The sequence below is a fragment of the Apis florea genome, unplaced genomic scaffold (assembly GCF_048593485.1).
Source record: "Apis florea isolate Af1SG1 unplaced genomic scaffold, ASM4859348v1 contig_2201_pilon, whole genome shotgun sequence".
NCBI classification, from domain to species: domain Eukaryota; kingdom Metazoa; phylum Arthropoda; class Insecta; order Hymenoptera; family Apidae; genus Apis; species Apis florea.
In genome coordinates this window covers 2,461,112-2,605,290 of record NW_028256542.1, presented here as the reverse complement: position 1 = coordinate 2,605,290, position 144,179 = coordinate 2,461,112, and the positions used below count along the sequence as shown (strand labels likewise).

General features: G+C 42.5%; 1 protein-coding gene across 1 annotated transcript; it reads right to left on the bottom strand.

Moving 5' to 3' along the window:
* Nucleotides 1-56,415: 56,415 nt before the first annotated feature.
* Nucleotides 56,416-137,387, bottom strand: LOC105734771 (uncharacterized). Its single transcript, XM_086917485.1, has 3 exons — nt 137,337-137,387; nt 135,198-136,450; nt 56,416-56,574 (listed from the first exon to the last, which is right to left on the bottom strand). The coding sequence occupies exons 1-3, from the start codon at nt 137,385-137,387 to the stop codon at nt 56,571-56,573; spliced, it is 1,308 nt and encodes a 435-aa protein (XP_086773611.1). The 3' UTR covers nt 56,416-56,570.
* Between the last annotated feature and the right edge of the window lie 6,792 nt (nt 137,388-144,179).

Here is a 144,179-nt window from a genome sequence, read left to right as displayed (position 1 = left end):
CCTCGCCTATAATCTATCGACTTTTCCTCCACGCTTTCCACCGTTTATACCGTCTTCGACGCGCCATGTAATCGCCTGTTCGTGATCGGGAATCAAGACGTCGTTGCGCGGCGGTTTATGCTCGTTGATTCGTAAAGTTTCATCCTTGTCCATTCCTTTGATCGCATTGATTAATTGTGACGGATGATTTGATATAGTTTGGACTTGTTGAATATTAAGATTGAAGATGCTTGTGTTGAAATATCGAGGAAAGAGAGAGAGAGAGAGAGATATTGTTTAATCGATTCTTTCTAGTTAATTCTTGATATAAGATAATTCTTGAAATATGAAATTTCAATTTCGAGCGAATTTTTGAACGATACTGTTATCAAAAATTCACATCCCGATCTACATTCGAAAGAAGGAAACTTTTCGTATGGAAAACATTCATTAATTTTCAACACAGTGTACGGAAGCCAATCTCAAGAAGCGATGAGAATCTAGCGAAGATTCTTGTTCCTGTTAAATATATATTCATAACGCGTGACGACATGTCGGCATCACGAATGGAAGCATCCTTATATTTTTAGAAAAGCAAACCGTATTCCTCTCGAGAAATACAAAATACAAGATTAAAACACATTTGTACCCATATTTACGCAATGATTAATTTTCTTCCCTAATATAAAAATATTTCATATTGAAAATGATAGATCGAGCATTAAAAAAAAAAAAAAAAAAAATACGAATGATAAAAAGTTTCGTTTAATATTTTTGCACCTTTGTGTAAGAAGCGAGTTACGAGGAAAAGAAACGGAAAGAAATTCCGGTTTGATTTACGCCGTCGCGGGAGGAGGATGGAACGGTGATAGAGGCGTATACACGTGGCTGCGCCACACTGTCAAAAACCGCATAGAAATAGGGAAATTTTTGCACTCTTATTCCACCGCGAACTTTACGAGTCTATTCGACTTTCGTCGTCGGATACGTCTTCCTATCTGAATGTATCGCTGTTAAAAGTGACACGGATAAATGTGCACAGCCGTCCGGATTTTCGTGTTTTCGAAACTGGAACAGGCGATTGTGCACGACGCGATGAAATCGTTTCTCGATTCTCGAGAAAAAGGAAACGGGAACTTGGGAGGAGTTTTTGAAAGGAGGAGGAGCGAGTGAAAAGGAAGCGAAGAAGGTGTTGTGTTGAACGAAAGCCGAAATTGTGGAATTCGTTTTAAAAACGGAACGATAATTCGAAATGATCTTGATAATTGAAATTTTTTGAAAATGTTGGAAAGGAAATTATACGCGTTTTATTTTTTATATACGTACGTTTCACATTTTATATTCCGATATTAATATCGACTCGATATTAAAAACTTCTCCAAGGAGCAAAAATTCCAAGCGTTTCAATATTCGGGGAACTAGGTCGAAACACAATACGCCTTCCAAAGTGTAAAAATCAATCGTCGAACGTCTAAACTATACTTTCAAACAGTTTCGAGAAATTCCCCCTTTCCACGTAAAATCGATCATTTCCAGAAACGATCGATCACAAGAGTTAAAAGACATCAATGCTTCCTTTCAAAATGAATAAACAATTCCTACTACATCCACATAACTATCTATTCTTTATCATTCTAGACTTTGAGGAAAATCTGAAAAAAATCCTAAAACATCTCGCGAATCTCTAATTCAACCCGAAGCGTCTAAATCTTTTCTAATCTAATAAAAAGATTTTTATTAGAAACGATCGATTATTGATGCAATCAATAATCGGTAAAGAAGTTTAAATAAAAATAAAAATTCGAACGAAGAAAATTTGAACGAGGAAGATCCTCTCGAATGTCGCGAGGACGACAGGGTGTCGGAATTTCGATCACGGGTCGATAGATCCTGGGGACACGATCCGCGTAAAGAGGCGCAAAGGGCGTCGTAATCGCGTTTGTTTGTAATTCTAAGCCCCGAAGCCCCGCCACGATACCACACGCGGTCGCTTCGATCGGGTGCGAGCTACACCGTGTCCTCCTCGCCTGCTTCGCCCGCAAAATCGACATCAGAGTCTCTGGTCGCGTGACACCCTCCTCTGTTCTCAAAATATTTGGCCAACGCGTAAAGCGGCGAAAGAAAAACGTGTTGTACCGTATCCGCAAACATTGTCCTTTCTCAGCCCTCTATCCACGGATTTTCGACCGTTCTTTTATACCGAAACCTTCCTCTCTCGGCTCTCTTTAGAGGATGGGCCTAGGAAAATTAGGGGAGGATGTCGTTGGAAAATTGTTTCTTCCAACTTTTCTCTCTGATATCTCATTTCAGTTTAATCCATCTCTTAAGAGTCTACGTGGATCGTCGAATCTCGTAACATGGTAATTTCGACACGACGCTTCTTCGAAAAGAAATTTTATTTTATCCATCGATAAAGGCGTCAAGGAGGGAAAATGAAAATTCCATTCGAACGAGAAAAGGGAATCGCGTTCGACAAGCTTCTTTTTATCGCGGTGGCTTAAATTGCAACGACAGTCGAACTGGGGAAACCCTACGAGGGCAGAAGCACCCCATGTTTCGTTTTATCTTACACTAAGCCGTCTTACGCGGTTTTACAGGATGAAACGAAACATATCCACCCGCCTCGACGATATTATCCGCTTTCTCGTAATCATTTTATCACCTGTAAACCTAGCCGTAAAAACGATTGCAAACGATTACCCGAGAAACGCCGCTATCGTTAATTTAACAGAGGGGTTGCGAAAACAGGGGGTGCGAACTTCGAAATTCGTATTGTATTTTCTTTCGGTTTTTTTCTTTTTTTCTTTTTCCTTCCCCCTTCCATTCTCGTTTTAAACCGCGTTTAAAGCTAATCAGTCTACGTAATTGCAATTACTGGAAGGGAGAGGAACGATTTCCGTCACGCGAGCGCGGTTATATTCTTCGTGATGCTCTACAGTTACTGAATCGCGATCGTTCGTGTTTCGAACTTTTAGAAAAGAAAATAGAACGAATCGTTGTACGAGAATACGTTACGTTATTTCTATTCTGGTGTATAATGATTTTGGGGGGGGAGGAGGGGGTTTAACGAGTGAAATATTTGCACGCTATTTTATTTGATCGCATGCTTATTAAGTTTTCAGAATTTTTGCGAAACTAAAATTTCGCAACGAAGAAACGTTTCTTTCGAAAAAGAAAGAATATAAGCTGTTATAGTATATGCTAGTATAGTTCTATAAATTATTTTACAGTGTATAAAATTTTATCTGTGAATATCGTGAAAATCCTAACAAAAAGAATCTCTTCCTAATTACTCCTCTCCTATTTATTTAAACAAAACTAAACTAAAACTATTCCAAGAGAAATAAAACTCTACAAGAAAATAAAAATTTCCAATTCATCGATTCAAAATCATGATGAAAATTTCGAATCCTACGTGTAATCAGCAATCTCATCCTCAACTCGAAATTCGAAAAAAAAAAAATCCAATCCCGAGAAAAGAAGAAAAGGAATTCAAAAATTCGTATTATCCCGCGTAGCGTTTTAGATTAAAATCACGATTTCGATGGTGAACCGCCATGCATCTGGTTCGACATTATCGCGTGGAACGTGGCCACGTATTCGGGAACAAGCCATGCCCATCGAAAAATAATTGATCGCGCGTTAATTGCGGCCTGTCGGGCCGCGTAACGCCGCGCCACGAATTATATGTAAATAACAAATGACCCGGCCACCCTCCACGGGGATGATAAACGCGGGCAAGCGTTCCCCAATTAATAGATTCCCCGGCTTTATCCGCGCTTCGAGCGTTCTCGAACAAAGTGCGTCTTTGATCAATCAAATTTTGCTCCGATGAAATTTTCCCTCGAGGAGAATTCGCAATCTCGAGAGATTCGTATCGAAAAAGGTGGGTTTGGGAATAATAATCGGAGGGGCAAAGGTTAAGGCGATTATAGTTAACGCGGTTGAAGTTTACGAAATGCGTCGGGTCGTGATTTGACTTGGCGGCTCGAAGCGATTCAAAGAATCGGAATTATTATCATTAGTCATTTTCTAATTTTGTGCGAAGCATTTAATCGATAGAATGTATGGCCGATAATATGAAAACTTTCATCGAATAATTATTTAGAGCGTGAATCGATTGAGATATGATAATAATATCTTGATCTAATTTTTTAATTAAAATAAAAAAGATTTTACGCAAAAGATCAAGTGCAAGTTTTAATATTTCTACTCAAGACAAGAGAAAGAAGAGCAAGCAAAATTTGACGAATAAAATAATTTCGACTGTGAAGCTCGTAAACTCGAGTTGTAATACGTTAAATACAAGCACAAAGGCAATAAAGAAAGCTTAAGTGCTGTACTCCAGTTTTCAGTGAAGGTAAAGTATTCAGTACGTGGGAGAACGAGACGTAAAATGTGCAAACAGCATCTAATCTTTCCTTCATTTGCCCCCCTCCCCTCTCTCTCTCTCTCTCTTTCAAAACATGAAAATAGAGTAGAAGTAGCGAGGAACCAGCTTGAAACGTTAATTCGTTCTTTTGAACGAAGTCAAAACACTCTCTAACACCTAACACGATAACAGGAGCCGAGGAAAGCTGCGAGTCGCAAGAAACGAGCAAAAGAAATTTCAAGTTTAATTAGAGCACCGTCCTCCGCTGCACGCAAGATCCCTTTTCTCTCGTCAGAATCCCTTTCTTCCCGCTCCTGTTTCACAATTCATCGAGTGTTCTCGCGCTGATTGCAACTGGGTCGAAAAAAAAAAAACTCGGCTAAAAACCTACACGAAAACCTCAACTGCCAGCCAACTACCGATACAATCCTTTCGCGCCAATCTGACTTCTTCCCTTAACCTTTCTTTTTCTTTTATCTCTCTCTCTCTCTCTCTTTCATCAAATATTCGTGAGAAAAAAATTTGTTGCAAGTTTGTCGATAAAACGAGAGACGCTCAAACATTCACATTTTATTAAATGTTTTCCATCCAAGCAATGCTGTAAGAGAAACGAGATATGATTAATTGCATACGATTTTCTCTTTGATTTGAAATATTTTATAAGAAATAGTAATGAAATACAACACAATCGTGACACCTTACAATATAGATAATCTATAATCCTCGCAAATATTTTACTTATTATACCTCTCTCGTTGCACAACACACGTAAAACCACCAAGTCCCCCATTATTATATACGTTCCAGACAGAACGTGGTGACAGAACTAATCTGATAGATCCACCAGCCAAAATTCCTCCTAACGTACACTTGGAGAGATCCGGAAACAGTGAATGTCTCTCCCTCGGTTCACGTCACTCAAAGCGCACCAGCATTAGAGCACCAACGATAACCAACTCGAAGTAGCAGTGCCAGAGTGTTCTACGATCGGAGCCAGTGTCCCCCCCTCTCTCTCTCTCTCTTGGCGTAGAGGCTTTTAACCGGCCACCCTTAAAGTCGGCTGGCTCCCTCGTCGCGCTGTCTGCTCCTAATTCCGCTTAGAGCCGGTGGCCCGGCTCTGAATCCGCGCCGGCCAATCCCGGTTAATCTTTTTATCGTCGTCATTAACGCGGAAAAGTCGACCGAAGGGCTTCGAGGAGGAGGAAGAAAAGAAAGAAGGGGTCCAAAGATGGCGAGCAGCTTACGTGGAAATGCGAGATCCCGGTTACCGAGATTAGGAGGAATTTTAAAAAACTGGAGTGGCCAGATGCAACCGAATAACACGACGGCTCGTAACACGACGCTCCACGAAGAGGACGAAGAGGAGAGATGATGGAGAAATGATGGAGGAGAAGGAGGAGGAGGAGGATCTGAGCATGTTCGATCGGCATTCGAGAAACAGAGAGAGAGAGAGAGAGAGAGAGAGATGGGAGAGGGTGCTGGAGATTAGCGGTAATTCGTCGAGGGACCCAAGTTCGAGGGGCCAAAGACCAAAGGATCTCGTTTCGGGGAAAAGAGGATATCTCGAGGCTGGGATGGAAGTTGCCGGTCCTCGAGAGCTGTTTCAAGCGCTTGTGGAATTCCAGGAGTCGATGACTGGAAAGTTTCGATCGCTGCTCAGCCGGTTTTCGGAGATACTGATTCTTGAAACGATGAATGGTTACGGGAGACTTCGATCAAGAAATGTATATATTCTTACAATAATTAAAATCTTTTCAACGATGTTATAAAATTGCTTAAGCCAAGTTTCGATCAACAGTTTTTTCAACTTTGCAAAGTTGTATAAAACACGAATCTCTCGACATCTTATGAGCCTCGTTCCGCCTGATAATGCTCCTCAGTCAGAAAACACCCTTGTTCCAACTTCTCCAATCAAAACCTCTAACGCGGCAGGGGGTAAAATTAAAGAGTTTCGTTGGAAGACTTCCGTTTTACAATCCAAACTTTTTTTTTCTTTTTCTTTTTTTTTTTTTTTACTCCGCTCGAGGCGCAATAAAGGGCAACGAGAGCAACAACAACAACGCTCTGTACGTACTCGATAAAAAAGTTATTCCTTCAAAGTACAACGCGCTTATATAGCACGCTTAACAACTTTCGACGTTTCTTCACTTCTCTCTCTCTCTCTCTCTCTCTCTCGAAAATTCAATGGAATCGATATGGAACGATTCGAGAGGTTATCGAGTTATCCTCGCCGCTGCATAACTTGTTAATTTTGAATGATGATGTTCGCTTCGTAGATTCGCAACGAGAAATCGATTGATAAGCAAACGAGGTAGGAGGGTGGTTGGCTCGATAAGCGGTTATTTCTTCGCGTGTCGCCTTTTTTCCCACACCGAGCTGCGTAAACGAGGAACGCGAAGACTCTCGATAAGTAAATGTTCGGCCTGTTTCCGCTCCCTGGGTGTTTAATGAGTCGTAACAACACGCGTCGCCGGGGAAAATCTGCATAAAAGATCGGGTAGAATTCTCGTTTAAATCAGGCGGGTGGAATCGAGGGTAGGATTTTATTTACGGATAATTTCAGAACGAAACTCTTTTTAACGCGTCTCTTTTTTCACCGCACGCGAATTCATACGTGTTGCTCGATGAAAATCTAATGCTCGACTGAAGCGAATTTAATTCTCCCCCCGAATCAGATAATTCCAATGTTTATTATCGTGTCGAAGTATTAAATGAAAACAATAGTCGGAATATCTTTGAAGCGTTATTGGAACTCGGCGTTATACCGCACTTGAGTTTTGATTTATTAAGCGAGATAAACATTCACGGAAGCGAGAAGTTAATCGTTTATCGTTTCACAGTTTGCTCGAGAAAATTTATCCTTAAGAAAAAAATTTATTATCCCCCCCTCTCCTTTTATACACAAATTCACAAAAATTTGAAGAAAAAATCGTTAAATCATTCTCAATTTAACAATATCGTTTTTTTCTAACGATCCAATATCTCGATTCGAAACAAAAGAATAATCTTCAACTTCGAAAGAGGATCCTCGCTCGAGAAAAATATCTCGAGATCGGCCTCGATACGAAACTGTAGCGAGGTGCCGAGAACGAGACGAAAGGGGTCGAAGGAGGGGACCAGGATCCGCTCGGTTCCCGCGGCTCATCGCGATCTCGCGATCGTGAGGTTGCATTAACAGTACCTTACGTTTCCCTCACCTCCCTGCTGCCTCCAGTCTTGACCCTGACACGAGCGTGCGCGCCCTGTGTCGTCCTCCAACGTGTGCCCATACGATTCGCGACACCACCCCTCCACAGTCGAAGCTGTCCTTTCGAACCGAGTACTGGGTTTAGGGGATTGCGGGGCTGGAAGACGCTCTTTCTTTCCTCGGGGATGGATCTCGAGGGGATGAATGAGCGGGGGAGGACATGGAGGGTAAAGTGAAATACGGGCCGGATTTGCGGAGACTGTTACGCGTTATCAGGTTTCTTGTAAGGGGAAGGGGGGTAGTTTAGGAAGTTGCGACGAGGTAAGTGCGAAATAAGAGCTGGCGGAGGTGGACGGGCTTGTTTTAGTAGTTTAGATACTGTGGCGGATAGAATGGGATTGTTGTTCAGCTTTTGGAAAGTGTGCAAAATAGACGATTGAATTATTATAATCCTTCTTGAGAATATATATATATATATATAGAAATTTTGTATTCTTGTTTGTTGGAAGAATATCCAACTTATATTCAATTTCACTGTTATTATTCAAATTCACCGATTCGCGTGATCTATCCTTTCGCTAATTCCACGTTCCTCGACCTCCTCGTCGAGAAACCAACATCGTTGGAGATGGCTGGATCGCAGATGGAAAATTTGCAAGACATCGAGGCGGGCGCGAAGGCAGAAGGGGTGTTAGAAGAGAAAATCAATCGAGGACGCGACGGTATGTGGGCAGGAAGACGAATGGCGAGGAGAAGGGCGTGCAGAACGCGGCCGTGGAAAGGAAGGAATAGCAGGCAGCCTGGCCTGGGTCGAAGGTCATTCACGTGTTGCCGTTCCCTGCCTTCTTCGACGGCATCTCGTTGCAAAACACACCTGCCCGACCGAACCGCGGTCGAACTCTTTAACCACGATCCCAGATCTTGTTCGTGAGGAGCCTCGAGGAGGAATCGTCGTTTCTTGGATATTCGCACGTTGTTGAGACGAGGAAAGGTGTTGATAAAAAAATCTGGTGAATTTTTTCCCTTCAATGCTTTCTTTCCAATTTTAGGATAGACTTGGTTCGTCTCGAAATGATAGAATTAAAGAAACGTTGAATATAATTAATTATCTTTTGTAGGATGGATCGAGAATGAAATATAATGATGCCATTGTCTTTCTTAATAGACAAGACATCGAGTATCTTGTCTAATTATCGAAAATGCAATAGCACGCAATCACCAATAATTACTTCGATTAAATGCATAAAGATTGATTATCTGTCCAATAAGATATTTCGTTATTTAACCACGATTTCGCAAATTATCGATTATTCCAAAACCAAGAAATATAATTTAAATACATGTTAAAATACTATTCGTTTTCAAGATTTACGAACTTGTAAATATTCTTAAATAATCTCTAACTAGTAGCGCAAAATAAATTCATTCCATTTGAATCAATCTTCGCTTTTCACTCGAACATCCTAAGCAATATTTTAATAAAAATATTGTATCTCGATTCGATAGAACCCAACATGCTGATAACATAAAAATTAAACACCATTAAGTACAATTGGCACGATCCATGTCCCAAATTAATTTTCCCAATGTCCCTTTTCTTCCCTCGTTGGCCACCCCAACGCGGTTGCGGCCTATATTTCTCGCTCTTTTCCGCAACGCAATCCGCGACGCAACAACCTCATCGGTCGGCTATATGGTTTCTTGGGGACGTTGCGCTATTAGCACCGGGGAAAATCAATACGAACGATGTTCCACTTACGCGCGTTGTCCCACGTCGAATAAGTTGTCGTTACACGCCGCGGGATAATACCCTCCACACACGATTCGAACGTTTTCGAACGCTTACCGATATCGGAGGCCTTGTACCCGCCCACGATTCCAGACGTGTCCGTTGCTCTTTTTCCAAAAAAAAAAAAAAAAAAACCGATCCTTCAACAGTGCTTCGGAACGAATAAAGTCTGTTGGACGGAGTCGTAAGAATCGTTTCTCTTCCCCCTTTTCTTGCTTGGAATTAAACGACCTTACTTCGGGTAAAAGGCGATTTTATTTCGTTGTTTATTTTACCGAGAGAGAGAGAGAGAGAGAGGAGGAGGAGGAGGAGGGGATTAGAGTTCATTATGAAGGAAAGTTTCAGTTGAATGGGTGATTTCCATGAGAGATTAATTTGGGAGTTTAAGACGGAGTGGAGAGTAGATTTGAGAAATTCTGTTGTTTGCACAGAGGACGAGATGTTGGTGGTAAAAATGGATGGTAAAATTTTGAAGTGGGAAGAAGCTGAAGAGGCTCGATGTTTGTTTCGAAGATCGTTTGGAAAATGTTTCCTCGCTTGATTTTATTATTACAGAATATCCTTATGATTTTCGTCCGATATCAAAAAATCTTCACCCAGGTTGTATCTATTATTATCAACTCCCGTAATACCAATACTTATAATTACAATCGTCACCTATATCCTATACAACTATTCAATTATTTACCTTACGCGCGAATATCAGTCGAAACGAACAAAACCCCCCTACAATCCATCCTCTCTCAAACATCTCGATATCCGAGACCCCTCCCTCGAAACGACACGCACGCACGCACTTCTACACCTACATCTAACGGACAGAACATCTAGCAGAATTTCCTCACGTTCGTCTACGCCGATCGATCGATCGGATCTTGGCGAAGGCGGGGCGGTGTATCGCGAGGCGGTTCCCTGAATTTTATGTTTGCAGAATACCTATGATCCGTGCCCGGTAATGGGATTTCCCCGGCGACACACGAACGGCGAGAACACGAACAGGCAAACGAGATTACGAGCAGATCGCGCGGCTAGATGTTCCGGAAGGTTAGAGGAGGCCCGCTTCTAACGAGATAAACAGGCACTAAGTGCAAGCCGCTTAGGTTACAGGCCTTTCCACATGGCGAGACAAGGAGGAGGAGGAGGAGGAGGAGGAGGGGGCGAGATCAGAAACGAGGATCGGGAAGATTTGCACGCGGCGAAACCACCACAGGTCGTGATACCTGGCTCGCGCGAGAAGATCTTCCGCTCGACGTGGAACAGGTGAAAGCCGCCGCGCGAGACGATGGATCGTCTCGCTCGTACCTCGCGATTATGGCAATTTCGATGTGTCGTTTAACACCGCGCGATTAGGGGTGGTCGGTGGTTTATGGAGATAGGATTGAAGATAGGTTTGGGTATACCTTAACTTCTAAGGATAGATAGGATTGTTTCATAGGATTTTTTAGCATTGAGAATATTTATTTTATGGAACGTTTTATTAATATTCGGTTGGTGTCCAAGTTGTTAGAATCGAAATCAATTCAAGTATAAAAGTTTGTTTGTAATTTAAATAGATAGAATAGATATCCAATGTATCTGGATATAATTTGATATAACAGCAGTTTTCCAGGTGAATGTATTTTCGGAAATGGAAAATTTAATTTATCGAAGACGATATCGCAGATGTTTCGAACGAGCATCGAGAGAGAGAGAGAGAGAGAGAGAGAGAGAGAAGGAGAAGAAATGCAGGATATTAGAGAAAATGATTGAAGTTGCGTCAGGTTGCGAAAATTAAGTAATTGGATGATTAGAAGGAAGTGAAGACGCTAGAAAGCGGCTGTCAGCTGGCAAGTGAGGATTGATAAAGGAAAGCTTGGCCTCCTTATTCGCTGGTTAGGAAACATTTATGTAAAAATTATTACGATATTTGTGATGATGTGTCACACAAATACGCGCGTAAATAGATTTAAAGATTTTATATAAATTGTTCTAAATTGTAAATTTATGAAAGAAATATGTCATGATTATAAGATGTGCCCTATAAGAATAATGGAATTGAACGCAGAGAGCAGAAAATAATTAGAGTAACATTGACAATTAAATTGAAATATATAAAATTGCTTCAGTTATACAGCAATTATTTTGCTTTCTCTTTCTCTTGTTTTGTGAAAGATACATCTTAGAGACAGAAAACAGTTTTCTAAAATTAGTTCAAAAGGGGGGGACATGGTTCGAAAATTTAATACTTTTATTATTATTAAAGAAAAAAAAAAAAAAAAAAAAGAAAAGAAAAGTAAACGAAAGAATTCAACTTCCTTATATATATATATATAATCCTGGTAATCAGAATGTATCGTTCTTCCTATTCCCAACAGCAAATACACGAGGGTATTAAAAACTTAGAATTAAATAAGATTAAATAAGAAATAAATAACCGGCGTGAAATAAATCTATCTAGAATTTCATTTATTTCGTATAATCTACTTCTTCCTCTTCGAATTTAAAACGAACTCTCTTAAAAATTCCCTTAAAAACAGAAAATAAAATAAACGATCCTCCAAAATTCGTCCAATTGAAACACGCGCAGCAGCTTAGTCTCGGCGATCGTGAAAATCTGCAGGTTCTGGACGCGTCACTTTTATCCCGCATTGTTGCGTAATTTCGCCGCCGCAAGTTGGAAGGAAGAAAAGAAGGAAGGAAGGAACTCGAGGCGAAGTGCGGAACGAGATCCGCCACGTTGCGTCGCGCGATGAATACAGAGAGAGCCGTGGGGGTGGAAACTCACCCCGTGTCGCAGCCCCGTTTGTTCGCAAACGCGAAAGTTCGTGCGTTATTAACGACAGTGCAGCTTCTTTGCAATCGAAGAAGAACCAATTTGACGAATTTGAAATTGAATTTCGAGAATAATTTCTTCCATGTTTAGAGTGTTCTCGTTAATACATAATTCTGCGTTAACGTTTCTGGAAGATATTCTAGAAACTTATAATCAAATATATACGTTTTATCCAACATCGAATCTTCGTTTCAAAACGATCGTAGCTTAATTACAACCAGAATATTAATTTTCAAAACACCAGTTACACAAGAACAACAACAACAACAACAGCGACGACAAGTTGGAGCAGAAAGCAACGGGGGATACGAGATGGTTCACAGCAGGTTCACCAGCAGAGAGAGAGAGAGAGAGAGAGAGAGAAGGAGAGGAGTTCATATTCACGGAATTGTCGCGGTTTTCGTAATCCGGCCGCGGGAAAATTGGCTAATTATTGCGATTTAATATCGCGGGCTTCCCGTAAACTCGTTAGGCTTCCTAATTGAGATTACAGCGGGGGTAAGATTCAAGGGGGTAGGGAAGAAGATTGCGGTGTACACCACATGCGGCCGGATACTTGGGAAGACTTATCGCTTACAAAACTTCGTAATAACCTCTCGGAAAGCTTGCGTAATGTTTTAAAGGCGAAACGATACTTTAACGATCGCCTTGGATCCATCTACTCCTGTGCAAACTGTTCGGCCGAGCTATCCGTCTTTACCGTGGAGAGAAGTTTTAAATCGGAGGAAACAAAAGAGGAAGAAGAAGAAGAAAGAAGGGTAGAGCGGGGCTTGGCGAAATTACGCTATAAATAATCGGCCTATTTTCATTTCGTGTTCCCCGCATTCGACGTGATTGAAATTTTATCCCGTTCGTCGGATTAGATTCTCGTGGAAATTAAGGCCTGAAAGGGTGAACGAAGCGGAGGTAGGATGGTTGCTTGGATTAATTTAAAAAAGGAAAAAGTAGTATCTTTAGGTAACTTGGTCGGATACTTGTTTGTTCAATCCGTCAAAGTCTTTTTATCATCTCGAACGTTGAGGATGGTAATTTCTTGCAGTGTATTGAATAGATTCTTCCTTCGAGTTGATCAGCAATTCCCGAGATTAGGAACAATCTTCTCTTTCTTCTCGAAAAACGCTTTATAATCTTAAATCAAATTTACAAAAATGATCACGCACGAACTCGAAACAGACCTTGAAAAACTCGCTATTTATGAGATAATAACTTTCTCTTCGTTCTCCTTCAGAGGAGAAGAACAATTAAACTACCCGCCACTCACAAAACCTGATCAATTTCCCAACCCAAATCGCAAAACCAGTTCCTTAATACCAGGACGTCCAAGCAGCCCAACCTCCACCAATCCTCTCCAACAATTTTACCTTCATATCCCTCGTCATAAACCTCACCCGAAACGTCGCTTGTTCTCGCGAGATCCAATCCTTTCTATGAAACTTGGGAAAAAACGTCGCTCGGTCGAAACTTGGACGAAGAAGAGGTTGGATGGCGGAAATTCTTCTCTCCTCGAAGGAGTTCCGGCAGATTTTTTTCGGCGGCGATCCCCGGGCGGATTACGAGAATGGCGGGAGGCGTGGGAGGAGGTGGAGACGCGGGCCTAACGAGATAAGTGGGTACGTAAATGCAGGCCGGAGAGCGCGAGCTCCTATGAGACGTGGAACGGGCCAGGAACCAGATACGGGAGAGAGATTTGCCGAGGTTCCGGGTCGTTGGATGTGTGCAACGCCTACGCGGGCCCAACTTCCACGGCCTGTCTCTGTCTCGCCGCCCAGTTACACACAGTTCACGCTCCATCTTGAGAAGAGGTTCCTACGCCTTTTGTTTCGTAACGCGGCTACGACACGAAGGTCAGGGTGAGGATCGCTCGCCAAACTTTCTTCCTCGTCCTCGTTCTTCTGTAATATCCTTTTTTTTTTTAAGGTAAAAACAATTTTTAACGATTTATCGACAAGTGAATGGCTTCAAGAGTGGTTTTTGTTTAAACACTTCGGTCTGTTCTGTACAAGAGTAAGATTAACGTGTCACGTTACAATAGTAGGAAAGTCGATAAGTGTTAAAAAGAAGATTATTGTTAGAGATGATGAACCGGGAGAGAGTTGACCCCCCCCGAGAGAAAGTTTACGATGTATAAATGGACGCGTAAAGATGAATTAATTTTCTTGAGAAGAAAAAAACGACGCTTTCTGAAGCTTTTTGTCCAAACTTCTCAACCAACCATTTATTATATACGACTCTTCGTACGAAACTTTTTACAATTACACATTGAATCAGAAGGTTACGTGAATTTTGCATTGTGCAAAGATCTTAAAAGTAGAATCAAAGAATTCTAAGCAAATTGGATTTCAACATCCAATTGAAAATCAAATTTTGGCTTTTTCGGCTTTCAAATCGGGCGAAAAGCGAAATTTCCCGGAAATTTTTCGGGTTAATCGAAAAATATTTTCCGCGTTTAATGGAACATGATTTATCGGCGGCCCGATCCCGCGCAAATTTATTTAAATGGCCGCGTGTAAAATAGAATCTCGTTAATAACGAATCGGGTAATCTTTCGATTTATTATTCTCGGCCCTTTCATCCGATACAGCGCGCCATTTAATTATTCAACACGATCGCCCCTCGTTTTGTTTGTTTGCGCCAACATCTCTCCGCCCTTTCTCCAGCCCCTCGCCCCCCCCCCCTCTTTAACCACCCACGAAATTCAAAATCCATGTTCGCGGCGATAAATTCCGGCGGACTGTGGAATTTTCGCGTTTCCCCCGCGGCGTTTCGAGCGGGAAGAAAGAGAAGGAAGAAAGAAGGGGGGAGGGAGAGGAGTGCCATTCCATCCGAGATGATACTGTGAAAATCCCTCTCTCTCTCTTTCGTTCCCTGTTTCAGGGCAAATCGCTTAACCGAAGATGTTCCGCTTAGAGGGGTGGCTTTTCCTTTTTGCTTGCAGGAAATGGGGGAGAGATTTGGAGGAGTTCTTTTCAAAAGGTATATACTTCTTATCTTGCTCTTCTTACATTGTTTTTTTTATTATCCTCCGTTAGCCGTATTGTTAGGAATTTCTGGTGAATTTACTTACTCAGGGATGTGTTATACATAGTTTCGATTCACCTTCAACAAGCATTACTTCTTTGCTCGAAATTTATTCGAAATCTTTTCAAGTGGATGTAGATTTTCTTCAAAAAAAAAAAAGAAATTTTTTTTTCTAGAAAACAATATGAAACGATATATAAATCCAAGCAACTTTAAACAAAAAACGAATAGCGAGGCGAGTAAACGTTCGCAATGGTAAATAAAGCATCGGATTATTCGGATTCCGGCCGGGCGTTTAAAATCCTTTAAGAGGCTTCGCGCAATTGGCTCTTTGTTCGAAGCGCGGCCATGTTGCTCCGGAATTTGATGAATTATCAAGATTGGCACGGCGATGGGTATAGCGTGATGTCAGCCGAACGAAGTTACGGGGAAAAATGGCGGGGAATGCACTCGATAAAGGAACGGCGCCGCGCCATTCCTGCTCGTGCTTTATGCTCTCATTGTTGGAGGTGATGCAACGTCGTCGTTTCGCGGCCGAATTAGAATCACCATCGCTAGAGAGAAATCTGTTAGGGATTCCGATGGGATCACCGTTTATCTCTCGATCCTCTCCACGAGATCGCTGCGCCAAGGGAATAAAAATATTTGAAATTCAATTTCGTATACATCGGTGTAAACGTTGGGATGAGCTCGGATCGAATTATTTTAAGGATAACTGTTCGTTCTGACGAGCAACTAAATATTTCAATTTCCAACACGATTTTAATTTCGCTCAACGACGAAATTTCTATCCCTTCCTTCGTTCGAAAGGAAATACTCGTCCAATTAACAAATACACGTTACTTTTCGACCTCAAGAATACTTATACATTATGCATCTGCAACGTGAGTGCATATACATTACATAACGATCCGTATTTACCATACCATAATATGCAAGCATCCGATTCGAATAGAGTTGTACATCGACAATAACGTTGCATCTACGTAACCAATCTAAATGGCAAATACCTTTCGTTTCGAGACGGAAATTAATCAAATAATTCACTCGACGTTTCGCACGAGATAATCACCTAACACGTCCAATCCATCCAAGAACGATAACTGATCGAATCAATCATCCGCCCGAAATAAGAAACCACGCGATAAAAGGCAAATGTATCGGGGCGAATCTCGAACGACGTCGCGGGTAAATTGATTCTCTCGAGTACTCTCTCTCCTAAGGTCAAAAGCCGAATCGCATTAACGATTGCCCACCGCTGTGTCCAGGCAGCGACGAATCGCGCAATTAGTCCATTACCTCAATTACGCCCCTTATTATACACCGAGGCTTCTCTGGCCTTCAAAGGCCAATTGTGCCGTCGCCGATCATTCTCACCGTCGACGTGGAATGTTGTTACACCTAATTATGTCGTTATTAATATCGGTAAGCGTCTTAGGAGACGGTTTTCGATTCAGTTTCGAGGGGAAATGGAATGGATCTTAATTGTTTGGAATTTCAACGTTACAAATTCGAATAAGAGGATGAAGTGGTTACAATTACTCGTAATTATTCCTTCATTCGCATACTTAAATGGTACCTATTCCTTTTATTCGATCTTAATCTTTTAATTACGTTGGCCAAAAGAAATTATCCCCGATCAAAATCCTCGCATTCTTCGATCCAATTCATTCTATCTAATTCAAAGATCGATTGAACGGGTTAAGATTATATTTTGGCCAATTTCAAGAAGAAAGCTTTCGCTTTCTCGTGACGAAAAACTTGATTTCCAAACTAATTAAAAATTGCGTCGAAATGAACGCAAAGGTATTAAGCAACGTTAAGGAATAATCAGTTTTACGAAGCATTTTCTTTTTCTCGTGGACAAGGACGACGAATGGCGCCAGCGGCGCGGCCGCGGTGAGATTTTTACGCGCGTCAAAGCGTCGACACGCGGCCGTGAATTATCGCGCCGCGGCGCAAAATTAATTTTCCCCGCCGCGGAGGAGGGAGGGGAAGGATGCGCGCACGCGCGAGACGCGCCGCTTCCGGTCCACGAGCAGCTCCTCGCCGATTTTTCCATCCCCGTGCGCGAAAGTTAAAGTTAACGTAGCGAAATCGCGCGATGAATTTCCAAGAAAAACTTGATTCGTTTTTTTTTTTTTTTTCATTCGCTGGGAGAGCGAGGAGGCGTTGTTTAGTTGGAAACGAAAGTTGTTTTTCGAAAGTTTTGCGCGTTCGTGGCGATGTAATAGCTGAAGAGTCGAACGTGTTATCGAATCTTTAAAATTTTCTTCCTCTTTGAAAAAAATTCAGTAAATTGTTGCGTGAAGAAATATTTTTAGGAAGAGATGAGTAACTGGGAGACTCGAATATATTGTGTAAATGACACGTTTCTTCCTTTTGTTCCTCCACATATAATGGTATTATTTATAGCAAATAATTTGGAATGTAAACTTATTTCCTGAGAGCAACATTTATAAAAATACGCGTATTTCCAATCTTTCGAAGCACGCTGAATATGCATTTTCTACGAAATATTTCTTTCAAAAAAATAATATCAAGAAACGAAACGAAGCGAATCAATTTCTTCTTGAATCATTATTCCTTTCGTTCGAATTATCACGCGATAGCAGACGCGTCGCATCGGATTATCCTTAGCTTAATTATTTCGAGGGATTACGTTAATTCGCTGTTTCGTTTGACTTGGAATATCTGATAAAAGGCCAAGAAGCCCATGGCTTCACGTCGACTCGATTATTTTCCCACCGCAGCAGAATTTTGCTTAGTCGACACTGGTTAGCTAAATGTCGCGTCCTCCTCCCGGCTAACGGATTTGTTGCAAAAGTTCTGCAACGAAATTACCACCAGAGGTTGCCCCTGTTTAATAACGGGACACCGGTATTCGCGGTGAAACGCCATATTCGTCGCTTTTCTCGCTTTTTGGCTCAGACCGAGTTCGCTCCAAGGCCAACCTTAAGCGAAGTGCAAAAATCCTGATTCCATTGCACCAATCTTCTTTATATTTCATCTATATATTTCATCTCTAATTGTAATTTTGTTAGAATTTGAATGTCATTTTGATATTTGTTTCTGGAATTATATTTCCAACAAAGTTATATTGTTTCATTTTCATAATAATTTCAAAACTATTACTAAAGAGTAGAAAACTAGATGAATTTAACGATAATAAATTAATAAATAACGAAATTACGATCAAATTTCTCTTTTATCTAATTCATTATCAATTGATATTTTATATTTCATTGATAATTAATATATTCTACAAAAAAGAGAGATTGAAAAAATAAAATAAATTCAATAATATCCAATTTTATCGGAGAAGAATAACGTATATATATTTCCATTCTGTGTATATAACGTTATCACATTCTCGCTGTGAATAAAATTTTCTTGCGTTGCTTTCTTTTTCACGCTGAATATATGTTACGATATTTCTGCGTTCCAATTTTCTTGCAACGTTCTTACAATCTTTATTTTTCACGTTGAACACACCGTATTGTCACTGTATTGTCTCGTTTCTCTTTTAAATTTAATAGAACGTAGCCTTGTGTTGAACACGATTGTTATTGCTTCGTGTCCTCGTGCTAATCTATCTCTATTTTTTTCATTCTCTACTCTACGTTCCTTTCACGAAGGATAAAATGTATAATAGAAAAGTTAGACGAGAAAAAAATGGATGGAAATGGACGGCGCGTAATATTTCTCTATTCCACCAAGACGAACAAATAAATCTTAGTTTAATATTTAAGGAATTTAAGTTTAGGATGATTTCAAGATTTCATGAACAGATTTTACGTCACTCTTCGCAAGTTGAATTAATTAAAGATAAATTTGGTCGGTTCCTGTATCCTTGTTAGATTCGAGATAAATCTAGGATTGGGACCGATCTTGAGACTGGATTAAGTTTGACTGGCTACAGTTTGAGCTAAGCGTGAACTATACTGGATTAGCCTGGATTACTTCCACGTTAAGCCTGAGGTTGATCTATCTCCTCGGTTACGTCTGTCCAGGTGTAATTCGGATCGAAATAGGCCCTCAACCCAAATTATTTGTGTATACCGAATCTGACATATATATGTATATGTATATATATTTAAATTCATCTTAAGATTTTGGTTGAATCTACGTCCAAATATACATAAATTAACTGGATTGTCGCAATATGTGGATCAAGTTTCAATTATAATCACTGTAGACAAACCAGGTGCAGGAATTCGATTAGAACTGGAATCCATTATCCACCTTGGGCTTCAACTAGACTCCGTTTAAATTAACTTTGAATCAGCATTAAATTGGCTCGGTTCATGCACAATTCTAATATTGCTTCTATATTGCGAAAAAAAAAAACGGTAAAAGTATCGCAATGTCCTTCGCGAACATTTTCAATCAATGTACGTACGTAATTAAAATTCCTACTTAAATTTATACGAACATCGTTTGATGTATCGCCTTCTACCCTTATCTTTCGATTCGTAAAATATTCTTATCTATATTTAAAATAATAATTGAAAAAAAGTCGTGTTCATCGATTCGAAAAAAAAAAAACTAAAATTTCCCATTCAAAATAACGAATAGTACAATCTTCGAAGCTGCTATTTTCTTACTCTCGATATTTTAAAAAAAGCTATTCGCAACGAAAAAGTGTCGTTAATACCTCTCGATGGAAAACTTATCACCATTAAGAAAAGTCGCTCCTTCATACTCCACAAGCATTCTTTCCTTCCACCACTCCATCTTGGAGTACCCAATTTTCAACTGCCTACTACTCATCCGCTTCGGTATATCTGCTCATCGAAAACTGACAACGAAAAAGACAAAGGCGCGAGATCATGACACCATTAAGAAGAAACTCCGGCGAGCTAACAGGAAAAGAAGAGAAGAGGGGAAGGAGAGGGTTGCACTTGTGCCCCGTTTCGGGGTGTCAGGCGGGTCGTGTCGCCTCGGAGAGAACGAGAGACGCGGCTTTGCCATTAGCCGACACCCGTCGTGCAACGCGAGCTCGCCCTCTCCTTTCCTCCTCCGCCGTCGTGTCGCCCTTCCTCTCTCCGTTGCACGCCCGTTGCACGCTAATTGGCAAACATCGGCCGGCCGCTCTTATCGCGATCGGCCGCCGATTTTTGCAAATTACGACGCTCGTCCGACGCCGCGCGAACCAGCCGAGCCGAGATCCCCGATACCGTGTCCGCTGATATCGAAACGAGCCCCTCTGCCCCTCCTCCCTCCAATGCACGCGACACGCCTCCCTTTTCTTTTCCTCCGTTTTTTCTTTTTCTTTTTTTTTTCCCCCGTTCCATCTTCTTCTTTTCTTCTTCTTCTTCTTCTTCTTCTTCTTCTTCCTTTCTCTTCCCTTTCTCGTCTCCTTCTTGTGTTCCGTGTATCGTATCGTACTTTGCACTCTCGTAGGCAAGCGTGAGATGATTTATGTTATTACGTATCGCGAGATGAACGTGTAATATTGAGGTATTCGGATGATGCGCGTGGTGTGTTTTTGTTTTTCTTTTTTTTCTTTCGAGAGTAAATATTTTAAACAATTGGAGGGATATTTTGAACGGAGGGAGATGTTTTGGTCCATTAAGATACATTTAGGCAAATGTTATTTCGCACAATGTGTTTTTCTGTGTTGAAGCAAATAGTATGTTTTGATAATTTTGCGAAATATTTTAAAAAGGTGGGAATTATTTTCATTGGACAAGTATTATTCTCATTGAAAGAAAGGAATCTCTCTCTCTCTCTCTCTCTCTCTCTTTCTTTTTTTCTTTGTGTAAATTGAGAATATCGGTGTTGAAAGTAGAAGATATATGAAAAGTTGTAATTGTGTGAGTAGAGAATGAAAGAAAAATTTTTTATTAGAGATGAATATTTAAATGTATTTCAACATTGGAAATCCATTAAAGATCGAAAAGATCCATTTAACAAATTTACCGAGAGAGGTATTTATTATTTTCGCATATGATTATTTAAAATTTATCGATTTCGATTGAAAGTTTCAAATAATAAAATAATAGCAACTTTTAAAGAATACGTGTACATAACACAAAAGATTATTGTATTTTGTAAGTAATTTCGAAAAGTAGAATTAATAATTAATAAAAGCGAGAGAACAATCGAGATCGAAATTCGAGATTGATAAATTCATAAAATCCTCATCCAGCCATTTGAAATTTAACGATTATTGAAAAGAATTTGAAAGTCTTCCCGTGTTTAAAATATAATGTATATTAAAAATACTGTTTCATGATTGTTTTTCAAATGGAATTCTTTCAAACAGAAGAAAGAAATTAACACATTATATGAATACAATAGTACAATTCATAATATATTTTTTTTTTTAAATGTTAAAATTCACATGAATGATGCAATATCTTTTATTCCTCTCACGAAGAAAATTTCGCAACACAAGCGACCGCGATCGAAGAGAAAACATAGATTGGTTTAAACCAGCTTAATAGCCCTTATTTGTTTAATAAAAGTACTAAAGCTGAACTAATAAAAGCGAGAAAATGGAGAAGCAGCGGTTCAACATGATCTGGTCCAACATCCAAGAGGAGACAGAAGGAATAAAACGATCGTAAGGGTTTCGAATTTCCTGCTTACTCGTTGAATTCTGTAAGGGAATCTTCCTGTAAAAGTACAATTTTCTTGACCTCTTTCCCCTCCATCTTTTTTTTCTTCCTCTTCTTCCTCCTCCACTTCTTTTTTTTCTGCAAAGTCGTCCGATCGTAAAGTAGAAAAGACTATCCTCTCTACAAAATATTTCCGAGATAAAGTGCCCGATCGAAGAATCCTTAAGGAAAGCTTGACGTCCAAATGCTCCACTTTGAAATCAGATTACAGAGAGAGAGAGAGAGAGAGAGAGAGAGAGTCTCGAACGTCTTGGTATACGAAGCTATGGGCTTTTGTGCAAGAATACGAGAAACTTTGTTAATATCGCACAACTTGTGCCGAGAATAATGTATTCCGAGGCAAAGTTGTATCAGATTTCCCTGTTACATCGTGTCACGGTACTTTGTTTTCGCAAATGACGGTCGGGGCGATGAAATATACGGCGAATCTTGTATTCTTTCGCAAATGAACTGTATCTGATATTCTTCTGTGTTATAAAGGGATCGTATTATGATATAAAATTGCATAAAGAAGAAGAAAAAAAAAAAAAAAAAGAGAGGAAATTTTATACACGAATAGGAATATTCGAGATAAGAATCGCATGAAAAATTTTTTTTTATGAAATCCAAACTTATTTAGAATTTTAATTATCGAACAGATGAAATAGATACATACAAATTCTGAATCTGAGATCTTTCTGCATTTCAATCTGAGAAAAATGTCGAACGACAAATAATTAACCCCTCAAGTATCATAAAATACCGCTGAAAAATCTAAAAAAAAAAGAAAAAAAAAATATCCAAAAGAACAACGATCCAAAAAAAAGAAAAAAAGGGGGAAAAAACGGGACAAAAGTGACACAGCCTGGTCGGCGCACAATGAAAAACCGTTCCTCCGCATGGTTGCAGACCGGTATCTTGAAATGGCGCGTTTGAAAAGGGGCGAAATTCAACGTTGAACCGCGCTTTTCGAGGGTTGCGCGGCTCGTAATTTCTCGTGCATCGATTTCGAGGCGGGTATACGCGACGAATTATGCACGCGGCGGTGATTCCAAAAGCGAAAAATCGTCGGGAACCGTCGCGTAAACCGGTCGCTCCCATTCTCTCTCTCTCTCTTTTCTCTTCTTTTTTTTTTCGCCTCTCCCCCGTTCCTGGTCGATCTGTTTGGCCCGGGGTTCAGAGGTAGCTGGTAGCAAAAATTATCGTTGTTATCGGATCACTGCACACGATAACGGTCGGTAGTCGGTGCCCGGAAATCGGTTTTTGCGCGACCAATTAGATGCGCGGCCGCGATAAGTCGCGACGGAAGCGCAAGCGGTAATTAGATTTTCGCGAAACGCTGATCCGCCTCGATGCCAGCCCTGTACAATAATTATTATTAGATATTGACGTGATCGGTATCCATGACGACCAATTTTTTTCCCCCCTCCCTTCTATTTTTATTTTCGTTCCTTTTTTCCTTTTTTTTTTCCTTTTTTTTTTTTTTTTTTTTTTTTTTTTTGCTCGGAACAAGTCACGTTTCGCGCAACGATTCGATTCTTTTGGCCATTGAACGTGACGGGGGTTCGTTTGATACCGATGTTGAGGATAATTGTGTAAAAGTAACGTAATCAAAGAGAGTTAATAAACTGTTGGTAGGTATCGTAACAACGGGATCGAATGTCTTTGTGACGCTCTTCCGTTTGGATTTTGTATCGTTGCGTGATTGCGTTGCGGGATACACGTTGCGGCAGGTAACCTTTTTTTTTCTTTTCTTTTTTTTTTCCGTTTTTTCGTTTCTTCATTCGTCGTTCGTTGATTTATACGTTGATTATTGTATCGCGATTATTTATTTTATCCGTATTTTATTATACGTATCTGGACGTCGGATGCACGTTTTAAAGAAAGATTTTGATGGTTAAAAAGAAGGGAAGAGGAGGTAATAGGTAATAGGTAAAGTATCGGATAAAGGAATTGATTATTTTCAAAGCCTCGAATAATAATTGTTCTTCTTGTTGTGTAATTTTATTAATTGCAATATCAAAGGGTTAATTTTATATGGTTTCCGATATTTTTCTTTTTCTTTTTTAAATAATTCGCGCGCGACAATGCGTTTCACCGATTATTAAATTATAAAATTTAAATTCTACATCATAAATATCTTTGCGATGTTAATTAAATTTCATGAAATTCTTCTAATAAAGCGCAATCTTTTCCTTACGCGATACGCGCTGATTGAAATAAATTTTTTAATTTAAATTCGCTCGGCAAAAACGTTTTGTATACAATTACAACGCGTTAAACGACCGACTCGTTAAAAAGGAAAAGGATCCCTGGAAGCGGATTTTTGAATACCAAAGAAAGCTGTTAATAAGCTTCCCCGTATTAAGTTGTCAAGCTAGATTCCATTAAAAATGTGTTATGGTATTTTACGCGCTTTGTAACTTTTATTTAGCGGAGCTAGTAACTTCAACAGCCTTTGAATTCCGTGCGTAGAAAGAAATATTGAATTTCGTGGAGGAAAGGAAAGGAAGGAGGAATACGCATTTCAACGGGGAAATTATAAATTATTTTCAATTTCAGAAAATCATTTCTGACATTTATGACGCAATTATTTTCAATCTCATAAACGAGGGTGTTCATCCAAAGAGGGTGAAATGAGGGGAAAAATATCCATGCTAAAGATGGAAACATTCCAGGTTTTAACCAACGTTCCCCTCCCCACCCCAAATTTACTCGGCGAAAATTTCACGAGGAAATGGAAAATTACACGTTCAATATCGCGAAATTCTTAAATCAACGCTCCGAGAATCGACAACTCGTCACTTCGCTTTCATATATTTAAACGAATATAAAAGATTTCTTTCCAATTCCCCCGCAGAAGATCTCTAAAAATTCAAGCATACGCAATCATGAAAAGAATCATAAATTCGCAGAAACGAGCTTGATTACTCACTCGTGAAAAATCAATCGGTAAACCCGATGTGACACCGCGATTCGAAGCGAAAAATCTGAAAAATCCCGCGTTAAAGACCGCGACTGCGACTTACCTGCGACAAAGAACAGAAAGAAGAAGGAACGATATGATACACATTCGTATGCACACGATACGAATGGCGAAGAAAGCCGTGAAAATTCACGAGGCACCGTGAAAACGGGGAAAATTAAAGTGACGCGGAGGACGTCACAACACACGTGTCGCATTATACGTGTATATTATATGCGTAACGCATTGCAACTCCGTATAGCTCGGAGACTTTAATAAAAAACGCATTACACGCGTCAGGTGATTTTATCCTGAGTTTCGTTTCGCCTTTCGTGTATGTAAGCCAGATTGTACACAGAAGGCAGAAAGAGGGGGAGAGTGGATGTAGGGGGTTGGATATTGCGATACATAGAGGGTGTCCCTTCAATTTCGCGTGTCTCCGGGACTAACAGATATCACCCTGCAAATAGAGAACATCCTCGCGGCCGATATTTACTCCCAACGACCGCCATCTTTGCGTGCAATTGCCCGCCGTTTCTCTCCATCCTCCACTTCCATTCCTTCGACTGCGGCACGACTCGCACACAGCTGGACTTGGAGGAGTAAAGTCGAAGATTTGTGAAGCACTTCTGTCGTAAGAAGGATTGAAGTTAAAGGAGGGATGATATCGTTGGATAAAATTAAAATTTGGAATTTTACTTTTTGAATCGGAAGGAGATACATGACGTTGTCACAGTGTTGATACAGCCTTGAAAAGGAATTAAGAACTAGAAAGACTCTTGCTTGTCACAACATTGAGCAAACTGAATGAACGACGTTTAACGTTGTAACAAGAATCAATGATTAATCGTTTGATTAAATGTTTCATAAATTTCTTCCAAACTCTGCTTCGATAAAATACAATTCTCAAATCGAACGAATAAATATCCCACTTTTATACCCCACGCGAGGAAAATTAAATGTAATTCTTACCGTGGATGATCTCGCGTCGAGTCAGCTTCCAATCTCTCGTCCCTTCGATAACCTCGAATAAAATACGCGGAAGGTGGGGCCCACGATTCGATGCTGCTTTCCCACCACCCGCGAGTTTGGCGACTCGACTGTCGGACGCTTCTTTCGCGTAACAGTTTCGCCTCGGTGAAAAGTTGCCAACCAACTCTCGGGGGTTCATCGTATCACAGAAGTTCCCCCCCTCTGTAAGGTTGTTGTACGTGCAAGAAATACGTTCTTCGTTTCCTCGACCCTATTAAGGGGTTGTTTCGTTACGAAACCACGAAAGCGGGAGAAATCGCGCGACATCAAAGCGGGTTGAAAAGTTGGTTGGAATCGAAATCCAGGGGTTAATTTGCGCGGCCGGTTATTGCGCCTGAAAGGTTACCGCCTTATTCGATGTTGCGGAATTATTAAAGGGCGGCTCGACGCGTTGCTGGCTTAAAGGGAGATGAACCAGTTTCGCTGAAAATATTTAAGGGATTCGAGACGTTACTCGGGAGGATGGATTTCATCTTCGAAATCGTTTCTCCAGATTTGGAGAATTTTTTAAAATTTTTACGAGTTCTTAAATGCGTTGAAGTTTTCGAGGCGTGTCGCCCGAGATTTTAGAAAGTTTCGAGAAATTTAAGAAGTCTTTTTTCTTTTTTTTTTTTTTTTTTTTTTTTTTAGGACTCGATAGAATTTAAGGAGTTTTTAAATCTTTATAGGAATTTTAGCGATTTACCAAGCGAAGCTGAACGCCGTGGAAAATTTTAAGACCTCCGAGTCCATCGCGGAATATCAAGTTCAAGATCTTCAAAGTTTTCGAGACATTCAATAATCCAAGGGCTTTTAAGACGTCTGAGATATCCGAGAATTTAAGGGACCTTACAGTTTTCCAAGATTTAAACATTCAAACGAGTTGGCCAATAATATTCGAAAACGTTCGACACGCTTAAAATGCGAGACTCTCCAATAATTTTCTCCACGTGGAAAGTTTTCCAAACTCGTAAACACTTCGCGAAAATTCGGAAAATAAAAATTTCTTCACGAAAACTTGGAAATTTGAACCCCCTCTTCTTCTTACGAAAGAATCGTAAATTTCTCATTTCTCGGCCATAAAATCCCCGAGATCATCGAGAATCCTCCCCTCGCAAGGAAACGAACTCGAGCCATCACCGAAACCACAGCCGAAATCTCGCTCGACCATAACCTCGTTTTCCATCATTTTAACCCCCGACGTTATCCAACGAGAGACACCGAGATCTATTCGGCCTACAAATTGGGGCGAACAAAGAAGAAGACGCAAGACGCGAATAACCAGCAGACGACTCTGCAATATACGCTATATTCCTTGACACCAGCCCGGGGATATTAAATAAAGAATCCCCCGCAGTCTCGCGGGAAGCCCCCGGGCAGCGTTTCGCCCATTACCGATCATCCCTCCGCGCGTATTCCTCCGGAGACGAGACGCGTATCTGCCGATATTATGGCCCTATTCATGCCAACTTACATACCGAATATCCCGACAATGTATTGCGCGAGTTCAAACCCTCCCCCACCGCATTACGGAAGAATGGACTTTATCCGGGGATGGTTATTGCGATTTTAATTATGTTTGACGAGGTGGAGGAGAATTTCGGTTGAATATCGTAAAAAATTTATTACGCCCGCATTTATGCAGAGAGGGTATCAGGAAGAAAGAGGGAGAGAGAGAGAGAGAGAGAGAAAGTGAGGCAGGTGGTTGTTTTCTTTCGATTACCACAGCGAGGCTAGAACCGAAGGGAAGAGAATCTGGCTTTCGCGCGTTCCGCTCTTCTTTCCGCTCGGCTCGAAGGAATCGAACCTCATCCGAGTTCGGGGGAGGCAGCATCAGAGAGACATCAGGAGGAGGGACAATGAGCGGAGGGGTGAAATTGCTCGAGATCTTGAATACCATCTCGCCGAGTTAACGTCGAAAAGCTTCTGAGTGACTTGCTCGGGGTTTAATCACCGGCAGAAACTTCGCTAATGGCGGGCTGCAAAGTGCTCCTCTTTGTCGACGAGAACTTCTACACGCGTGCACGCGTTCCTTGTAAAAAGGATACAGGCTCGAGGATCGAGAGTGGCGCAGCCTGATAAGCTTCAACCGGAAGTGGCCGGGTTCCTTGGACTTGTTCCTGAGAGTCTTTGACGAGTCTTTCTTCCCGTTGTTTTTATTTCTCTCGTCGTTCTATGGAAAATTTCAAATCGAATTGTAATAGAGTCATAAGACGTTTGCATTTTCTTCACGAAAGAAAGTGTGGAAAAATAGTGTGTAGTTGTTACGAATAATTTTCAATATCCTTGATATGAATCGAAGGATGTTATCGAGCGATTTTGGAATAGTTGATTCGGGAAATTCATGGAAATTAATTGTTAAATTCTTGGAGACTGAAATAGGAGGATAAATGGTTGTATTAATCATGCTTGTAATAATTATATTTACGAAGAGAAATTTGTCCGGAGGAGCTCATTACTTGTTAAAATTCACTCGATTAAAACGCTGCGATGCTTTCAACTTATTCACTTTGTTATCATAACTACGTATTCTCTCTGGATTTAGAATTTATCAAGCATGGAACTCTTTGAATTAAAGAGACAATTTACGCAATGTGGTTGTATGTCTCTCGACGTATCCAGTGTCTCGTGATACGTTACGTGCTTCACCTATACCTTCGAATTTGTTCGACTTTGAAACGTTACATGTTGCATTAACATCGGCCGCATCGTGATTCGAACGATGTAATTTGTTGGGAAACGACATCCTATGAAAGTCAAACCGCCACGTTTAGAATTTATTACGCGCACAGTGAATCCATTGAAGAGTGATTTAGTGGCCATCACGGGCAACCCTATTGATCGATACTTGCCACCAAAATGATATCACTTTGTTGCAAAATGTCCAAAACAATCGTAAATCTAAATCATTTTTTGACAAGTAATCTCCATCTTCTAGATTCATCTAATACTCAAATTAATTTCTAATCTGATGAATCAATTTCAATCAATACTCCACGTTCTATTACAAAAAAAAAAAAAAATAATAATAATTAATATATAATAAATCAAAGACATTACTTATTTAAATCGTATCAAGCAATCCATTTGAGCAATCCAACAAAGAAACGACGAATAAGATAAAATATTATCAACCAACAAATTGAATTATCCATTCCACTCAGAGTGCACATCTCTCGAAATTCCATGAAATTCCACGAAATTCCTTGACTTTCAAATTATTCGTATTTATGGAAAACGATATCAAGGAACGAAAAAAAGGCGGGAAATTGCAAGATATTCAAATTTCACGGAAGAGAGAGATCAAAGATTATATTCTAAACCACATATTTTAAAAAACCGATATCGCTCTACATCCGCGAGAATCCCGTCCAGCAACTCTGTCCATACTCTGTTCGCAATCGGCCTGGAATCGCAGAGGCGTGTGTCGGCGGTTTTTGCCCGGCTTAACGACGCCGCTTTTTACATCCGGTCTGCGTGCAACTCGCGCACGTGCGGCATGCGACTCGCGATTTTACGAGGCGACCACGTGGACGGATAATTGGCGGCCGCCGCCTTCCGCCACGGTTAAATTGTATTAATAAGTGGCAAGATGGCGGCTAATTTTCGCGACTTCGACAGAGGCATGTGAGATGACGAATAGCTTTGGCACGTTGATTAAATTGGCCACCACGGAAATTGTCGTCGTCGAGAGGAATCGAGCTCATCGGGGATCGATCGCCTCGACGACCCCTCGAGAAATTCGACAGTCGATTCAGATTTGTGTCATTGGTCCAATAATGGTAATAGATTCGCGCTCTAAGAATTCTTTATTCTATATTCTTAGAATCGAGACGTGTTGGATATTGGGGATACGTCCGATGAATTTTACAGAAAAATTTAACGTAGTGATTGATACTTATTCGTGAATGAATTTGTTTTAAGGCGAAAGATGTTTTTCTAGAAAATATTCGAATACATTCGAATTTATTAGTAATTTCTGTTGCTCCATTATTATTATTTTTTTTTTTTTGTAATAACGTTCATTCTTTAAATTTTTTTTTTTTTTTGTACTTTCGTAATAACATCGACGAAATGAATTTTATTGATGGTTCTGAACCCCTCGTTTACCATCGTTAATCCTTAATTTCCCCGGATACTCTAATTTGCAATTGAAATGAAAATTTCAGTGAAATTAAAATTAAGAATCAATATTGATGATCAAGGAACTTCATTTCGAACAAAATTGATTGAATCATTATCGTGTGTAACGTAATTTCACGAGGAAAATTTAGAACATTAGAATTAAAATGGGATAAATTGTACGATATAATTGTTCCTAGGTTAACGAAGGAAATTATCAAAATATGTTGCCATTTCGTTAATAATTCAACTCTTCGAACAATTTGTTACATAAAAATCAATTTAACGAAAGGAGTTATTAATTAAAATACAAAGATGCAAAGTAAAAATTTTTGATGTAAACACAGATTGTTAAATTTGCTTCAGAAACGATAATTGTATTAAAATATTGAACGTCGTTGCAAGTAAAACGACACGATAGATGTGTGACGGACTAATACAAATCCGAAACGATTAAGCAATTGCACGAATGATTAATATTGCAAGATTTAATACCACCTTGTTACAATAATTTCCATAAATAATAAAAAAAAATTTCCTATCCCATTATAATTACCGTCATCGTAAAAACTTTCGAAAATTATTCCCCCATTAATTTCACAATTGATTTCAACTTTCCTTTTTTTTTTTTTTTTTTTATAAATTCTTCTCCTACACCACTCTTGTCACAAAAACTTGAAAATATCAAAATCAAACGACTGTCGCGCCAAAAAATCCCGAGCCACGGACTAAACTTCGTAGAATTCGTTACCAAAAAAAAAAAAAAAAAAAAAAATCAATCGTTTCAAAATCGTTCGTCGTCATCTCCCCCTCTCCCCCCAAAAAAGCTCGTACCAAAGCCACGAAGTAGAGATCGAAGGAAAAGAAGAAGAGGGGAGGAGAGGTGTCTCCATATCAAGCCAGCATCCAGGCCAAGGGACTAATCTGGAGAAAGGAGTTTTAATCTCGAGCAACCCCTCGCCAGGTCTATATGGATTATAATTATTCTCGGGTGGCTTCGTTTTAGGGAACGCCTCGCGAACCCTTCGCCGCTTCGGGCGCCCGTCCCGCTACGCTCGTATAATTGGTATTTATGCCCGTGGCCGCGGCCTCGCAGTGATTTGTGGCTGAAACTCCGTTAATGAGACGCACGTGTCCGTTAATTAACCGAGCGGGACCTGGTGCGGGCCTACGAGCCGAACGATCGGCCGGATTAGCCGGTTCTTTTCCTCCTCCTCCTTTCTTTTTCTTTTCCCCTTTCCTTTTCTTTCCTCCTCTCCTCTTTTCTTTTCCTCGCAGGGAAGCGTCCTCGTCGCGAGAAAGGAGGATCTCCGATCGCGCCAAGAATCTCGGCCCACGATTTTTTTCAATCATCGTACCCGCTGCCTCGATCGTTAATCTTGTCGCCTCGGTGTTATTGGGCCCGGGTGGAAGGTGTTCGCTCGATTTCGGAGGGAAAGTTGGTGAAGAAGGTCGAGGGAAATCAGGAAATGGACGAGAGTTGGGGGATGAAGGATGTGTTTTGACGATCTTTCTTCTCTCTCTCTCTTTCGTGAATTAAGAGAGATTGAAGCGAATTGTACATATTATTAATGGTAACGCGAATGCGTATGCTGGATCTTTTTGCATTAATTTTGCATAACGTTTGTTCGTGCTGGTAACAATAATTACCACGCGTTACAATTATCCAAAATTTTTTCGAAATAAAATTCTAATCAATCTATTTTCATTTCCATGGACACTCTTCACTCTAAAAAAAAAAAAAAAAAACGAATCACTCAAAAAGCGATCTCAGAAAGAACCAATACGGCGTAGAGATTCTTCAACGATCAACCCTGAAACGATCCGCCACATATAGGAGCTCTCCTCGGAAAGAACACCCTCGTATAAGAACGTATAAGGGTGTGGCGGAACGGTCCATTGGCGAGGGAGTTAATAAAGAAATATACAAGGTGACCAACCTCCGCATTTAATATCAATTTGCCGTGGCCAACTCTCTTCCATCCCTCCATCGTAAGAAGACGGCTAGGTCCCTTCATCCTTGAAGGGACGCGAGACGATACCCCCTGAGTTGAGGAGGGTGAGACTCCCTCTCTCTCTGGGAAACGAGGGCCGGACGACGAAGAGGGTAGGCGTACGCCAGCGACGATAAGAAAATAAGGGAGGGATGGTAAATGGCTGGGTATCGTAACGGCGGGAAAGAGGTGGTGAAACCGGCTACTATCCGGGAATTTCGTGGTGGTAGCCTGGCCAAGGGGCTGAAAAGAAGAAAGTCACGAGGGAGCGGAACGCGCCGCGGAACTTCCTCCTCCGCCTCTCGGACCGAGTAATTGTTAAAACGCGTTCCGAAAGATGAGAGCTGCTGATTACTTTCCTACTTCTCACCCTCTGCCTCGCCTCCGAGTACGTCTCCGCGACTTCTTTCGCTCTTCATTTTCTCTCTCTCTCTCTCTCTCTCTCTTCCTTTCCCTCCTTTATTTTTCTTTTTTTCCTTTTTCTTTCTTTTTTTTCTTTTCCTTTCTTTTTTTTTTTTTTTTTACGTCCGTTGTAAACGCTCCATGGATGGCGGCGGACCCTTGCTCCACCGTCTCCACTGTGGAAATCTAGCAAATTGACGGGGACCTTCCTCGCGAGAAGGAAATTAGTCGAGTAACGCGGAGTACTTGGACGATCCTCCTACAGTTAATTCGCCGTGATGCCGCTTTGTGGCTTGCGCCTCGTTTTATACTCCCACTGGTAAATTTTATGCTGGATATAGAGAGGGTGATTAAGGGTTTCTTTTTCCCGAGGAATCTTTTAAATTGGCGCGACCGGCCACGAGGATTGTTTTTTTCCTAGTTGATTTTGTTTTTTCTTCTCCTTTGATAAAACGATCTTTAACGATGATTAATCAAGTTCGAGTAACCAACAGACTCGATCAATTGTAATTTGGAAAATTAACAATAACTTTTCATCCAAAACAAGGGATAATATTTCACCTCCGACGTATAATTAAACGCTAGAATAAAATATCCTTTCAATGATTCGAATAAATCCGTTTGCACATAATAATCAAGAATTCATCGATAACCAATTCGATTGATTCCTGATCGAAGGCCAAATCGATCTCGAATCAAATCGATCCTCTTAACGAATCTCCTCGGCTCGAGGAATTAATTCGCCGTCGTTAATTTCACCCTCGCCCCTTTGGGCCCCACCCTAAAACCGACGGAAACATGAATTATGTCCGAAGAAGCGCGCAGCTGTCACCGTGCAACCGCGATAATTGCGTTATTTGCATTTAAAGCGGAAAAAGCTCCGGCAGGGTGGGACAGGTTCGAGCATCCTTTGACCGCTTCCCATCTTCGAGACATAGGCGTTTCCCGGCATGGCATCCCTTTGTGGCCGCGTCTGCCTCTTATTAAGGCTGACAGGCTGCTGGCCGCGCGATTGCCAACTGCACGCTGCCACGTCAAAGTCTCTCTCTCTCTCTCTCTCTCTCTCTCTGGAACTCTTTGTCTTCTCCCACTTGAACAAGAAGTTTGAAAGTGTTTTGAAGACAGCCAGGAAAATTATTTGACGAGATACAGAGTTGTGTAATGATGATAAGAAATGTTCGACAATTTGACGACTTTGCATCAGAAGAAGAAGAAGAAGAAGAAGAAGAAGAATGGTGTGTAGAGTGAAACGGTGTGTAGTTACTTTATCTTGGAAATATGGTTAATTGGTACAAATATTAAAGTGTCTCAACTTAATTGCTTTCTAAATTTTGGAAGATGTAAAAATATAGAGTTTTAAGAGTTTTGCAATAAATTTAATCTGAAATGGCACGAATCTGGTTATGATTACGATCAGCTGATTGTTCCACTCTAATACAAAAACTCAAACTCAAATTAAATCCCAATTACAATTAAAATTTTTACAATCGACTTTCTCGAATCGATCTCTCGAATTTCTCACAAAATTTTTTTTACAAAAACGTTCTCCACACCAACCGTTACTCCTCGTGGAATTCGGAACGCGCGCCGAGACAATTGTTGGCAATACTTTGCCTCCACGGTGGATACGTGGCGTCCGTGAAAATTGCAGAATGGACGAGGAAACACGCGAGAAGATAATGGGGTAAGAGGGAATGAAGTGGGCGAGGGACACGCGGATTGTATTTCGTCCCGCCATCGTGAAATAATGCACATTCGGGGTGTGAAGATACGCGTGCAATCGTTGTAAGTGTGCCCGGCGTGATTGATGGGCCCGAATGTGCAGGTGTAAATATTAATTTGAAGAAGGGACGGATGGGTTGGGGGACGGGTGAAAATGGGGCGAAAATAAATAGCGGGAAAACGTGTAAATAGATTGAATAACAGGGATGGAAGAAAAGGGTGTTCGAGTCGATATGATGGAAATAGCACTTCTTTAATAATCAATCTAATAATGGGATAATGCGATGCCAAGGGATGGAAATACAAAATTTGAAATAAAATTTTCGGCAAGAAAAACTCGTGACACTAAAAGTGTGACGCAAAAATTAGCGAGGTTGTTAAAATAATTCGTTCTACTTCCAAATGTAGTGATTCTAATTTCTTTCTTTTTTTTTTTTTTTTTAGCAAAATTTGCTTGGTACATCTTTAGCATTTTATTTTCTCTCTAAAGGCAGACTTATCGTATACAATTTATTTCCTCCATATGGAAAACACTTCCATCAAACTTGTGATCATTTCTTCCACCGATCTCGTTAAATTCAATTATTTTTCTTCGAGTATCCCACATATCGCACACGTTACAGATCTCAGAGCACGTTAAGAAATAAAAATTTCCAAGGGGATGAATAAAATCCAAACATTGGAACCCGGCGCAATAACACGGTACAAGTTTTCACGGAAGTTGGCCGATGTAAGTTTCGATTTGGAAATCGAATCGACCAGCGGTGTAAATATTAATACCGCGAGATCGTGGCTCCAACAAGCGTGTAACAAGCGCACGGAGCCCTCGCCCTGGAAAAATGTTTTGCCTCGGAAAACTCGGAGCTGTAACGATACTACACTTTCGCGGCCCGGCCTGCTACGTTTTGTTTCCATAACCGGTGGAATAACACACCAACCGCTTATCTTCGAAACAGATATCGAAAAGGAACTTACGTTACTTGCCGTTCTACCTAGGACAGAGATCCTATTTTTTTTTTTTTTTTTTTTTTTTTTCAATATACCATTCGAATCCCTCGAAAGAATCGCGGAACGTTTGCTCGGATCTTCCTTTTTTTTCTTCTTCTTTTCTTTCTCTCTCCTATTTTTTTCTTTCTCTCTCTCCCCTGTTTTTCAACGACAGCCACGGTATGATTAACGACAGCATAATGTTCCAGGGAACAAAAGTGAACTCGCTGCCTTTTACCGCGGGAGAGAAACACACGCCGGATGCACGAAAGACGGACAACAACTTCTGTACCCGTGGCTTTGTTTCTCGTCAACTTTTACCGGAGTTATGGACTTCGTCTCTCTCTTCGTATAATGTGTTCACGGGGTTTTAATGTATCGTCGTTAATATCTTGCGAAGAATATCGGAGGAGGAAGGAGAAAGATACTTTTTTTAACGAATGTTTATAAAATGGAAAATTAAGATAAAATTTTTAAGACGACGATATTCTTTAGGATGATCAGTCTTGAGACACGGTGAAAAGATATTTATAGTTGGAAATATTTTATTATTACGAGTCGAGTTTCAAGAAATTCGAACTCTCTCTCTCTCTCTCTCTCTCTCTCTCTCTCTCTCTCTTGTTTAACACGTTAAAAATTTCTCAAGATCGAGTTACTCTGGGAAATAATATATCTGACTGTCAGCGAGTTCTTTATCGCGTCGAAGAATAAAATTTCGTGTGTGTGATGTTTCTCTCGGATATAAAGCAGAAAACTTTTTTTTTTTTTTTTTTTTTTCGAAACAGTATACTCGTCCTTGCGCTTCAACCTTCTTGCGATTCTCCAAGGTAACGACTCCTCCACAACGAGTCCGTGACGTAATTGATTTTGCGACCGGTGTCTTTCGACTGACCGAAACGACCAAGCTTAATGGCCGGACGTTTCGTCCTTCTCTTTTACGGGACCACGTATCCGCCGCCATTACGCCTGCTGGCGAACTTTCCCCGACATGGAATGCGACAGTAAAGAAAATACGCCTCGTACGGGCTTTTACCGGCTACCAGGATACAGGCCATTCGAGAAGTTTTGCTAAAAAATTCCCGATGGTTTTCTAGAGCGGCGGATACGTTTATGCTGCTCGGTAAAAGTAGGATAGACGGTGTTTTCTAATAGAGCAGTTTCTAACGGAACAGAAATTAACTTTTAACATCGCCGGATCGAGTGATAAACATCACTCCAAGCGATATCAACAGTGTCGTTTATTTCTTGTCGATCAGCTTTATATAAGAATTCTCATGTCGCGAGAGAAAAATCATCATACCAAAATGCGTCGTGACTTATCGAAACGTACAATCAACCTAACCAATTATTTTCACCATTAACTGTCGAGATATCCTCTAAGTCAGAAAGTACAATTCGAGTTATAAAATCAAATCAAAATCACCGTCACCGTGTCTTCACCATTTTCCCGTAGGACAATCGCTACCATGCCACCACATCAACAACAACACTGTTGCTTACATTCGATGCGAATCCAGTTGCGAGACGCGGTGGAAAACTATATTTCACGCTTGCCACCGACGCCACAGCGGCGCGGCTATCGCCTCTAAGAGGATGCAGCAGCGGCTAGACATGCGTCTCGTATCGGGTTATGGACCTGTAAATACATCGGACGTGTTTACACGACCATAACCACGGCCGTCTTGTAAATAAGTTAACCCAGGGCCGCTAGCTGCTTTTACGAGGACAACGACAAAGTACCGATATAACTTGGCCCAATGTTCACCGCCATGGTCAATCACGGCCTTGCTTTATTCGTAACTGATCTTAACCCTTCTCGAGCAGCATGCTATATCACGGTTGTACACGATGCGAGTGTATATGTAAGCGCGAGGAACGTGAATCTGGACTGGAGGCGAGCAGACGTTTACGTCCTTTGTGAAATACTTGTTGTTTCTTGGTTCTTGATTTCGCTACGTTAAAGTTTTTTTCTTTTTCAAGGAGAGGGTAATTTCTGAATTTAGAAATAGATAGGTTATGAAGATTCTTATCTTGTGATTTTTTTTCTACGAATATGTGTGTGATTAATTAAGAAAGAATCTGATCAGAGATTTGAGTGTAAAATTTTGTCGATGATATATATATATATATATATATACGGTGAAATATGACGGTAATATTTTCACACGAATCATGTTTTTATTCCAAAGTAACTTGGAAATGGAAACGTATAAATATATCGTTTATGCAGATAGAAATATACGATATAACTCGACAGAGTTATAATTCTTAACCTCTTTTCGAAAACGTGTTTCTATGCACACCAAAGATACATCAATCGAAATATCAATCGATCTTGTACATTTATAATTGATTCTCTTCTATTCCTATTTAAACAACTAGCTGGAAATTAATTTACCATTACAAGAATAATCGAAACATCTTAAATCGAAATATCCAATCTGAAAATCTATTTTCAAAATCTATTTTTATACTTATGGCCTTGTAATATCAGTTCTACAAGTTTCTAAAATTAAAAAACTATTATAGTATTCTACTGAAATTATCGACAATTCCGAATATATTTTTATCTTTTTACAATTTTACTTCCATAAAATTCAAACTCCTCCTCGCTCAAATTCGCAACGTTTCGACTCGATCGAGGTGGATCGGCGATAATTAGAATTTCGCATTTCAGACAATCGATTCCACGCTATCCTCGCGAATCCTCGTGTTCGTGGGCGCAGCTGTCGCATGCTCGCGCGAACACATCGAATCTCTTACTAATAACTCGAATGGAAATTGGCCCGGGGCGCTTCGAGATATCCGGCCACGGTTTCCACCACCGTGTCCCCTTTCTCAATTACGCGTCTTCGAGATGTTACCACTCGCTGCAAGCGTAGCGGAATGGGGGGCCATACCGACTCCGTGGAGGATTACAAGCATGCAAATTGCCGCGCGAGTTGTCGGCGAACTACTCCTACTCGAAGCATTCGTGATCAGGGGTTGAACTTTCTTCTCTCTCCCCCTCCTCCTCTCGTGATTTTTGAAAGGATTGTACCCCCGCCTCTCCTTCATCGGTTATTCAACAGTCCGCCAATCTGGATAAATGCTGAATCAATCGTAATTTACGAATTTTTGAATTTTCTGTCGACTAACGAATGTGTATTTTTAAACGTTGTCCACTTTTTTTTCGTGTTCGTGCTGCAAAATCGATATTGATGTTTCAATTTCACTATTGTCTCATGTTTCAATATTGATATACTTCCTTTCGTTTTACCTCTTTATTTATTCCAAATGCATATATCTATTATTATATATTTATAAAGCGACCATCCAATTACGCGGAGATAATTTCCCCAATAATTTCCAAAAAAGAGAAGAAAAAACAATTTCTTTCAACTTCACTCGCCGCTCAAGATATTATAAACATGTTCTTCAGGAAAGAACTTCCATCCATCCGTGTACACGCTAATTCCAACGCGAATATTCCCGGAATTAAACAGCGATCAATCTTCCCCCCAAGATTCCCCCGAGAGCGTCGAACAAGATGGAATCGAGGTGAAAAAAACAATTGCTCCTTTGCACCCTCGCCCCTGGCACGCGTCTCTCTCGACATTAACGACACGCAAACGAGCCTGCTCGACGTCGACTTCCGACGACTTCGTCGAGAAACCCGTATCTGCTTATTCATCGTCCGCGTAACAGGGTGCCGCCCCCCTCCTTGCCGCGAACAAAGAGCGAAGAAACGAATTGGCAGGCGGGTGACGGCGGTTCCAACATCGTGACTTTCCTTATTTCACGACTATAAGAAGGAGGATGCACCCTCCTCGAAAACTGGAGGAGGAAGCTCGGTCGATGAAGAAAAAGAGGGGGGGGGATGGGTCGACGAAGATGGTGGTTAGGATGATGGTGGAGCGATCGTTGTACTATCTCCGGCGAACAAAGCCGGATCTCTAACCCTCCGCGTTGCCGGATGCTCGAGCGAGGGTGAGTCGCAGGACTTCCGGTTTATCCTTCGTCATGGTTCAGTCAACGCTGTAAATCGATCCATATACCCGGTCGAAAATTGTGTTTGTCTCGCTGAAAGAAATACCTTCGCAGGAGAAGGAGGAGGGGAGAGTGTTTGTGCAGGGGTGGTCGAGGCTGGAGGAAGGTAATTTGGATTTTAATTAAATTGCTGTGGTGATTTCGGTGGTTGCTTAAGCAGGTTTGTTTCGGGGTAGATAGCGGATATGAATCGGCGGAACGAGTTTGGATGAGTTTATATGGGAATACGATGATCGATTTCGATTTTCGTGTATTTCCATTTTTATCATTCATTCCGTTGAAATTCTAATGCCTTCGACACGATTCTGATTTTGATCGTTATTAATTACGTGTATTCAATCACACGTTGAAATTTTACGTTGGTATTCCTATCCAAATTTAACAATAGGCGTTCGAAGATCGTAGATAGGGTTAAAACGGAAAGTAATTTTATTCCTTGTGTGTACAGCTTGCAATTACGTGTGATCTGTCATAACATTCGGCCCACTATCTCTAACGCAATCTGAGAGGTGTCTGATAACACTAATCTCTGTCGATGACCCATATGATGAGTCGTCGGCTAATAGGAAAGATAATACTACAACGTGACTCACTTGACGGCTCGTGTTATTACATATCTACAAGCGACATATTATTATTGCGAAAGATATTTAAGAAGTGAAACGTACGTCATACAGTTTTTACGTGAATATCACGTATGTTTAATCGTCCGCTCGATAAACAATTGATAATGAAAACAGAACGAGATTGTCGACATCTATCATCCACGAGAATAATGATACGAATATTTTTCCGAAAAACGAGATCGACGCTTCCAAATCTTTTTATCTTATCTATCTTTCCTCGAAATCAATCCGTCACGGATAGTTCGCGCGAGTAATCAAGAGCAGCGGCAAGAGGAGTCGTTCGCAGATTCGATGAATCAGCGGGACAACAAAAGCGACTGCTACTAGTAGGAGGAGCAAAAAAGCGAAGGAGGAGGAGGGAAAAAGAGGGCAGTGGACTCGGCCAGGGGGGTAGTCAATTTCCATCGACCCCCCGCCGCCACGAAAAATGAACAGAGTCCGGCGCTCAGTTCCCTCGGCTGATTATTTCGCTTTTTTGCCGCGCCGTGGCGTCGCGTCGCTGAGAGAAATGGCGCGATCGAGGAATGCGGTTTTTCGTCCCCGACAATCGGTCGATTCGTCTCGCCCCGAAATCGCGTGCCAGATATAATCGTCTCCCTCGAAATTCCACCCTCGACGGACTCGACGAGCGGCTCTGAATTTTATTCCTTTTATTTAACTATACTGTATTGGTTGTATCCTTTATTACGATGCTGCTCCAAGGATCGAGAGGAAGAGAGGATTGATGACGGTCTTCCGGGATTACTTTTCTCGAGAAGGAGGAAGAGATGCAAACTCGGCGGGGGTGATCTGGATTTTTTATGGAGGAGATGACAGGGAAGATAGAAGTGGGGTTGCTCGATAATAAATTGATACGGAATTATCGAAAGTTACGAAATAGTAAATTGTCGTATCAACCTCGTCGTTATACATTCCTTGTCTCCCCACTCATTCAACCCAATCTTTTCAACATCGAATTGTAAATTTAACAGAAGAATCATTCAGATCTGAGACTCTAAACTCGAAATACGAAATTCTCCGATAGAAAAATAAACTAAATTCCATCGTTCCAGGGGAGAGGATCGAATCTCGAAGGCCAAGCGTGATAAAGATCCTCGACTAACGAGCGAAGCGTTCAAAAATCTCGCTTGTTTATCAAGCCAGAGCGGTATGGGAAACGATCGAAGTTCACCGAGTGGCGCGTAGTAGTTCGACGGCAGTAAAACGATGATATAACACGAAACACGAGAAAGAAGGAGAGCACGAAAGAGAGAGAAAGAGAGAGGAGAAAAAAAAATACGTCGGAAGTTTTCCAAGTCCGCGACGAAGATCGTATAATAAAACAATCGTATTCCGGGCCAACGGAGCGAGAAGCAATAAGGGCGCACGACAGTCCGAGAATATTCTTCAAAACAATATTTCGCGATCGTCCAGAAGGGGGATGATAGTCGCCGTAGTCGTCTGCTAAAAGTGTATCGACGTTTCCTCGTTTATGGATTTTCGATGCCGTCGACTCTGAAAAGTCGGCTACCCGACCGACCATCACCGTCCCTTTCACGTTATGCGCGCGTGTGTGTAGGGGTGGGTCCGTAAAAAGTTCCCTTTCATGGACCGTAGGCACCCCTTTTACTCGAAGCTTTTCGCCATTGGATACGCGCGTAAACCTCCTTCGAGGAGTTTCCTGTTTCTTCCGAGGAGGGACTCTTAAGGCTCGTCGTGGGACGTCGAACCTCGTTGAATGGGAATGTTTGATCGTGGGGAGATTATGGGTTGATGTTTCTTGATTATGGGCCTGGCTTCCTGCACCGACTCTATACCGTGTGTGTTCTTTTTACCGGCCGTTCTCCTTCGATTATTCGCCCCGCGTTTTTCCAAGGCCCCGGCTAATGGAAATTTGTTTATGGGTTATTCAACAGGCATATTTCGTTTAATATTGAAATATCCTTATTCCATTATCCTTCTCCCTATTTTAATCCCAAATTCGTCCATAATTTACGATTTACGTTTTTTCTTTCCAGATCATCAAATGTCAGAAAAATTCAAAACACACACAACGATGACACAATGGAACGCCCCCCGATCAAATTCAACCCTAAACTCGTTCGACTCGTCGCAAATAAACTTCTTCCAACTGTGACCCCCTTGAGAAAATATCGAAACGTGACAAGGCAATGGCGAGCCAGGATCAACGTGATAAATCAATAATAATCTTCTTCGTTTCTTCCCCGATTTTTCTTCCTTCTATTTCTTCGCAAATCTGAACAACAGGATGAGCGAGAGCAAATCTTGAGAGGAACGAATCGCCCTGACCAATGAAAACTAATTTCACAAATGATCTTTCGCCTGTGAATCCGAATTGAACTATCGTGTTCCGCTTTCGAACGATAAACCGCACAAGTCTCGTGACAGTATAATGGCGACGTGATCATATAATAGGCGATGATGAGTACACAGCGGGGAGCGTCTCGTTCACGTGAACCGAGGAAGTCTGTACTTAATCGGCACGATGATGCCAATCACGGTCTGAGCATCCCGCATTCTTCACCGAAACGAGCACGTACACAGACGCCGATTTGCTTACCACTGATTTCTTCTCGAGGCGATAGGGCGTTATAAACGTAGCCTCGAAAATTTCATCCACATCCACTTTTTCCATGCAAACGTTCGTTCGGTAAATTATTGATATTGATAAGGCACGAGTTATATCTTCGAATAGCTTCGAATAAGCTGTCGAACGTTCCTCCATTTCTACTAATGGGGGATTCAGAGCATATTTTCGTTTGCTCGAGTATTTTTATTCATTTACTTTTTAAACGAATTTCGTCTATTATTTGATCCCAGGAAATAAGAGATTCCAAGATAACCAAGTTCGACGGGAATATCTTGAATATCTCTCGTTTCGTTGCAATAATCTTTCGGGCAACCAGGGAAGAAAATTTCTTCCCGAATTCGTTTGATATTCCTTAACCTTGCCGGTGATATTAGGGGCGAGATGCGGTCGCCATGGTCAAGCTTATAACCAGGATACCGACCGCGGCTCTGTAAACGGTGGGAAAACGTATTTCAATCAAAGTTTCGAGCGGGTAATCCCGCCAGGAATAAGGATCAAAGATCGACCATAAGCCTCTCCCGTCGTTGAATAACCTCTTTGGCGGGCGTTCCTCCTTGAAAATCGGCCAACCAACGTTTCACCCACGATCGCTCAATCTGTGGATACTGTTAACTAGAATCTCGTTACAGTGTTTAGCCAAAGATCGTCGCGGATCGCTTGGACTGGAGGTGGGCCAGATGAAGAAGGTGAGATTACAGGCCGCGTTTTGGGACGTATCCAATGCAAATTTGTCGAGGATCGGAGGGTTTAGGTCGCAGTTTTTAAATTACAGGGGGTTAAAAGGGGATATGCGTGGTTTCGTATGCATGGAAGCCTCGGTGGCTAATTGTGGGGATTTCGTGAGCGCGGCTCTCGAAGGAGGCAAGTTTCGACTTGGGGATTTTTGGGCCAGCTCACGTTTTGCAAGTTTGTAACCAGAGATAACCATATTTCGAAATTGGATTCCCTTTTCGAAATTCTCGAATCCTCGATATAATCCTACTTTCGATTCCCAAGTGGAGGATTTTCTCGGGAAATCCTGCACAGATTTGCGCGAGCTTCATCATCATTGTTTGCATTGAAAGTTTGTTTCGTTAAGTTCGTTCTACTCTCGATGTCGATTACATTACTTTAATGATGCTTTGATAATAATCTTCTCATATAAAACTTCTCGTATAAAAACACGATTTTTACAGATTCGTGAAAGTTAATCTCGTGAGAAAGACAAATTTTGAAGAAAAAAATTTGAAAGAAAAAGAAACGAAAGGAAAGCAATCTTTGATCTCGTGCAACCATTCAGAAATTTTACGTAGGAAAGATCACGGCGAAAAAGCTAAGGCAGGAGAGAGAAAAGGGACAGAGAGATTCGATTCCAGAATTCAGGGCGAGAATGATTTGGTCTGAAAAGAGCAATGGAATTTCATGTAACAAGAGGGTTATATTAGGCTAAGCTCGATAAGACAAATGTAATATATTTTCTCTCGGCTCGAGCCGTCCGATTTCAGTTTCGAAAATGTTGTCTCGTGACAACGGTAGAAAATCTCGCGACCCTCTCGCCTCGAGAAACGAGTTCTTGTAACTTGTTGCACGAACGAGGGAACGACTTTGACTTTTCTTCTCCGTGCTTCGAGCGAAGTTCGTGGTCCTTTGATATCGTGAAAATCGATGGAATTGAAAGAGCCAACCAAGAATCTCGATAGCGTCGAACGTTAAAATTTTCAGGATTTTATTGATCGATGAGTAAAAAGAAAAGTTTTTTAATAACGATCTATTGTCGGTAGAATTTTAAGAGAAATATTATTAAGAAATTTGCGGAGGAACATTTGTGTGAAATTTCGAGACGAAAAAAGAATACAAATATATTGGGAAAAATTTTTTTCCCGAGATCAAAGAATTCTTAAGAGAAGAAAGTTCTCAAGTATTTTTATTTTATAAATATTTATAAATTTATCGATGGATAATTGTCGAGAGAAAAATAAATAATTAACCAAGAGAAACGAGACAGAGTTGCAACTATAATATCTAATATCGAAGCATTTGTGAATTTCTTGTGCACGGTTCAATTCTCGAGAGTAGATAATATCAGAAAGGAGGCAGGTTTTCTGGTAACATCGAAGCTGTGAACAGCAACAAATAGTAATAAATTCCGCAACTTGTTGCACGGTGATGTTATATTCCATTCCGTGCGAAGGAAGATAGAATCTTCGGTTCTTCGAACATCCATGAAATTCACATTAATTGAATATTCATGAAACTCAAGATTCTCCCACAATAAGTGTGCATGACATTCACCTTTCTTTCAACTGTACATACAACTACTACTATATTTCTAATTTCCTTCATAACGTTCTCTTTCCTTTTCTCTTCCTTCCTCCCCAATTTCATCTTATCTTATCCTATCTTATTTTTTCCTCGCCTCCAGTGATTGCAAACACCAAGATGTTTAAATAATTGCGTTCGAAAAAAATTGGTCTGTCTCTGTCTGGACGAACTTTATGGACGAACAACTCTCGTTAAATTGATTTTATCATTATTTCATTCACCCGGACGTCTTTGCAATTCCTCCAATGTATATTAAAATCTTGCCACGGATCAAGTATGCCTAGAACCACGCTAGGAATTACAAGTACCTTATAAGTATATACTGTATCTATGAAATTCCTCCGAGGTGCTAAAGATACGACATGCTCAGGCACACGTAAGTGCCTTTAATAATAATGTGAACGACGACGCGAATTCCATTTAAACTCGAACGATTAATCCGTTGATTTATAAATTTCCCATTTACGTCCTTTCCTTCCTTTTCCTACGATTTTTCACGACGAATAACAAGCGCTTCGAAATATCCCTCTTGCTTTCCCCTTTTATTTTTCTCCTTTTCTTATTTTCCAAAAGAATCGAGAAGATCCTTCCTTCAAATTGCACGCGTTATTCTGAAAACAGGGGAGAAAAAAAGTAGGAAAAAAAAATTATAAAATAAATCGCCAACAGCTTTGAAATTTCTCTCGAACCGAAGAAGAAGCCGGAATATCCTTTCTCTCCCTCCGCCGATTATTCCCGAAACGAATACGACGTCCCGATTCCTTCGCCGATCTCTCGTTCACGATCGCGGCGCATTAATAATTTATGTCGTTCGAGGGAGAGACGTCCACGACACGATCGGAAATCGTGAGCCAAGATATGATCGCCTCGCGGAAACGCAAAAAAGAGACGCTCTTCCCCGGCGTACACGTCCAGTCACGCTTCCCCCTCCTTTCTTCTCCCTTTCCTCCTCGGGGGAAAGGGAAAGGGCTAATAAGGAATTAAGGACACGCGAGGACGTTTGAGAAAGAAGAGGAGGAGGAGGAGAGTCGCGAAACACTTTTCTTTCTCCCTCGATTCGGAGAGGAAAGTTTTTCGTGGGGGGAGGAGAACTGGGTCGAGGCGATTTTCCTTTCGAGGATCATCCGGATCTGAGGAGGAGAGGCGGATCTTCATTGGATTATCGCGCGCCGTTGAGGGATCATCTTGGCGGGCGTCGCGCGGATGAGTTGGGCGAAAGTTTCTCGAAGGATTTTTATAGCGCGAGATAGATTGTAAAATTGGAATGGATTGTAAAATGGAGATGTCGATTCCAGGGTGGCCGTCTTGTCTTTGTCTTTCGATGTAATTTTGTACGAATGAAACGTACGAATACGTGGAATACGACGATATATTTCTTCGAACGAAGAATTTTTGTTTCAGCGAGGCTGTAAATCGGGAAATTTAATAAAGTATCGAATGTAGTAGCGAAAGGAGAATCTTTATGCGAGATAGATTTGATTTTTGGAATGTATAACCGTTTAAAGGTAAAATAAGATAGGACGATCGGGAAAGTATGATAACGAATGTGATGATAAAAGTCCCCATTTGATCCCATAACGATGCTTCCGTTATAATGGAAATATTTCGTTGTACACAAAAGTAGCAAAGAGCATTTTGAAAGCGGCCACTGCTTTAAATCCAAATTATTCTCCATTTGCCGATATTAAACGATAAAGGAACTAAATTATTGAAATATAGCGGAGCTCGAACTATCGAACAATTTTTTTACCTGAAAGATAGAATCGAATATCATTTTAATAATAAATTTACGAATATTCCCGTCAAAACGTTGTTATATTTCACAAAAGCATAACTATCTTCTCTTTGTTCTAAATCAATCCAATCACCACGTCAAAATACCTCAAAATCAGAATAAACAATATCGAAAAAAACGAACGAGACGAGAAACATTCGCATTATATCCCCGACATATTTTCATTTAAAAACAAAGATAAATAACGACAACGCTTCGTCCACACTTTTTCGCAATTTCGTCAAGAAAGGTAGAGAAAAATTTCCACGAAATCGACAACGAAAGAACAACGCGAAAGGGAATCTATCATCGGTCGAAAAAAAAAGAGGGGGAAAAAAAAAAACCAGCACACAACGAGGAATACCGGCGACGCGTTCGCGGTCGCTTTCGATCCGTCCTCCCTTCGTGTATTTATACAACGAGGGGATGCAGCGAAACGGGGTAATCGCGTTCGATTTCGGGCGAAAGAGCATCGCGTTTTCGGGTGGCCGGCCACGCCGATCGGCCGCGATGCACGCTTTACTTTTTGAAATCCACGCAGACGACGACCACGACGACGACGACGACGACAACCGCCCGTAATTAACGTCATCAACCCCCTCCTCGAGGCAGTTCGCCCTTTCTATCCGCGCACCCTCTCTCCATACGTCGACGCACACTTTTACGTCCCCTGTCCACCCCCCTCAACCCCCGCCCCGGACTCGTACAATTAGTCTCCTCTGTTTTCCTCCGCGGCGTTAATAACGGCGTGCCATCGCCTCGATCGTTTGCGGCTTCGCTTATCCCGTTTGAAAACGGGATTCAATTACGATCCCCGGTCGTGGAATGCGTCGACTTGCGATTCTATCGATACACGAGGAAGGATTCGAAGGTGTAATTGGCGAAAATTTGCGAATTATCTTCCGACCTATATTTGTGCGTTAACATTTCTCAATTTCAGAGCGAGTCGTCCAAACGAGTCGTCCATCTGTTAATCGACTTAATAGATTTAACAAAGGCGAGAAATGAATCGAACAATTGTCTAATCGTATAACAATAACGATTAAAATTAAAGAAATTGTGGTCGAGGAAAACCGTCCCGATAAAATAATCAACCTCCGTCACAATTCTCGAAAACAAACCCGCCAACATCAGCCAAGACCCTCCAATTCTAATCTCGACCGAGCCCCGACTTCTCAGACCCGCTGCTCCCTGCCTCCCTCCTCTTGGGTTGGGTAAATCCCCACGCGCCGCCAACCGATTTTCTTCCTTTCAGAGTAAATAATATTTCAATTACACCCACCCCACTCGACTTGATCGCGGCCCACCGCCGCCTAGACCCAGGTGTGGAGGGAAAGCCGCGGGGAAATGGAAGGCGCGTGGTAGTCGAAATAATATTCGTAAATCTTTTCCATAACAGATCCCATAAGGGTGGCGGGGACAAAATAACCGATTATTCGAGAGAGCCGCGCGACCCGCCGCGTGACGGGAATTTATTCGCTCGATTTCGAGGCAGCCCACTGCCGTTGACGGTTCTGACTGATAACGGCCACTTTGCGCGACTCCCCCCGGCCTCTCTATTTTCATAGACGGCCGACCTCGCGGCGCAAACTCGCTTGATATTCCGCCGGTGTAAAAGCCGCGCCCGAGGGCGCCTCCTCTTAGGCCGAGGTCGAGGACAGCCATCCTCCTCGACACGGTACACGCTCGACAAATACGGGGAGGGACGTGAATTTAATTCCTGTTAAAGCGTGGAATCGATCGGTCGGTCCGGTGTTTGCACGCGCGTTGGACCTTGAATATAAGAGAATTTTGGGTTGGAGGAGATATAAAATTGTTGTTTTATTTTTATTGCGTGCAGTTTTCCTTCTTTTGGAAAAACTTCGATCAGATTTTGAACTCGAGATTGAATCGTTGCTTCGTCCCATCAAATCATTCTCTCAAAAAATTCTCTGTATGTACGCGTCTTTACGTTTTTATTATGGAGATCGGGCGGAGAGTATCGGGTTTGAAATTTTTCAGCCAAGGTTCACGGCAACCTTTCACTGGGATGAATTCGAGTCGAGTTATACGAGGTATAATGGATATAGACGATACGTCGATGGCTCAGGTGTCTCTGCTTGATGGTCCTTATGTAACATTTATCAGGCGGGATAAGGGCGCGAGCTCCTTATTTTTTTCTTTTTTCCCCTTTACAGGGGGATAGTACATACATCATTCATTTCTCGAGCGGTTCATTGCCCGACCCACGTTGATACTTTCGATCTTCGATAATACACTCCTTCGCGCTTGAATTATCGAATGAATTTGTTTAATTGCAAATATTATCGATCCACTACGATTCACCAATTACGAAAGTTTCGATATATGATCGAAACCCGGCTACCTCGACTTTTAATCTCAACATCGAATCCCCAAGCCTCGATCGAATATCATCACGAAACGTTGCCAGGCTAACGATTTCTCCCGTTTCGACTGGAAGAAAGACTCTCTCGGTTAATCTCTCAATTTTCGACTGCCACGAGCATTCACGGGCGAGCAGACACGGAATGTGTCTGCCTCCCTTGTACCCGTTTATTGCGGATCGCGCGAAATGGGCGAGGCACAGGTTGGCATTCATTAGCGTTTTTGGCAGGAGGAGGTTGGTTGGCCGGTGACCAGGCCCGTTTACCATTTCGTTGACGCTCTCTCCACAACCACCGGGAAGAAAGTTCCGCCCCCTAGGCGGTTTAATTGCAAAAGCGTAAGCGGGCAAAAGTTGGCCGGATAACGCGGGAAAAATTGCTGACAAACTGCGGAACTTGGTTTGCCGAACGACGGCCAACTTTGTTTACGGTTTTCGCGAAAAAGATTTAATAAAACCTCGGGCAAACCCTCCTCCGTGTCTCTTTTTTACGCGAAATTTCAATCCACTCTCGTCGAACTCTTGCTCGGCTATAAGGGTGCGAATACTTTTCACGGTTAATGGCCATCTTCGAAGACTTCTTTCCAGCTTTTTATTAAGGTGAACGGCATCGTGGTGGGGGAGGGGGGAGGGAGGGAGGGAGGGAAGAAGGAAGAAATACGGGACAGGAGATTCGAGGGTTGGGCTCTTCTTGCCCCCCCGGAGAAGAGATTTTTTTTCTTTACTTCTTCTTTTCTTCTTTTGCAGGGGGGGGGGGGTTAGGTTGGGCAAGATCGGGAGATGGATTTCGTTTATCACGATCGTGCGTTTTTTCATAATTTTTTCATAAATATTTAAACACGTTTCGAGTCAAGTTAAGTTTTTCCTTTAACAAGTTTTTGTTTCGAACAATGCACGGTGAACAATAACGCGGAATAACGCGAACGAAGAGGTTGGTATTGGTATATGGATATATCGAAGTTAGGTTAGATTAGGTTAGTTATTCAGATGGAGAGCGATCACTTGGGAATACTTGGTTGTGGTTGTTATGAAACCGATTTTAAGCTCGGTTTACATACCAGTGTAGCAGTGTTATTAAAGCGATATCGGTTAAAATAATAATAATAATAATAATAATAGAGAAATGATTATCTTACAGAGATACGTATTTCCAAACGTATGCGAATCTTTACGTGAAACGTTTTTTATTTCATCTCTTGCGTCGTATTAATTATTATTTTTTCTGCTCGCTTATTTTTCACTTTATCGTATCATTTTACGAAAATGTAAAACGTAAAATTTTTAAATTTACGTTTCCAAATGAAATCAAAAGCGTCTTAATTAAAAACGTTAAATAGGACGGTAAATTGGAATAAAGTAATGAGAGGAGATGAATTGTAACAGCTGAATTGAAGTGTTGCGTTATCGTATGTTTCTATTTCATGGACCACCAGGATTAGTTGATCAATTAAAAGCTGTTAGTTATCGTTCAATGATCCGTAACGTGGGTATAAAGCTTGTACTTGTTTCACGTTGATAGAAATTGTAGATGATGGATACAGATGTAGATTGTTGCTGTAGTTCATGCATTTACTAGCTTGATAACAGGATAATCCTGTTTCTGCATTGTTAATAAGCGAAATGGAAACGCGTCTCTTTAAAGTCGCTCCGAGTGGATATGAATAATTTTTTACGTCCACGGAAATATGAAAGAATAAAAAATTAAAAGTGGAGGGGGGAAAAAAAATACTCTCATAAGAAATTATTTTATATTGTTACGTTTAAAACACTTTGATAAAACGTAAAAAAAAAAAACACGAATGAAGTTATTAAAACGCGGCTCGGATAAAATATTCTACGAAACGAAAGGATACGTATAGAAGAATAAATTGACAAGATATCGTCGAATTTCTACACAATATTTTACGGTATATTCTTCAATCCATTAAAAAAAAGAAAAAAAATCAAACAACTTTGAAAAATTCTATTTCTAAAACAGAGAAAAATAAAATAAAAATCACACAAGTATATAAAAGTCAAAAAAACACGAAGGAAGAAAAACATTCAAAGTTAGGTCGACCAAAAAAACTTCAAAAGGATTTAAAAAAAAAAAAAAAAACTGTTATACTGCTGAAATAAAAACAAAAACTACCGAACGTGAAACTAGATCAACCAAGAAAATTCCAAAAAAAAGAAAACTGTCACAATTCACAAGAATTAATCAAGAACATACCCTACAACCACCTTTCCCTCCATCCACAACCATCCCAAAAGAAAGAGAATCCATCCCCTAAGAATCCCCTAACCACGAGGATAAAAGAAACCGATAACGAGGAAAAGAAAGAAAGAAAAAAAAAAAAAAGAAAAACCGAAATAAAACACGTATCGAGAAAGGACGAGCCCCTTAATACAGAGAAAGCCGCGTGTGTACGGTGAAAATAAAAAGCTTGGACAGATATATATATATATATACATATATATACGGGGGCGGTCGAAGGCGGATATGGTTGCGCGGAGGGTGTGCACAACGCGCCGCAGGGCAGGTGCTAATTGTCTCGACTGGCCCAGTGGAAAAAAGGAACGAGCCGGTGAACGAAACGGGAAATCGTTGGCCGAGAAGCTGGCGTGTCGCATGATTTGCGGAGACTTTTATTGCCCCCGGTGAGAAAGCTGGGCCAGATACTGGTCGACGATATGCCTGCACACTTTGCGGCAAGCACGGGAGGGGAGCGAGAAAAATAGAAGAGGATAAGAGAAAGGGAGAGCGAGATGGAGGGGAGGGATCGATCTACATCCCTTCTGCCACGTTCACGCAGAAGCAAGCATCCGTATTCGAGGGGGTTAGCCAGATCACGGTTCGATGACTTCTCCTTCCCCCCCCCCCTCCCCCCCATTCTCTTTTTGCAGTTTGCACTGCGTTTTCCCGCTCGCGGTTCTTCGCGGGGACCAGATGAAATCAATCATGCTCGCGGATCCGAGTTTTTATTTCTCCATTGTAGCGGGGGTGTACGTCGATGGGGATGATGTCGAGTAGTAGTAGTAGTAGTAGTAGTAGTAGAGACCGATATTTTGACGCACAGATTTTTCACAGTTATACAGTTATTGTTTGAAAAAGCGATCCATCGATCGAAAAATAAGTAAAAGGAATATTCGCTTGGAGCTCTCGTGCTTTGCAAAAGAAAAACGAAAATTATTGTTGATATTAGGTCGTAGATTTTCTTTCTTTGAAATCAAATACATTTTTTTTCTCCCATCAAAAACGATTGATAGCCATCTCCAGATGATTCCCAATAATTGTTCCAAATTCAAAATGTATTCAATTTCGATCGCATCCAGATTGGATTTTCTATTATAGCTGAGGAGTTTTTCTTATTTCTTCTTATTTATACGGAATTATTTGGTATAATATTCACAGGGTTGAAATAATAGGCTGATTATACCGTATGAATTGTGAATTACGGAGAATGATACGTTTCCAAGGATTTTTGCTATAATAAGCTGGTTCCTATGAAGTTTGAGGAATATTGTTTAGTTCCGTATAGCTGCGGTTCGGGTGATTTGCGAGTGTTGTACAGGTTTGGTGTGGAGTTGGTACCAGTGGAGCGGTGATGAATGGAAGTTTGGTTCTAATTGTTGCAAATGGTAGATTCAGTAGTGTGTGAAGTAGTTTAGCGTGGTTAATTGTGTTGCTTGGAATAGGTCAGACGTTAGTTCCACGAGTTAATTTGTACCTCTTTCTCGAACTCGGTTTTCTTCGATTCAAGCTATATGTATTTTCGTTGATCGACATTTTCATCGCGTGTAAAATTTCCTACACTCGCTCGTTTCTTCGTGGCTCGACGAAAAATTGTATTGTAGCAAATCTTCGAAAAAATTAATATTAATTCAAACACTCTAAAAAAACATTATTTTACCTTTCGTTTCTCGAATCTTCCAATAGCAACAAGCTTCTTCGTATTCAATTAGAAATTTCTTCTCTCCGTTGAAATAACAGAAATTCGAGAATAACAGGATTGATTCGTGACACGTCTATTCTTTATCGATAAAAAAATAATTGCTTAATATTACAATTGCGACTCGAATCGCGAGATAAGACGAAAACTTGGTGTAGCGATCAAAGAAACGGACACTTTTTTCGCCTCCTGAAACGATTTACGGATCGCATGCATGGGAGCGGAGGGCTTTTCGCTTCGAAACACGGGGTATATAAAAGGGTTTCGTGCAGATTGCTCGTTTCGCGAGGCGCGACGAACAATCTTACGAGCCGACGACACGAGAAACGCGCAATTCCTCGGCGGAAAGAGGACGTGATCCCTATCGATCCCGTGGATCTTCGTGTTCCGCGCCTTATCGCGACCGATTCACCAACTCGTACACACGCCTGTGATTTGCTTCGAGAGAATTTTTCCAAACGGGATTAACCGTTGGAATTTTTTTTCCCACGCTTTCAAACACATTCAAGAGATTGGCGATTGTTTTTCTCGAGATTAAACCGTCAACATTTCTCGAATCTTGATTGAAACGGGCGTGCAGATCTGCAAGAGTGGAGAGTTGCACGATACCTTTCGATATTGAAATTATTACGATACGAATGTCCAAGTTTTGAGCGAGCAAGAAGCAGTAATATTTGAAATTTAAAAAGTAGGGATTAGTTACGTTGCGATTGCAATTAAATTATATAATTACGCGAAACGAGAGATATTGGAATGGAAACGCTCCGAATAGAACTTTTTCCATAATGCTTGTTATTTTGAAATACCTATCGGCACTTTCGATCAGTTGCCTTCAATTTATCGCGATCGAGATATAAACGAGGTTACCCTCGACGACTACTGTTCACGACTAATTGATTCGAGAATAAAAAAATGAAATTACACCGGTAATTTTAGAAATGCGAGATTAAAGATTCAATTGAGCGATACGAATAAATTATAATCCAAAATATTAAAATTAGTACCGCGCTTCAATTTACTTCCTTTCACTTTAGACTTGAAAGTTCAATACCTGAATTTCTCGACTCCACCTACCCAATAATATTCCTCTTTCTCTCGAATTTTCACTCCGTTAGAAATAACGAATAAGAAAAACAATTTCGTAACATTCGATTCGATTATTCGAAATTCAGACCCACTCTCATTTCCTCGGCACTAGTTAGTTACAACTATTTTTAATTAAAGCAAGAAAACTCCCCTCCCTTTAAAAAAATTTAAATTAATAACCGATCGAATTCGCAAAATAACTCTAAAAACTCTTACGAGACTCGACCACCCCTCCTCGTCTGAATGTCAGTTTCTTGGGGCGCAATAATGAGGCAAAATGGTGGTGGTGAGAAATGCGGTCGCGTGGCTGTTGGATCAGGCCCAAGGACGGATGAATTATCGGGAATTCAGGATGGTAAATTTTCCGGCGGATGCCTGCTTGTGGAAAAGCGACCGCGACGCAATTGATCGTCCAACTCGAGAAAATGGTCAATAATCTGGCAAACTCGGCCTTCCTCCTACGAATTGTTTCGTTATTCGTTCACCCGGCAAGGAAACTCGTGATTCTCTATGGAATTAGAGTCTTGCCTCGGCGGCAATGGAATTGTATGGAATTTTATGTTGATGGCCGGGACTTAACGAACCGTCGTTAAGCACCGGCCAGCTCGAAACAAGTCCGTTTGGTCAGCGTTATTGCGAACGCGGCCACTCGACCATCTTGCGACTGCGTTGCTCGCAATTCTCTACTACTACGTCAGTCTTTTTCCCCGAGAGATCATTCCGTAAGGTTTTTCTATAAGGCAGGTGGATTCGGTTCGTTTCTTTCTCTCTTTTTTTTTTTTTTTTGTTTCTTTTAAGCTAGGAGATGAGATAGAAATTTTAAAAGTTTCAGAAATGTCGTGGAAATGTAAAGGAATTTGAACGAGAAGAATATTGATCGGAAAGAGAAGAAATTTAATTAATCTGTTTGCCAGAACGATCGATCAATTTTTTCCGATTTAGAATAAATAAATGCTTAAAAATTTTACGAAAATAATGAACAAAGGGTGAACAAAGTTAGATGGGGAGAGTGGCGATATAATTGTATAACGATTGAAGAAAGAAAATTCGAAACGAGTTTAAGGAATAGCAGATACTCGGTGTCTAAATTTCTTCTTTCCTTGTAAAGTATCCCGCGATATTTCACCAGAAGGTACACACGAAAGAGTGTACACACGATCGTTACGTACCAGTGAGAGAAGGATACGGAACTTTTGCACCCGGAACACAGAAACCCCGAACTTTTCCCCCTTTGGATCCGCGAAAGAAGAACCAGGGAAAGTTTCTTATACTTGCGGAATGAAGAATACGAAAATTTCATTACCGCCGGTGACAGAGAAGCGCAAAAGTTGAACGTGGGACAGAAATTTCCTGAGCGACCATAATTCCTTTGGACCTAGCGTTTCTCGTACCATTCTCATCCTACGAAAAAGATTGATCTTTTCTTTTTTTTTTTTTTTTTTTTTTTTTTTTTTACCTTTCATCGGGTAACGGATATATAAAATTAAACAAAACTTAAACATTCTATCATCTTTTCAATTATATTAATTTTTTGGAAGGATTGGAAGGAAACGCGCGTTGTGATAAAGTGAAAAAAAAAAAATTTTTTTCCAAGAATTCAAATTTTTAAAATAAAAAGCTGCGTTAATGAAAATGCGTGTCATGTGCCATGCATAATAACGAATAATCTCCCCCCTTCTCCCCGTTATTAATTGATGTTAACCTCGTGAAAATTACTTTGTAATTAATTCCACGTTAATTCTCTCTTTAATTCATTTTAATATACAAAATACAACGAATGAGTGTTCAAGCCCAAAATTAATATCATTCAAATTTAATATTTTCCAGCTTGGGATGGAAACTTAATTTTCTTACTGGATTATTAAAAAAAGAAAAAAATTTCCTACCAACTTCTCCCTTCAACTTCCTTAATTCCGAACCAACCAACGAGATTCCACAAGACAAATTTCTTCTCCTCGAATAAAAGAAGTGTCGAAATACGAGGCTCGTTAATCCCAGAGATACGGAAAAATAGTAAAATCGGAGATTGCGGCGCCCAATCGGAACGACGAAATCTCGTCTATCCATCTTTTAACGAGATTTTAACTGGCGGAAACAATCTTCGGCAAACAGAGCCACTTTACCGTCTATAACGAGAGCCCTCAAAAGACACGTCCGACATTACACCCTGTTTCCCCCCCTCCCTAATAACCTCATCATCGATCCGATCTTATTGCAAACGTTGATCTTGGCTGAGCGACGACGACATCGTCTCGAATCGATCGTTTCCTCCACGACGGTGGAAGAAGAATCTATTTATCCGTGACGAGGAATTCAGAAAATCCGATTAGCGATAAAAAGCTCGTCCCCGGAAGGGGACGTCTGCTCCAAGTTCATCTGCTCCAAGGGGGAGGAGGTGGGGGGGGAGAAGGAAAACGCGACACGTTGTTCAAACGAATTTTGGTTTCGAACCGAACGTCACCAGGGATGATGGATGACACGCTAATCGTTCGTATTTACGCTCCGCGACTTTTTCGGCCCACCATCTTGGTTGGAATAGAGCGGACGAGAATAGAGTCGCGGGTGGTGTACGAAAAAAAAAATATCGTTGGGGTCCTTCCTTCTTTTTTTTTTGGCCCCCTTCCTAGTCGATTAGACGGAGTGATCGAGTGGAATAAGGATAAGGTGGAAAAGTGTTGTTAAATGGAATCTTGATTGGCTGGTTTCAGAGGGGTTTCTCGGTCCTATGAGAAACGATTTGAATGGAAATTTGTTGTACACTTTAGCATGTGAATCCTTTACCTTTTTTTCACCAGGTTTCTTCTAAATGGATACAGATAATTGCGATAGAATTAAAATATACCAAAGTTGAGATGAGGCGAGGTTGATGCAAGATATGGTACACTTACCTGAAACAGAAAAAAAGAAGAGATTTGTTGATAAAAATAAAAATAAAATGATTAAACAAGTGCACGTGTTATATTTCTCAATTGAAAAAAACAGTGAACAGAAGACAGAATCGAAACACACAACGATCTTGTGATCCGATGAAATATTCGCGAAGTAAATGAAACACGAACGATTTATCGCGAAACACAAATTATGCGAAGAAGAGACAAAGGCGTACGACGAGGCTAACCCGTATTAGGAAAGGAGGAATCATAAGTCGTGAGACACGTTACACGTTACACGGACAAATCGAATCGTCGGAGGGCTTTCTCTCCGCCTCTTTACGAGCGGAAACCCACCTGGAAGGCGCGGATACGTACAAAGAAACGTGGAGGACGACGCTCCACGTGAGGTGGATTTTCAATCGATGCACGAGCAAACACCGAGTGGTTTAACGACGAGCAAGAAAATCCTGGAGCATTGTGAAGATTGACAGGAGGGAGGGGAGGAGGAGGAGGGGGGGTGCGCCTGTATCGCGTTACATCGTCGCGTCTGGAACGTTTCCAGACGCCCTGACCGGGCATCGCTCAATGGAAGAAAAATGATCCCGGGCCCTTGGGCTGGCATTAATCGACTTAAACAGTGGTCGAAACGCGACATTAATCATTGAAAAATTTCAGGTATATATTCTTCTTACGAGTTACGACAAGTGAAAGAACGTGACTTGGGGATTTTTTTCCCCGTGAATTCGTCGAACGAAGCGATACGATAAGAAATTTTAACCGTATTCTTTTCTGGAATAATTTATTCGAACTTTTGTCATTTTTTATCTTGTCCAAGAGATATCGATTTTTAAACGCTCTGAAATTTTGAAATTAGATCGTTCGATCCGATTCTGACGGAGAGATACTTACGTAAGAATCGATATTTTGTTAAGTTAACATTTTCATTCTTCTTTATATTATGAAATTATGAAATAGTACAACCAAATAGTAAAAACCAATCTAAAATTTTTCTGGAATAAATTGACAAAGAATGTTCCTTTTATTATAAACACTTCGTTACGCGCTATTAATATAATAATTTAATAAAATAAAGTTCGATATTATCTTGACTCCATCCTTCTTTCCTTCCTTCCCCTAACATATCGCTCGTTTAAAAGGAAGAGGAACGAAAGCGAATCCGAATCGACGACGAAATTCCATCGAATTGGTTTGAGTTGTGCGCGCAATCAGGCGCAACTGGTCGACAAAGCGTTGACGAATCGACCAAGCCCCCTCCCCCCCCGTCCAAAGAACCGTAGGAAACATCGATCCCCTCCCCCCCATCGCGATCAACGATGCGTGTCGCTTCGCGGTCCGCGCCTATACTCCATACTTTTGATCGATCGGTCTCGTATTTATTTATATTCCATCGAACGGCCCCACCTGGTGCCATTAACGAACGTTTCTCGTTCGTAGAGGGGAAAATATATATGGAATTCCTGTAGACCCTCTACGAACGACACTCTATCAATTTTTCGTGGGGGGGGGAGGAAATCTTCGTCGAAATTGAGCGTCGGGGAGATGAAAATATTTTTCAACTTTTCGAACTAAATTTCTAAACTCTGCACGTGTTCTCGTTGGCTCGTCGAAATTCCGGCAATTTTATTAATTCTTCGTTTTTTAATACGTTAAAACAACGATTAAAGCTCTTGATATTCAACGAGCTTGTATATGTTGTAAAGAGGTATATATATATACAACGATATAATTTTACAATTTAAACAACCATACGTTAAAAAGGGTATTACAACACCAGATCGTGCAATACCTAAATACTTCGTATTATTCCTTTCTTATCGAATTCTATCCGATTCGTTTCTCGCGCCGTTACACTTTTCCTTCGGGGTTAAATTTTACAACGGCATTTTATGCCGAACTCCTCGTCCACCGCTCGCTTTTCCTTTACTTTCTCTTTGTGAAACACGCGTGCTACCACGCCTTCACTTGCCGTCAACTTGCAGTAATAAACAGGATATTGTTATTATTATTGCTATTCCTAACGCGACTTGTTTCATTTTTGCCCGGAAAATGGCCTCGTTAAATGCTTCGCTCGTTTCACGCACGAAATAAAACGCGAACGATCGCCGCCACGAGTCTCTTTTTACATTAGAGTTAACGACAAAAGTCTACGTCTTTCATCATTTCGAATTAAAAATTTGTGTCCCGTTAATCGCGTTTCAGGTTAATTTAATCGATCGGTATGCGAATTAAAAGCAATTTTCTAAATCCTTAAATTTTCCAAGCCTCAAAAAGCCTTTAAAATTCGATACAAATATGATATTCCCTAACTCTTTGATCGCAATCGAAACGAAGTATCTCTGTATCTCGATAGATCGAATGGAAGACTCAGAAGAAAATTTAAAAATTTGATTCCATACAAAATCTAAAATCTCCAACAAATTTACACCTCGCAAACATCGTGACTTGGTTCATTTACAAACAGAATATATATATATATATATATTTACATTCCAAACACGCATCGCGTTTATCCTAGCGACTCTTTACCTATACATAAGTTAACCGCATTATCCAGCATATTTCACTATCACCGACCAATATTCACCACCACCTATCCCCCTGCGGATGCATACACGCTTTCGATTTAACAAGAAAACCGATCGATCGCGATTAACTTTTCCACCAACCAAACTCCCCTTCGTTTTATCTAATTTATCAAAAATTCAGCAGAATGCAAGCAACCGATTTTATCGAAGTTTCGAAGCTTTCCTAAATCCTCGAATCTAAATTCACCCCTGGATTTTTCTTTTTTCTCGTCTCTCCCGTTTCAACGAATCCTCGGAACGAAAACTCGAGGCGAACCTTCTGACAGACTTCTCGTTCCTCCTCTCGTGGGCCATCTTCGCCATCTTCTTCCTCGCGAGGCAAGGGACGTGAAGAGGATGAGGGGGGGGAGGAGGAGGAGGAGGAGGAGAAAAGAAGAAAGGAGGAGAAAAGAGAAAGGGAGAGGAAAGCGAGCGAGTCGGCGCAACAATTAATTTACTTCGCTCACGGTCGGATAATTGAAAAATTGTCGATAGCTTGGAAGGAAGTCGATACCAGGGCGGGGGGTGAAACACGGGGCAGGCGAGAATCGGTGGTTGTAAGAAGCGAGAGAAGCCGAGTTAATTAAAGTGGAAGAAGGGCGATCGAGCGGGCGGAAATTAAAAATGTAAATGCGCGTGATTGGAAACCGCCTAATACCCGGCCATCCTCCTTTCGATTTCAGAGATTTCCACAGATTTTTTTATTATAATCGGTTTTCAGCCGAATCTAACATTGCCTTCGTTGCCGGTGTCGCGGTTAACGGATGATTGGAAATAGAAATTTCTGCGCTCCGACTAATCCTCTTCTCGGCAGGTTTGAGGTTAGGTCTCTAGGATGATGATTCCAAGACTTTCTTACTTTTTACTTGGTTTAAGTATTTGTTATTGAAATTGTGTTTCGTTGCCACGTTTCGTTCTTAACCGTATTTAGCATCGTTTCTTTTCGTGTTTGGAATAGTTTTTCGAATGGAATTGACAGGTTAAAATTCTCGTTCCATGGATCTTTTATGCGAGGAAAAACGTAGATTGAACTTGAAATAGTAATTAATTCGTTCAAATTGTTTTTTTAATTATTACAATTAAATTGAAATTAATAGTGTTAATACGTTATTCATTCAAATAAACGCAAGAACTTTTTTTCATTAATGTATATTTCTAGGATAACAGTGCCAAATTACACTTAACCTGTTATATTTAATAAAATTACGAAAGAATATTATCATTAAGCAAACATTAAATGATTCACGAAAATATATATCTACAACTTACGAGCATACGAATTAATTCGGCATCGATGACAGACTAGATGACAAACGAAACTTTCTCGTCGTTCCAGAAATCAAAGCTGGGAAATAAAAAAAAAAAAAAAAGGATCGTTCTTCTTTTAAAAGTGAATTTCACCGGGCAAAACACGCGACAAAAGGGAGTTCCTCCTCGGCAAAACGACGATCAAAGAAAGACAGTCGGTGGAAATCTGTTTACCATTCAACGGAACGGTTTTTCTAGATGGCTTTTTGCTCGTTTAATTAGCTTCGTCGCTCGTAAATCGAGCCACGAACCACCCACGCGACCGCAGATTCCCGAGAAAGTTAAATATTTCGTCGGTCACGTGACCGCATAATTTTTCATTGCCCCACGATGCACGCTTATCGCCTCGTATTATACCTCGTGATACATTCGATCCCGTGACGTTTCCTTCGCGATATCCGCGTCACGAGAGATCATTTTTCCACTCTCGTAGCCCGAACCATCCACCTCCTCCAATCGTAGATCATTCTTGAAACGCAACCCGATCGTTTCCGCTCTGCGATTATCAGCTCAGCGATTGTTCAACGATTTTTTTTACGTTAACGAGCGTTAACGATTCTTCATGATAAGGAGACTTTCAATAATCTTTCGAACGTTTCGTTCGATTATACGGAAACTTGAATGCTGAACTTTGTTTGTTCGGATAAATTTTTTCGAAATTTCGAAATCCTTCAATTTACGGTTATGGTTTATCGTTGAAAGCGTGCTTCTTTCGAGTGTTGATATATAAAATTGTGAATTCTTTTTTAAATTACGCGTCGTGTGCTTAGGAATTAGAAAAGAATTTTCCATACAAGTTGAGATCAGTTCTAAGCTCAATTCACCTCGTATGTACGTACGTTGTGTGCACGATTTCCAGTTTAGTGTACACTTGGTTGGTCAGTGTTTCGAATAGATGAGGGTTGGTTGTTTGTTGCCAAGTTTGGTATGGGATAGTCGAATTGAATATTAATTGGTTCGGCGTTCGAGTTTACGCAGTTGAAGAAAATCGAACGTTCGACGAGATTTCGATTGTTCTTTTCTAACTTTTGATTCTAACTAACTGTTCGTTAATCAAAATGCTCATAAGCTCATAAGAAGAACGAAATTTTTTCTCCTCTGTTGAGAAAACAATAATTTATGGAATTGAATTATCGATTGACACTTAAAATATCAAACACACGATAACGATCGTAACTCGTAACAAAGAGGGACAGACAATTAAAATTCCTTCGAGCCGAAAGAATTGCACAATCCTCTTATTACGAAAGAGATTGCATCACAATCTGAATCTGAAATTTCTGCTCTTTCATTGTTCACTTTCAATTTGTCGCGTATCCGGCCGAGAAAAGGCCAGGATGTATATCGCGATAACGTGGAAGAATTGCGAGTGAAAAAGAAAAAGAAAAAAATGATTCTCGGCTGGATTTTTCAAACAAAAAAAAAAAAAAAAAAAAAAAAAAGGAGAACAACCGTGAAAGGATCTCACTGCCTGGTCTGATTAGTCGAAGCCTGACCTTTGAGAGGAATTCCACGCAATCTATATAGCGATACGGTTGCGATACCAGGAATTTAATTTCGACTCGGATGAAGCTGCGTTCGATTGCACATGATGTTTCGTTTCGCCATCGCCTCTCGTGGATACGAAATAAAAAGTGGGACTATAACCATTGTAATAATCACATCGAGTTTCGCGGCAACTACAACAAGTCTCTTTGAATATTTCATTCGGATCAATACCTTGTTCCTATGAATTTTATCCATCATTTTGTCAACATCAATGTTAATTGATATTAATTATATTATATATTGATTTAAAACGGTGAAACTACTGTATTTGATTTGTACGGATTGTATTTGAACGGATTTCATACTGTATTTGATGAATAAATATATTTACAAGCAATAAGAAAGGAAGGGGGGGGGGGGAAAGAATATAATTGGAAATATAATTTTTAAATATACTGCTATTAATCCTTACAATGAGATCATATGAGATCCATCTCGATAGATGACGTATGAGGATAATAAATAATTTCTCGACTTGATAGCTATAATAAAATCAATAGTTTCTAGAGACGGTTTAGAAAATTCTATAATTTCATGTCCATCAAATTTCTACTACGGCCTCAGACATATAGAAAGAAAAAAAAAAAAAAAAAAGAAACGAGGGAACAAAACGACATTTCAATAAGCATTCAAAAGAGCAAAAAAGTGTCCATACGGAGAATAAATCTAATGGAGATCAGAAGCCTGTGAAACTGTCCACTTATAAACTACGCACAATAAACCGTTGTCATAAATCCGCTTCCAACTCGCACTCGTTCGAAAAGGAATTTTAATAATTCCATTTCCAACTGACACCCTTCGCCTCCATTAATTTACCACCGAGGGCGCAGCAACGAGACTGCAATTTACGCAACCGTGTTTCCGATCGGCTACCATTCGCCAACTCTGATTTCTCAAAGGGGGAACGTTGAGAAAAAGAAGACTGAGAGAGAGAGAGAGAGAGAGAGAGCGAAAAAGAGAAAAATAAAATTGGAATAAAATTTCCTGACGTTCGCGTTCGAGAGAATCGAGCCGAGTCAAAAATCCCTTTGACCGCGGTTTATTACCTCCATTATTCATAGGACACGAGCAACAAGGCAGATACGATCTAACACCTACTCGATCACGGTTCACCGCCGCCTCCCGCGATCGACAGCCACGATATCACTTAAGCCGCGTCCGAGCGGACGATTTTCATCTTCGATCCGGGGGCCTCGTGTCCCTCAACAAATCGCTCCACGTATCACGCCCCGCCCGCCACCAATTTACGCTCGAGGTACCTGTTACGCTTAAAAGGGGCTGTCGCCGATTGCGCAATGATGAACACGAGCGCCCACGAGGTTTCTGCATAGGCGAGATTGATTTCGTGATACGAGGCGAGAGATCGACGAGACGAGTTTTGATTTAAATTGGGGAAGAGGAGGGCAGGGGGGGAGACGAATGGGGAACAGTAATGGAATTTTTTTCTTCCGTTCTATGGAGAAGTTTATAGAGATGGATGGAATTGTCATGTTAATCGTCGAATGATTATCCGTGATATATTTCTAAATTCTCAAAGATTGGTGCGCCATATATAGATCGAGATGTTATATTAATAATTCGATTTGAAAGTTGAAACGCTCGAGAGAGTGGAAAAATGTGTGCTCGATATTTTTAATAACAATAATCGCGACGCGTTATTCGCGATCGATATTCTCGAGAGGTTGCTACATTACTCGCATTCCACCCTTTGGCAACATTCAATGCTCAGAAGACACGTGGATTAGAATGGTAATAAATAGTTCAAGAACTAGATTGCAGTCAAAGATTGCAATGACACTCAGACGTTCTAGATGCAAGCGAATTCCTTCGATACTACCTCTGCCATAATACGTATAATTGTGGCGATAAATATAATGTATAATACGATACTTTTATAGTTGCGCTATTTCATTTATGACCAACAATATCCAACTATCCTCCGTGTGTGTGTATAGTGTGTATATCTTCCTCTATTCTCAACATCCTCCATTCTTTGCCGTCAATCTTTTACGACGACAATAAAAATTAAGGAGATTTCCTCGATGAAAAATAAAATATCTAACGATCAAAATATCTAAAAATATACGACCACATTCGCTATCTTTCGAGACTTTCCAAAGACACTCGTTTCATCCCCATTTTTCTTTTTTTTTTTTTTTTTTCTTCTTCTTTCGTCCAAAGTTCACTCCTCGAAATTTAAAATTCTTCCTCGACAAAAATTGAAATATATATCAAAATATGCAGAAGCTAAATTTCTCGAGATGTACATTTCTCAAAAATAAAATAGAATCCAAGTAACAAGAATTTATGTCTTTCTTCATCCGAAATTCAACTCCTCGAAATTTAAAATTCTTCCACGATGAAAATTGAAACGTATCCGTATCGATTTAGAAAAATAAAATTTTTTTAAGTTAAACTTAATTTCTCAAGAATCCAAATCAAATCCAGATTGTTAATTCCATTCTCTATCTCCTCCTTCCTTTCTTCATCCGAAATTTAAGATGATATCTTTTCTCGACTGAAAAATTGAAATATATCCATACCGAAACGGGCAGAAGCGAAATTTCTCGGGCCAAAACGAGTTAATTTCCCCGAAAAGTAAAAAATTGTTCCATGGAAGAACGACCGTTTCCACTCCACAAAGGATTACTTCAAATTCCTCTCTCCCTCTCTCTCTCTCTCTCTCTCTCTCTCTCTCCTCTCCCTCCCCCCCTCCCCCCCATCTCGCCCCTCGAATATTGGAGCGAGGCGAGCGAGAAAAGTAGAAAACGAAGGAGCGCAATAATGCAACGCGAAACAAAATCCACTCTCGTAACACGGAGGCAATCAACGTAGAGGGTTAATAACTGTTCACAGCCCGGTAGGAGGTGCGCGAGTGGAGGAGGGGAGCGCGGAACGGAAAAATCCTCGATTGTCTCGGACATTTTAAAAGGCGATCGCGTCGAACGGCGACGTGACAGGCGTTCGAATGGAACGCCGGGAAAGAAGTCATTCAAGTGTCGATAGAGCGGACGATTTACCGGCCACGTTCGAGGAACGCGATCTAATTTGATTCGTGGTGAAATGGCCGCGTGCGCCAACGACAATCCACCGTTGTACCGTGCAGACGTGGAACAGCCTATTAACCTGGCACGACCGTGTTATTTCGCGTTTTCACCCGGCTTTCCACCCGGACGAACAATACCCGGCCTGTGATTTTCGCTCGAGGAAATTTCCTTTTAATTCGCGTTACCAGCAATCCCGTAATCGTAACTCTTTATAACACCGAACGTGTACGGGTCCTTCGGAATTTCATTTTCCCCGATTCGATCGAAGAAACATCGATGTACTTATATATTTTAATGCCAACACGAGAAATCAAAGGATGAGTAAAAGTAATACGGACAATTATATAAATAGAGAAATAAAACGCACCAAGCTTTCGAAAGAGTAGTATCGATGTACAACGCTTGAAAGAAGTATTTCGGAACAAAGCAAGAGGAGGAAAACGAAACTCGGTAAACTTATCCGTTTACCAAAAAATTATTTTTCTCTCAAACGCCATCAAACACTTTGACGATTCCCTTTCATCAACCGGCCAAATTATTCCCCCCTTCGAAACAACACACATTCTCCCTCAAATTAAAATCCATCCATCCGACAATCACCCTTCCATTCAAACATTCTCAAACTCTCCTCTCCCTTTAAGCCGAAAGGTGACTCCCGTCCTCTCAGACGTTCCACTCCTGAATTCTCGTGCGTATGTCGTCGCCTCCTCTCCTCATCATCATCCCTCCGTGCACTCGGCGGAAAACGCATGAGCGCACCCGGCCAAGCGAGAATCGTCTTGCAGCGCGTATATCCGGCTGCAGACCCTTTTCGCGCGAAGGGGTTGCGTGAGGGACCTTTGGCGACAGACGCCAGCCACCCCCTCCCCTCACAGGAATCCTCGCAGTTTCGCGCGATTTACCCGTGATTGCGCGCAATCCAGATAGAGAGAGAGAGAGAGAAAGGGAAGGAGAGGAATGGAAACAATGACGATCTCCTCGAAACGTTAGAAACGTTCGTTTCGAGTGACCGTTTTGTTCGAACGTTTGTGGATGAAGGAATCCCCGGATTCGTTCCGTTTCGTGCGGATTGGGGTTGGTGCGAGTGGTTGAAGGGTGTGTCGAGCTTGGGATGGAAGGGTGGATACGTGGCGAGAGAAACGCGTTCGAAGTGATTTCGTTACCTGTGATCGTTTGGCGATAAAGAACTCTCTCGAGGATTAGAGAGAGAGAGAGAGAGTTAGGTTTGAGATTGGAATGATTTTAGATGTGGATCTTTTGAAAGATATTTTGATCTATCGTTCATCAAATGTGGTTTGAAAAAATTTCGATAAATCATACGTCTTACATCTTTCTTAGGATTTCTCTCTTTCAAAACGTCTTCATACGAATTATCATTCTTCTTTTCCGATTTTTCAATATAATTCATAATTCGAACGATACATCTCAAAAGATCGTTTCGTTGATTAGGAAGGTTGAGTTATCGATGCACACCCATGGAAACGCGATAGTGCTCGAGTCGAGGTCTCAGTCCAGCTCACCCGTGCAATCGAGACGAAGGCAGGCCGAGCGCGTTAATTCCGCTCGTATAAATTCCGGGATTAAGAGCATACGTTATACTTAGGGAAATGCGAGTTTCGTGCTTTTCGCGTCTACTCGTCTCCATTCTCTCCCTTCTTTTTCTCCCCTCGTCTTACGTTTCATTCTTTCCCGTAGAAATTGTAACGAAGTGGAACGATATTCACCCTGGATAATCGAAAGTCTTGCTTTTTCGTCGTGGAATTGGGATTTTTATTTTAGGGGTTGAGAAATATAGAAACTTATAAAAAAAGAAGATGATAGAAGGCACGGACAAGGTTCTATAAAGAGGAAAAAACTTAACTGATTTATTGGAAGAACTGGTTTGTTAAATTTCTAGGAACTAACTAGATTTAAACCGTTTTATAGTTTTTACGAAACGTTTATCCTCGAAGGTCGTCCATTACCAAGATTTTCAACTTTCAAAATCTTCAAAATTATTTATCACCCGTTTAAAAAAAAATTCTTTCTCGAAAAACTTTAATCCAAATCGTGTTCTTCGATATTCGAGCAATCCTCCTTCCCCTCCCGACACAACATCCGAATCTTTTCAGCCAAGGCGTAACGGCCACTCGCTAGTTTGTGGAAACAAAGATCGATGGAGCGATTCGTTAAGGGCGCAGGACTGGAACAATGGGCCGAAAAGTCGCGCAATGTCAGCGCACGAGGCAGCACGCGACGCGTTAACTGTCCCTTGCCCTTCAACCGCGCGGTGCTCGCTCGAAACAATTTTCGTTCCAACACGGATGGATTCTTTCGCGAGGATTAATGGACGACGCGGGGGTTGCTTCGCGCGTAGAGAACTCGTCGATCGTAAATTCGGCGGTGCCGATTCGACATGGCGGCTTAACACCAACTTCCTTGAACCGACGTCGTCGTTCTGCCCGAGACGAATCGACTTTGCGACGCGTTAAGACGCGGCCGAGCCTCTCGAGTTTTCGATCGGCCAAAATGGGAGGATCGTGAGGTCGTAGAGAATCGAACGGGAGGAGAAAATTTCGTTGATTTTGGAACGTAGAGGTAGAATCGGGGATTCTTGATTAAATGGTCGCCACGGAGATTGGACTATTCGAGAATTTTTTTCCTTTCTTTTTTTTCTTTTTTTTTTTTTGTTTTCGGTTGGTTTCGAGGGATAAAATAAACCGGGGAGAAAGAAAGAGTTTTTTGGGGGGGGGGGAGGGGATTAATTAAGATGCGTGAGGGAGTATTGGAGTATTATGGGGGAGATTGATCGGTAAAGCGAGTTCTGGTTGGAATCTGTGGTTAATTAATAACGGCAAGTTGGGGGTGGAGAAAAGGAGGAAAGTTTGAGAATCTACTAATGAGATTAATAATGACGAGAGATTAATCGTGGATCGAGCGATCGAGATTCGCCGAATGGAGGGAAAAAATGTTGTACGAGAAATGATTAATGGTTTTGTACGAAACGAAGCAGATCGGTTAATTTTACAAGTTTAAATTCGTTTTTATCGATGGAGGAGGAGAAAAGGAGAATAAATAACGATTAAATTTTCCCCTTTACCAACTCTAGAGATCGATTTTTCTCCAACGAAAATTCAATCGCAATCGTTACACGTTCGCGTATTTTCCTTACTTTCGTTGAACTATTCGTCGTTGAATCGCGCGTTGTTATCGCGTATGTAATACGAAAAAAAAAAAAGAAAGAAAGAAAGAAAGAAAGAAAGAAAAAAGAAAAAGATAATTCAAACGAACAGAAAAATTCGTTCGTGAAAAGAAGCGGAAGAATCAAGTTTTCACCGAGTCCCTGGCAATTAATCGTGGAACGAACACGAGATGCCACGAGCTCTCTCGCCCCTCATCCCGAGAAAGGGGGGGGGGAGGGAGGAGAGGGCGAAAGCTAGAATTCAGTAGAATCGTCCGGAAAGCGTGGGACACGGTTCGAGTCGAGTGGAAACGTCGGCGGGAATCAGCCACGATAAATCAGCTGGCCGGCAATAAACGTCGCCTGGCTCAATAGTTAATGGCGAATCGTTGATTATGTCTCCGTTTCGACGATAATCCACCGCAGATATATATATATATATATATATACATCGCGAGAAATTTTTCGCGTTTTCCAATCCCCTCGGCTCGAAAAAGCGTTAAATCATCGACTCGTTCCTCGCTCGATCGATAAATAACCGATCACTGGAATCCTCGAATCCGACCATTGCTTACGCAGCTGTTCAAGGATTTAATTACGCGCGGTTCCTTTTCTCTCCTTTCGTTGCGTCTCGGGGCTTGTTGCTTCTTTTGCCTGTTCTCCGCGTTTATCCTCGATCTCTCCATTTTTTCCCCTCCGATCTTGTCTTCTTCTTCTTCTTCTTCTTCTTCGTGTTTCCTTCGCTGTAATTTAAATGAGAATTCTCGAAGTCGAAGCTCGAATCTTGGCTTTTCAAGGGTGGACGATCGATCGTCTTATTTATCTCCTGTCTATATATTTCTTATTCCATCCCCTTCGTTGTTACAGTTATTTTAGGCCGAGTTATTTTCTTTCAACTTGTGTACTTTCACTTTAGACTGTTTGGATCCAAAGGAATTTTCCTTTGTTTCACGAATGAACGTGTTAAACGTGTTTTGAATTTAATATAATAAACAAAAATATCATAAACTCAAGTATTCCTCGTTCACGTTTTCTTCGCCTTTACGTTACGTTATATTTTTGCATTCAATACTTTATTCCTGCATTACGTTTAATTTATCACGAGAATTATACAAACTTTTTTTCTCTCTCCTCCTCTTCTTCTCACGTTCCTTCTCCAACGTTGTATTCCCTCTTCTCCTTTCCCTCCTTCCTTTCAAGTGTCTCTCTCGAAACATTCTTCCATTCCTCTCTCTCTCTCTCTCTCTCCTCTTCTTAAATCTCTCGTCTCGAGTTAGCGATTCGATCAACACGCCCCTCGCTCGTACTCAATTATGGATACGCAATTATCCGCGATATCGTATAATAATACGTGCCACCGCGTATCGGTTCCTTGGAAATTATACGCCACTCACGAAAAATAAACGGTGACGGCCGCGTTTCAGCAACACGAGAAATCGAATTTACGCGAATGCGATACGCCTCCCCCCTCTCCCCTCCTCCCTTTATTAAGATCTCACGAGATTACGATTCGCGAGATTTAAAACGATTAAGAGGATCGATTCGAAGCGGCGTTACTCCTCTTATTAATCGATCCATCAATTTTTTTCCCTCGGCTCGAGCTTTCTTCGAGGAAGAAATCACGAGGACGCAATTTCTCGTAAATTGCTCCCGAGATTAGCACAGTTCTTCTTTTTTTTTTTTTTTTTTTATTATAGAATCATCTTCAGAGAATGATTATCGTTCCATCATCATTCAATCTCCTTCATCTCTGACATTGATTCTTTCGTATCGACTTTCTCGCTATTCTCGAAACTAATTTCATTTGCTAACTTCATTTGAAACACAGGTAAAAATTTCTATCCGTTATAGAATACAAAGTTCACTGAAATTTTATTTCTAATTTTATTATCGAACACATTGCTAGCAGTGTCACTATTTCATATTCTTGATATCCTTTTGTTTATCCTCGATAACGCGATCTTCAATTGTTTTGAAAACAGGTAATTCACGTGTAATTAAAATTTATATTTATAAATTTCACCTGCACTGCACAACCAGTCAACACAATCTCTCTCTAATCTTCTTCTAATCGATATCTCCATCCTCTTCATTTCGTTTGAAAAATTGTTTGCCAAAATATAAATAGAATGGAATGAAAATTCCTCTCTGGCGATACGTGTCATTTCGGTAAAATCGATAGGAAATCATCGGGTATTTCACGGTTTCGTTATTTACGCGGAAGAAGGGACACGTCGGGAAATTAACGAAGCGACGTGGCCGTCCGCGGAAAAATTAACAACCTTGTCGAGATTCGCATTGTCCGACCGCGGAAACGGAACAATTAATGCCGGCTGGAAATTATAATTGACGCCAGCCACCCTGCGTCCCGGAACTTTTTAATTAGGCATCGCGCCGCTTAAAGCGTTCGACGACCGGATGAAACTCGGGGAAAAAACGGTCCTCCACCATTCTCCACCTGTTTCCTCCGTCCCGTTCGTATCCGACTGTGCGTTGTTCGTCGACTCCTTCCAATCGATCAATTCTTTTTTTTTTTTTTTTTTTTCTTATTTGATCGAACATAGATATCGCGCGGTTAACGTGTTCTTTTTCGTTTTCTCTCAAAACTTTTGTACGAATTTGTACTCTTCGAAGATTTTACTCGTTATTTAAAAGATAATTGAAAAAGAATTTTCTAATTTTCCTTTTCAAGAATTAATTAATTGTTTACAGGCATGCTTATCGATGGTCGTCGGACGTGTATCAAGTTTAGAAGAAATGTAATTCGACTCGTTAACGACGAAATTATATTCGTTCCAACAACACCTAACCCGGAGCGTGAGTTGGGCAGGTCGATCTCGTTACATCTCGTTCCAGTTTCGAAAAGGCAACCTCTAGGAGCGGCGATCGCAGTTTGATAAGAGGCAGCAATCGTGGGAGTGCAACACGAGCCTTTCTCCGGCCCAAGCAACACCCACCTCGACATCCTCGACTCCCTTAAGATCTCGTCTTCAGATGGGACAAACATCCCTTCTGCTTCCTCCATTCATTTCGCTTTTCCTTCGAAAATTTCTATACCAAAACTTCAAATCGTGTCGATCCAACAGCTGTATAATATAGCTTTCGTCTATTATTAACCTACTCGCAATTCAGAAGATTGTTGGTAAATTAGAAAAAGGAGGAATATCTAAATCCAACGGGTAATCCTCAACAGGTAAAAGCCAATGATTCGAGAAGTTGGTCGAAACTTGGGGACAAAGAGTCTGGACGATTGTTTCGAGGTGTCGAATGCCTTCGACCCAACCGTTCGTAGATTCGTTCCTTCGTTACCAATACACAGAGAGAAAGAGAGAGAATGCAGGAGAGATCGGCGAGCGCAGATATATATATATATATATATACCGATCCACGAGAGCAGATATCCGGACGAGCTTCTCAATTAGGGATCGGAAGTGGCTCCGGGCTAACTGGCGCGCTCTTTGTGCTCGCCTCCTCCTGTTGGGTCCTCCGCTTCCGGCCCAGCTATTCGGCGTATCGCGTGTCACCGACCACGCGCGAGACCTCCTCCTCCTCCTCCTCGGGAAAATTGGCCCCCTCTTGGCGAAATAAAGGGACGTTCTCGAGCCTTGTTAAGACTTGCGACCTGACCCCGTGATATTTCATGAGGCAGACGACACAACCGATGCACGACCAGATCTCTTTCTCTCTCTCTCTCTCTCTCTCTCTCTTGCGTGGAACGAAGAAGAAGAAGGTCCACGCACCCTTCGATCCATAGCGGGGAAGAGGGGCGAATGGGTGTGGCGAACTTTGGAAAGGTGACGATGGAATTGGGGGTCAGGAGTTTGGTTTCGTTCGTGATAATGGTTATGGTCGTGGAGATGGAGATGGATTAGCCGTTTCAAGGAGAGGGGTGATTAATCAATTTCAACGTTCTCTCTTTTCGAAATCTTTCTTGGGCCTCTACCTTTAGCAGTATCTAAAATCCTTCGGCTTAATCGTATTCATCGATTACCTATTGTTCCTCCTACAACTCCTCCAATTTCCCAATTAACCGTAACAGCCGATCAATCGCGCTAACGAAGCTCAACCAATCGTCCGACGATTTAATTAAGCCTTAAAGAAAACCACTTTCGCCTCTTCTCGAGTTGACCAATTTCTTTTCTCTTGTATGTATAACTCTTGTATTCCTCGCTCGTTCGCTCGGGCTCAGCGTGGCCAAGTCGTCCCGTCTCAAAGAACCAATTATTGGCCCAATTTCCAAGACCCTTCCAGACTACGTTTCCACCTCTTTTCCCCGGTTTTTACGAACGAAGCACGAATTTTTCCCGACCATCATTTCGAGAATCGCGCACGTTCGCATACGTTGGCGTGACGGGCGACGAGTTTTCCTTATCCTTATCCACCACCCCCTCCCCATCTCTCACGTCCTCCTATCGCCACGTCAAATTTCCTTCTGTCCAGATATCGCCCACTCTGTCCGCTTAGCCTGTCTCCAGTTTACGATAACGAGCTGTCTTCGAGCTGAACTCTCGTAATTGAGAATCGACACCGTCCAACTGGCCAAGAGAATGGTTGTCAGCTGGAGGATCGGGGACACGATGGAGCGAAACGATCGCAGACGTCGAGTACGGGAGAGTATGCGAGAATTTAAATTGGAGAATTTAAATTCGGTGTTTTTTCTTTTAGCTTGTTTGAAACATCGAATGAATATGTACGAATAAACGTGTAAAGTTTCCTTTCGTACTATTTATCTCTCTTTGATTGAAAGCAAAGTTTGTATGAGTATGTGTGAATATGAAATTAGGGATCGATAGATCTTATAGGTTTTTTCAACGAGATGGAACGAGAACGAGGTAAAATGTCAAATTGTTCGCTAATGTATTCATGGGATACTTTTGGGAGGATTGATTGTCAAAAATAATTTTAAATAAATATAAAAATTTACCGAGCTACGAGCAATTTAAATTTGCATTCGAAAACAAGACAGAGACCTTCATCCATCATTTTCGTGTGGACGATCAACCATTTTACTCTCCACCTATTTATTCCGATTTCTCGAAGCTCCCTCCACGATCTCATCCAACGCTCTTACGATTCTCTTCATTCGCGCCAACTTTCTAATAATCCCAGCGTCGAAACCAAACAGAGAAGAGGAGAAGACACTCCCGGCTTCAGATTTATTAGCCGACCGTGTTAACCCTCGATGCCCGTCTAAAAAGCGAGGAGGGGCGTCACGCGCGATACACACCCCGAGCGGGGTGTAATTTCACGGGCTGCACACCTCCAGCCACCGTTAACGAGAGCGAGACTCTCCACGACGAGAGGAGGAGGAGGAGGAGGAGGAGTTCCTCCACCTTTTTCCGGCTAACGAACCGACTTCCGCTTTGGCCCGCCACCGGGCCGCGATTTAAACAGGCGGCCGCGAATGTTTTTTCGAGCGGCCAAGAATAAACTTCTCGAGGGGCCACGAGGGGGTGAGAGTAACGAGGCGTCCAATTATCAACTCGTCGTCGACGGCGCCGACCAGCCATCCAGTAGGCTGCATTTTTCCTAACCGGAGACTCGGAGGGGTCTACAAGGTGTGTCGAGAAGTTGGGACCGTGAGGTTTCACAAGCGTTCTGGGGGTAGTTCCAGCACGGGGGGAGGCTTGTGCAAGGTTGGAGATTTTGTGGATGGAGGAGAAGTTGGGCTTTCGAGATTTAGGGGTGGTTTGGGGCCGATTTGGAGGTAATCGGGATGAGATAGGGAAGAATGTTCGATTAATGCGAAGTGGGGTTGATTGGTTTTCCCACGAGGGATCTCGTGATTAATTTTCTCTTTCTTTTTTTTTTTTTTTGAAAAAGATTGGGTGGAATTTTCGGTGTAACATCGGACAGGGTTCTAATTATTGTTTTAAGAAATCAGCTTAAGAAGATCCGTAGAAAGTCTCCATGAGGTCCAATAAATTCCAATAACACGAGGTTCTCAATTAACCATTTCCTCACCAAAAATTCGAACAACGCTGCAAAAGGGTAAAGAAAGAAAGAAAGAAAGAAAGATTTTTCCTCCCTTTAACCCCCTTCGATGAAATCTTTCTTTTCATTCGCAACTTTTGTTCGTTTCGAACGGTATATTTCCAGCACACCCTATAAAGGTGTCCTCCTCGTTCCACCTCCGAACGCGGCAGCCACCCCTCCCCCCTCCCCTCCCCTCGAAACGACGCGAGTTTTATTCAGTTTTCCGAGAATCCGGCGAGAGTCCTGTCTGCGAGGCCGCGCTAACGATTCCGCCGGAAAGTTCCATCCTCGAGGAGCGGAGAAGTGCTCCGGCAACGGATGGAAATTAAATAATTCCGCAGACGAGCCGATCTCCCTCTCCCCTCTCGCGGATCGACCTCTCGAGCACCGCCCGTGGGATTCGACCTTGATTGCCTCGAGACAACCGCGTTTCCTTTGAAACGTAAATCCGACGCGCGATTGTCGAGCTGAGTCCTCTTTTGTCTTCTGTGTCGTCTCTGATTTTTTTCGCACTCCGCGGCCAGACAAGCGGCCAGCTCAGAGAGTCTCGAAGATCGACAATCGATCAGTTTTTTCTTGGAGCGACGCGTTCGAGTTTGGATTCTTCGGATGGATCGAAGAAATAATCGATTATTCAACAAGATTCGTGGACCGAGCTTTCGTGTATTAATCGACAAAGAAGGATTATAACTTATAGTCGCTCCGACGATATGACGATTGGAGTTATTGCACATCGAATATCTTTCTTTTCTCAATAAACACTGTCAAAGGAACGTGCACATTTTTGATACGATAGGAAAAGAATCGAAGAGAAATTCTCGGCCGCTTATGTACTCACAGCATTTTCGAAAATAGGATAAATAAAAATCGTATTGGAACGATTTGGAACGTAAGCAAAATGCTCTTTCTGCACTTTCGCTGCTCCTCGACCAACGTTCCACGAATCGGGCAGCAATCGATCGTCCGCAAATCGGCCCGCTAATCGTCCACTTCCACCCGTTGGAAACAAGTTATCATTCGAGGAACAAGCGTTTCCAATCAACTCTCTCTCTCTCTCTCTCTCTCTCTCGTATCCGACGGGGCAATCGCACCAAGCGTCGGAAGATCGAACCGGCCTTTTCCTCGCAGCCCAAGCTATAATCGTCCTTGCGATCGTGATCGACGAGTATCTCCGTTTCCTGGCCAATTAGAGAACCGTGGCGAAGCGTGCCGCGTTGATCGATCCCTAATTGCCGCGGTTATAAGTCGACACGAGGCGGAAGTTGGAAAAACGGAAACGCGTTCGAGGCACGTCGGATCTCGCCACTCGCAAAGTTTCGCCTCGGCTCGTCAGCCTCGCATACGCAGGTTGGCCAACTTTACTCTATTTATTACTTACATTCTGAAATACAATTTTCCTTAGGCAGGGCCATGTTTGCTCGGCCGCCCAGCTTTTTGTCCCCGATATACTCGATACCCGATCGCCTCCTTTCTTCTCCATTTTTCCCTCTCCTAGCTGGTCGAGTTCTTGGATCGAGCGGATGGACGAAGATTATAATTAAAACGTTGTCTTAATTTCAGGTAAAAACTTGTCTTGAAGAATGTAAGAAACTTTTCCAATCGTTGTTAATATTCCATTTCCGCTAATAAATAAAAAGAGACGCAAGAAGACGCGTTAAAAATCTTCTTGATCGAACTTGAATCTCTCTTAATTAAATCCCTCAACCTCGACCTCGCATCGGTGTTCTGCAACTACATGCCGAGGCAAACGTTACGCGATCTCTCCAACTTCTCCAAGTTGCTCACGATGCTGAAGAAAGTGAGTAGGAAACAAACAAGTTGGAGGTCCACAGACTCATAGATCTCCCCGGATGTTTGTTCCCCGGGAACAATGGACGCCGGGGGCCGCGCAACTGTAAGTCGTATTAAGCTAATCCCCGCGGAAACGGGACAAAAATCTACGACTTCCGGCTTCCACTCGAAACGAAACGATCTTCGCCGCTCTCCACCTGTTCGGGCATGGAGCGAGTCGTGCGGTCGAAAGGATAATCCTGTAATTAATACGAGGCGTGCAACAGATGCGTGACACTGGAAAAAAAAAAGAGAGAAAAAAGAAAAAAGGACTTCCGCGTTCACCTCCAACTTGCGCGATTCCCCGGCTCTCGCGTTCCTCCTCCACGCGCCGCGGGGAGCTTTGTGTCACCGAGAATTTACGGGGTATGAAAGGCGAGGATTTTGATCCAGTTTCTTTATCGCGGCCGTAATTCAAGATATCGCGCGACGCATGGGAATGCGAGCCACGATCGGCTCCGTCGATCCTCCGGGGTGTTATATCGGGAAGCAGATTTTTTTTATTTTTCTTCTTTTCTTCTTTTTCCTTTTTTTTTTTTTTTTTTTTTTCAGAGAGAGAATTTACGCCCCGTGACGTTCCACGAAACGTTACGTCTACGATTGTTGTTTTCGATTTAGCTTTTAAGATTTCTAAAATGTTTGTCCCTTTTTCCTCTTTTCTTCTTTTTTTCTTTTTCGATACTTTATATGTACTTTTTTTTTTTCTTTGTAGAGATTTACTCGCAGTGGAAAATATTCGATTCTTTCTTCGGGCGAACGAAAATTTTTTTAAGATTTTCTGAAATTCTCAAGAAATTAACAATAAAAATCGAAGATTAAATATCTTTTCTCCTCCGTCAACTTTTACGAAACGATATTCCAACCATCATTCTTCTTACGAAACCCGAAGTTCGATTCTTCAAAAAATGTAATGACTCGAGCCCGCTTCACCAAGAAGAAGAAAAAGAAGAAGAAGAAGACTTTCAACAAAGTCTTCGAGCTTTCCCTCGGTGCTCGGCAATCAACATCCAGCCCCCTCCCTCGGTTAAGGTAAACGGGGGGGGGGGGGGGATAGAACAAGCCAAGAAGCAGCGCAAATACGAGAAAGACGGAAGACGAAAACGCAGCGGGACCCGAAGGAAGCCGTGTAGGACATACTTAATCGTACACCGTAGCCAACCGACGGAAACTTGTCCCGCGTACATTACCCCCTCCTCGCTCTCGAGAACTCTTTCGAGAAGGCAGAACGACGGGTCGACCGAGTAACAAGGGAATTGTTTCCAACGATCATTCCTTGAGAAACTGGCGGTGCTCGCGTGCGAAACCGGTAAAGGGTTGTAAAAGTATCCTCTTCCGACTCTATCCCTGTAGAGGCTAATTACGTTTCGTTACCATCTGTATGTATATCGCCCCTGATAATCGCCATTTCGGGGAGAGAGAGAAAAGGAAAAGAGCAATTTCGAGGAGGATGATTTTCTATTGTTTGCTGCTAAGATTGACCTTGTTTTCCTTTTTTTATAATAACGTGGAACACGATCCGATTTCGAACGAAGATCGAGTATCCTCTGCTTATATAATTGCGGAATATAATTGCAATAGTTATTCCGCGAGAAAATTATCTATAATTATATGGAATTGAATTTTGGAATTTGTTACGGAAAATCAGAGGATAAAATTAAAAGTGTGTATTGAAATATTCGATATACGATAAACTTGAGGAAAAAATACCATCTCGATTCTTACAAATGTTTCTAACGAGAATAAATCCCGGGATATCGTGGCACAAAGTGAATAAACTCGTTCGAAATTCTTGATATCTCCAATAGAAACGATTGTTCGTCGAATTTTATTTATCAAATTCATCTTAGATGAAAAAAAAAAAAGAAAAAGAACGTTAATTAAAGCGGGATTATTCGAGGAATCGGACGAAGTTGGACGAAAAAACAAGGGAAACAGAAGAAATCGGAGGGAACGTTTAATTTTCGTCGCGGAGAAGTGGATAGAAAACGAGCCGAGAAGTTAACCTCTCCCCTCCCCTTTCCTCGAGCGATTGTCGCGAGCTTGAGAGAATGCCAGCGGGCTTTTCTTGCGAGGGACCGCAAGAAACGCGTCTGAATTGCCAGCGTTTTCACAAAGATCCTTTCCAACTTTTCGGCCCGGGACACTTGCCCCTTTGACGACCACCGCCTCCGTGTATATATCCTGGCCTGACACAATGCAAACCAATCTAAGAGGCACAATACCGTCCTTGGCTGACTTCCGACTTCCTTTGTCTCGCGAGACGACGACTTCGAACGACGCCCTCGAACCACGATAACTTCTTTTTCGTAAGGAACGATCGACAACCGGGGACTATTGTTGTTCAGGCTTGGGCCGAAAATTGGAGCTCGAATTTCCGTTTTGTTTACAGATCGTTGGATATTTTTTCGAAATGGACTGGATTGAGATCCCGTAATTCGTAGAATATATCTATTATCTTTATTTTTTTCTTAACGGAGAATTGAATTATTTCGTCTGTTTATGGTGTAGACAGACTTGTGCTCGTTCGTTCTTGTCGATTCTTCGAAAGAGATAGGATGATCCCTTTATAAATTGGAGGACGGTTACTTGTGATGAATACAATTGTTCGACAAAATATGCCCAACCCATTCGTCTCGCGCGCTCGAGAAAAAAGGCAGCCCTTGAAGAATTAACCCCTTGAAACTGGAACACGCTCATTAGTTCATCTAATTCAGTGACCATTGCCGCAAAACCTCATCAAGAACCCCAACAAATTTCACCACCTCGCGTTACACACCGTTTTCCTACACCTCGGCGAAAACCCCAGACCCAACCGCCAGAGCTTGCCGCAACTTGCAGAGAGAAAGAGAGAGAGAGAGAGAGAGAGGGGAAAAAAGCGAGGGATCGCGTCAAGAATAATCGTGAAACGGAGCTCAAGTGCGTCCACATTCAGTTCTCCCCGGTATTTTTACTATTGCTTATCACGCGAGCCGCAGATAACGCGATGATAAATCGCGCGACGATTAATTCCAGGTTCCTCGACCGCCCCCGGAGGCGTTTTCGACGATACCGTTCCGCAGGAAGCTTAAGTCCATTTCAAACGGTACGCTCGCTCGTGCAACGGGGTATATCGCTTGGCTTATTGTACTCCATATTTCACGCCAATCGCGCGATGATCGATTAAATATGCTCGATGGATTTCAAATTTTTTTTCCAACGATTCGATTTGTACAGCGAGAAAGATTGCTGGACTTTTTACGAATAAATTTGTTTGCGAAGTGATACGAGTTGAGATAATCCTCGAACAGCAACCAAATCGATCGTTAAATGATAATTATATCGCGAGAAGACGAATTGGGTGCGAAAAAGTAAGGAAGAAAAAAAAATAATAATAATAATTCGAATTAAAAGAAGAATTGGAAAAGAATTGATTGGCACACGTGAACGATACAAGAAAGCCTTCTTCCTACTGATCGAAATTCTGTTATTCGTTTTTTGATATTCGAAACGCGACACAAACGCGTCGGAATACAGACGAACCTTAGTGCAGATCTACATTGCGTCTAGATCGGATCATTAAGCTTGCCTCTCGTGTCGAGTCGGTGGTAATAGAGGTTGTTTGTTTCCCGACGGAAATCTTATGACGTGTGGGGAGGAGGGGCCCTCCCGTTTCCTGTGCGAACCCATTTGTACCGCCCCCTTCGAAAATAAAATTTGTTCCTTCGAATGAACGAGCGTCACGAGACGTATTAGACGATAACCTCACTTTTCCAACCCCCCATTCTTTGAGGCGGTTGTTTATAACCGAGTTGTGTCTTGAAAAGGGTTGATGATAGGTAATTCCTTGGATGGATGGCGATCGATTTTTATATGTTAAGCAACGATGACGGAAACATTATTATCGAAAAGTATATTTGAAGCAAGCGATATTGGAGATATTTAGGTGATTTTTTATATGGGTCATTAATTTTTTTATAAAGCGTTAAAATTAAAACTACAAATTTACTACAAATTTTTTTCTACAAATTAGAAGACAAATATATTGCGTAAATAATATCGAACTGTAATAGAGGAAGAATTGGAAAGTTATTTGAATAGTTATTTGCTCTTTAAATAGATTCCTATGAGCGCATCATTGACATTTGTGCACTGGATGGTTAATCGAGACGTCCCATACGATTGGATACTATTTACGACTAGTAAACATTTAAAGCGATTGACTAAACTCGGTCATGAATAGATCATTGACCTATTCTTCTACGTTGTTGCTCATCATTTCTAATTTCAATTGATAACACCATTTTTTTCAAGAAGCAACGTACTTACGCATTATTTTACACGACGTAAAATAATCCATATTTAAATATAGAAACACAGAATTCTGAACAGTTTTAAAAATAACAAAATACAATTCATACATCCCTTCCAAACAACGAATTACTTTCTCTCTTTCCCTCTGTAATAACGTAAGCGATCGAACGACACGAACGACGAAGCCTCGGATCAAACTCGTTGAAAAAAATGGCACCAATTTATCCAACTCCGAAACAACAATGAAACTTAAACCCGAACCGACCCCCTTCGCTGTTCGCTCTCGCTCTCGCGCACAATACCCCCTCCCCCCCCCCCAGACGGGTCGGTCGATTAACTTGCCAGCACCGCGAGGGGGGAGAGGGCTCGTCCAAGTCTTTAACCAGCATTATTTTTTCAGGGCACGATTTTCGCTCGGTTTCGCGAGCGAGGGAAACATCGAGTCAACCCGCGGAGAAAACGTTTCTCTGGCTTCAACGGGCCGGAATTGTCGAGATACGATGCCACCCACTTCCGCCGCGATTTCGCGAATTAACCGAGCGAAACTTCAAGCGAAGAATTTCTCTTCTTTTTCTTCTTCTTCCTTTTCCTCATTTTTTTTTCTTTTTTCTTTTTCTTTTTTTTTTTTGGTTTTGTTTTGGAAGGGTTTGGAAGTATTTTTTCAAAACGACCCTTCGTCGAGCGCCAAGGGCTCTGCCTCGAATTTTGTTGCGAATTCGTTGGAATTCGTAGAAATGCGGCAAGTTGCGGAAGAAGCGAGGGAAGTGGATGCGCTCCGGTTCAACGTGGGGCTAGCTGCGAGTTGCTTTGGAACGTGGGAGTTGCAAGAGGAAGTCCGGTTGCAGGAACAGCTTTGGAATTGTTTAATTGTTCGCGGTTTCGAGAAGAATGCCGTTTGTGTTTGTTATAAATGCTCGTCTCTGACTATTGTTTGGGAAGTAAGTGGTTCCATCTTTTAACAATGGGGAAATGTTTATACGAAAGATATAATGGAAATTAATCGATTTACACTTTCTTTATTTTCTTTATAAGTGTAATTTAAAGTTCAATGTAAAGTTGGAAAGTTATATCGTTTCCTATCAATTATATTTGCGTGTATATATATTCTTTGAAGTTTCTTGAAGAAAGATAAGGAAAATGCAATCAATTTTAATACGATTGTTTCCGTCGAACGAGGAAATCAAAGTTAGAAAATTTTGATTAAAGAAAAATTGAATAATCGGAAAGTATTTAGAATATTTTCAAACATTACACGTATAAAACGAACAGTTTATCCTAGCTACAAACTTCCAAACATTACACTTACTCTTCGCTACGACACCGTTAAAAAAACCTTCCAGTACCCTCTTCCTTCCAACCACCTCTTATCTACCCCAACTTCGTCCGATATCGAATGTCCACTAACATAAACCGTATCTACCTTCCAAACACTTCCAGCCTTTACTTTCCAACGATCCACCTTTCATTTTCGATAAATCAACCGCCATACTTCTCTCCAAATACTTCCTATCTATCCTCCCCCACACTTCCTTCAAATCCGCAAAATCCAAATCTCGGAATAAAATTTAAAAATAATCGAAAAGTAAAAAAAAAAAAAAAAAAAAAAAAAAAGAGGATTACGACTCTCGAGGTGAGGCAGAAGAAATCAGTTGGTTCTTCCTTTAAAAAGAAATACCACGATCAATCGAAAGTGTTCGATTCCACGACGGTGTGCGCGATAATTTCACGTGACATTGCGGAAAGGTGAGCCTCCTGGTGTCCATTTGGAAGGAGTCGAGGGCGTCGTAAATCCCGCCGCGTAAATGAGTTTCGCCTCGTAAAAGCCAAGGAATCCGAGGAACGGCTGCCTGCACCGGCCTCTCTGATACCTCGTGGACAAACTGCGCCATCTTCCCCTCCCTCTTCCCACACCGCACACCTCTTCCTACTCCAATCGCTTTAACCGCGACGCGTTTACGAATCTCGAATAGTTGTACGCGCCAAGAGGGTGGATTGGATGTGGAGACGTCGAGTTGTCCCGACACGTGTCGCGATATATCGCGTCGATTCTGGAGATTGTGATTGGAATGGTAATGGGGGGAGGGGGTTGGGAACTCGAGGATTATGCAAGGGTTGGAACAATTCCGTTGGGAGTGGAAGACGCTTCGCGAAAAGTTTGTTCTCTTCGTTGAGTAGTCGTTTGTATAATTTATATTTTCGATTGTTCTGGAGGATTCCTTGGACGGAGTGATAAGAGTGAAAAGAAGTCTCTTATCGTATCGATCAGAGTTATCAGTGTCGAGTAACACGTGTAACGACGTTGTTTCGCGTGTTAATTTATTCGCCTCGCAAGATTCGATCGGGTCGATATCAAAAGTTTGACTTGTCCCGAGGATTTATTTATGAACGAGCGATGAATAGTCGACGTATCGAGGTCAGAGGCGTACGTCTCGTCATTATAGTTTTACGTTTCCATTGAAACTCGTGGTAAACTGCAACGAGCAAATCTCAACCGGGAGAAATTAACCTAGGAATTAGGTTCAGTTCCCAGGGATTTGATGCAAATTATTCATCCCGCTGGCGGCTATCGACGCCCAATTTGCGCCAAGTTTGAGCAGCCTTGAGATTTAATTCTTCGCTCCAACGAATCCTGGCTATTTGAATTCGTGAGCGGTTCGGTGATTAAGATCGTGGGATGTTTGGCCAACCGGATTGTCTTTTGTCTCGTGGCTGAGATTGTCTTCGAATTGTGAAATAGAAATATGTATAAATTTCAATACAATTCGTACAATTTTTTAAATTTATCTTGAAATTTCGAAGGAATAATCTACAATCTACAAGCATCCTATGAAATAGATATAATTTCTTAAAAATACATCGATCATCGAACGTCTTACGAATCTTTAAATTCTTTCATTTCACATCCAAATTCCTGAACTTGTACACTCGAAATATATCCCCTTTAAACGCTTCCAAACATCGATCGAGGGCGAAACAATCCCAACTATTCGCGGAAATAATTCCAGATCCATCGTGACCCAATCTATCCCTTCGACGACTCGAGACACAAAGAGTCCACCACTCTTCACACGTCGAATTCCCTCGATATCTCGCATAGTCGTTCTTAATTCCAAGACGTCTTCCAACATGTTTCAGTTCCCTTCCACGAAAGAAGAAGAAGAAGAGAAAGAAGACGAAGAAGTGAAAAAAAAAAAAAAAGAAAAGAAAAGGGAAGAAATTCGGTTGAGGGATTTAAACCCATTTTTCATACGTATAGACACACACATATATATATATATAAAGGGTTGAGAAAGCTGGCGCGCGAGGCCCGTAATCCGATACTTCCGGCCGACTAAAGGCTTTAAAGGATAAAAAGCGAGCAACACAAGTTACCTCGAACCGTTTTCGACAAGCTACCTTCACGGAACGTGAGACCGCGATAATGCTCTCCGCGTTGCCATTTAACGGCAACCAGCCGATCCTCGTGGACCGATCAACTCACTTTCCACTCTTCTCCTCCGTTTCCTTCCCACCCAACCCTCGCTTTTCTCTCCTCCACTTCCTCCATCTGCCGCGCGCATCCCGTTTGACTCTCCCTCTGTCTTCGAGGTGTATACTCAAACATCGTTACGCGCGATTAATTTTCAGATACATTCGGCTTTGCACACCTCCCCCCTGCACGGCAGACGATTAATCGTAATTAGTTGGGCCAGGAATCTGCTTACTTACAGAGGCAGGGGAGCAGGGCTCGAAGAAGCTTCTAATTTAATTTGCCCGGCGACGATTTTTTCTTACTCCGTTTCTCGGCCGAGGGATCGTTGTATTAGGCGAGGGTTGTTGTTGATCCCGCGTGATGGGGAAAGATTTACGATACATCTTTGGAGCGAGCGATGAGCTTGCTTCTCTCTTCTTGATAATTTTGATAACTCATGTATCTATTCCAAGCGAAAAAAAAAAAGAAGGAAAGAAAAATTCTTTCTTATCTTGACTATTTCGATAACAACCCCCTCCAGCCTCTTTGAATCGCCATTTTATATATAATCAATATTCCGATATTTTTGTTTCATTTTCGTAAGGAAAACTCGTTTCGAAAAACTTGGGAAACGATTGTCGAACGTGATCACTTTTCGAACGAATCTCATCGTGAAAGAAATCCCAGAAACAATCTCGGTGACCTCCTTGAAGCGCAACCTTCAAACTTCTCGACCTCGACCTCGAGCTCGAGGAAGAAGAGGAGGAGGAGGAGGAGGAAATCTGGATCGTTGCCTCGAAAAAACACGGCTAAAAATAATTCCAATTTATTAACCACGTCCTTTGCCGCCGCGCTTCCTTTTCCATGACGAGGTTAACGACACAAAAGTTGAGCCGACGCGCACCACGGCCGGTTGTCATTACGAGGGGGTTATTACGATAATTTCTCGGCCGCGAAAAAAGCTTGGGAACGAATAATTAAGCGAGCGATCGAGCGCTGTCATCGATGATAGGAGAGCGGTTCGCATAATCTCGATGCCTTTTCGCCGGTTCTCGCCGGTTAATAAGTCGAAAATGCTGGCCGGCCGTGTTGCGAATTCATGCGGCAAGTCCAATCTCGGCCGAGCGAGATTCAATTACACGCGCGTTTAAGCAATTCCGCGAAATGAGCTCCCGTTCCGTGTGTGTATGCTTGAGTACGCGTGCGTGTGCGTGCGTGTGTACACTCGGCCTGGTCTCTCATCGATCGGATCTTCTTCCAGAGATTTCGAAAAAATTTGATGGAGTAATTTTTGAAAATTTCGGCGACAGAATTTCCTTTTCTAACGAAGCAAGTATTGATCTTACGCAATCATTACGTTTCACGAAATGTACGTGAAAATTTAAATTTGGATTATAAGCAAGTTTTCTTCGAGTCGTTAACGATGTTGAGAGCGTCTTTCACAGGAGTCGACCGACCGTCTTAATCCTTTTCCAAGATCTGATCCGTTTTCAGGATTCGTCGGAACGCACACACACACAGACTTTTAAAACGAGCCTCTTTCACAAACGAACGAATTTCAATCGATCATCTGCTCGTTCCTTTAAGAAGTTCGAACGGGGGGGAAATGAAGTATGGGTTTACGTTGAAATTCGTGGAAGCAATGAAAGCATTTTGCTTATTACACGACTTTGTGCAAAATAATGATCGATCCTCAACTTTAATAACTTTTCTCAAGCAATAAAATTCTATCAAACTAACAAATCTATCAAATAAACAAATTTCGAGAAGAATTTATTCAAAAGATGTACAAAAATTAGATAGAAGAATACTCTCTGTCACGTATAAATTAAATCAAGTTAAACCTTCGCTACTCTTCAGAGTAGTTTTCCGCGACACTTATACCTATACACGTTCGATTGGCAAGAAGGTTTCGACGAGAAGACAACATAAAAGCGTCGGACCTATTCACTCTGAAACCATAAACTCGACGGGTCCAAACAATGGACAGTATTTCCCCGATCGTAAAAGATTCTCTCGTACAAAGGAAGTTGGAACATGGTGGCGAAAAAGATCGCCAGTGTCTAGTATAGCCTATTTCCGGGTATCGTATTCCGTTTCAACCTATTTACCATGAAACACGAGTAAACGAGTGTGCTCGGATCGTACTCACAGATTTGTCGATACCATTGAACCAAGTAATTTATTTACCCGGGGGCGTCCTTTGTCCCGAATGAATATTGATGCCATTATTATCCTCACATTTCGCACTCGCAAAGGATAAAACGAATTAATTAACCTTAGTTAATCCTCCTCTCCTCCGAGAGGAGATTCCAATTAATTCCGCGATTTCGTAAGGAGATAAGAAGCGTATCGTCCTCCATCTTCCTTCCAACTCTTTTTCCTTCGAGCGAATTGTGTTGGCTCGCAGTCGCAACTTTTCAAAGCGATCCAAACCAAGCGACGCAGATCCGAATTATCAACGTCGACTCGATTTAAAATCCCCTTTGTACAGGAAATGTCACGTCTTTTCGATTCGTTTCGTGTACACTCGACATTTTGGAATCGGAAGTAAGATTTATCGGCAGATACGTCATTAAAGATAATTCGATTAACGCGCGATTGAAACCTAAGAAGTGAGTTAATGTCTCGAGCAGCGAAATCGAAAATGTATTTTGTATGGAAATGTATATTTGGCTCAAGAGATTCGAGAAACGAATTACAGAAATCTCGGCCCATCTCCATCACGCATCTCCACCACTTCGCGATTTAATCCGTTGTTTCGCAACAGCTAAAAACCCCGCAAGAACAGACAAGATTAATAGACGATCAACAGTCACAAAACAGGCAAAGATCCAAGGAGGACGTCCTACATGAATCCAATTAATTATCCACCGCAGAAAATCGAGCGTCGCTTTTCCGGGGAGGAGCCTTAGTAATCACTTTTCTCAGCGAGGAAAACAGACGATCCCCTGTTAACAACCTCCCCCTCCACCTTGCCACCGAGCAACTCTTCGAGAGGGCTCATTGGTTTCCGGTTAATCGCGCTGGACCGCGTTCTAACGAGCCTCGAAACTCGAAAAATCTGCCCGCTAACCGAACAAGGAAGAAGAAGGGAAAAAAGCAAAGAGAGAGAGAGAGAGAGAGGAGGGAAGAGAGAGCAGAGATGTTCTCGACGAGAAGCAGACGAGCCATTGAAGCCTGTTCATTGTGCGGGGGAATCAAGACCCCGGGTGAGCCGAGTGAACCAAGGAGAGGAAGAGGGGGAAGGGGCTTATAAGCCGAAAACAATGGCGACGAGGTTTCTTGCACCCTCCACGCGTCAAGTTGTACATCCTGTAAGGCGCTTACCGCGCCACTCGACGAATGTTACGAAGGGGCAAGATGGGGGATGGTTAACTCGATCCCGATTCACGATACGCCGCGATACGCCCTCGCGCCCCCGTTAAACACCTTGTCTGTCTTTGAATTTATCGCGATGGATCCCATCGGAGGGGGGATATATCGACGTATATGGTGCGCGCGTGTTGATCTTTGAAACGAAAGTATATCTTTCCGAGGTTTATAATTTAGAGATATTAATGAATGGTATGGAATTCCTTTTTTTTTTTTTTTGAGGCACGGATCGTAATTTAAATTCGGGAAGAGATAAGGGGTCGAAGATATAACCAGGCGGAGCGAACGCAGAAAGATGTGAAATATTTTTCGACCGGTTTTTTTTTTTTTCATAAACGATATCGTCTGAAAGGGATGCAATCTAATTTACGGTGGGTGAATCGAGTCAAAGAATGAAACAGTTTTGAAAGCGTTTGCGAACGCTTGAAAACTGTATCGCAAAGATAGAGGGAAAATCAAAGGATATTGTCAACAAAGGCAAGTGTCTTCTATGACTCTTTTGAAAAGAATCTCGACCCACTTTGGGGAGGCGATTCAAAACGATTGAAGAGAGATCTTCGATATCGCTTAGATAATCGTCCCTTGTCTAATTTCCAAGATTCCACGGCCGAGAAAGATTCAAACCAACTCGAATAAATAACATTTCCTCTTTAAAATACAAAATACTGTCTTAATACACAAATGAATCGTTTCCACTTCAATTGAATCAACCTTCACACGAAGTGGTACATAAAGTACTTTCAACCTTCCTTTTAATCAATCTTATCTTGAGCGACCGAGATCTGGCTCAAATTTATCCACCCACGCGTATCTCTTTCACCAGGCCTAATCGCCAAACTAGAACAAACAAACCAAAATCGTCTCCTTTTCAAAAATCCAATTCCCTCCAAACGACAAGAATCGACCAACACTTGAATACGAGCCAAACGAACCAAAATTTCGAAATCCCAACCCAACCCAATTCCAGGATCCATGCTCCTGACCCAATTCGAGAGAAAGTCATCCTTCGATAAACGTCGAGCCGAGCACTCTTCGAACGGGTGCCTGGAACTAAATTTAACGTCTTTCGCGCTAATTACGCGAGAAGCTGTCGACGCGATCGTCACGAAGCTGCGTTCATGTTTATTCAGACGGTTTCGGTTGTCGAGAGGAATTTCATTTCCGCGAGAAAGAGAGGGAGGAGGGACGATTATAAAGTCAAAGCTCGCTCGAGAAAGAGAAGGACAGGATGGGTCAGGGCGTCGCGACACCCCCCGCGTCGAGTTTCAGACGATACCAGGAGGGGGGAAGGGGGAGGAAGGGAGGAAGGGAACGAGAGGAGTTTTGGAATTCGTGGCGCGTAAGCGGCGGCTGGTAATTAATAGCCACGTTCTCGAGAGAGTTTGATTACCTTTTCGACCTTATCCGCGAACCGTCTCTCCCACCCCTTCGAGAGTGTCCTCGACTTCTTCCTCGGTTGGCGCAATTTCGCGTGCCAAGAAATTAAGCAACTACGCGATCGAATCCCTGCGGGGGACGACACAATGGATCCACCAACGATCTTTGTTTTGTTTAAATTCTATTTAAACAATTTCTCGAAGTTGGCGCGAGGAGGAATTTAATTTTCCATTAATTTCCAAGGATTTTCCGTTTCAAGGAAAACGTTGGATGGAAATTTTAGAATGGTAAAGGGGGGGCACTCGTTTTGGGATATTATTCGAAAAGAACGGTAGAGATGGTATGTCGAAGCTTGGAATGTATAAAGATACGCGAGGATAAAAAATATTATCGAAGAAGATATTAAGATAAGTAGGATCTCTTTCCCTTACTTGGCAACTTGTATACCTTCTCTGCGCGTGGATTCGAGAAGATATCGAGCGAAGGAAGATACGTGGATCTCGTGTAATCAATGCGAGCGTGGAAGATGGAAACGTCGAGTGGGATCGCAAAAATTCTTGTTTCGATAGAAAACGAAGCTTTGTATAAGAACTCGTAATATTCGTATTTCAACCGAAACATCGTCGACGTTACAAACGTCGGCATAATCGTGGTAACAACTTGCAGAAACTAATTAATGCCAACTGCTAAACGAACGAACTCAGTATCAATTTCTCATAATCTCATTTTCTTGTTCTCTTGTTCCTCTTCGATATTACGATACCCTCAGATTTTGCGAAATTTTTCTCCACGATTCTTTTCCACGATCCGCCATCTTGGAAGATCAGAGCTTGGAGACAGGCGCTCGGTTTAATTCGTTTACACCCAAGTAATTTCTTTCTGGATCCGGTTGGGAGGAAGGAGGAGGACGAGGAACTACGAGAAAAACAAGGGACATCCGCGCTCCGTCTCTTCTTCCTGGCTGGCAGACGCACTGGTCGATAGTCGTCCACAGCCACGAGACTTTGCTCCAACTTAATTCGACCGCACGCTCGATTCGGCAGATGCGGCGGACAAATCGCGTTGCGAACCGGCCACGATTGGGGTCAATTAATTTCGGGTTAACGCTGTCCAAAGACTCGTTATTGCCTTAACTTGGACCCCCACGTTTCTTCTGGGACGACATCTCGGGGCGGGGAGATGGATTTAGGGACAATTGGTTCCTCGAGCTTGATGGAAGGGGAGGAGATTAGAAGAATAACGATTGTTTGGCGAATTTAGGTGGCGAGATCGATATTTCTTCCAAGATCGAAGAATGGCGGAGTTGAGTTTGAAATTTGAATTTAAAGTCTCTGTTGATAGTTCGATTAAAAATGAAATATTTGAAATATTTGCTCTGCTATTTAACGAAACGAACGATTCGATTTTTCTCCAAATTTTCTTGAGAAAGTCTTATTGCAGACTTATATGTAGATCTAATTTTTTTATTTTCGAATATATGTATACACGCGAGACTTGGTCATCTCGATGGATAAAATCTTGCTATGATTCGATCATTGTCCACGTTTTTAGTGCGTCGATCATGGAAATCTAGCGGGATCCTGTCCACTCATTCGACCGCAAATGGTGTTGCGAGTCCGTCCCGACCGCAAATGAAATGGAAGCGGTCCACCGGTGTTATCGAACATCCGTTTTGACAACTTTTGCATTCCCCCGGGTTCGATCACCGAGACATTCGTATCCGGTCAAAATTATTCTGTTGAAACGCCGCTCCTTCTTCACAATTGATCAAATTTATCTGAAATCTCATTACTTTCAATCCATCCAAGGAATTCAACGAAACTCGCTCCCATTTACTAAACCAGGCGAGCGGAACCCATGAAATGACTCAAGTTCTAGCCTCGTCAGCGAGAGATCCACTAAGCTTGCTCGAGCAGAAAACAGTTCCCAAAACAAGTAGAAACTACCGGAGACAAACAACTTCTGAACCCTCGTTTTCAACAATTTCCAAGGAACGGTAAAAAGTGTTTGGCTCTGTAAAGTGTCATTTATATCATTATGCGAAAACAAAGAGAAATTGTGAGTAACAAAAATGGAAACTAATTAATCAAATATCTATTTTAAGAGATGTTTCAATGAAAATAATTCGACCGAATTCGAAAAATTTACAGCAACATAATTTGTTTGATTAAGATTGTTAAACCTGTATTAAGAAGAATTATAATTGTGGCCGTTAAAAGGAACGGCCATAAAAAACTTTAGATTAAAGAAGAATCACTCACACAATTAATCATTATATCACTTCCATGAATTATTCCCATTAATTTTTCGACTAGAAATCATCCAATCACAAGAAAATTCAATTCGTACCTAAATTTTTCCATCGATCTTGTCTCTTTCCAACTCGTGATTATTATACAACCAAGCTATCAATACGCATTCAACCCTTTAGAAACTCCCTCCCCTCTCCCCCCTAAATCTTTCCAATCGAATCGAACCTCAAAACCCTCCCGAACTCCTTTCTACCTATCAACTGTTCGTCCACGACGTTAACAACGACGATGGAAGCTCGAGCGATCTTAAAACACTCGCCAGAACTTGAAACACGAGATTTCGAGAAAACTCTCGAAATCCCGCGCTGCTAAATTTTTCCACGAAAGAATGGAAAGCGGGCGAAAAACTCGAGGGGTTGTCGATCGATGTTCGCACGATCATCGAAACCGAGGTGAACCGAGGCTCGAGCTCGTCAAAAGGGGCGCACGTGTTCGGACAATGTTCACGCAGCCTGTAATCTTATACGTGGCGAGGAGAGCCCGGATCTCTTTTGACAAATATGCCGGATCGTCCCACACTCCGGTTCATCTATAATGTAATTCGAGATCGTAACTACTCGCGGCAAGATTATATTATGAACCTCCTTGGGGAAGGAGGAGGGAGAGGAGGGGGGGAGGGGGAAAGGCGGCGGCGGCGGCACCGTTACAGAGAGGGGGAGAGAGGGATTACGTTGACCGCCTCTGCCGAGGTTCGACCACCATTACTCACGCGGCTCGGCTGTGTGATTCATTACACAGGTCCCTCTTCTCTCCCGTGGAAATTAAGTGGCCCGTTACGTTGTGAACGTGTCGAAATTATTGGCCGCGACATCGCTTCCCGATCGTTCTTCCAGGGACTGTCCAACGATCGTGGAATAATTCCTGTCGACGCTTGATGGACGGTTCGTGTTTGCGTTTCGAATGAGAAAAATGGACGGACGCCTTGTTGGGTGGGGTAGAGAGTTGGGTCGAGAGTTCGAGATATGTAAGCGGGGGTGGCGAGGAGTAACGAAAATAATGGGAATCAATTCCGTCGAGATTCTTCTCTCTATGCGGATCTCAACTCCGTACGACGAGTTATTATCAGTTGAATTTCGGGGAAGATTACTCTATTAACGCTAAAACCTATCACTGCGCGGTCAAATGACCGTTTTTGAAATTTCCTTTAGAATTTCTTGTGTACGACTTATTGACTTTTTCTATAATGTAGATACAACCCATTTTTCAATATTCACAACTTTCTCTATTGTTTGTTCTTTACGAATCCAATTAGCTAAAATCTCTTTCTGTATTAGTAAGATACAAATGTTTTTTTGCAGCGGTCATTTGACCGCTCATGCTAGGAATAGGTATACGTGAAATGGAACGGTAGGTTTAGCGTTAAAATACAATATCGAGATTTGTTGCGAAGAATTCTCAAATTTTCCTATTCCTCGTTCTTCTTCTTCTTCTTCTTCTTCTGTGTCGATTCGCTTACTTTCGACGACTATAAACATTTCTCGGAGATTTAACAGAAAAAAATTAAAAAATCGAATTTACTTCTTGTGCTCGACTCTTGTCCAACTTTTCCATACGCCAGGCGACGTAAGAATCTCGCCTTTATTGCCGGATGTCGGTCGAAGGAACGCAATCCCGTGCAGAGAGAGCGGAAAGAGCGTGGAGGATCGTGAGGGGCGCGGCCGGTGTTAATAATCATGCATAGCGTATTGCAACTATCGAGCAGCATCGCTTATACACTTGTCCGGGTGGGCTTATGAAAAATGAACAATCGTGTCGTTCGCGTGGAAATGGAACGAAAAATTTCGACCGCCCACCAGTCATCCTTTCTTTCCCTCGTTCGCTTCTGTGTTTGTTTGTTTTCATCGTATCGCGAGATTTTGTTGCGTTGCTTCTTCGAGTTTCTTTCTTTTTTTCTTCTTTTTCTTTTTTCGCGTGTGAATTAAATAAGTTCACGTTACATTTTATTTACAGATGTCACGTATCACGTGAAAATTAAAACGAAAAAGAAAAGAAGTTTCTTCCATCGTTTCCCGATCTAAGATCAGGAAAATATTGTTAAAACGAAACGTGGCGAATCGCGGTTCACCTCGAAAATTTCGGGGGGGAAAAAAATTTAACAAACCGCTAGCACCAGATGCGCTACACGGAATGTGCTCTCCATTATCTCCATTACACGGTATCCGAATTGAAACTCGTAAACTGCGCAATATCACACACTTTATGCCATAAGTTACTTTAAACCCGAAATACTTATTACATCCTCGCTCGAATATCTTGGCGCTATAGCCATTAGCTTTAAATTTGAAAAGAAAAAAAAAAGAAATAAATAAATGCCTCATAAAACCAATACTACTTATCTCGATAACTTGTGAAATATGTAGAAATTTTAAGTATCCTCCTCTAAAAAATATATATATATTTATATTATATTATATATCATTCAACGCGAAATATTAAAAATACGAAGTAAATATCCCGAGATTTTCGAGCGAGAGTGTACACTGTGTTCACAGACCGATAAAAATTCGCGTCCCCCTGAAACCCTCGTTTATAAGAAATCGATGAGCAGAACTAATGGGCCAGGCCGGAATCACGAAACTCCCATCCCGGGGACGTCGTAAATTGTGCTAATGAATTTGGGAATTAGTCGTAAAAAAAAAAAAAAAAAAAAAAAAAAAAAGAAATACGACCCATGCAAGATGGAAGAACGGATTCCCTTCCATAAAGAGGAGTGGCCTCGTGCGAGATGAACGAATCGAATTGATGGACACGGTGGTGGAACATCGAGTTCCCATTAACTTACCTTCTCTTGTCCCAACATACATTTCACCGGTTCTTCGTTGCGAGATATTCTTTCTTTTTTTCCAGGGGAGAAGAGGGGGAGGGGGAGCGGGGGGGAATGGTTCGATCGAGACGGAATCGTGAATCGAGTGGACCTCGGAGAGAAAGTGGGTGAATGAAATGTTGGACACACCGGTGGGTGGGGAGGCAGGTGATCAAGCAATGGAGTGCAACGAACTTACCTGAAACAGAGAAAAGAATATTGATTAATATCGGCGATTGGTCGGGCAGTATATCATGCTTGATATCATGATCTCAAAATCTAGGTATACGTAATTTATATCGCACAAGTTGCAAGAGTTGAATAAGAAACGAGATTTAAGAATATTGCGAATCAATGGGAAGGTGATATCCTTTCGGAAAGTAATAATTACTTTAATATTTAATATCTCGTAGGAGGAATAGGTGGATGGAATAGGCGACAAACGTTATCGATCTATTCATCGAAAACGCCTGCCTATCTCTGCTCACAGAACAAAACGATAATTAAACGTACAACTTATCACATCTCGTGCTTACGACATCGCGACACAACTTTCCATCGAGATGTTTAATAATAATATCTAATTTCAGATACGAGATCGAGAATTGTACCTCGAGCAGCAAGTGTCCACCGAACACATTGAAAAGAAGAAAAGTCACCCACTCGACCAATCCCGAAACCCGTTCCAAACTTTCATTAGAAGACGGCAACCGATCGACGGAAGCCCCCCATTCACCAAACCCACACGCGATCGCCCATTCATCCCGGTAACAAGTTTCACCAACCGGTGGTATCATCATAACGCTATCGAACGATTCCGTGAGAAAAGGAGGACACAATTTCCCCCAACGTGGTCGGTCAACATCGTCCCCCCCCCTCTCGATTCGGATCGATTTAGATAGAAACCCGTGTCCTATCCATCCACGGAAGGATACGTGACGAGGAGGATGGCAAAGAATCGTCTCTCTCTCTCTCTCTCTCTCTGCGCTTTGTCACTCGGCATCGAAGAGTTAACCGTTTCGATCGTTTCTCGGTTATTGCCGCGTATTGTGGACGAGGAGAGCAGGTGGAGATAAAGCAGCGCGACAAGAAGACGCGTTGGCCTTTCTTTGGGGGAGGGGGAGATAAATCGAACGGGGAGGAGCAAGCCACCCACACTTGGGAGGGTTATATAGCGAGACTGCAGGCGGCGTAGTGCAATAACGGTGATATTGGAGCCGGTGGACGACGAGGCAAGACGCGGAACGGCCGCGAAGGGGAGGAGGTTAATAAAAGCGAGGAAAGACGGTGTACAAATGACCGAAAGGGACCTAGAGTCCCTTTCTCGGCCCGTTTCAATAAGTGGATCGGCCGCCGCGTTTCAGGCTAATTAAAATTGGCCACCGTTCCTTTGTCGGGGGAGGAGGGATGCAGAAGATCGGCCGGAAGCGGACTCTGGACACGGAAGTCTCTCTCTCTTTCTCTTTCTCGTTCTCAGTTTCCTGAGGTCTGGCTTTTTCGTTTGCTCGAAAGAAACGAACGGAACGATGACAGAGGGAGGGGAGGAGGGCGACTTCTCATTATGGAAGTCTCCCTCTTTCGCGAATAAAACGAAGTAATTAAAGTTCGAGATAAGGAGGGGCGGGCATGGGAAATTACATTGGCTCCGGATGATGGAAAAGGGAGAAGGGTGTAACCTGGAGGAATTGAAATTTTAAGATCGTTTCGATTATTCGGAAGAATTTCTACATACGAGATACTGTATTTGGAGGATCTTTAGATCGTTGGATAATCCCTCCTTTTTTTTTTCTTTAAATAGATATTTCCTCTTTCTGGATTCACTTGTTCGTATATTTCGACGTTGCTCAAATTACACAGAGAATCTTGACAAAAGTACCAACTGATTGAATATTTCGTGAAATACTTTCAACTCTTAAAGAACTCTTATCTTTCCATTCTTTCCAATCTCCGACCCGATCTAATCCCAATGTCTAGAAAAATTTACGCTTACTCAAAGTATCGAACGTATCGATACTTTGATCCGCAATCAGATCGATTAGATACGCTGGTTAATCTCGGCGAAAAGAGATTTCTATGCGAGTCGCGCGGTGCTATGGGCGAGCCATAATCATCCGACGCGGCCAATAGATTGAATGGCAAATTATGCGTAATTCGTCGCAATGAGGCGGACATCGGCTCTGTCGCGTCTCGTTCCAAGAAGCGAATCAAAGGTGAAAGGGAAGAAAGCGCGCGATACCGCCGTGGTATCACGTTACGATGAAACTTCTCTTCCGGCGTGCGCCGAGGCAGATTTGCATAAAGGGCTGTTAAACGACGATTTAAATTCCTCGTTTATCTACGGGACAGAATTTAAAATTCACTAATTTACCGTTCGAGACACCAATAAAGATTCTCTTACAACAACGTATGAAGAAATTTCATCGATGGATTCCTATTTTTATCCCTCGTTTCCGATACACTCGCTTCTTGTCAGCTAACAATCAAATCACGGAAATTGATCGAAACGCCTCGCGTTTTCTTCCAAGGCTTCCAAGGTTATTGCACGAACCTTGCAAACAAGTCATCGTTAATTCGATTCGTGTATCTATCCTTGGAGAAGGAGAATGATTTATAATTTCTCAACGAGATTTTCAACGTGTCTGTCTGGGAAGTTCAGTTGAATATTTTCAAGTTTATTTTTATAATAACTTGAAAAATAAATTCCATTGAAGAAATAGGTAGAGATAGGTGCTAGATACTAATCTAAAATTTTTTACATATCTTGATATTACGGTACTTCTTTTACAAACCGAGACACGAAATCTTCCCTCTCCCTTAATTTTCCAAATATCGCCAAGCAAACAAATTTAAGAAATTTCTATCCTTAAAACTGACTAACTCTTTCAAATTTCATTTTGTATCCCTTTTACTCGTCCCGGGTTTCATTTACTCCCGAATAATACTCCAGATCCAATTAGACTCCTCTAAACAGAAACAGACAATATTTTCGGCCGTACGCGCACGCCTTTCGTCTACTCGACGCGTCGAAAATAGATTTACAGAGAGCGTGAGAATTCGACAACGCGGTATACGCGTAAGAGTGCGTGGCCAGGCGTTGAATGCCTCAATCACCGCGGGCTGATTGTGCGTATCCAGCCGCGTCACGTCCTCCTCCTTCTCTTTGTCCGTGAAAAAAGATGGCGTGTGTGTATGCGTGTGAGTATACACCCGACCGTTTTAAAAAGGATCCAAATTGTCTCCAAGAAGCGCGAGAGAGAACGAAGGTGGAGGGATCGCACCCTGAAAGAGAATCCACGCCTCGTTCGACACTTTGCCGCTCGAAATTCGCATTATCGCAACGAGTGTACTTTATATACGGGACGTCCGTGTTACGAAAACGGTGGGTTCGAAGTGGAGAGAGGAAGCTCGGATGTAGAAGGAATAAAATTGTGTGGTGCTGGATGGAAGCGTGTATCTTTTATCATCGAGTGGATATTCACGGATGTGAAATTTTGTTTAAATATCTTTTTTGTTCACACTTTCACGAGATTGCGACGAGAAAATTTGTTCAGAAATAGAAAGATGGTTGATGGAAAAATTATTGTTAGGGTGAGTTGCAAAGAATAGAAGGTTTTGAACAAAAGGAAGGCATTATTTCTCTAAAGGAAGGATTTTTGAATAACGGATCGAATTATCGAATGATAATGATTTGACAAGTGGATCGCGCTAGGATAAGACGCGAAGGAAAGAAGATACTTGACGTTTGGAGTGGGGGGGGAGATCGAAGGAAATGAAACTCCTTTTTATGCGAACATCCTTTTCTTTCCAGTCATCATCTCTTTATGCGAGAAAAAGCTTGGAGGATGAGTCGATGAGCATCCCCGAATCGGGTTTTTGACTTTCAATGGACTGTTGACTTGTCCCAAACTCGCGGAAATTACTACGTCATAACCGTACTCGTTCCATACATCAAATCCATCGAGAATACATTCAGAAACCTAATATACTATCTCGCTTACAAATAACACAGAAGACTAAGAAAAGGATTTCGTTTAACCGTATAATTCCAAATCTCTAAATTTATTATTAATAATAAAAAAAAAAATAATTCCTCGACGATCATTTTTCCAAAAATAAAAAATATCTAATAATAATATTCGAAGTACACGAAGATCCACCAACAACAGTTTCAGGTGATTCGAAGCACGAGCAAATTTCTCACGCTCTGCCGCGACACCCCGTTATCCTCATTAACATGGACACGAGAACTCTTGGTATCGTAGATATCGAATAATCGAAAGTCGGGGATTGTTCCGTTCATTAAACAGTTAAAGTAGCCAAAGTTGAAACTGGGAGCCGCGGCAACAACCGTGAACATTCTTGCGCCGAATGAAGTTCAGAAACAGGAGTTCCGGCTAATAGAATCAGCCATTTTGGGGAAGGGTGGCGTCGCTACTCCTCCGGTATACAAAGAGAAACTTTGGAGAAACACGAGAAAACTGTTTTGCCGGGTTACTCGTTACGTTACACTCATCCAGGCTGCGTGCGCTACGCAAACGCGAGGGGGCTCGTGCCCCTCCTCCCTCCACCGTACACGATAACGATTAAGGGTGGCCGCATAAGGGTAAATTATCGTCGCTTTTGTTTTTGCGGCGAATAATTGCAGGAAATAATAGCACCGCTAATATTTGTACACTGGCAAACGTTTTCGTAATAACCGTTAGGCTGGTGGTTCCATATCTCGTGGGTTTAAAAAAATATTTCTCTCTCTTTCTCTCTTTTTTTTTTAATATATATATTTTTTATTTCGACAGAATTCGCCATCTCTCCAGATTTGATCGTTATTTTTTAATTTTAATTGAACGGGGAGAGAATTGACATTTGAAATATTCTCCCAAGTAAAAATTCTCAAGTAAAAATTAAATATATTCGTTCAAATCCAATAATTTTATCTATTTTTTTTTTTTTTCACTGCCCAATTCCTCCAACAAAAATATATTCTCCATTTCACCTACAATTATTAAATCACTCCTATCAAAGGTCTCTCAATTCTCGAATTACCATCTATCTATCCAAACACGATATCGACATTTTCGTTTCACGAGGAAACGTAAACGTAACCCGTAAACGTAACCCTCAGCTCTACGCGGTGTCCAAAAAATTACAGCGGATCACGGTGTAACAACCGTGTTCGGGATCACGTTACACGTGTACTCCCTCGGCGGGAGTTCATTTGAAATTCCTCTCCTCCCCCCACGGCGAATAAAGCGGCAATCCCGATTAATCACGCCGATCCTAATCCGCTAAATTCCTTTACACGCGTATCAATTGCACGCGCGGCCCCCTCTCCGATAAAACTACACGAGAACCATTTTAACCGGGTCTCGGATAAAAATGGTTAATGCATGCACCGAGGCTATCTGGACGCGTGTGCACGGCGCGAAGAACGTTAATACCTTTCCCCGATTTCAAAAATAAATTAGATCGTCCTTTTTTCTCTTCTCCAGGGGGGATTATTCGATTTCCTTATTTCCAGTGCGCCGATGGTGGACACGCACGTGCCGTTGCCATGCCACGCACGGAATGCAGAAACATTGTTATTATTATTTGGGCTTGCCTTGGTGTTTCGCGACGACTTAATCGATGGCGTCCAATCGAGGGGTGTTTGGAACGTTTTTGTTTTAAGTCATCGTCTAGTAGTTAACTTTTTCTTTTATTTAATACTTCGAAATAGAAGAGCGATAGGATAATTCAAAAATAAAATAGGGAAGAGGAGAGGAAGGAAGGGTGTAAGATGTCGGTTTTAAAGAGAGAGTCATTAGTGGAGCTGCATCGATAACCCTTGCCCTGGACGTTGCAGGGCAACGTTTGGAACATTTTAAAGAAACGTAGATAAGAGTGACCACTTAATACCGCTGTCTAACATTAATCACGAGCGAAGCTAATTTCTTCTATTAAAAAAGAAGAAAGAAGAAAAAGAGAAGAAAAGATTCCCTGTCACTTAACACAACTTTACAAGCTTGTCAGAATATTATCTTGTCGGAACATTAGGTAGCATTAATCATTGCCACCATTTAATGCGTTTGTCACGAGCCAACCTCGACCCGTGCGTTTCTCGAATTAAGAAATTATTTTGCAAAGAACAATCTTTTTCTCGAACGACCAAAGCACAGATTCAATCCGTCCCATCAATCCCTTCCCCCTCCTGTCAAAACGAACAGTATCGGTCAACCTCCACTCCACGTGTTTGTCCCCTCCTCTGTTCTCGAGCCGAATACCGATGTCAACTCGGACAAAAGCGTTTCTAGACTAGAGAGAGGAGAGTCGTTCGTTGCGACTACAACGTCAAGTGTGAAAGCCAAACGTCCCTCCGGTCATTAGTTTCAACCGTTGTCCGACCACGGAGTTACACGTACTTGGATGTTCATTATTCAAAGACTTAAAGTATAAGTAGCGTCTGAGCAGTCTGCCACTCTCTCCAAACTCGAATCTCAAAGGTTTTCGGTATATCAAGCGTTCTTGTTATCGGGCAACCTATTCTCGTTAGCGGGATCCTTCGCCATTTCCTTCACTTTCCGACCGAATCTGAACCGTCGGGAAGAAATACGAATTCCTTGTCCAATATTCATTACGGTCTAACAACTCCACGGAATGTAACAATATTTCTTTGATTAAGTTTAAAAGATCAAACGTTTCGATTCAATTATGTTGGTTGGTTATGCACTGGTGAACAATAAATAAATAAGAAATATATATGATTTAGCTGAAAATGATATATTTTGGTTATACGCGAGTGCACGTGTCGGGCTCACAGAACAACAACTGAAGATCGCGTATCGAAGACAAACAAAAGGATGCCAATTACAGAGTAGTGACACTGCTAGCAACGTTTAATTTAAGTAAAATTATAGATAGAATTTCAGTGAACTTTTATAACAATAATTAATGATTAAATTCCAAAAAAGATCGTCGATGGAACACGATCGAAAGATCTTTGCAACGGACTCACATTTTCGAGGAATTCTCCCGTCTATCTCGTCAAAACCTCAAGCGATCCTTCCTTCCCGCAATCACGGCCAAGCCTTGTCCTCACCGTTAATCACTTTCCGCCCCGAGCACGGTTGACCGTCATCGGGAACCAGGGTTGGAAATCTCGTATATATATATATACATACTTCCCTCTTGAAGAAGGAAGGGTCGCCAAACTCTAAGAGACCAGTAAAAGAGAGAGAGAAACCCTTTCACCGAATCTAATCTCCCCCATCGAATATGCAAGATCGGCCGTCTCGTGACGAGTGTGGAGACAAAAGAAAGAGGAGACGAAAGAAGAGACGAAGAGCAAACTCGAGAGAAGAAAGGGACAAAAGAGGAGGAGAGTTGAGTGGAAAAGGCTTTTCCCAGAGGTTAGCGTCGCAATTTCCATCGCTCGATTGGTGTTTCCACTCGAGCGGCGTGATAAGAAACGCGAGAGGAAGGCCTCCAAGGAGAAACTGCTCTCCGTCGGATTGCGGATTAAAAATTCGGCGGAGGACACGGCGGCCCCCTTTGCTCGATAATAGTTTCGAGCATAGTCGCTGACCATTACGGGCGACCCCCGCCGCGTGGCAAATGAGCATTCCTTCCCTCGTAATTGGGGCTTACGAATCGAAGGAGAGGGGGGGATGTTTCGAGGGAGCACTCTTGCCGCGTCTGAGTGGCCGGCAGAAAAGAGAGAAGAGGTCCAAGAGAGGAGACTGTTGCCTGCACGGTGGACCCTCTTCGAGTTGATAAGACAGAGAGAGGGGAGGGAAGGAACGAGTCAGGTCGTCGTTTCAACGCACTCCCCCCCCTTCAGAAATGGCGAATCGATGGCGTCCTCCTCGTAGCTGGTATCGAAGGATTATTCGATTTGTAACCCGATATCGGATAACCCTTGCGGTTTACCTTTCGACGCGAGAAACCCCGGGTTTGGGAAAATATTGGTTTGAAAGGGACGGTGTATATTTTCGACCGAGTTTTCGCCGATACAGATTCTACGGAGTTGAAAAGAAACGAGTATCGTTTAACACGAGAGACAAGAATATTTTATACCAAAGACAATTTAATGTCCATAATCTTCACCGAGTATTAAAAGTTTTAATAAGAATGTTGTACAACTTTCGAACGACGAGTGTCTCGTAAAGAAATACGTTAACTTCGCGAAAGACTATCAAAAGGAGAAGTTTCTATGAAAAAAAAAAAAAAAAAAAAAAAGAAAAGAAAAGAAAACTGAAATTACTTCAAAATTAAATAAAGTTAAATCGAAACTATTTGGAGACAGTGGTAACGCCAATTCGTGTCACGAGTAATCCCTCCCCCCCTCTCCCCCCCTCTATCTAACTTTCGATCGAAAATACCGAAACGCGTGTTTCATTGTTCAAGGAATGCTCAGTTTATGCCCGAAGGATGGAGAATTTCGCGAGGAAAACTCCGCACTGCCGAGATGTATCCTCGCGAAAGACAATCGAAAGGAACACGAGAAGGGTAACCCGATCGCCTCGCGATGCTTTAACGAGCCGCTGCAACGAGGACGGAGGCGTCGACGAAAGAAAAGATGCATCGATGGCGTCTGATGAACAAGCCGATGACAAGAGGTGGCGAGAGCGTGATTAAAGGGCGGGCGAATCCCGGAGGCGGTGTTCGAGACAGACAACAGAAACAATATCTTTTTTAATTGGAAAAGTAACTAGTTAACAATTTCGAATAAGATACTACTTTGCTAAATTGCTTGAATAACATTTGTTCGTAGCTATCCAATCATCGATCCGCTTTTCGCATACTATAATTATTTAACGATTATTGTTATGTTTTGAGCAATAGTCTTTATCGAAGTCTTATCGAATGTGAAAATAATTTTTACTAAATCTCCCTAATAATCTCTCTCTCTCTCTCTCCAAACTTTGAATATTTTCGAAGTATGCATATAACGAGGTCGATTTAACGAGATCGACAGGAGCATGGATTCTCCAAATTGGGAAAGAGACGCGAGGGGAAAAGCTGCGAATAATGGCTGCGCGCGAGGGTTGTGCGAAAGGAAGAAGGCAGACCTCACACGCGGGCGAAGGAGGAACGTGGCGGACGATCGTAATTCACGCGAGGAGTGGATCGTTTTGCAGAAACAAACAACCGTGACTCGGCCGTGTTCACCGTTCGCCGCTGCGACACGGGTGGGGAACAGGTTTTGTTTGACCTGCCATTCCTCCGTGTACGCCTTCCTTTATCCCATCGCGGACATTAGCTGTCTGTCATGCGCCTTTACATCCCCCTGAAGAGTATTTCATTACTTAATAACCTTTCAAAAGGAGCCCTCCGTGTTCCTCCTTCTGGGAAGGGATCCCACTGTTCCGGCCTCATTCAACCGGATAACAAAAGGGCCTGGTGGTGGTGGGATCGATGATCGCGCTCCACGCGATCCTTGGATAGGAGCCATCACTTCTCCTCGTGAAATTTGGTTATCGTTGGTTTTTTTTTTTTTCTTGTCCAAGTTTTGAAAGTTTGGCGAAATTTTTCTTGGAATTGACATCTTTTTCTAAGTTGAATTCCATGTAGTTTCTACACGTGCAAAATAATAATTCTTACGCGCGAATCTTGTTATAGAAAAATTTAAATCAACCACTTAACTCATTAGTTAATAATTTAACGTCAAGCTGATTCCTGCCCGATCGATGCTCCTCTATTTACGGTCCAGTAACAGTAACAATCATTAACTGTCGAGCCTAAATCACCCGTTATCGATAAAAATCGAATCTCGATAAGGATATTAACCACCGTGCAAGATATCCCATCCACCTTCGTAGCCACGAGCGTTTCTCCGGCTACCGTTCCACCAGCGTCGAAAAACAAAAGAGCTGAAAATCCAGCCTCGGACGAGCATCATCCCCTTTCCTAAGTATAACCTGTCTCGAGGCCCGATTCAGCCTCGTGGCTGAACCTTTGGACGATCTTTCTTAATCTTCTGATTCACGATCAGGCGGAAATCGCCCGAGATCGGCTTGTAACTCCGCTTCTGCCGCGTCGCGCGTATGACGACCGCGAAGACAGGCTGCGTCTTAACGTTTGAATACGTCTCTTTCTCTCTCGTCGGCAATAACGTTGGAGATGGCATCATATTCGAGCAGAAAGTACGTACTCTCACGTCACTCGACAGATATATTAGTAGCTTGGCTCGGACCGAGGAGATGGATCTCTTTGCTTTCGCTTGTTTCCGATTCGTGGAATACCTATGTTTCATAATTACGAAGTTTTCCTTCTCTGATTGAAAAGAAACTTTTGGCAACGTTTTTCTTGATTTTTTCGATGATATTGGGAGACGAAAGAGATGTTTAAATGTCGACGAGAAAGAATTCTTACTAACTCGAAAATCACGTCACGATCGTATCGTTTATTGTTGTGACGGGTGCTGCCATCTGGCGGGACCTGTGATTGATTTCTAACGTTCTTTTCCTCCTTGTATCACGAACTAAATGCTACACACTTTACAAGTTACCAACTAATATATTCCTGAAAAAAATAATCCGGAAAAGAGATTAAGAGGATTCGAAAAGATTGGATGCGCGACGAATCTTTTCTCGCGCATGATACAACACCCGGCCGGGTTCGAGATGAAATTTTGAGAGGAAACGTTATGCGTGGCGTAAAATGTGCGGCGTGGTTAAGCGCGAATTGGCGTTGTAAAATTTAAGGCTAAGCGTACGGTGGTATGGCAAAGCCGAGGGGAATGCATTTTATGGCCAGTGACTAGGAACAAAGCGTCGAATTGAACGTTTGAAGAGCGTGGAAGATTGCGTTAAGGTTGCACAGTGTTGAAGCAACATTGCTGGATCTGGTTTTGGTTTACACGGCTCAGAACGGTCGTAACGTACGAGTATGGGATGCGAGTTCAAGATGAATAAACCTCTCTGATTTATATAATGATGAATACGGATTCCAACGAACGCGATTGGGAGAGAAAGAGGGGAAGGATTACGATTTACTGAAATGAACTGACGATAACAATGCCTCGGGATCTAAAATAATAAATGAAATAAGTGAGTGTGTAATAGTGCGTTTATACGAGGATTAGCGAACTGTTACGCCTTCCCTTTCTTCCTTTTTCCTTTCTCCCAGTTACAGTGTTGATACGATATCAAAGTATCGATTGAATTTCGAATTTCGATATTGCTTGCTAAAAAAAAAAAAAAAAAAAAAAATATCGAAAGTATCAATTGTTACGACAAGACGAATGGAAACGTTCGTGTCTTGGTGAACGAAGAAAAATACTACTCGTAAGTGTATCAATTCCTATCTTCGCATCGCCTCTTCGCGCAATTAAACAATTATCGTTACGTTCAACGTATATAATGACCAACCAACCACCTCGTTAAACTCGCACGAAAAAGAAAAAAAAAAAAAAACACGAAACGACACCGATCCGATCCTCTCACCGATATACACCCAACCAACACGGATACCTGTATAATCCGTTCTGGCGTGGATAGAGAACGTTGCGAATAATTAGCTTAGCAAATATGTTAAAGGGAGGAAAAATACCGGTGTTAAAAGAGATCCGTGCGAGAGATTAGTCGGCGGAGAGACCTGTTCTGAAATATTTAAAACTGGCTCGCGCGGCACACTCTCAAAGTAAGTAAATTTTTTTCGATCCAATCCTCGGTATAAAAGCCTCACTTTGAAGCTTCGATAATTTAGATTGCAACGAAACTGCAAGCTTCTCCCTTGCGCGCTTCGTCCCTCGCACGCGAGAAACCAAGAGTTTCGAGTTTCGTTCTACTCTAGGATTGTGTATAAGGAAGGAAGGAAGGGAGGGAGGGAAGAAAGAGAGAGAGGGGGGGGGGAGGGATATGGATTAAACGTCACCGGCCGTGTGAGACTGATTTTATCGATAAACCAAATGAAAACGGACTTTTCCAACGGGCTGACGTCGAATGGAAACCTGTCGCAACGTTAGATTAATCCTCTCTGGCAGATTAGTAGTTCTCGGTAGTTTTCCTTCCTTTTTTCTTCCTCTTTTTCGCACAGTTATTATTTTACTTAAACGTACCCCTTTCGAGCTCGCGTGCAACCCCTCCGGCCGCGTGTCTGTATCAGGTGTTAAAGCAAGACTTTATCCATAATGGATACAATAGCCATAAAACTGGTTAAAAATTAGCGCAAACTTTAATCGCCCCGAGAAAATAAAGAAAGAAAGGAACAAGTACGAAGGATCGCCACGAAACGTGATAAAATAAGGGGCCGACGATCGTAATCTTGGAAAACAAGAAAACTTGGAAATCTTCGGGGGGAAACGCGCGACTCGTGAAATACCCGTTGAATTACGAATATCTCGGTCACCGTTCGGTATCCGGCCACATTCTAGACTTCGCCTCCCAATAAAACTGATAACGAGCAACGAGCAACGAATTCCACTCTCATCTCGAAAACATTCCCCTTCATTTCTTGTCCACGAAACTTTAAATCATTGTCCACACGGGATGTACAAATATCATACGTCACGAAACAACAACTTCTTCCAAAGTATATGGAAAAATATTCGTTTTTCGATGATAATCACTTTTCCAAATTGTTGAACAACAACGCACGACTGGAGTAAAAGGGGGAGGGAAGGGGGGGGGGAGAGAGAGAAATTTCCTCGGAATCGGGGAGATAAAGCGACCAGGTAGCATCACGTAGCCACGGATTTGCATAAATTCCAGCGCCCCGTTAATTGTCCTCGAAGCGGCGTCAAATCGAAACCCCTTTGTTGTATCAACGTGCATCGCCCATTGTGGATAGGTGCGCTAAATTCGAGGTATTCAGGTGGATCCGAGGGTGCAAGCGGATATTCGTCTGACGTTTACGCCTCTCTCTCTCTCAAAGCTTGGGTGGGGAGGGAGGGAGGGGGGGCACCCCTCCCCTCCCCCCTCCCTAGTTCGTCGCAGCTGGCTTCAAAGCGACTTCGAAATTAATTATTACTATAACCCTCGCGTGTCCCCGCGCCGACTTGCGCGTTTCCAGAGCGCAACGACTCGAGAACTGGGACCAGAGAACTGGGAAGCGAGAGAAAAGAGAGAAACGCCGTTTCAAAGCGACCGACTCATTAGCCCTGGCGAATCGTTTCTATCCCCCCCTCCTTCCTCCTCAGGCGCGCACGTACCGTCTATTACATCGATCAGATAGCTGACATCGATATATATATATATATAGATATATATATATAAAGATTCGATTTTTCTCGAAAACGGATCACGAAGCACGAGGCAAGCCCGTAATTAGCGGGTCGTAAACGATTTCGGCCAACGAGGGCCGATGCGAGACAGGAATTCGATGCTCGGATCCGAGGAAAGGGGATGCGTCTCAAGGGTTGGAACAGGATCCAACGTTCGTGGACGGTTTGGATTTCGTGCTCGTGTTTTTCGATTCGATTCCATCGTTCGACGAGACGTTCTCGAGAAGACGTGCGGTGAAACGGTTATGTATTTTGAGAACAGAGCAAGATGGAAGAGCGGAGTTTTGGGAAAATTCTTGGGAGGTGGAGATATATTGGACGGTACATCGATAGTTGTACGTATTATTATTATTCGATCGATAGGGAGCGAATGTCTGTTTCATTTTGTAATTCAAATCATTTCCATTTGCGATTTCCACACACGAAGCTTATTATCATTTCTCGTGCTTACGTACTATACGTCAAACGTATACGATACGAGTTTGGATAATTAAGCACGGAATTGTTCTAGATTAACGAACGATATATAAATATTCAGGAAAGAAGGAGAGGAAAGAGAAAAAAATTTATTCGAAAGGATAGATCGATCCATCCAGTTACGTAATAATCTCGAGAGGGGGATCGTTCTCGGAGAATCGAAACTATTAAATATCGAAATCGAGGCGTACGACGAGTAGAACGAGGCCTGGGTTGCAAAAAGGAGGTCGGCTCTCTTCGACGAAGAGACAATTAAAATCCACATCTCGCTCGAAAATTGCCGCAAAAGCTTCCGCGGCTTGTTCCCCCTCCTCGCCTCGAGAAATTGTCATCTCTCGAATTTTGAGCTAAGCTTGTATTCCCTCTCGTCGTCTCGACGAGACGAGTTCGTTACTTTATCGCGCGCGACGCCATTTTCTAAATATGACAATGATATTACCGCGAGAGAAGGGGAGAAAGGCGTGCACGAGTACACGACCAACCGTGTAATTTCCTCGAGATTACACGGTATTTTAGCATACCGACACGATGACGATACGATACGATGGTTGGCTCGATATCTCCGCTAATGTCCCGACTAATGCATTCCCGCCAACGCCAAAGGCATTGTGGCGCTCCAACGGCCCACGTGGAAAAATCGGTGGAGTTTATTTGGACACGTTACGGATTTTGGTTTTCTCCTCTTATTATTATTATTATTATTATTATTTCTTTTTCTTCTTCTTTTCGAAGAAAATTTGTCTCTTGACTACTTTTCCGGAATATTATAATTTTACAATTTTAATAAACATATTATTTCGATTTTTAAAAATAGAATTCTTCGATTTCCTAATTACTTCCATGATAAATTTCCTACGAATATTTTCCACGATAGGTAAAAGTTGCGTGTCGTTTCGCTTCTCTCTACGAACATGTCTACGAAAATTACCGAGAACAAACTTCTCGAGTAACAAATGTTTCTCATAATATAACTGGAATAAGGACACAACTTCACACTACTCACTATATATTCATAAAATATAATTTTCCCCTACTCAAAATAAATATTCATACCGGGATATATATATTCCTAAGAAATTCCTATAGAAATCTGTACGAACAATAACGTAAACTTAATCAAATTCACGAATAAACATCATGAATCGTATGGACAAAAATTCTACACCAAGTTAAACGCACCTATTAAATCTCAATAATTTATATCGAGACCATTTGACCCGACCACTTCTGTACACGATCCGTGCGAACGAGTCGAGAAGAAAAAAAAAAAAAGAAGAAGAAAGATGCAGATACGAGTTGTCCGCAAGAAGTTCGATTAAGGAAAAATCACGGCTCGAGCAACGTGTACATCCATTTCGTCGATCGATTTAACGAAGCTACTTATCCGTAGCTAAAGTCTACCGAACCAGGTCCGTCGAATAAATTTGTCAATGGTTAGGTGGCAACGCGGAGGCGGCGACAACGTATCGGTGTAAAGTATGCAAATAACGGGCCGTGTAAAATCGATGACGGACAGAGGGAGAAATGGAAAAAGAGAGAGAGAGAGAGAGAGAGAGAGCAAGGAAACGGCTTAAATCGAGTGGCACTCCGTTTCCTTCGAGCAAACAGACGTGGGAAAAAAAAAAAAGGGAGCGTGTGTACCAAAAATATTAAGGGATCGAGATTAAAACAGCAAATATTCAAAATGTCGATAAAATGTTAAAGCATTGAATATTTGTAAGAAAAGTATCGAACACTAAAATTCTAAATGCTCGCATAATATATTACAACGTATCGAGTTGTGAAAATACCGAGCAATCGAATTTATTCGAGCGACAAGTATTCTCGATATCATCCCACGTCCCATCGAATATCCTTTCAAACGGCTCGTTTCTCTTTGGAGAACGTCAAGAAGGCATTCTTCGGCTAGGACACGGACATCAAACGCGGGCACCGATGCGTGGCCATCTCGTTCTCTTTTAATCGCAGCAATTAAAAAATAATCACCCGTAACGCGGCGCGCAGCAATTAGGCGCTCGCATCGCCATACGTCGTAATTCCTCTTCCTTCCAACCCCTCTCCCTCCCCCCGCACACACCGCAACTCTCTTCCTCGATCTCTTTCCACGGACGCAGACTACTCACAGCCCTTCTTCTTCCTTCTCCTTCTCACGTCCCTCGTTCCACGATCGTCTGTTACACCTCTCCCCTTCGCCGCCCCTCGACTTTTCTCCTTCCGCTCGCTAACTGTTCTTTGGCAAACTACCTTTTACAGTTTGCTCGCGACGATGAGGAGGGTGGTGGTGGTCGGGCGCGTATATATATATATATATATATATATATAAACGCGTATATATATTCGCGTCGTCTCGGTCGCGTTTTCAACCCTCCTTTGTTCCCTTCTTCCACGGAGTCGCGAGCAAACTAATTACAAAAATGTTAGGCGTACACACTGCACGGGGAAGGGAATAACCCTCGTGAAATAAATAGCTTCTGGCGTTAAGTGCGTTTTAAACGAGAACGAGCGAAACTTCGACTCTTGCGCCATCTAGCGGCCACCATTTTTATTTTAACTCTTCGCTCTTCGGCTCTCTCTCCTTCGTTTCAAACGTTCTTCTGTTCGAAGAGTAGCGAGCGACACCTGGCCGAAAACGTCTCTTCATCGTCCCGTGAGAGCGTGAAACAAACGAGACGAAATTCGCGCTCTAACGCGTTTAAACGCCTCAAGGTATATAGCCGATGTAACGGGTTGAAACGGGACTCGCGGTTGCATAATAGAAGAGGAGGAGGGGACTCTCTCTCTCTTCGAACGAACGCGATTGTAGCGCGCGTTGGTTGCAAGTTTCGCTATTCCTTCTCGCCTTTCGAGCTGTTCCCAGTTTATCGGGATGAAAGGGCGTGAATATTCGAGGGGCGAAGGGAAGAGCGGCGAGTGAGACGAATAAGACGGATTTCGATTCTCGTGGTTTCGATGGGAAATTTAATTTAAGGATAATTGGTAATTTTTTCTCGGGATGGAAATCGAGATGGAAATCGATCGACCGTGTTTCGATCAATTTGTTTTTCTCTTTAAATTAAGAGAAATATTCAAGGATCGATATTCACTAAACCGTTTAACATTTCCTATCGAATATTTGTTGCGCGAATAATTCGAAACTAAATATACGTCTTCGTGGCAAAACGTATTTATTCGACTCTTTGATGATGCAACAAATAATTAATAAAACGAAAACTTTATTATCAACCACCGTTTCGAAGTTTATAAAAATTTGATCGGATAAAACTTGTTCGAAAAAGAAAGAAAAACAAATTTTGAAATAACGAAACACCAGGATGGATCCATTACCTCAAAAATTCACCCCATTACCGAGGGTGAATCGCGAGCAATAACAAGAGCGAAATAATCGGGAAAACGGTATGGCCGCAGGGATATAATTTAGATAAAACCTTGGTTCCAGACTGGAACAACGTAATATAGCATATTTGATGACGTCTCGGCGGACCGGCGGACATTATTACAAAACTGTGCGGGACGCGGCGAGATTTATGCCCGCAATCGGTGTCAAACGAGCGCGACGGATAAACGAGAATGAGCCTCAACTTCGTTCCATCGTGGCGTGGCTTAAGTTACCAGTGCGCCATGTGCGTAACGTGTAACCCCTTCGTGATCGCGTGTCCTCGTCGTCGTCGTACATTTTCGGCGATTCCCGCATTCCGTGCACCGATCCCATCCTCGAAATTACGAAACCAACAACCGTTCGTCCTCCAACCAAGGATAATATTCGTGACGTATCCCGTTAAATCGAGGATTAATTTTTATCTTCCTTTCCTTTTTCTTGTTTCTTTCAGTTTCTCTTTTGATTTTGAAACGAGAAAACCAACTGGATAAAATTATATATAAACAACAATGCTAATTTGTTTATCGTAATTCTATCTTCGATTCTATAAATATAAAATTTCCTCATTTGATAGAATGTTAACGTTAAAAACAATCCTATTGTTATTAATCATTACGCATATACGAAGACACGATTAATTTCCAAGTCTCTCTCGTTCAAGACGAATAATCACGAAATAATCACGAACGAGCCGAATGTATTTCCTGGTACAATAAAAATTACCGATCGAATTCGACGTGCAAATACACAAATGAAAAAAAAAAAAAAAAAAGAAAATGTTAAAACCGGTGATCGGGGAGCAATTTATCCCGTGGAGGAGACGCGTCAAAGTTCATGACAATCCCCGCGAGAGTCAGTGTCGAAAAGAGCATTCGGTGGAAAGCTCATTACAGGGCCGTAAATAACGGGCCGCGGTCGGTTTCAGAGATTCAAACCGAAATGCGGGCGCACGCGGAGGTTCCGTGGAGACAGTGACAGAGTGGGATCGAGATCGGACGTGAATTGAAATTTTCGTCCGTCGCCGGTTAATACGTTCAGATGAATGGAATCCGTAACTCATTCGAATCTCGTGACGTGAGTTACGGGTCGGTGGCGGCCTCGAGTATCGGCCGACTTTTTCACGCTTTGTCGAGGACGGTGCATAAAGTAGCTCTAAGGATAACGCTTTAAATCTCCCCTTGTTTATTTCTACTCATCTCGAAAACGTTCTGTTTCATTCTGAAATTCGATTCGTTTCGCTTTCTTCCACTTTCCTCGCGAAGATTCTCGTTATGAAAAACAATTAATAAAAAACACAGAGAGATAAGATCGTAAGATCGTCTTCCAAGAATTATAGACAAAACGAAGAACAAGTCTAATCTTCTTCTTCAATTTTTCCTTTCTTTTTTTTTCAATTTAAATATATGGCGCTCGATTAAACAATCGAAAGAAGAAGAGGAAAATCCACGAATATAAATCCAGCCAAATCTCCAACGAAACGCGCTTTAATATCTCTTTCCTTCTGGTTGACCACCACGGACGAGACTAGCCACCTTCGTTGTTTAGGACGTTCCACGGCCATGGCCGGTCGTCGTATCGTGGCAACTCGGAGGAGACGCAGGAAGAAAGGCGACGCGCGTGTCTGGGCCCTCGTTACACGGCTAATTAACGCGACAAATTGGCCGGCGAGAAATAAATGCGTGCACGGTTAATCACTCGGCCGGGCGGTGGCCGCCCTTTTCGAGAAAAGACGCGTCGCGACGAAAGGCCGTCGACTTCTCTCCCCTCCTCCTCCTCCTCCGTGTCCTCCGCGCGGATCGAAATAGGCCCCGCGCGCAGGAAGCCGCGGTTATTACCGTTTTTACGACGGAGAAAGCTAATTTTCCGCCATCGGCCTCTGGCCTCGTTTAAATCGGCAACGGGAAGTCGTTAAACCGGGGACCAAAGGCGATCGTTAAATACGAAGAGAGATATTTCTCCTTCGACGGAAGGTTCGGCGAGGAGGTTCTTCTCAAGCGAATCTATGAGACGTTATGAAATCAGAAATTTTTATCCGATTTTTCTCGAATTGAAAAATCCTCTCTTTCGAACTTCTCCGCTCGGATCGTCGTTTCTTAAATTTTTAATTTATTCTGCATTCTTTCGAGACTGAACAGTTTACTTTCCCTTGTTTTTCTTTCTTGAAATTACAAGGAAGGATGGATTGATAGTACTTGATACTTCCATTCGTAAGATTTGATAGATTTGCATCTGATCCCGGGAAATTGTTTATTTAAATTTCACAAGTGTTGGATGGAAATCGAAGATCGGCAAAGCAACATCCCTTTACGAGCATTTAACCGCGAGGACACGCGTCGTACCCCGACTGTTAATCACCGTTCGAGGAGCCGTGGGCTAATTCGTGGATCTCGAAGGAGTTGCACGACTCGACGATTATATTTCGTTGCATATAATGCCAGGGACGATAACCGAACGAATCCCATTATCCCCAACGAACCCAGTGACCCAATGCAAATCGCGTACGTCGCACTTGTTATGTGGGCCAAGTGGCTCGAGTGGAAATTGCTTGGATGCGGATGGGGACAAATTGTTCGCGCAAGATCGAATTCACGCATCCTCGCTTCTCGATATATATATATATATATGGTTACAGGGTTTTTTTTCTTTTTTAATTCGACGAGAGATTGGGCAGATTAAAATTCGAAGCGAGTTCGAGAGTGGCACTCGAATTTACTCGGTTTTCGGTTCGAGTGTGTTGACGAGGAAGCGTATTTTTTTCACTCTTCGATGGGAAATTTCGCGGAAATTTCTCACTCCACTTTTTCCCCGCAAAAGAACCGTAAACCGAGAGTAGTAACTCCCTTATTTCGCACGCTGGCGTTGTGAAAAAACATATCATGGTTGTTTCTTTTTGAAATTTGTTGATTATCTCGTGATTAGACATTTCGGGAGAATGTTCGATATCGGGTCTATTGGAGTTTATCGGGGGAGGATATTCCGCTCGAAATATTCTGTATTCGTCTTCCTGCGCGATTGATAATATCGAGAATCGATATCACGATCAAAGAAAGAAAGAAGAAAAGACACCCCCGTTCGTTTTACCGGCCTGGAAAATGAATATCACATCGTGGACAAAATTAGAGAGGGAAAGGAAAGGATAGATAAAAACGAAAAATTATTCGACGATCGACTATTCGACTTTCGTACAATTTTCAGAAAAACAAAAAAAAAAAAGAGAGAGAGAGAGAGAAAGAAAACCAAATTCACGAGTTGGAAAACAATGAAGAAATTCGCGCGCGCTTGTCGCTCGTGCTTGTCCTCGCACGCGTTTCCAAATTTCGATGGTTAATCGCGTTTCTTCGTATGAAAACAGGAGCCGACGAGCGCCGGCTGTCGTCGATCCGAAACTTCGCCCCAACCTTATTACGACTGCTCTTAACGAATTTAACCGTCAGCCAGCAACTTGACGTTTGAGTTTCGCGTCGGTACGACGATGAGGCACGTGGATGTGGCACCAGTCGACGACAACGAATAAACTTTGCCTTTTCTACGTATCTTGCTCCTTCGATTTTCGCACCAACGCGGAATTTCTTCGTCGAGGCAACGAGATTCTGGACTCGAGGAAATTTTCGAATCGTGAATTCTCGATTCGTTTCGACAAGATACGTTGTCGCGAGCGTTTCATTTACAGTGTTCGGCGGGGATATCATCAGTCTTCGTGTCGAAATTCTTACGAGTTTGTTTTACGAGTTATGACGAAAAATCGAGGAAATTTGTGTAGAGTGTTCTCTCGAATCCGGATTTTTTTTTAAGTTCGCGCGTAAGAGGATTTCGATGGATTTCGACGGTGATTTCGTTTCGTGAAATTTCAACTGGAGAGGATGAAGTGAAATACGATTCTTATTCTACACTTTCGTTCGCAGAAATTATTTAACGAATATTTATGTATCTTCAAGTTTCTTTTCTTTCTTACAGGCGTGTTATTAATTAAGGCTAAGAGTTAATTATTTTTCATTCGTTTGGTAGAAGCAATGTATTCGTATGTGGCCGTCAAAGTTTCGAAGATTAATCAATCGTGAAAAGTTTTCGGAACGAGTTTAGTAGAAGATTGAATTGATTGAATTGATTAAATTTATCGGATTTGTACTTTTATCGCTATCCTAAGATGAAAGAGAACTGCCACGGTGATATAAGCGAAACACCACGCATAAGAAAATAAAATTACGAATCCAAATTCGAGTGCTGATCTTTCTCCTTGAAACAGAGGGAAACAAGAAGAAGAAGAAAAAGTAAAGGAATTAAAATCCTTTTCAGAATTAATGAAAAATAAACCGGACGAAATCGGTGAAAAATCAGATCCAGGCAAACAATCTCAGAAAACATCCTTTTCAGTCGGACGAAGTAGACTGAAACTCGAGATGATTTTGCACGACGAGAGTGTAACATAAAATCGTTAAATTTCTTCATTCGAGTCCATTCTGAATTATTAGAATTCAAAATCAATCTCATCCTATCTCGAGCTAATTTTATTTTAAATCTATTTATTATGACTTCTAAATTTTACTAACACGATCGTCGAATCCGAACCAACGAGATTCGAGACATTCAGTCATAGTTTTGGAGGAATTTAAGCTCGAATTTAATCTCGTCTTCGTTTCAAAGTATAAATTTCCTAAGAAAACAATTTCTATCCACGAATCAATCCACCTTGCTCCTATTAATCCAAGACAACGAAATCTAGCATAAATAAAAGAGCGCAAAGAGCAAACAAACACAAGGGTGATTTCTCCTCGACAGATCCATCGATTTCGATCGTTGACCGACCTCGATTCGCGGTTCCGACAAAAGACTGGACAAAAGTCCCGTCTGACGCGTAGATTAGCATCGACGATAGATAAATCTTCGTTTCGATGGATCAAACTCGAAAGCAATTACTACGTGGCCTCGTGATCCGTGCAGGTGGAACCGTGCAGCAGGCCCCTTCCGAGTAATAAACTTAATCGCTCGGCTATTCTCCACGAGCCAGTTACATTCCAGCTTATGGGAGTCATGAGAAAGAGGGAGGAGGGGAAAAAGGGAGAGAGAATCGCAGCAGGACTTTTTTTTCAAACCTTTCTTCTCTTCCTTCCTCTTTTTTTAGAGAGATTTAGGTCAGAAGTTCGGTTGAAACATCACCCTTTTTGGAAGAAAATTTTTCACGTTTATATTATTACGAGGAAGCGATATAAGGTGGGATTTATTTTTGAAACAGATGAAACAGAAAGTGATTATTACACTTTTGGAAGGAACTCGCTTAAAAAGATACTTTAATCCACCGATAAAAATCCTTACTCTTGGAAATTTGGACGAAATATCGGGGTGAATTGAAGAAATGAATGCTTAGTTAAAAAAAAAAAAAAAAGTAAGCAGGTAAGTTTCTGTAATGGTAACGACAATTACACGATATACCTTTGACGTAAAGTATACGTTTGCGTGTAAATTTCTAACGCAACGTTAGAAATCTAATTTCTTGCCAACGGGTTAAATATCACAAAGGCCTCAATTAACATCGATTCATGAATTATCGATTATCCTGCAGTCTCCGTATCCCGCCAAAGATAAAAGTATAGATATACACGTTGCTCGCCCGAGGCTGTGTTTCAGAAACGAGTGTGTTGTTCCAGTGTTGCTTCCTTGAGAATCTAACAGGCTTTCCGCCTTTGCGTAACATTTAGGTTAACCTGTTTTGCAAGTTTCCCTTCTGCAATCGGCAATAATTGGCGTCCCCAAGTCTTTTTTCCTTCCAACGCTCGCACTCTGTTCGCGCCTTAACACGTCCCTCCCCTCCTTTCACTGAGTTTAACCGCGAGAGACCAACGAAATTAAGCTCTCGATTAGCCGATTGCAATTCAGAATCGAATTAACATTATTATTAAAGTAAAATTTTACAATTTCACGATTTATATTGTACCGAATCGTCACCGGTTGAAGATTAGTTATGGAAATATTTCAACCAAGTATATTTCTTTCGATTCCAACCATGTTAAAATTGCAATTAAAAACAGCAAACATCCGAGAGGACATCGAATTTGACTAAAACGGGAATTTAATATTTGCATCTTACCTAATATAATGTTGTACTTCAATAATTGCACAAGTCGATGCGTGTGCAAACAGTGAGTGTAACCGGCCGTTAATAAACCGTGTTAAACTCTGAAGCCTACGGAAACCGTATATCCTATCTGGCACCACAACGTGCACGCAAAATTCATTTACGTGGAAAAAAATTCGCACACGAAACGTTCGACGATCCTTTCCTCAATTACATGATATAACCGACGACTTTCAAAGAAGATTCTTTCTTCCATTTTCCTCGCCTGGATAACAAAAATCCACTCGTTTCTCGGCAGAGTGCAAACATCTCTTCCTCCAATATCTTCTCATCCCCCCCAAAAAAAATTTTACAAACAAAATATAACGGACAGGAGATCCATCGCGATTAAAAATCGGCGAAACGGCGAAAGGTATCCGATCGTTAATCGATGGTCGAGCGGGGATGGAAGAGGCGGTTGGAAGGCTATATAATATAGTAGATATAGTAGAAGTGGAGTTCGACGCGATAAATTAAAGCGGAGCAGCCGAGAAACGCTCGCCTTTGAACAAATAACTATACCCGTTGGCGATCTCTCGCGATTTCACGAGGGATCGGATGGAATCCTCGTGTTTTCGCGGTGTTGGAAATGATCGAAGGGAACTCTTCGCGCTTTCACTTTCACACACGTGAGTCGTGCATCTTGGGGATTGACTCTGGTTGACTCGGATGGTCAACCGATTCCGATTGTTCTTGTATCGGATCCGGTTGTATCGAGCAAAGCGATTTAATCGACGTATTTTGTGCGTTCAATCGAGGTGATTTGTTTTAGATGAATTTTGAAAATAATAGAAGTAAGATGTGTAATTTGAGCTGGTGTAATGATAAGAAGACGCGATTTAACGTGAACGTGAAGGGTAGTTAGATCTTCTCGAAAGAAGATTTTTCTCTCTTCACGAAAGAAAATTCCGTGTAAGGGTGTTTTCTCAATTGGAAGATTTTTATCGTTTAACAGCAACGATAAAGCAACGACAATTATCATTAACGTCACTCGCAGATTCGCGAGGTGGAAGTATATATCGACTCGAAACCGCGTCTCAGGAACTGGCTTCGAATCCAATCGAATTGTCGTTTCGAACGACAATAATAAAACCGAGCCATTAGAATCAGCTGTCGATGCGAATCTTCGGTTAATCGTCGACCGCCCGTTTACCCGGCTAATTGTTTGCCCGCATTTTTACCACGACGATTTCTCTCCGACCCGACGTCCCTATCCCTAGACGACGTTTCCCTTTAAATTCGATCCCGCGGATATCGAATATTGGCAGCACGGATTCCCTATTATTTTCCCTCCAAGCACAATTGCAAAACCAATAAACGAGTCTATCCGAGAAATAGGATACACATACATACACATATATATATATATATATATACATATAGTTGGTCGCAAAACTCGTTCTACGTTTTATGCGAATTCGACTGCGTTTATAAAAGTCTTCGAGAAGAGAAGACTTAAATTTTCAGTGTCTCTTTCTTTCCCTCTTCCCCTTTCCAGTATAATTTCGCAGTCTTATATACAATATACAAGCAAAATTTTTCACTCGCTATATTCATTTTCTAATTCTTTATCATTTTTTTAATACCTTTGATGTCAAATATCTTTTCAAAAAATTAGGAAAGAGAAACGTACGATTCTTTCAAATAAATAGACGTACTCTTTCCCACGAATGTGATAATCAAAGTTCTCAAATAAAATACCTCGCGTGTCTTTCTTTGCACAAAGGGTTAAAAGATCGCTCGAATCAGCCAAATGGGGTAGAAACAGGTAAGATTCACGAATCATTTTCCTCGGCGCGTAAACACGGAGCGTCGTGTTTATCGGAAAAACGGCGTCGTTGCTTTCTGTTCTGAAGGCATAATGCGCCGCGTTTCGACCGAATTTCGTGCATATTTCTGGGAGCAACGCGGTATCGAATAAACGTCAACCCGTCCTCTCCGGTTGTAAATCTCGAGCGCCCGTCCGAGATTCATCCCCCGCCCTGCTACCACGATTGTTCTTGAAATCCTTTCGAAAAACTCGTCGTCTTTCATCTAGTTCTAGTTTCGCGATTCTATACACACAATTATGCTGTGTATTTTTTGAACGGTCGAGGTTTAAGAGAATTTCGAGGATGATTTATCGGGCAATTTATTATCCTAAATTGACATTTTTTTTTTTTTTTTTTTTTTTAGGTTAGTCATCGGGAAATAATCGAGTTATCTATGGATTTATCGATGTAAAATTGTGACGTCGAAGAGCGGAGATTTGGATTGAAAAACGTACAAAATTTTCGCAAAGATTTTCTATTTTAAAATAGAATTGGCCATTCCACGGATACAAAAAAAATCTGAATTGAAAAAGATTCCACCATTTCTGTCAACACCTGTATTAAATTATTTACACCTAATTCGTTATTACACCTTCTTTCTTCTCTTTCATCCCTATCATCAACAATATAAAACTGTATACGAAAAATAATCGAGTTTCGCGGAAAAAAAAAACTCTCCAACATTGCCTCGAGGATTTCGTTCGAGGCTATAATAACTCGATGTCGAACTCGAAAGAAGAAGAAGAAAAGGAAGAAAAGGAAGAAGAAGAAGAAGAAGAAGAAGAAGGCTGATTCGTTTCAATCCAAGGAAGGGGGTCGGGTTATTTTCTTCCGAGCATTTGGTCCTCTCGAATCCGAGAGGAATCGATGCCGGTATTAACATCCGAGACAAGTTTTTCGCCGTCACCCCCTCATCGCGTCACGTCTCCCCCGTCTTGCGTGATTAAACGTCTTCGAGGCGAAGGCATCGACGTTGCGATGGAAACCGGGAGGAACCTCGAAACGTCTCTTGACGTCTCTCGTCATCAGACGCAAGCAATAAGAGGCGTTTCTGACATCCCCGTGGCGAAAGATCGTCCCTCCCCGGCTCACAAGGGATGGTAATTTTCCGGAGGAAATGATATCCCGGACGGTGTTCTCCCGATAAGGCGAACCGCCGTTTCCTCGTTCCATCGGGATCCTTTCGGACAGAAAGAGAGAAGGGAGTCGTCCTTGCCAACGAGCAACTCGAATAGGCTGGATCGAAACTTTTCTTGTCGCGAATCATCATCGATGGGATTCTCGCTGCTCGTGGAACGAACGTTCTCTTTTGGTGGAGCATAGGGCACGTTGAAACGCGTGTCGATACGAAGGGGGACGAATAATTTTCAGCGTGTTTTTACGACGTTGTGCCGTGTTAAAAACTTTTCTGCCGGCAAGATAGTGGAACGAAGTAATTTAGAAAACTTGTTCCCGTGTTATTTTTACGAGGATGTGATTGAAGAAGCTGATCGAATACAACTTCCACTTGTGTACCGTTTATTCGACACGTACGAGATAAATAATTCGTCCCTGCGAAAGGCGACAAAGCCTCCCCACTTTTGCACGCACTTTCTTCAAACGCATCGAGATTCGCGACACCGCTGAAGAAGTGATGCCTCGATAAAATCCTCGGACACCCTCGCCCACTTATCTCCAGAGAAACTGGAAAACACCGGGCCACCTTTTAAGTCGCTGCATTAAACACAGTCGCTGCTCCTTTCATCCTTGCATTAACTACAGCCCATTCCTTTCATCCCCCGATATTTGCTTACTCCCCCGCCAGTCCATAAAGGCGATCTCCTAATTGTTTCAGCCTTCATCCCCCCCTCAACTTTTACTTCTTCTTCCGTCTCATCCTCGCCATTATTTTCAACCCTGGCTCTCTCTCCTCTCCTGTCCAAGGGAAACAATAACGACGTTGCCTTGGATAGTCGTTGGAAACGGAAGTGAATTCGAGCCCGCCCTGCGTGGACGTAGACGCGGAAAGAGGGAGGCGAGGAACCCCGAGGAACACCGTCATAACTTAATCCAGGCTTACGAGCGAATTCCACCGCTTCGTTTCCACTCTCTTTTTTCCCTTTCTTTCTTTCTTTCTTTTTCGCTTCGATCCCCCTCGTCGTCGATCGAATCGACGGGTTTCGAAAGAGGGTTTGGAAAGGGAAGGGACATGTTACGTGATATATACGTTGGTTCCGCCTGTTTTTTCGAGGATTAATCAATTTTTCGGTGGCCACGGTGGCGAGACACGGTGGGATGATGATGATGATGATGAAACGCGTGGACGAGGTTAATTAATCGACGCGGCTCGATCAAAGGATAGAGTCTTCAAAGTATCGAGGGAAAGAGTTGCGATGGGTTGTTCGATCGTGCAGTAATTATGGTAATGCGCGTTGAATTGATGATGACTTCATAAACGGTTCCCTTTCTTTCTTTCATTCCTTTTTTTCCCTTTGGTTCGATCCTCGATTTGGAGGACGTGGACGAGGAACGTTTTTGGATTGTTAAAGATATCTCTTTTCGAAACGATGATGGAAACATTGGAGTAGATCTCGATAATTAAAGGTCGATTAATCGAAAGAATCCTCGATTTGGGATCCGCGTTTGAAACGGTGATTTGGAAAAAATAATTTTTGTGGTGTTATTCGAAGATCGTTTTTTATTCGCTTTTATTCGCGACATCGAAATATCGGAAGGGAAGATTTTATCGAGGATCTATGCAACATTTAATTTTAAAAATACGTGCACAAAGTGATCTTGTGAGCTTTGATCAACAATTTTTTCCTTTTATTGATATTTTTTTATTGACGTCAAATGATATCGTATTAAAAAAAAAAGAAAAAAATTATATACATGAAATAAAATCAACTCTTTTGGTATCAGAAAGAAAAAAAAAAATTCATTTCTGTGCGAACACGCTCACGCGTATTCGACAAAGCTTCAAGTTACTTTATTCGAATAAAAATATCTGATATAAAACTGGATTCTTCGCAATTGGAAAATCGAACGTTTATTTTAAAACGAATTTGTTTCGAATCGAAACGATGAAAGTTGATCTTGTTCTTTCAATCCGTATATCTTTCGATAAATTTATCTGTCACGCGATTATCGAATTATATATACGCAAAACGAACCACGTCTACTACTCTAATTATTTCCTCTAATTACATTTTTACATCCTTTTCTCGAAAACAATGTGATTGAAATAATTACTGAGTTAAATAGTTAGTAGTCTTCAAAATCTTGGCAAAAAAAAAAAAAAGAAGAAAAGAAAAAAGAACGAACAATTTGCTCGTAATCGTTAAATTAAAATTCAAAAGGAAAGAATTTCAAAGAAACGAGATTCGATCGGGAGGACAGGTTAGCATAAACGAGAAGGGACCAACTTTCCCTCCCTCCCCCCGAACTAGTAAGAAACTTTTCTTTCAACTCCATACTCATGATCGCCGTCTCGAGATCTACTTAAGTACACAATATCCCTCTACTCGAAATACCCGGCTGTATCCACTTCCCCGATGCCTGTCCAAATCGTTCCTTTCCCCGAAGGAGAGAAAAGAAAAGGGAAGGGAAAAAAATTTCGACAAATTCCTGCCTCCCCTCCCGACAAAACTATCAAAAAAACACTATCAAACACCGTTCAAGTTAGCATTCGTCGATTCGTTTCCAGTTTCGAAAAAGAAGAAGAGAGAAGAAAAACGACGAGGCGAGATCCGCCCGGAAAGCGTCTCTCTCGCGAGGCGTCTCTTGTTTTGACAGACGCCAAAGATATATACGTTTTGTATTTTGTTTGCCCGCCCTCTCGATGCTTCCCGCTTCCCTTTCACTCCTCGCCCTCCCCTCTTCCAGCCCCCCTGTCATCCCGCCGTTCGATCCTCTAATATCGTCGCCGTCGTCGCGCGTGCCCTTATTCTCCCTTCCCCGCCGCCCACATAAATCTTATTCGCGGCAAACAGCCGCGCATCATCGCTCGACGGTGATCCCGCTCGATGGCGCTCGAAAAAATAAAGAAGCGATGAAATCTGACGAGGAACCACTCTTCCGCTCGAGAGACGTTCCGCAACACACGCCGCGATACGATTCTTCACGTAGGATTAATGGACGAGGATGTTGGCAGCTTTTTTAACGTGTCTATAATCCTTCGGCGAGGGGAAGGAGTTGGAATTTTCGTATTGGTTTTAGCTAGTTAATTAGTTAACGGATGATCGACTGTGACGGGTTTTCGTTCTTTGCCTCTCGATGGGAAGATGAGATTTTAATGAGATTTTGTACGTGGATCGAAATGCGAGATTTTGCGAGATCGTCATACATATATATTTCTCGTTATTTCCTCGTCAAAGGAATCAACGAGGAAGGAAAATAAAATTCTGGGTCGACTTGGCGAGACGGAAGGAGGAAACAGGGGGAGGGAGAAAAAGGCTCGAGCCTCTAACGAACATTGTCCCCGGACAATGAAGGACAATGAAGGAATCACACCACGGCCGGACGATTTCAAAATACTTCTTTTAAATACCGACCGATAAATAAAGAAGCTGCCACGTATTACTAACTAAGAGGGAGAGAGAAGGAACGAGCCGTTGTCCAATAAGGAGAGAGAGTGAGAGAGAGAGAAAGGGAAACGCTCTTGTCGTCTGACAAAGGAAAGCTTTCGAGAAGGTTTCGAGGTACAAAGGTGGCGATCGTGTGGCGTAATCGTGGCTCGTTTCAGGGGTCAAGAGTTCCCATTCGATCGATCTCGAAATTTCCCCGCCCCGTGTCAACCTGGTCAAATTCGCACGGTGGGCCCTCCTCCCTCCTCTCCCCAGGTGTTCGTGGCGCGCGAATAATAATAATAATAGCACCTGGAACCTTTCGAGCGTGGAATCTCTCGCGCGGTGAACCGCGGGCGGTCGGTCCTCATTGTCCGAGAAATGTGAGGAAAGAGACGAGGAAATCGGGAAATCGGGGGCAATATAAATGTTAATGGTGTCAGGGCTTTTGTCAGGGGTGGAAAATAATTTAAACGTTTGGCCTGGATGGCCTGGTGGGGCGAGGAAGGGTGTCGTCGGGACAGGAGGAAAAGGCAGGAGAAACGGATATGGAAATGTTCCTTTCCACGATTTCCTTTCTTTCCTTATCTTTATCAAGACTTCTCCTCCAGAGGATGTACGGCAGCTTTCTAAGTTTCGCAGCAGAAGTTTGGGTTTAGGTTTCTACGATCCTAATCCCTTCCCGTACAAATTACCTCGTAACAGCAAATAAGATTTTCTCTTCGTGGCGTACCAGCAAGAACTAAATCTCGATTGAAAAAATTCATTCTACGAGTCCCAATCTTCACGAGTCCCTATTCATGTTTCTGCCGAAATCTTCATCACGAGTCAGACTCGCGACAATACGGGAAGAGATTAACAATGGAATAAAAACCATTCGTCGTGTCGAAATCAACCAGGTACACCGCCGATACACAACGATGAACGCCACGTCGAAAATTCTGAACCGAGCGCGTACGTGTTCCGTCCATGTAGCCCGGCAACGTAATAAATTTTCGAAGCAACCGCGACCAACGTTCTCGCCTCGCGCATATACGTCCAGTCCCCCGCGGAAAAAAGGATTCCTCCTCCCTCGCCAAAAATCTCTCCCCCTCGACACTTACGATCTTTTGAAAGTCGCGTCCGTCCACCCCCGCCTCTTTCATTTGCATGAAACGGGTGATTCATGCGCGTCGAGGCGGACGCCCGGTCTCGCCCCCCCTCCCCCCGGGGGGCCGAGGACAAGGAGCAGAGAGAGTCGAGGGGCGGTGAAAACCGCGATGTTCTACATCATCTGCCTCCACCTCTTTCCACGGTTATTTACGCTCCTCCGCCGAGATTCCGGATACGGGATCCATCCGTTGGAGGAGGAGGGCCCAGCTCTCGCGACACGCGCCAAAACTTACGATCAAAGGGGCCTCGTTGCGCGGATTTATCTTCGCGGATTGGAGCTGCCTCGAGTGAATTTCCTCGAGCTCGAGAGGGCGTAACTCTTAACCGTCTCGTTGAGAGACCGATAAGTATAAGGGATTCTTCTTGCTCTTTCTCTTGGTGGAGTAGGCGGGATAGGGGTTCAAGTGATTCGGACTCGTGGGAATGACTCTTTCTTTCTTTCTTTCTTTCTTTCTCATCTTTCCAAGAGTCTTTCGAAGATTGGCGAGCACGTGGATCGCATACTCTATCGAAACACGAGAACGAGCCATTTCGATCTACCTTCCTCGTTTGTCGCGTCTTAATCCCGATCCATCCTTTGTCCTTCGAGTGTAACGAATAAATTTCCAAGAAAAGAAGCAGACGACGAAACAGAGCCAACAACCGTGGACAAATATGACGAGCAAACGGATCTTCGAAAGACAGATTTTCAAAGGAGATTCCCCCTCGCGTCCTAAATAATCGAAAAAAAAAAAAAAAAAAAAAACCTCCTTCAAAGCTCGAACAATCGCGGCTCCACTCCGCTTCAGCCGCGATTCTCCTCCGTTCTCTCTCTCGCCCGCACGGATTACGAGGCCGGGCCCTTAATGGACCGCCAAAGAACGGATCTTGCGTAATGGGCAAGTTTCGTGGGCTCGAGTTTACGTGAAATCGGCGATAAATCAGAATTAGGGAGGAGGGGAGAGGGGGGAGAGGAGGAGTTGGCGGCGGGGCACGGTCGATTTAGTCAAAGGACGTCGATCGAGGAGCATAAGGGCGCCTCTGTCAGCGGACAAATCTCCGTTTAGAGGGGCCATTGTCGGGGGATTACGCAGAGAGGAAAGGGGAAGGGGGGCGCGAGCGCGGAACCCGTCCTCAGATTTCGGATTTTCAATCGGGAGGGGAACCTGTTGAAGGGTGGCGGAACGGTTAGAGCGGCACATTTTACGAGATTATCGGCCGGGGCTAATCCGGGGGAACGTTAACGACAGCCCAAGCACCGGCCCAGGAAAATGTTTCCGCCCGATCTCACCCGGACCGTTCGTGTTCCGTCTCGATCGTTTGAAACGTTGTGTATCTTGTTGGTGCAACGAATCTCGTTTGCTCGTGAATTTTTCAACTCCACTCCCTCCGAAAATGTGCTCGAGAAAGATCGTCAGCTCGCTTTTTGCAATTATCCCTTGCTGCAATTATCCTAGTTTCTTTGACCGAAGAGGTGTTGCCGTTATCGAAGAAAACGAACTGACGATTTTCCAGAGAAAGATAATCCTAATTTCACGCAGCATCTTATGCAGAATGAGCATGGTAGTAGGGAAAGGCGTTAACGATGAAAGCAACGTCCCTTTTCGCGGATGATTAATTATATATCATACAGGCGAAAGTTCGTACGTGCGTTGAAACATATATATATCTTTTCTATTTATCAAGGCCAGCCTTGAAACGATATCGGGGGAAAAATCATGAATTATACATCGTCCACTTTTTTATCTCGCGACGTATTCATATTTCATTAAGCGTATCTGTTTCATCTCCTGTTTCCTAGACTCTCTCACCCTCCGCTGAGTGATGCGACCATTCCTCCGCACGTAAACAACGTTGTTGGGGGGGGGAGAGAGGGGGTGAAAGCCCCCTTCGTGGTGGCCATCGCGGCATGCGCTTTTCGGCAGCGTCCGAAGGGCGAGTCGATGAAATAAGCAGATAAAAAAGGGGCCACGATCGGGCGTGATTTTAAAACGTGCCCCCGCATAAAGGGACACGCTGAACTCACGAACGAATACACGCGAAAAATTCGGGAATGTCGGCGGCCGACATGCACGGTCACGCGCCACGCGTCCACCACCTGGATGCTCCATTAATACCTCTGCGAAAATGGCCCTGACGATCCTCCACCTCTGCCAAGGTCTGCGCAGCGGGTGTCCATTGTGCCCAGAAAAGGTTGGACTTGGAACCGAGAGGGGGGAAGGGATGGGCTAAAACGTGAATAAGCTCCGCTTCCTTCTTCTGGCCTTCTCCGCTTCTTTTTTCTTTGCTCGCACGCGTTATGGAGGAGAGGGGGGGCTATTAATTTTTCCGTGAAAATCGTCCAACGGAGGAAGGATAAATTTGGACGAATAATTCTCGAAGAAAATGGTGAAAGCGGACTACGACAATATTTATTTATAATCGTCTCGAAGGGAGAGAATAGAAATCGATGCATCGACGATGCATCCGCGAGAGATTTTCCTCGATGGAAAATTAGACAAAAAAAAAAAAAAAAAAAAAAAAAAAAGAAAAGAAACAAGAAGAAAGGATCGTTGCTCGGCCCTATCTATACCACGGTTGACGTCCCATTTCAAAGAAATCCCGACGACTTTAAAACTTCCCGTAACGTGAAAAAATGCGGTCCTCCTGCACCACCTCCCCCTCCCCCCCCACCCTTTTGGAAGGCCCACCCTCCAGTTCGGTCACGATAATTCTTTGTTTGACCCCCGCGCTCGCGCACTCTCACGTCGAGAAAAAAACCATTAATTTCAGCATGAGAATAGAGCGGGGGAGGGAAAGGGGCAGAGGCTCAGGTAGAAAATCGTGCGGGCCAGACATATCGACACCCTTTCCTGAATTCCAATGGAAGCTCCCGCGACCGTCTAATGGAAGTTTTCGCCGGGTCTCTCGATGAAAGTGCACTCGTAGGTATGCTCCAAACAGACAACAATAAAAGAAAACCGGCCGAGGGGGGTGTGGGTGTTGCACCAGACGGTGTGCACAGGCTTCCTTCTCTCTCCCTCCCCCTCTCTTGTTGCGGGGGAGAACGCGTCGTGCACAGGATTCCTGGCGATTTCGCGAATCGATCGGCGAGAGACAACGAGGAGAAGGAGGTGGAGGAGGAGGAGGAGGGACGTGGTGGTATCGGGGCAGATTTTTACACGGATATATCGGATTTTTACGAGACGAAAATTCGCGTCGAACAAAATATGTTTACGCGTGTCGGCCATTTTGAAACAGGGTCGAGACAGTTGTACAAGATTTGTACGAGAGTTTACGAGGGATTCTTTGATGACGAGGGGAGGGAGGTTGTTATTTCGATGGTTTTGGGCGCTGCATACGCACGAGCATCGCAATTATCTCGATTCTCTCTTTGCCTCTACAGTTGCTCTTGCATTGCTCCACTCTCTGCCCCTAACTTCGATGAACAGAGGCAAACTTCCTCTTTGATTCTATCTGCACTCTCTACTTTAGCGCGTACACTGCGCAACCGTTGTGCCGTGCATCTTCTCGTGTCTGAAACTTCTGTTGGATTGCCGGGGATCCACTCGTTCGGAATGGATTCACGCGTGTTGAACAGACATCCGCTATCTTTCGTAGTTTCTAAGTCTTTGCAAGTCGTCGGGGGATGTTCGTACGATATTCGAATAATTTATTCGAAACTCTGTGTTTCGAATGCAATCGATATTTCTCGCCACGCAACGTTGGCGTGCAAAAGTTGGACACGACACGTGTGATTTCTTCTCTAAATTATTATCATATGAATTTCGAACGGTAAAATTAAGAATTCGTCCAAGATCGATGGACTCTACTGTAATAAATATATAATTTTCAATCGTGATTTCTATACAACCACGATTGTTCGGTCAATTATTCCTCGCTGTCATTCAACAAACAGGTTTCAAAGAGGAACCGCGTGAACCTTCTCATTAAGATTTACCTTTGACGAAACGCAGTTTGGAATTTCGCCAGCAAGCAAATTCGAAGCCGCTCTCCGGCTCAAATCTGACGTAATTTTGGAACGAAGCTGAGACCTACTTGAGCACAGGCCTTAATCGTTGATAATTTCAAAGTCGCTTTCGATTCTCACGAAATGGGTTTAATCGTTTAAATTCTTTAAAATTGCAATATTAATAATATCGCCTCTTTTGTCAACGATCCGAAAATTGTTCCTATTATCGTTCCTTCACAAGTGACGAAATAAATAAACTGCAGCATATGCGAATCGACGTACGGTCCGTTTTTTAATAGAAACGATTTTACTCCAATGGAATCAAAAATATCACTCAATAACTTGTCCCGTGTTTAAGACACGCGTTACGAGTTGATACACAGGCCGTATCCCTACTTTAGAGATCTCGTGAAATTTTTCAAACGAATTCTCCACCCAACACGAGCATCTTAATCACATCCCCGAGAACAGATCCAGTCAGCAGAAATGATACTAATTACGAAACGCTTAATCGGTCGTAATTGTTGTTTGAGCGGTGATTAATCGTCCCACGGCGCTGCACACGCTCAGAGGCTGCGTTACGCGCGACAGCTCCCCGTGTTATTATAAATAATAATGCTAATCATCGCGCGGACGCGCCGTTTATCATCGACTTAATTATACATCGGTGAATTAATTACAGCCTGTCCATCGTTGTAATCCCATACGAGGACGCGGGGCAAAGATTCCAACGCGCTTTGAAAAATACATCCTTCCACCAGAAGCAAAAGGTGAAATCGTAGATCGACACTTATCGAACCATCTTGCAAGTTTGTTTCACGCACCGAACACGATAATTACACGATTCGAGCAACGTGTCTATCCTGCATCTGTTTCCCTTCGCTTCTCCTACGTCGACCAACTAGTTTCCAATAACTTATCTCGTATTTTTCATTGGTGTAGCCACAATCTTGCGAATAATTTTTAATAACAACGGACACCTAAGAATTTAAGATTTTTCCATTGCCATACGAAGCGAACATTTATCATGCCGGGAATGGAATCGTTGAACAATCATTAAGATCGCCTCGTTTCAATGCGAATTAACAAACGATTTCTTGGAAAATCGCGCGATTAAACTCGCGATCCAAATCCAAGAAAGAAAAAAGGAAGAGTTGAAGTGAGGAAAGAAAGAAGAGGGAAATCGAAGATGAAAGGACGCGATTAGACGTGTCGTTGGGGCGCGTGCACGGAATTCGAATCCCAGGGGGAGCGGGTGGCACGGACAAAACGGCTCGGCCAAACGAGCCGCCTTCGCGAGACTCGAAGGCGGTGTAAAATATTTGCGGTTAGCCGAGCGTTCCTCCGCAACCGAACGCAACAGCGGCTCCGTTTATATAACCTCCTCGTGTTATGCATGGCTGGAAGGAAATAGCCACGAGATGAAAACCGCCGTATGATTCACAATTCCTTCGCTCCCCCTTGATTAAACGCTATCGAGCCCGATCAATTCCGATCAACACAATTTTTGAATATTGGATTTCTTCTTCGAATCGACCAAGATTTTAAACTTCTCTCTATACATAAGAAATCCATCCGCGAAACTGAACCGAACGTTTCGTACGCGGAAAGACGATCGAAGCGTTGAATAAATAAAGTTAGTTAAAAAATCCTGTCCCGACGAAAACATGATTCTGAATCGCGAGGAAGTATCGAAAAAGCGGAGAGAGAGAGAGAGAGAGAGAGAGATGTGACGAAACGACAGAAAAAAGAATGAAGGGACAGAAAAAAAAGGGAGGGGGAAGAGAGGTTGACACGCGCAGTTTCACGCCGCGCGAGCAACTATGCGGGCTACCGCGTTTGCACTCGAGGAATCCGGATGGCGGTCGGCGCGTGTCCCTCGATTTCACGCGTCGCCAGCCACGGGACATCGCGACGAAAAAAATTTAATTACAATTCCGCCTGGTGGAGGGGAAGGGAGGAAAGAAATCGGCGGACGAGATCGTCCGTTCGCCCCCGCTGTCGCCGTGTCAGAAGGGGTGGAAGGATAATCGAGGCGCGCCTTCTCCTTTGAACCTGCTTAAATCGGATTAACTTGGATCATTAGCTTGCTTATCGGCTCTGATGAATTTTATTAAGCCTCCTCGCGAGAGGAGGATCTTCAACCGGATGAAGGTTTCAGGGAGGGGAAGGGATCGAGTTTCAATTTTTTTCTTTTTTTTTTTTAACCCGTTACTGTGCTGCGCATGCTTATTTTGTAATGTAACTTTTTGCATTATTTCTGTCTCGGGGACGATGAACGTTTATCGTATTATAACGTTTAAAGAGATAGGGACAGAGCTATTGAATGTGAAAGAAGATGAAAAGAAATCGATGTACGAAAGTTAGATTAATTAGATTTCGAATGTTACAATGTGGTTTCTTAAAAAATCAATAGTGTCGATATTGCTCGATTAATGGAATTTTCGAAAGGAGGAAAAAGTCGAAGAAGGGAATATCGATCATTCTTGGCGGAAGATGTTATGCGTGGAATGGATATTGACGAGGAACGAAAAGTGTGTAGATGGATGCGTGTTCGAAAAGGAAATGTAGGCCGACGACTCGGGAAGACGTTACTTGGAAAAACACGGAGCTTCCTCAAACACTTAACTCGGGATGTTACGATTGTTTTCAGAGAGGCGTGCTACTGTTTGCACAGCCTAATCGAAAAATCATAAGCAGTTCCCCCTCCCCCGTTTCGAGGGTTGTTTTTAGCGGGAAAGATCTAGGAGGAACACGATACTCGATTTGCGGCTGTTTGCTGTCGACGGATGTGTTCCGTAAAATGAATCTTTGGACAACTGTGATTAGCTGTGAGTGGAGAGAATACGAATGATTCTTATCTCGTGGCGATAAACTATATAAAACTATATAAATTTTATAAATGATTCGTTTAAAATTCGTCGAAAATTGGAAAATTTGATTCGATTATTTTCACAATTATTTATGAGGAAATCTTTCTAATTTTACATATTTCGATGATAAAAGTATAATTATTCTCTAATGCTTTTATCAGCCATTTCTAAAAATCTCTAAATTTGTCCAACGATTAAAAAAACAAATTAAATTTGTATCGGTTCGATGTGAAAATTGCACGTCAATTTAAATGATTCAGGATGGTTCAAATTAGAGCGATATATACAAATACATGCTAACACGCACGTCCTCTTATTGACTGAATATCGATTTGTACAATTTCGTTTGGTTTGGGATTAAAATTAGATTAACGATATCAAGCTCGGCAATTGAGATAATTCATTGAAATATTCGATGAGCACTTTTCGTTTCGTCGCGTTACGAGTTTCTTCTGCTTATGATCGATTAAACATCTCTCTCTGCTCGACTATTTTTCAGAATCATTGGCAATCTGCCCGTAGGTAGGGATAACGCGGCTTCGAATAAACAAACTCGAGCTTGTATATAGTATATCGTTTATAAACTTTCTTAATCCGATATATCAAACCAGAGAAAAATATATTTCGTGCTATCATCGCTCATTCGTCTAAAAATTTAACGAGAAATATAAAATTAGAATCTTATTTCCAAATAACTTAATTTTCCTCGAGTTTTTTCTAGAAATCGATCGACGAATCCTCCAATTTCGTGACACGTTACTCGTAAAATAAATCGGTTGATAAAATCGGTAAAATTTCTGCGATGATTCAATCAATGTTCCAGTGGCGATCGAATTAAGAAAATGACACCGCCAAAAAAATTTCTTTAAAAATACGTACCAAATAGATACCACCAGGACATTGAAAGATGAAAGAAAACGAAATCTACGAATTAACGAAGTAACCAGCGAGGAATCGGTGGAGGATCGAAGGCAAATCGCAAAGATCCGATTTGGAAATTTGGAGTGTCAATCGACGTACCCGTGTTTAGCTGTCCGCAAACCGCAGATTTAAATGGAGTTACGAATAGCCAGATCTGACCGATCCCTAATTATCTTGACGTCGACCGAGAGAACGGGTAGAAATTCTTGGAGAGAAGACGAATGAGCGGAAAGTTCGTAATTTGGAAATCGCGTCGATTAGTTCGATTATTCTTGCCACGAGAAAATATACGCGACGAGAGGAAATAATTAAATAATTTTTATTCGAAAGTTTCGTTTAGTAAAAAGTATAAAAGATTGTAATCGAAATACTTGATACTTTTTCTTGTAAAATCACTTGAAATGTATCTCAGTCGGAAGCGGGACGTCGGATAATGTTTAACGTTTAACAGAATCGAGAGATAAATATTCTCGTTGTTTAAAAGAAATCGTAAGGTAATGGACCAATTGAAGAATTGAAGAAACGATACGATCAGATTTGCTCGAATGGAACATTAAATTTATTAGAGAGAATTTAAAAAAAAAGGAGAAGGAAAAAAAAGGAGAAGTAGATAGATGTATTTCTATAGAATTAATGATTGTGGCTACTATGTATATACAGCGAAATTAAAATACGACCGGTGTGTTTCCGAAGTGGGAATAAGAGAAACACGTTAATGACTTTCTAAAATATATTCAATGTATTCAATGGTTCGACATGCTTTTATAAATGAGATAATCTTTAATGTTCTTTCATGCTTGATTTACTGTCTGACATTATCTGTACATGTGATCTTTCACTGTTTGACCAGTATAAAACGTTGATTAGAGAACGAAGTACCGGGATCGTGTTGAAAAAAAAGAAAAAAAAAAAAAAAAAAAAAAAGAAAGAATGATTCCATCACTTTATACATTCCTTTTTTTCTCTCTCTCTCTCTTTTTTCTCGTTCTTCACACGAATTGTTTTTCTTCGTTTCAAACATGATCCACTCACTTGAAAAGATTAGAGGTCGACTTCGTTGAAAAATCATTATATATTTTTATACAAGAATGAAAATCTAAACTTTCGAATGAAAATCGTGAAAAGGAACAACTTTTCGACTGATATCGAATTTCGTCTCGTTCCCCTTCGTGGATTTAATTATCCCTCGTTTCGATTGACGTACCATATTAATCGTATGCTAATCAATCGTCATTAATGGACATCTGTTACATCAGGTCCGTCGTTAACTCAACTCGAACAAGAAAGAAAGCAACAACAGCGAGGCAACAAGAAGCCACGCTGCTCTCGTTCGATAGATCATTTCGCTGCTTGTCGTTTTTACCAATACCACGAGGCCCATTCTTCCTCGCAAACACGACCACGCGTAATATACGTGCACACGTCTAATTCATAACCATCAATTACTCGACGCAAGCGTCGCAAAAGATCGATCGCAACCGACGAGAGACCTCCTCGAGAACTTCTCGAGGATTCTTAAGCGTTATCGATAACCGCGTACGATCCCCTCCACTTCCGCCTTCGATTCATTTTTAGACAGAATTAATCGATAAAAAATTCGCTCGATAATTGGCTTCCATTTCGAAAATACCTTTTTTTTTTTTCTTTTTTTCTTTCTTAAAACCAATCGATCGACGACGATGAAAAAGAATTTTCGGAAGACACAATTTTCATTTTTCTCGTAAAACCTGTTCGAGTTTCTTCGAGGAGTCGCCGATACGCCTCGTGACGTTTTATTCCCGCGTTGTAACGCGCGTTTTATCGCGCTTTTTTTTATTGCGCCACTCGTCGGGCCACCGTCAAGCACCGAGGAGGAAATGCAAAACTATTAAACCGATGTTCCTACCGCGTCTCTTCCGAGGAAATATGCACGCTGCTGCTTAACGGCCGATCGTTCGATCCTCCTCTTCCTTTTTCTCTCGTGTCCAACGCGTCGACGTTCGACCGAAAGCAATTTCGCTTAAATTACCGCGCTTCTTGCGCGATAAATTCGATCCAGGGAGAAATGGGAGAGGTTGTCGAAATGTGAACGTGTTGTGAAGGCTCGTCCGAACGAATCGTTTCAAACGGTTGCTAAAACCGTTTGATCTTTGATTAACTTCGTTTCGAATCCAAAATCGGGATCGAATCCGATTTTCTTGGATTTTTCTTTTTTTTTTTAACCCGAATTCATCGAATTTTTCGAAATTCGAACGACGAATTTCTTCGTTAATTCGCGATCGTCACGATTTATCGTATCGAATTTATTTTCGAAATTGTATCCAGGATTGAAATCATGAATTTTCTCGGGCTTTGCATCGAGACGAGGAGAGGTGAAACGATCTCCTACGATACATCTAAGGAGAAATAATCGAAGGCATCGGTGGATGAGAGGTTAACAGGGACGGTTACGGCTCGATTATCGCGAGTACGTGCCACGTCGTTCTTTTCCAATCGACTAATGCAACCCCGACAAAGAGGTTTCGCGGATAATTTTCAGGTTAAGTGGGTCGGAACAGCCCCATTTTTCTGAATGCTTCACGATCAACCGCGCTACCTGCTCCCGGTTATTGCACCGTTGTCAATACGTCCGCCTGCCTTTTAATTTATCTCGTGGGCGGCAGGGCGGATTAGGAGTTCGATAAAGTGTCTATTTTGAAGATTACGGTTGAAAGGGTTGCCCCATCCCGAAAGATGGGCAATTTATCTGAGATAATCGACTTGTCTCGTTAAATTTTCCCAAGGAAAATTTATCGCGAGTAAAGCTTTGATCTTGGTCTGCGATCGCTTTCCGATCCTCGATAACGTTTCAACGTTTTATCGTCCGTTCCGATAGTTTCTCGTTAAATCTCGAGCGCCCGCAACGAATATCAATGCGAATATCAATGCGCGTGCAAAGAGAAAGAAGGATTAAACTAAAGCAAGAATTCTTTCTCGCGTTATTAACGCGTTATTAAACTTTCTATATACTTTTAGAAAAAAAAAAAAAAAAAATAGAACGTTTCCCGTGCCTTTCCATTGGAACCATTGGTAAAATAAAGAACCAGAAAAAGTCGTATGCTGCATTCCACACGCTAGGATGATCTCGATCAAAGATAGAAGATGCGACGATGAACAAAAGAAAAAAAAAAAAAAGAAAAAGAGAGAAAAGATAGAGAAAACTCACAGTTTTTCAGCGACGAGAAAGGTGACCAGGTCCCCGGGTATCTGGGTGAGGCCACGATGAGAGCAGTCGACCTCCTGTCCGGTACACGTGCACAACCACGGGCATCTGGCACTGTTCATGTCCTCCATCGCACCCGACAAACTTCCGAGGCCGAAGCTGCCGAGGGCGGTACCGTGCGAGGCGCCACCGCCCAGCACGGACAGTATCAGCAACAGTCCCCAGGCGCAGACCACGGAACCGCAGCTGACGCCGAGCAAACGCAGGGACCAGGCCGGCGTCATGGCACGCGCCATCGCCAACACCTTCCTGTTAATGTCCTTCACGGCGCGGTTAGGCCCCTCGAGGATTTTCGCGATGCTCCCGGCCCGGCTCTTCGGCAGGATATTGTTCGGGTCGTAGAGGCTGAAGCAGGCCGCCTCGTTCCCCGCCAGCCGGCCGACGTTGATCCCCTGGTGGTAGGCCTGGTGGTAATTGGGGGCCGGCTCCAAGAACGAGGAGATCTCCAACCCCTCGCTTGCCGGGCAACCGAGTATCCTCACCGGCTCGAGGATCGGGTCCTGCTCCAAACGTATCACGGAACACTCGAACTCGTCCGACGTCAAATCCCGCGTATCGTTACTCTCGATCGCTGGCCGCCGCGTCTGTGCTTCCGTCTGTGCTTTTCCCCGCGGCCGGTCCCTCCTTCGACCATGAACCCGACACGATCGATTCGCCGCGGTGTCGGCGCCCCTTCGCGCGTGATGCTCGCTCCTTCCCGCCGAAATCCTGTGTCCGCGCGCCGAGCACACCACCACCCTCCTCTCCAACGTCTGGTCGGCCGGCGGGCAACCGTCCCGCTTCGAACGGACCACCTCCGACCCGCTCTCCAACGCCGAATGCAGATCCAACGCTGCACCCTCCTGATCGCGCAACCGGTGATGGACCAACACGGGCGTCTCACGGGTCAGCGGCGCGCCACCCCCTCGCTCCTCGATCCTCAACGCCTCGCGGCCCTTCGATTCCCCTCCGCTCGATCCCTCGTCCACCGTGACCGGGCCAGCCCGTCGTCGACCGGCATCCGACTCGCAGCAGGGTAGAGCGCAAGATGGCAGCTCGCGAGCTACACCATCCACCGGGCCCTTTCGGGGGCCGTGCTCGTGGCCCCCCTCCTCCGACCAGCCGCTGTTCGACACCGCTAACGACGGCACCACCCGTTCCCGCGCATCCTCGAACGCCGCTCCCACTGACTTTATCTTGACGCTCGTTATCTTTCCCTAGTCTCTACCGTACCCACGCGCGGGTACGTGGTCCTTGCCAGCAAAGTCCAAACTCATTTACCGCTTTTCACCCTTCTCGCTTCCCTTCACTTTCCCTTCGCTCCAACCGTCGATCCAACCCGCGGTACACGTAGAGGTGGTGGGTAACGCTGACACGAGATCGTTGCACGTCCTCCTATTCGACCCTTTCCCTTCGATAGACGGTCTTCACTCTCTCCCGATCTCGGTTACGCTGGCATTATATTCCTCGGCGATCGGTCGCTCGATTCGCTGCCACTCGTTCCTTCGTTCCTCGCGACAGTGATGCATCACCTGAAACAACCGAACGAATTTCTTTCAGTATATGCGTACCACGCTATTTCCAACCTGTTTTTCTTTCCTTCCTTCTCTCTCTCTCTCTCTCTCTCTCTCTCTCTTCCCCATGCGACCAAATTTTAATAACTCGAGCGCTCGACACGTGGGACGCTAATGTCCCAGCGGATATTTTCAGGCGGAAGTTGGTCGCGAGAGAGACAGGCGCAAATACTCGGCCGCGATACAGCCGCAATTCAGTCGGTCGGATGGCTGTTTTCCGTGCACGCATGATATATATTCCCCCATCGGCGGAAGTTGTATGCGTTCTCCGATGGCGGGGAGGGGAGGAGGTCGCGCGGTTTCCCTTCGACATGATACGGCAGATTCAACGCGACGGGTAATCTCTCTCTCTCTCTCTCTCTCTATGTGTGTGTGTCGAGCGGGCACGCGTCACCGAAAAATACGATCCCAGCGTGGAAACAGATGCCGAGCCGGGGGGGTGGAAGAAGGAGGAGGAGGGAGCAGCCAGTTACAAAGAGACAAGAGAGCTCGCCTCGGTTGCAATATCGGAAGTAGGAGAAAAATATGCCTTCCAAGCACAATCAAGGACTCGAACGCATTCCATGCACAGCCGAGGCATATTGGAATTTCTCTTCGACGTTTCTCCTTCTTCGCCCCTCCTCCTCGCGTTATATATTCTTCTTCTTTTTCCCATCCCCGTGCTGGCTTGAGACGCACGTGATGCCCTCATATACATGTTGCTCGCGCTTCCTAAGTGCTTCCTCCTCCCTCTCGGATACGTTTTCACGATTTATCACCAGCTGGGAACACCTGGAAATAGAACGTCTGCCGCTGTCCACTAAGCGAAATAATACGTGGCTCGTGGCCGTTCCCCCTGTTAAGTCGGCGCCGCGCTCGTGGCAGTTTCTATTAGATGGAAATTGCGGTTTGATTTCCATGAAGAGGAAAGAAGGCGAGAGGAGAGCTTGTGTTTCGCGTTCCGTTATTCTTTCGTTTTCTCGTTTCGCGTGAAACGAGATGCTTTTCGAAAGATTTTTTTTTTAATAATAATGACAATAATAGTAGTAGTATTTTTCGTTCGAGCGAATATATCTTAAGGATATATGATCGTTCCGCGCAATTGTATTTTCTTGATACGAATATAACTAATGGTTCAACTAATGGTTTAAGATTTTTAGAAGATTTTGTTTTCGGATACAAAAAAGGATCCAAAAACAAGTGGGGAAATTTGATTTCAAGATATAATTCTCGACCAATTTTCCAAACGAAGAAACGAAGAAAACGTTTATTATATTTCCAAAAAGTTGTGGAACATCGATCGAAAGTATTCCAAAACTTTTATCCGTAATTAAAATAACGCTTCAAGCGGCAAAATTGTATTTTCCAAGACGAAACTCGCGCGACAAAGCTCGCAGGAATGCGAAAGAAGCCAACGCGTCTCGCATTGAAATTCGTCGAAAATCTAATATTCTCGTCTGAGAGAGCCAGGGGACAGGGATCGATAATTCGATTAGCAGTAGTCGACACTGAGGATAGTTAGGTGGGACGCGCCTTCTCTCTGTAGACGCTCGAGAGCCCACGCTCGAGTACGGGTTAAAGTAGCCGGCCCTCGATACGGGTTTCGAGGGAGGAGGTGTGTACCCACCACGCACCACGTATATATAATATTCTCGAGCACTCTCCTTCCAGATAATATCGGCAGACCTGGCAGCAGCCTCTGATGTCGTCCAAGTTAAGACGAGGGTGGCTCCATTTCGACAGATCGACGAGAAGGGGGACTCGTCCTCCTCTCTGGGAGGAGGAATCCACCCTTTTTCCACTCTCCCAAAGGTGGTGGAAGGCGTTCGTTTCACGGCCGCTCCGCATTAATTAATAACGTTAGCGCGCGTTAATTGAGGCAAAGTAGGGTGTCGGCGTTCGAAACTTTTTCTTCTCGCTTCCGCCCCCGGATACGTAGACCCAGGAAAATCGATTCCCCTCGAGTGGTGGATGGGCGTGGATTCGATTCGGGAATAATTGGGAGAATTATTCGCGTCGCGATAACAAATAAAATTGGAAGAAGAAACGGAGGAAACGAAATCGTCCTCGCGTGTCGGCTGGAATAATTGGCAGGACAAATATTTGGCCCCTCGTACTCTCGACTGATTGACACTTCAACGGCGTCGATAAACACGTGATTCCATCCACGATTTTCGCCCGTCCACACCCTGCTCCACGCCCCCGGGCCAGCCACCACTGTTTCTTTATTTTCTTCCAAACGTCGCCTGTTTGAAGAGCGCGTTAATGCTTTTAAAATTCTTGGCCAAACAATGGCTCGAAACGATGAACCCCTTCCGTCCCGCGCCGGGAAAAAGGGACAATATTGACAGAGATTGACGCCGTTGCCCTTCTCCCCCCCCCCCCCTCCCTCCAATTTTACGTCCACCTTATGCTACATCTCTTTTTTTTTTTCGAATGAAATCGATCGAAAGATGAGGCGACGATGAAAGATTACCTCGATAATCGATTCGAGGTAATTTCGACAAAGCGATGAAATCCAGTGAATATTATTATAATTACGAATATTTTCGAATTTCCCCGATATACACGTCGAAAATCACGATTTGTTTCACGCTCCTCGGCTTCAACGTTCTCGAACAATAATCAAAGAAGAAACCGACACCTCCGATTTCCATCAACGACCCAGATACTTTCAACGCTGTTGCAAAGTGGTGCCCCCCCCCCCTCTCTAGACCCAACGTCTAGACATCATCGATAGCGTTAAAACGAGGAGATACGCAAACAGAGATACGCCGGTTCTGAATGAAGCCGGCGCGAGAAACTAATATCCGAGATCCTTCCATCGACTTTTCATTTCCAAGAAGAGAACGGGCCGATGTATCGACTGAATTATATTTTTCCTCGTGCGCAGGCAACCCCTCGTTGCAACACACATCGAGGATACACACAAGGCGGAATCCCTTTGAGCCGAGCAGAAGGGAAAGTCAGACGGGACGGCCAATAGGACGATGGAATATTGCGTCCTTATTGTAATATATTTGTAAGCCACTTCGCGAGACAATTTCATCCGAGGCGGGTGTAGACAGGTGGGATGCGCTATTCCTTCGAGGTATATCATTATATTGCGCGACAGGGGTGGCACGATTATTTGTCGAATGCTCGACGAAACAAAGGGAGGGAAAGGAGTCGAGAGTGGAAGAATCTTTTCTCCGTCTGTTTCGTCTCGTTTCGTTTCTCCGCTCGAACTAATAAACGTTTTCGCGTTTCGAGTCTTTGGATCTTACACGTTCAACAGGAAGGAAGGAGATTATACTTCCTTCGATGGGGCGAAGTTGGAGAATTAATAAACGATCGGAATTTCGCCTCGTGACGCAATGGCGGTAATTGGTAATCAAGTCGAGTGTTACGTTGATCTTGCCTTTGACTGGTTTCGAGAAAAGCGTAGGATTCGTCGTTCTGGATCGATCGTTCGAACCAGTCGAAGGTAAGAGAACAGTTCGTACCGATACGAGGCAGTAGATGTTACGTAAAATTGTTCCAATTACACCAACTTCCGGACTAATTTAACCACCTTTTATTGAGGGTAAATAACAGCATTCTTGATGAAAATTTTTATCAATTCTCGATTTCTTGGGCCACGATGCGCAAGAAGTCACGCATTTCGTTCACATTTGATCCTAACGAAATCTCCACGAGTCAGGCTCGTGCTTATACTTTCTCGCCCAAATTTCTTCTTCCACGAATCTCACTCGTTGTCGTAGAACAAGGGTTTAATCGCGTTATAACGATAATTTATTTCGTTATATCGATGACTCAGCACGACGAGGAAGAACACGTTTCATCCTCTTTGCCCTTCCATCACGAAAAAGCGCATAACGGAAGCCACGGCACGCGCTCGTTTCTCCCACTTCCTCCAAACTTCCCCCGTTCTCCCCCCCCCCCCCCTCAACAGTCGTCCTCCCGAGCACGACGACTTTTTCCTCCTGGAAATCCTTCGTGGCTCCGGGCCACCACGGTTTGCTTTGGAAGCGGAGATGTTTGGTTAACATGTGTGCCTAATGGCCCGTGCGAAATGGATTTTTAAGGTCCTCCGTTTAAAGAAAGAAGGGCGGATCGAAAATCGATGTCGATGATCGAAAGTCGATAGGGGCGACGAAACTGTTGCCCCTCGATGGCCGCATAATGAACGCTCGACACGAGGCCGGATATTGTATCGGCGAGCAACGGTTTCCGCGCGGATGCGCGCGTTTATTTCTCGTTTTCTCTTTCTTTCTGTTTAAACGCGTGCGAATTTAATTATCGCGATAGAATTTCGCGGGATCATTGAATTACAAATGGAAATCGTTTGGCGGGAAAAGGCCGATAAATGGGGAAATTGCGGTGGAGAATGGGAAAAGTTAATGGGGGGAGATGGTATCGAAGTTTCTTTTTCTCTCCTCGAAAGAAATTCTTAATGTCGATTCCATTCCTTTTCGATGAAATGACGTCGAAAAGAAGTCGAAAACGTTAGTTGAAGCTAATCTCTCGAGAGTCGAGGTACGTGTCTTATCGAGTCCGCGCTATTTAACAACGATACGATACAGATTCGAGTACAGAGAAGACTTCGATAATGGAAAATTGTCAAGATTCGCGCGAGTCATTCGCGTATCGTCTCGACCGTGATCCATCGCTGTGAACCGATCTTAATTTCCACTAACCATAAAAAAAAAAAGAAAGAAAAGAAGCATCATCGACACACCAAAGTGAATAGTATCGAAGTTCGAGATCGAGGCTGAGGAGAGCTTTCTTTCTTTCTTTCTATACGTTTTACAGATCTCTCGACACGAAGGGAGGGACACCCTCGGATATTAGGTTTCCCAGTGCGGTTTTCAACCACCCACTCGATCGGTTGATCGGTCGACTTTACCCCGGGGAAATCACACTAGGATACGAATTGGACCTCACCCCTTCGATTCGCCGCGCGAGAAGAAGATAGCGATTCCCTCCCTCACCTTTCGACGCGGTTAAGAGGTCCAAGGGAAGAAGAGAGGGTGGAACGGTCCTTGGCGACATCGAAGCGACGGCGCTGTGTATTAATCGGGAAAGGATCTTCTTTCTCGAGGATTCTCTCGTGGGGGAGGACGGGGCAAGAAAGGATTATCCGGGGCAAGAAGTGTATTCTCCGCCGGTGTATCGACACGAATCGATACCACGGTAACGAATCGGGAAATGATGACGGATGAGGATCCCGGACGAGGCTCGACGAAATTGATCATCGAATTGAAACTCGAATGATTCACCGCTTCGATTAAACAATGCGTGAACGAGTGTTTGCGTGAGCGATAAGGAAAAGTTTGTGCATTTGCAGGAGGAAGAATAAGAAGGATCGAATTGGGGACAAAAGTAATTTTTGGTCGAATTCACCGCGACGAGGTTCGTTATATTAATTCCAATCGACGAGAAACAAGCAGTTGGCGTGCCGCAACAAGTGCTGCGCGAACCAGTCTCATAAATCCTTTCCCACTATCAAAGTTTCCTTTTTCCATCAATTAAAATTTCCTGGATCCGGAGAGAAAATCGTCGACGTAGAAAATTGCCACGGAATAATTCGATCGTATCGAGCGAAATCTACGAATTTATCTATTTTCCACGAAATCGATCTTCCAAAAAAAAAAAAAAAGGGTTAATTTAAAATTGAACAAGTACTCGAAAATAGGAAAGCCACTTCTTGAAAGAAGTTAAGCCACTGGATTAATTAATTATTAGAATCTAATTAGTAGATAAAGTTTTTTTCTTTTTTTTTATCAAAGAAAAGAAAGATCGAAGATAACATCGATAATTCGTAATCAACGAAAGCGAAAAATTGAAATAATCCTACCCGATAATCCCGTTCCTATACATCCAACATTTGTGTATAAATCGAGGCCACCGATCCAGGCCCACCAGCCGATAATTTCGATCGATTAACCGACCATTCGCCGACCATTCAATTAGGCGGTTTGTTTAAAAATGGGGAAAAATCGGGCGCAACACACGCGATACCGGATAGCCGAGATACAGGGACCAGTATTGCCAGGCCAAGTATTATGTACCGGGAGGCGACCGCTACCGAACAGTTCAACAGCCACCTGCGGCTAACTGTCCCCGTATATATTATCGTATATTAGATTACGAGTCACCTACAGCGGATCTATAAATTTTCTTGCGCGATACCGCATTGATTGGCGAGTAGCGTACACGCGCATTGCGTGCCGGCGGATACGCAAGAAGAGAAAGAAGAAGAAGAAATGTGCTCCTCTCTCCTCCTCTGCCGGAGGATCGTACGCCCCGTGTTTTCAATTATCTCACGCGACTCCATCGAAGGAAACGAACGAACTCGATTCGGTATTCGGATGAGGATTTTTCTTTTTTGGGGGAGAGGAGGAGGGGAGGGGGAGAGACGAGGGTCTTTCTGGTGTTCTGGCACACTCGATTCTGGAACGATTCGTTGGTTAATTAACGCGGTCGGTTTCTGGTGGAGAAAATGAGAAACTGAGAATTTCCGGGACGATCGAGTTGTTTTCGCGACGGATTTCAGGTTTCGAGGAGGAGTCGTGGAAAATTGAGAATTTGAAAAAAAAGAGGAGAAGAAGAAGAAGAAGAAGGAAAGTATGGTCGATTTAATTTAGGAATGTTGGAATGAAATGGGCAGTTGTTGGTCGTTACGCAACGTTGGATTCCTGTCTTCTATTTCGTTGGATAGATCGATACGCGTGATTTCCAAGAACTTAGATGTAGGTTTCAGATAGATATACCAGCGCTTTGCTAATATTGAAATTAAAATATATTTCTGAACTTTTCAACGTGAATGGATAAGTATAATGGTGATCTCATAACGAAAGGACTCGATCTACGAACGATCTAATTCGGAAAGCGAAATCTTGTGCATTTCTTTCTGTATCTGTAGTGATAGTTTATCTTGTTTTCTTTTCTTTTTTTTTTTTTTTATTTTAATTTTCAATCAACGGAACGAGAACAAGGGAAGGGAAATTAACGCGTTACAAGGACACATTCAGTTCCTCCTCCTTACACATTTTATCTGCAGGACCATTTCCAAGACCGCACGAGCCAAGAGAGAAATATAGACTATAGCCAGGTTCAAACCACAGGAGACTGGAGGAAACACGAAGCAGGAAAGCGCAGAAACACGATTTTGCACCGCGTTATTTATGATACGCGCGCTCACTCTACCAAATATGCTAATTAACGAGTGCACTATGCCATAAACAATGGGTGGGCACCAACTGTTTCGTCGTGTAAAACGCGTACCGAAACGTCTTGCGATTTATGCTTATACGATCGATTCCACACGGAAATCAACCACACGCGCTTTCTCTTTATTTTATCTAAAAACGAGCCCCTTCAAATCGATCAAAGATCGTAAATCAGCCAA

What these genes read in the sequence shown, in the direction of transcription:
- LOC105734771 (XM_086917485.1), bottom strand. Translation starts at nt 137,387, where the DNA reads ATGCCTCGGCTGTGCATGGAATGCGTTCGAGTCCTTGATTGTGCTTGG. An exon ending in TCCTTGATTGTGCTTGGAAG is followed by an intron (nt 136,451 to 137,336) that starts GCATATTTTTCT and finishes GGTAGAGACTAG; the next exon opens with GGAAAGATAACGAGCGTCAA.